The sequence below is a fragment of the Trichosurus vulpecula genome, chromosome 9 (assembly GCF_011100635.1).
Source record: "Trichosurus vulpecula isolate mTriVul1 chromosome 9, mTriVul1.pri, whole genome shotgun sequence".
NCBI lineage: Eukaryota > Metazoa > Chordata > Mammalia > Diprotodontia > Phalangeridae > Trichosurus > Trichosurus vulpecula.
In genome coordinates, this window is record NC_050581.1 from 25,993,145 (window position 1) to 26,137,323 (window position 144,179).

General features: G+C 37.0%; 1 protein-coding gene across 2 annotated transcripts; it reads left to right on the forward strand.

Moving 5' to 3' along the window:
* The first annotated feature begins 31,112 nt into the window (after positions 1-31,112).
* On the forward strand, positions 31,113-115,185 carry ELAVL2 (ELAV like RNA binding protein 2). 2 transcript variants are annotated; one of them, XM_036739713.1, is made up of 7 exons: positions 31,113-31,199; positions 33,951-34,194; positions 73,900-74,003; positions 100,648-100,801; positions 105,192-105,417; positions 111,775-111,813; positions 112,426-115,185. In XM_036739713.1, the coding sequence occupies exons 1-7, from the start codon at positions 31,128-31,130 to the stop codon at positions 112,754-112,756; spliced, it is 1,170 nt and encodes a 389-aa protein (XP_036595608.1). In that variant the 5' UTR covers positions 31,113-31,127; the 3' UTR covers positions 112,757-115,185. The 2 variants fall into 2 exon arrangements, with proteins under 2 accessions (XP_036595608.1, XP_036595609.1); XM_036739714.1 differs by having other exon boundaries at positions 112,429-114,832.
* The last annotated feature ends 28,994 nt before the right edge of the window (positions 115,186-144,179 follow it).

The following is a 144,179-nucleotide window of genomic DNA, read 5'->3' on the forward strand; positions in this document are numbered from 1 at the left end:
ACCGGAGTGCATGCGTTTGTGTGTAGCATGGGCGCTCGCTTGCTCGCTCTCTCTCCCTCTCTCCCCCTTTTCCCCCCTCTCTCCTCTCTTCTGCTCGTTCTCTTCCCTTTGATTCACTTCCCAATGGGCTGATGATCAAGAACATACAGGAAAACTACTGTTTATTATGATAAGCCAATGAAGTAGTGACCTTTTTTTGTAGCTTTATCAAAGTAGAAGAATTGTGGAAAACACTAAGGATGCTTCACCTATGCTGACACCTCTGCCGCCTTCATGCCAGACTGGGCTTTCCCCCTTAATCTTCTGTCATGAACTCTGGTTATTTGGTTTGAGTTTACATCAAATATTTCCTAAATTATTTGCTCAAATCTTTAGTTCATTGGGGTGGTGTGCACAGAAACTGTGAAACAACTTTGAAACTAGTAATATTTCCTTAAAATATTAAATATAATATTATGCATCAAAAATCTTTATGAAGTAATTTTAGGGTGGAAAAATACTTACCTTCCTCTCTTAATCTCCTAGCCCAACATTTCTCAGTTATAGCGATACATTTCAACGCCAAAAGGTTGAATATACACCCACCTTATTTTGAGAAATGAAGATTTCAACTAAATCAGAGTGATGATTATTATTGGCTTTGGTCTTTCAGTGTAAAATGAATCATGATATGGGCCTATATATGTGTACATATGACAAACCAAAATAAAACTGTACTGCTAATATTTACAAACACATAAGGGTGCTAATTCAGTTTTTGGAATTTCACAAGGCAGCTGGTAGCATGCCAGTTATCACATTAGAAAATTATCACCACAAGTCCCATGAGGATAGTTTTTCTAGTTATTATTTAACTTATAAATGTAATCTAGTTTGAACTATTTAGAATTTTAAAAATCTTTCTGGATCATATTTTTTATTTATTATTGCACTTTATTCTCAACATCTCCATTTTTTACATTTGGGTAAACTGAGGCTCAGGTTGGTGACTTGCCCAGACTATGTTATAAATCAGTGGCAGAGGCAGGACTAGAAGTCATAAAATTCTTATTAGGCGGAGAGTTGTATTGGGTGTTAGTATTAATGACGCTTCATGAAATACATTCTGTGAATCATCTTTTTAAAGTATGGAAAATAAGCTCTCATTTTAAAAGTATGTTTACTTGTTTTGAACTCTTATTATTAATTATAAAATGGTTGTCATAAATAAAATAGTACTGAAATTTCAGGCATAAATAGATGAATTTAAATACCCAAAATAGCATTTCTATATATACAGCAGAACACAAAAAAGAGGATTTTATATGAAACCATAAATTTTTATTTCCTAACTTTTGCTTTTAAAAGATATATATTAAATTCTATGCATTGCTTTTAAAATTGTTTTGCTTACATGCCCTTCCTTCTGTGAAGTTCTGGTCCCTTCCATGCATTTAAAAAATGTTTTGGGGCAGCTAAGTGGCACAGTGAGTAGAGCACTAGCCCTGGAGTCAGGAGGATCTGGGTTCAATTCTGGCCTCAGACACTTGACACACGTCCTACAGTGAGACCTTGAGCAAGTCACTTAACCCCAATTGCCCTGCATTCCCCCCTCCAAAAAAATGTTTCAGTGATTTTTTTGTTTTGTTTCTGAGTTTTACTTGGTATTACTGTTCCTACTTATCCCTTTATTTATTCTTCTCCTCTCCTCCCCTCCTTCAAACTGAGGGAAAGAGGATGAAAAACCCTTGTAAAGTAAGCATAGTTATGGAGAACAAATTCATAAAATGACCATCTCTAAAGAAAAATGTCCTTCTGTACTTTGAATCCAGAGGTAGGGTGACATGTATTATTATAGTCTTCTACAGATATTATTAAATATTGCATTGATCTGAGTTCTTAAATATCTGAAAGTTGTTTGTCTTTATATAACATCGTTAATTGAATAAATTGTTCTCCTGGGGTCTACTCACTTCATTTTGTATCCGTTCAAAAAGCCTTCCCAGGCGTTTTGGAAACTATTCCTTTCATGATTTCTCTGGTACCATAGTATTCTGTTACGTTCTTATACTATAACTTGTTTAGCTAATGCCCCGTTGGTGAGAACTCCCTGAAATTCTGTCTTTAATTTTTAATAGCTTCAGGACCAGGGAGTGTTTTTCCTTTGTGACTAATTCCCTCCTAGATGTCTGCCCTCATCCCATCCGCTCTTGATTCTCTGTTGTTTGGTGCATTTCTACACCAAACTGTGTGTTCAGCCTTCCTTGTTGCATTTTCTGATAAGAATGAGGCTCTTCTTGATGCCTTTCTCCCTCCCTCCCACATCTTCCTCCATGTTTGTATACTCCAACGATAAGGACTAGTGTATTCTACCCTCTTCTACTCCTTTCTACATTAATGTGTCCCTTTTTCCTTCCCTCCTCTTTTTTTGTTAAAACTCTCCAAACATAACTATTCCACCCCCATGTCCTGTTTTTTTTTCTTATTTGACTCCCTCAAAACTCTTTGAGCTACAGTTCTGAAAGGGAACTTGTTCTCTTTCTATGTTTTTCTTGACCCTTATGTTAGCATTTCAAAGCTACTCTTTGGCTTTGATCTTTACATTAGGAAGTGTTTGAAAGTCTTTCATTAAGGGTCCATTTTTCTCCCCTGTAGAATTATATTCAGCTTTGCCAGGGTTAAGTTATTTTTGGTGGTAAACCTCTATCTTTTTTTTCTGGAATATTGCATTCCAAGATCTCATTCATAGGAGAAGCTTCCAGGTCTTGTGTCAACCCGACTGTGGTTCATTGATGTACTTGAACTGCTTCTTTCTGGATTCTCGAAGTATTTTTTCTTTGATGTAGCAGCCCTGGATTTTATAGGACATTCCTGGGACTTTCCCTTTTGGAGTTTTTCCAGGAAATGATCAGTGGATTATGACTTTGCTATCTGATTCAAATAGATTTGGGTATATTTTTTGTTTATGATTTCTTGAAATATTATGTCCAAGTTTTTTTAAATCATAGTTTTGAGGGAATCCAAACAATCTTAAGTTTTCTCACCTTGTTGTTTTAGATCAGTTTTTTATCTTAGAAAGATTACATTTTCTTTTTTTTTTTATTCCTCCCCTAATGTTTTGTTTCTGTAATATTATTTCTTAATGCTTCATGGGATCATTGATTTATCTTTGGTCTATTATAGTTTTCAGGGAATTCATTACTTTGGGTAAAGTTTAACACATAAAGCTTTTTATCCTTTAAATTGTATTCTCTATAGGTTTGTATTTCATTTTTATAAAGATCTCTTGCTTCATTTCAGTAGTCATGTTGTGCTTGTGGGAAATCCATTTTTTTTCCTTTGAGTCTCTGCTTATAGTTATACAGCTTCTCTTTTGGAGCTCTCTAGAACTATGATATTTTTTTTTAATACAAGTTGTTTTGTTTGGGTTCCTAATCTCAGCTTTGGTTTATTAATTGAGGGGACCAGGCTGTGTTTCTTCCCCCCTCCCCCACCACAATCCTGTGCTTTTGGGTAGAGTGGTCGTCTTGCTTGGACTTAGGATTGATTCATGCTCTAACTTTTGCCTCCTAGGGTTAGATCACCTTGAACTTTGGACGTTCAAGCTTTGGGTCTTACATGGCATCACAGTTCAGAGAACTGGTGACCTTGAAGCCCCTGAATGTTCAGGCTCTTCCAGGGTCTGAGCACTGCTAAGTGTCACATGTTGCTGTTACTCACCAGTGTTTCTAAGAAGTGGTTTCTGGCATCCCTGGACTGTACCACCTTACCTGTGTCTCTGGTCCATCTCTGGTTGTTGGCCTGTGCTAGCACGGATTTTAATGGTGGCTCCTTTTTCTTTTGGCTTTGGTTTTCTGCCTGGGGATGAGGTTCTGGGGTGAAAGAAGTCACTCTGGTTCCTCATTGGATTTCTAGATCAGTATGTGGTCTGGTGTAAATTTCAGATTTTTACTGGTGTATGTATGTAGGTGCTAAGAGATTTGCCACCCTGAAGGCAGCCATTTTGCCTGGGAAGAGGCCCTTCTCACTTTCCTGGTAAGGAAATTGAGGCTTAGAAAGGTTAAATAAGGTTATAGCTTTCTGAGGTCACATGTGCCAGCTTGCCACGTTATTCAGTATGGCAATGGTCATTTCTGTTCTTCTCTGCCACTACGTAGCTGTATGACCTTGGAAAAGTTACTTCATCTTTGGGTCTTAACTTCCTTGTCAGTAAAGTGAAGGGTTGGACCAGATGATCACTTAGGGTCCTTCCAGTTCTAATTTATGAAGAGGAGAAAAATCAACCTGGAGAGTATTTAACAGTAAGTACAATTTTTTTTTGTTGTTTGGATTTATAGAATGGAGCGTGTGCTTTGCACTTTTGAGAACCTTTTCTTAAAGGTTTTTGAACTTTCAGCATTTTTTTTTAATTGCAGGAGAATGCCAAAATGTTTCTGAAAAGTAACTGGTAGAATTGAGGGAATGCTGAAATCTAACTCTAATAACTTCATCTTTTCAATTGATAGAGAATAATTTAATCTCTTTATAAAGCACTCAGTTTTCTGAACTTTTGTAGCTGGATTTTTTAAGCAGGTCTTCTTTAGTTAAAGAAAATGAAAAAAATTATAGTTTCCTTTCTGGCCAGTAACTAGAATCACTAAGCAAGCCCTCCCTGAGGAATGGCCTTGGAGGGAATAGTTGGAAACCAGTTATGAGCTAGATTGATGGGAGGGTGTGTGCTGCCTGCCCATGTGATTTCTTAATAAATTTCTATTATCCTGCCCCCCAATCATAATTGGAAAGAGTCATGAAAGTTAATTACTTATAACTTAACAAAACTGTTAATTGCCTTTTTTTTTTAAAAAGCATTGACCAGGATACAGGGTGCTCTTAGGACATTGCAAAGTCTTAGAAGAAAATCAGAATCAGTACTTCTTTGTGCCTTTTATCAGTAATTTAGGAGGCACCAATGTGAGCTTTTGCTGCAATGCCTTGAAAATGTAACCCCTTGAGAATAAGGGTTAATTAAGGAAGGGGAGGAGGAGGGTAAGAGGAGAATGCACTTAGCATACAGCACTACCCTCTAGTGTTCATTTTTTGAACCACCTCCAGGTCCCTTCATATGCAATAAAATGCACAGCCAATCTTTAGGCATGATTGATTAAGGGGTGTGTCAGGTTTCCGTACTATAGCCTTGTCTTTAGAAGTTACATTAAGAATAGCTGCCAACAAAATATTTTCTCTTTTTCCCTTTATTTTTTTATTTCTGGCTTGTTTAAAGTAGCCTGTCATGTGAATCCATTTTGTTGAGTGGTGAACAATTTGGAAAGTGTTAAGGCCTCTTCTTTTCGTTCCTTTTTCCTGCTTGCTCTTTTTTTCTTGTAAACAGTGGTTTGTGGCATAGCATGAGGTAATTTTTAGAGAGACTGACATGGGGATTTAGATACTTAAATTCACCAAGTGTTTTGGGCGCATAAGCCCCCCAAAAGGCTATTTTTTAGCTTTGTAAGGGACATCATCACTTCTTTTAATTTCTTTCTTTTGTAATCCCCAGGAAAAGATCTATTTTCTGAAAGTCATGTCATAGGTCATTATCCTATTTTAGAAGGGTGTTTCAGATGACAGGAGGTAGAGCTGTTAGTGATCCGCCCCCCCCCTTTTTAGTATCAAAATTTTAATTTATCTGAACTCAACTTTTGTCCTCAGTTCCCTTGACATTTGTTGTAGATATATGGATTATGGTCTTTGGTATTTTAAAAGAACCATGATTTGATTCGTGTGGGCCATTCCTTCCATTGAATGGTATTACAAGCCCAAATGAGAGGCTGTGCCCTCCAAAAAATTCTCACCAGCTGTCTGGTGAGGAGCTTCTTCAAATTTAGCCAGAGTGGTCTTTATACCGAAAGTGGCATAATGTGTCCACATTGGTCTTCAAGTTAGGTTATGTATTTATCTAACTTTATATCATTTCCTATATATATAGTACCCCAGAATTGTAGGTGAATGATTTCCTGTATTCCTTGTGGTACGTATCTATTGGGTAAAGGGTAGAATTAAGTTTTTCAGTATCTGATTTATGGTTTTCTCTACCCTATCCCTTGGTGTGCTGTTGTTAACAGGATTTTTACTGAGCTAATCTCTAACCTGAGAGTGCTTGGAGTCCCACAAAGAGACTGGGAGTGCCAGTAATGAAGTAGTTTAATTAATCAGTTTCAAAGTGAGGAATGTTCTCTTAGCTGAAGTAAAAGCACAGGTTATATACTTAAATCGCAAGTGGGGTAACAGGGGGGAAAGTGGATTACAGACAGTCATTTAGCGGGTTTCCCATGAGAGAAACCCCTAAGTCTCACAATGCAGTTCTTGGAGTCAAGTCTTTGGGATTTGTGACCACCTACCTTAAAGTACAGAACCCAGAGTTCTATGAAGGGAACAGGTTCTACAGTCTTTGATTTACTTTACTTAAGGTTCAGTAATTGTGAGCATTGTCAGTTTTGATTCTAAGTCTAAGCTGCATTGTGAGCTCTGACTCCCAATCCAGAGTCAGCTCTTGAGAAAAAAGTTATTGGTATATTCATTATATGTATCATATCACTTAATATGAAAATTATAAATTGTCTTCTCACTATCTAGGAATTTCAATATTTCATTTTGATCCCATTATCAAGTCCTCTCAATTCCTCAGACTCCCTGACACCAATGATTTCCTGCCTTGACATATACTAACATGCAACTCTCTTGAGTTATACCACCTCCTAGATTCAGAACTTTGAAATTCCTCTTTCTAGTCACAACTTTTTATCTGCCTTTTTCACTTTCATTTACGCTGAACCTGCTTTTGAACCCAATCCTTATTCTTCTAGTCGATTTCCCTCAATCTGGTTTCACTTGCTTTCTTCTTTAGCATTGACCAGTAATTAGCCATTTTAATGCCTGACTAGCTTGCATAGAGAACTATACAGCATCTGGGGCTGGAGTCAGGAAGACTTGAGTTTTTATCCTGCCTCATACTCTTACTAGCTGTGTGACCCTGGACGAGTTAATTAACTTCTCATCCTCAGTTTCCTCATCTGTTAAAAGGGGGATTATAATAATAGCATCTCCCTTGAAAGGCTGTTGTAAAGATCAAAAAAGATATATGTAAAGTGCTTTACAAACCTTAGAGTGCTATATACATGTTATCTTTAATTACCAACTTATTTTTACTTGCATTTGCTCCTCTCTCCTCCCCAAACTTCTTCCAATCCCTACCTGCCAATATTCATCCTAGGAAAATTAATCTCAACCATTTGACTTTTCTGCTTTTGTTTCATGGTTGTAGAGTGTTAGTAGAAAATCACTGGGTCAAGATGACTTCTTCGTTTACAGATTAAACAACTTTAACCAGGGCCTTGTTGCTTTTTGACATTTCTATTCCACCTTTAGTGACTTTGTATTTCAAGCCCCACAGCACCTGTTCTAAGTCTTTTCTTTTCCTCTTATGCATTTCTATTATTTAGAACAGATGACCTACTTTTCTATTCAATATACATTTCTTTTTGTTTAATTAAGATTTTTTATTTTTAGTTTACAACACTTAGTTCGGCATGATTTTGAGTTCCAGATTCCCCCCCGCCACCCCCCGCCGAGATGGCATGGAATCCAATATATCTTATACATATAACTTCGCATTAAACTTATTTTCACAATAGTCAGGCTGTAAAGAAAAATAATGACCAATGGAATGAATCATGAGAAAGAAGAAACAAAACCAAAAAAAAAACCCCAAAAAACAATAACAAAAGAGGAGAAAAAAAAAACAAAAGAAGATAAAAAAAGAGGATAGCAAATAGTTTGCCTCAGTCTCCATTCAGACTCCATAGTTCTTTCTCTGGATGTAGATAGCTCTCTCCATCACGAGTCCTTTGGAATTGTCTTTAAACCTTGTATTGCTGAGAAGAGCCAAGTCTATCAAGGTTAGTCATCACAGAATCAATATATCTGTGGTTGTGTATAATAACTGCTCCGCTCCCTCAGCATTACAACATGTAGGTTTTTCCAGGTTATTATGAAGTCCGTATCTTCCCCATTTCTTACAGCACAATAGTTTTCCATTACAGTCATATACCACAACTTGTTTAGCCATTCCCCAACTGATGGGCATTCCTTTGGTTTCCAATTCTTTGCTACCACAAAAAGAGCTGCTATAAATATTTTTGTACATAACAGGTCCTTTTCCCATTTGTGTGATCTCTTTGGCATCCTAGAAGTGGTAATACTGGGTCAGAGGGTATGAACAATTTTATAGCCCATTGGGCAGAGTTCCAAATTGTTCTCCAGAATGGCTGGATCAGTTCACAACTCCACCAGCAGTGTAACAGTGTTCCAGTTCTCCCACATGCTCTCCAGCAGGTAGCAGTTCAGTTTATTATACAATTCTTTGTAATTTTGCTATATTGGAAGTATTTATTATAGTTTACAATAAAAACAAACTTCAATTTAGGAGAAAAAAATTTACCCCCGTCTTAAAGTTGCTCAAACTGTATCAGTATCATGACCTTTTCTCTCTCCTTCCCCGTGGTCATTGGAGGTAGTTGTTTTCCATTTCTCTCTAATGATAATAATTCTACCTGCATTCTCAATACTCTTCCCTCCTACCAGAGTCTTGTTACAGAAATTCTTCCTTCTCTCGAATGCATCTTAAGGCTTATTAATCTTTTCATTGGTTCCTTCCCATGTCTTACAAGTTTGTTAAGTTCTCCTCAATCCTTTTCCCCTTGATAGTTGTCTTAGCTAGTTACCATCACTTATATCTTCCTTACCATTTTCTCCTAAGCCCCTTGAAAAGGTTGTCTATATCCAACTATCAGTCAATCATTAGGGTTCATTAAGGACCTTCCATGTTCCAGGTGTTGTGCTAGAGCACTGAGAATACAGAAAACTACAGATATACAGGGGGAAAAAACACAGGAAAAAACTCTGTTTTGAAAGACCTTACATTCTATTGGGGGACTGTTTGAACAATCCAGCTAGCAGCTGTAATGGGGGTGAAAGACCAACATAAGCCCAACAACAAGAATGCTACCAGCACGCTGCAAAAGCACAGGTTCTTTTAATCTGCTTTAGTAAGGAAAGCAACGTTAAGGGGTTGACAAGTTTACTTTAATTCAGCATACAAATATCATTCACTTAGTTCAGGGAAAAAATCCACCACCCTGAACTTCAGAGCAAAATACAAACATGGACAGACAGATCTTGTCTGATTCAAATACCAATACATAGTTACCAGAGTTTAACAAAGTCCCAGCATCCGGCTTACAAGCTGGAGGGCCCTTAGCTACAGCTGCCCAGGGTCTCCGCATCAGCACACCAGCACGAGTGAGAGCCCTAAACAAATTACAAACATCGACAGACAGACCAAATACGGATTCATAGTTACCAACATCTAGGTTTAGCCCGGGAACTCATAATGTGGGCTGGCCCAGAGTCACTTATGCCACCACTGCTATGGGAAAGAGCTCCAAAAAAGAGAAAACCAACCCCTGGTTTTATATCTTTTTCGGGGTCAGGGGTGAGTCACACATGCGACTCACCCACGTGACCTAAAATCGTCACAAAGAGGGGACTTAAATCCACATGGTCTAAGAGCCTCTGATGTCCCAAACCTGTCACTCAAACTTATGTGTAAACTAGGCCCTCCCTTAGTTAGCCCCACCTGGGGCCCCACCTTGGTTACCAAGTCACACCCACATAGGTTTTACACCTAATAGGGGTTTGGGCCTGGGGCTCAGCACCTGGTAAGGTTCAATGAAATACAGTGAATTACTCAAAGGAAACAAAAGCCAACTAAGTGCTAAGAGCCCATTTTGCTTACCAACACAGGGACATAACATCTACATATATAAATAAGTGCAAAATAAATATAGGGTAAGTTAGTGAGGAAGGGTTTTCTTTGGTAGTGGTGGCAGATCAATAAAGTTATCATTTTTAAGGTGGGTGCTTGAACTGTGGTTTGAAGGAAGTGAGGGATTCTGTGATACAGAGGTGGGGAGAGAATATCTTCCAAGCATAGGGACCTTGAAAACACCGTGCTCATTATCTAGACCACATATAATTCAGATCAGTATCAAAGGAGGCTCCACTGTGCCCTCCAGAAGTGCACAGAGCCTGGCCCCAACACAAAACTCCAATCCAGGAAGTAAGGCTAAAACAATAAAGTCAACACAAGAAAATACTTACGGTACAAGGAGGGGTTAAACTAGATAATCTTTGAATTAATTTCCAGCTCTAAATCTTATAAAATAAATTAATGTCTGTACATATACATATAAATATAGATATACACACATGTTATACAAATAAATCTTATAAATTTTTTAGGATTCAGCCAGATCACCAAAAAAGGGACAGTTATGGCACATGATTCCACATGAATCTCCTAACCTTGAATATCAGACCAAGCCAGTCATCTGGTAAGTGGGAGAATGGAACAAGAGTCAAAACACAGCCCAGATAAAACAATGTGGGCTATGGCTGGCAGATGTATGCAGTTACTACAAACCAAAAGTTAACCAAATATAAAAATGGGCTATATACCTGACACTGAATAAAGGGAAATAGAACAAAGAAGCTTATTACTTATGTGACCTTGGACAGATTCTCCCAGATGCCTCATCTGAAAGATTAGGGGGTTGGACTAGATGGCCGCCTCTTAGGTCCTTTCTGTCTCTTTACCTCTACTCCTATGATACTCAAATTAGAGAATAATTCTAGAACATGCCTTAGAATATGGAGATATTTCTGAAAAACCAAAAATTACATGACGTGTTATTGACACTGCTAGGTAACTGTGACCTGGCAGCAGGTGAAGAGAAAGGTCTGGAGATAGATTTGGTGTTCAGCTACATAAAGGTGGTAGCTAAAGTTGAAGATGTGAATGAAAGATTGTGGAGGGAAGAGAATGAGGATAGAAGGGAAAGGAGTGAAGAGGAATGAGAACGGACCTTTGAGGAATGCCTACGTTTAAGGGATTGATAACAGGAACTATTCTAGAAGATAGAACAGATCAAAACAGAAGGGTGTCTCTTAAAGCCAAAAGGGTAAGAGAGCCTCCAGGAGGTTAATGTCAAAAGCTGTAAAGAGATCACAAGAAGAAGTCCATGAAGTTGATGATTGGAAGTCATTGGTTACAGGTAAAACGGAGTTCTCAAAATTAAGTACAAATAATTAACTGCATTGTTAATGGAATTTCATTGTTAATGTGATTGTTCCAAATCACTATTAAGAGAAATGTAGATCAAGTAACTAACTTCGAGGTTTTACCTCCTAGCAGATATACAAACTGTGAGAAGGTAAGTGCGATAATGCCCTATTGGTGGAGCTGTGAAGTGGTGTAGCCCAGAGGTGGGGAATACACAGCCTCAAGACTACATGCGGCCTTCTAAGTCCTTGGGTTCTGCTATTTGACTGAAGCCAGGTTTTATAGAACAAATCCTTTTATTAAGGGAATTTGTTCTGTGAAGTTTGGATTCAGTCAAATGGCAGCACTTGAGGCCTCGAGGTGGCAGGTTCCCCACCCCTGGTGTAGGCATTCTGGAAAGCAATTTGGAATTATGTGCTAATCTGTATACACCCTTTAGCTCAGATCTCCCTAGGATATTTGGCAGGCATATATCCAAGCAGTTTAATAGGAAGAGAAAGGTTCCATATATACCAAATTGCAGCACTTTTATGGGTTGCAAAGAAATGGAAATAAAGTACTAATTACATTTTGTTTTGAATTAGGTTATCTGCGAATGCGCAAATCTCCTTACTGGGCTGTGAGCTTCATAGGAGCATGTTACATGTACTAAGCTCCATACCCCTATAGCACCTAGCACAGAGCCCAGAAGATAGTAGCGTCTCAAAAGTATAATAATAAATGATCATAGCAATTCGTCTCTTTATTGTCTACTTTGTGGATTAACTGTGATAGACTTTTTTTTTTTACTTTAAGGCTGTGCAAATAATTTTCGATAAATTTATATGAAATAGAATTCAAATGTTAATGTTTTGGTTGGTCTCAGTGTAGGAAAGTGTCCATCAGACAAATCAAATGAGACAAGAAAAGTTCAATTAAGTCAGGGTGAAAAATACATACAGTGAAGCCACATGCATGGAGAATGACTTACAATAGCAACTTTGATTTCACTGTCCTGAAATACTCATTAGAGAATTCATTGTAAAATCTAAACTTGCTTCTTCTGACTCTCCACCCCCTGCCTTTGATACTTGTATTTTGATATTCCTTTTCTCCTGTTTTTACTGGAAGTGAGGCTAAAAAGTGACCAACTGTCTCCAATATATTTTCAAGGCTTGATGGTCCCAATATCATTAGTGAAGGACCTCCAAAATTATTTACTGTTTCTAAAATTTTTGCTATGCTAAGATAATAATGTTGAAGTATAAAGCCTGATTTCAGGGGGTAGATGGGGCAGGGGAGGAAGGGGGCAGCAGCATGGTAGAATCATGTGAACAAATTCTGTTTACTTCATTGTGTTCATAGTGATTAAATTTGACCTGTGTGATGTAATTTCAATTTGTACTTGTTACATAGCTAAAGATAAATTTGAGCTTATGTGTAGAGTTATAGTAGAGCCTGGAACTCTTGAGTCAGGTGACTTCAAATTCAAATCCTGGCTCAGACAAGACAGGACTTTGTCAAGTCACTGTTTTTCTGTGATTCATAGAGTGAGGTTGTTCTCATGCTCTAAAGCCTGACCTTATAGCTATAACATTCTAGGATATTATAGAACAAAGAATAGCCATTAGCATTTTAGCCAGGTATTTATATGTTTTAAAAAATTGGAATTATTTTTAAGTAGGGTATCTTTACTTCACATTTTGCACCATAAGGGTGAATCTGTAGCCAAAAATGCGGATGGACAAACATTTAAATATATGACTATATTAAATGAGAGATGGTTGTAAATGGTGCAGAGATACTTGTTCTGGGGAATCAGGAAGAATTGAGTTAGAGTTCCACCTCTGACCTATACTGTGACTGTGACACCTGGCAAGGCTTTCAACTTCTTAGTGCTCTAGACAACTTTTTCACTCTCCAGCACTTAGCATAGTACCTGGAACATAGTAGGTGCCTAATAAATGTTTATTGACTGAGTCTTTAAGAATATAACTTAGAGAAGGTGCCAAACAGCATTGTTAGGAGGAGTTTCCTTACCTTGAGAGTTCTTTACATCAATGAAATCACATCTAGTTCCTATCCCCTAAGATAGAACTTTAATAGTGACTTCTTGGGATGGGGTGTTCTGGTAGCTTTCTTCCTTTGGATTTCATCTACTTTTTACCATGTAGAGCTTCTCAGTATGAATATGTCAAAGAGTGAAAATTGAAATTTGTCTGGGTTTATAATTTTTATTTTTTGGAAATAGGAGAGGAAATTTCCTATTAGTTAAAGGTACCAAGAATGACTTAGGGAATCTTCTCTTCTCTATTCTCTATTAATATCTGTTTCCTTTTTGAGCAGCTAGGTGGTGCAGTGGATAGAGTACCCAGGCCTGGAATCAGGAAGACTCATCTTCCTGAGTTCAAATTTGGTCTCAGACACTTAATAGGTGTGTGATCCTGGGAAAATCACTTAACCCTGTTTGCCTCAGTTCCTCATCTGTAAAATAAACTAGAGAAGAAAATAGTAAACTACTGCAGGTTCTTTGCCAGGAAAATTTCCCAAATGGGGTTACAAAGGGTCAGGGACAACTGAAAAAAATGAATTAACTGAAATGTCCTTTCTTTCTAGGTTGATAATCAGTAAACATTTACTAAGTGCCTACTGTATGTTTGTGGCATAGCCTTGGGTAACAAGTCACTTCCTCTCTCTCTGTCCGCAGTCTTAGCTGTAAAAATTAAGAGCTAGACTAAATGATCTCTAAGGCCTCTGCCAACTTTGAATTTTATGGTAGTTGTGTTACTGAGATGAACACTACTCCCTAGCCTACTTGCAGGTAACTTTTACTCTCTTTGGTGCTTCCTTTTTTCTCTTATCTCTCATATCTTATGAATTGTTAATTAAGGTTGATTTTATTTATTTTCTGTTTGCTCTACTGTCATTCTAAACCAGGCAGTCATTACTAGTCTCCTCAGCTATTGCAGTAGCCTTCTAACTGATCTCCTGCCTCTGTTTTCTCTCCTCCCATTGTTCAAACAGAACTATAAGAACTATAAGATAAATCTTCTTCATGTACAGATTTGATTGTGTCACTCCTGTTCATAAATTTTCAGTGATTAGCTTCCTTTTACATGCTACCTGAAGTCCAAACTTACAGCTTTGCCTTCAAGAGTCCTGACATTCTTGGTCCATTTGCCTTGCAGGCCTCATGTTATTTTTCTTATCCTATTCATTATTTAAATACTCCATGCTCTAGTCAAACTGAACTAATAATTTTCATCTATTATTTCCTGTACTTGCATGTTAGTAGTTCTGCTTGATGTTTCTTAGCTCTGATCGTGATATGCACAGCGAAAATGTTTGCTAACTCTAATGTTAACATGCTAGGTTTCGAGAGACCTGAAAGAAATTCATTTCAGTGACTTTTTGTGATTAAAAAGATCCATTTAGCAAGTTGTTACTTTATTCTTTGGTCTTGAATGTTAGTTGAAAGTCTGGATAGTTTAATATTATGAAGATTGGTTTTAAGGCAGAAATGAGAGGTCTTCACCATGCATGAAATACCCAATCATGCTAAATATAAAGTCTTTTCTTGCCCTTGAAAAGCGTATATATTAAATTAGGCATGATTGGAATAGTCCTCTTTTAGGTTTTAGGGAAAGCACCCCCTTGTTACATATTTGTGAGAACATATATTGGTAAGAACTGCAACAGGAAGAGAGAATTAAATGAGCTTTTAGTATTTTAACTCGGAAAATTTCAGCATTTGCCACTTTCCAGAATGAGGATCATACTTATCCATTATGAATTTCTGTATGAAGAGGACAAATACCAGCTAATGGATAAGAATAGCTATTAAGTACTAACACCATGAACACAGTCTGTTATTATCTAACGTTTTAAACCTAGTGAAGTGAGCCTCTTAAGTAATACAATGCCCATATATGACCAGACTTGTTCTTTCTACCAGTATGAGCTGCAATTGGCCTATATTTCTTTGTGTGTAATGAGTGGTGTGGAAATAAGTGTGTGTGTGTGTATGTATGTATATGTATATTCTCTGCTGCCTGTGCTAATTTTGGCCTAACAGTTAACAGCAAGAAAACACAGGTGCTCCATCAGTCGCCACCACCACACCATCCATACGTGGAACCATTAGTTACAGCCAGTGGAGAAGCTTTGAATGCTGTGGATAAGTTCGCTCACTTTGGCAGTATTTTCTAGGCATGTACACATGGATGATGAGGTTGACACCCACGTCAGAGGTAGCTCAGTATTTGGGATGCTCCAAAGGAAAAGTGGAGGAGGGAAGAGGTATTTAACTGACTACCAAACTGAAGGTCTACAGAGCCATCGTGCTGACCTCATCGTTGTTTGCCTCTGAAACCTGGGCAGTCTACCAGCACCATGCCAGGAAACTGAATCGCTTCCACTTGAATTGTCTTAGGAAGACTCTGAAGATCACCTGGCAGGATAAGGTACCAGACACGGAGGTCCTTACTCAAACTAAACTGCCAAGCATTCAAACTCTGCTCAGAGAGCGCAACTCTGATGGACTGGCCATGGTATTTGAATGCACAGTGTATGCTTGCCAAAAAGACTGTTTTATGGAGAGCTCACACATGGCAAGCATTCACATGGTGGTTAGAAGAAGCCATACAAGGATGCTCTCAAGGTCTCTCTCGAGAACTTTGAAATTGATTGTATGACATGAGAGACGTTGGCACAGCATGTCATGCCCACATCAGAGAAGGTGCTATGCTGTGTGGGCAAAGCAGAATTGAAACAGCTCAAAGGAAATGCAGGATGGGCAAGTTTGGAGTATCCACCCCAAATCCACCCACAGACCATTTGTACCTAACCTATGGTAGAACATTCTGAGTTCCTATTGGCTTGATCAGCCACAGTTGGACACGTTGGATCCTGACTCTAGCATAGTGATGTCATTTTGGTCCTCTTTGAGCACGGACAGCAACCAAACCTTAGCAAATAACCTCTGAATTGAATAGAATTTCCTTGCCCCCCCCTCCCCCATAAAGTTAAAGAGATGATGGCTTCTGTAGCCACCATAACTCATTGCCTTTTCAGAGATCACACCTTTTTAGTGTGATCTTCCAGACCTCTGAGGTAGCAGGGAAACTGCTTTGAGCATAGAAACATAGCTATTTTCTCCCTTATACCCATCAATCTTAATCTCTAGTGATCATCCCTGGAAGAATTTGGAGGGGAGAGTTTCTGCTCTAACTCTCTTGAATATCTATTTCCCCTTGCTTTACCTCTCTCTCCCTTCCTTCTCAACACTCCCCCTAATTTCATTGTGATGGAGAAAAGAGAAATCAAAAATGATACTTTAACATAGACTTTGCATTTACTTCCCACTTCTTTTAATATACTTATTCTGTTCTGCTGTGATAATAGCTCACCATTTATGTATAACATTTTATAGTTTATAATGTACTTTCCTTAAAACAAACCTGTGTGGTAAAGTAATAAAAATATTTCTCTCCCCATGCTGAGGAGATTGGAAGCATAAGATCTCATAGGTGGTTATTACATAGAGGATCTGGGACATGAAATAAGTTTCTTACCTTTAGTCAGTCCTTTTTCTGCAGTACCTGGCTCATTGTTAGATCATTGTAGTGTGATGGTTGCATGTTTATGCATGTTTTCCCCTTAATAAATTGTGAGCTTCATGTAGGTTAGAGCTATGTCTTAAAATGATTTATCCCCCTGAGCCTAGTACAGAATTTATTGCCACAACTAGGTAGCATAGTGGATAGAGCTCTGCAAGTTCAGCTCTGACCTCGGACATTTATTAGCTTGTGTGACCCTGGGGAAGTCACTCTGCCTTGGTTTCCTCGCCTGTAAAATGTGGTCAATAATAGCACCTACCCCTTAGGGTTGTTGGGAAGATAAAATTGAATAACATTTGTAAAGAACTTTGCAAACTTTAAAGCTTTTAGCTATTGGCAATTTTAATAGTGCTTCAAAATAGTGGAATGAATGACTAGCCATATGGATGGTTGGGAGAATCTTTCATTAATGCCTACATATACATGTGCTCCCCAAGACACATATTTAGTTGAATTTAACAGGCATTTACTAAATTCCTACTGCATAAAGGGCTCTGTGGTAGTTAGCTATTATGGAGTATGCAAAGATCACTAAGACTGTATTAAACTACTAGAGTAGTTTATATGTCTTATATGTATATATTGGGTTATGAGTCAACAGGAGAATCTCTAATGCCATGAGAGTAAGGACTGATTAATTCCAGTTCGGAACCAGCCTTCAAAGAACAGTACACGTTTTCACAGTCAGATGAGGAGGGGAAATAACCAGGGAACACCGTGGCTGATGTAACAGGAGTCAGAAAGCTTAAGTTTGAGATTAGGAATGACAAGAAGTCTCGTTTAGCTGAAAAATAGCATACATGAAAGAATAGTGGTGGATGAGGCCTGAGTGGAAAACCTTGAATGTTAGATCAGGATCATAGAAGTTAGACTTATTAAGACTTCTGAAATCCTTTCTAATATTACATCTGTGTTCCTGTAATTTAGGACTGGGGAGGACCACTGAGGCCTATGTAGTCCAACATCCTCCTTATAAGAAGATGTTTTAGATGAAACCCAACAAAGCATGTTATGCTAATTCTCAAGTTTTAATTTTAATGGGTGGCAATAAGCAGCTGAAAGATTTTTGAGCAGGGGAATCAAATGATAAGAACTATGCATTAGAAAGAGAGACTGGAAGATTACTCTCTGGACCTGTTATAATTGTTAAGTAAAGGTATGTTTATAGTAGTTAATCAGAATAAAACAATGAGTACTAATCTCAGTGAAATTGAGGAATTAGGTGACTTCAGAACTGAATAAATATATGAAGAATTGGCGAAGGGAGAAACTAAAGTTGACACTGATGGTTTTTGTTTTTTGGACAGGGAAGGCAGGGCAATTGGGGTTAAGTGATTTGCCCAAGGTCACTTTCATTCCTCCTCAGAATATTTTAACATGATGTAAGTTATCATCTAGCTCCTATCAGAAAAGTAGTTATCTCTTTCCTTCCCTTTGGATCAACTGTTAACCCAGGTAGTTATGACATCCTTTCTTGTTCTAGTCATAGAATTCATCTGAATTGATGGAATCTGCATCCATTTCTCAAAGAATTCTACACTTAGTTGTGAATCTCATGTCCAATCTTTTATTTCATTGGTGCCTTATAAACTAGAACATGAGCCTACAAACATTTATTTAGCATGTGTCATGTGGATATAGAGATAAAATGATGTGAATAGAGAGACTAAGAAGGCCCTGCTGCCCTTAAGGAGCCTGCATTGTTCTAGATGGTGCCTTTTACCTTTTGAAAATTCCCTATTTATGATATGGGCTTGTGTTTAGGAATTTGCGTTTCGGCTATTTGCCCTAGTTTATTGAACATTGGTATTTTGATTATTTGGGAGAGTGTGGACAGGGAAAAGAGAGAACATAGAGGAGAGACCAGAGAGGGAAAATGCTCTTAAGTAGATAAAATCATATATAGGAAGCTTTTAAAAGAAAGCATAATGCACTCTAGCTCATTCTTTGGAATGACTTAATTCTAAAGATTGGCTATGATCTTGGGAGGAGGATCCATTAGGGGAATGAAGAAAGTTCAAGCTGAGAATGTAAAGTAATGAGGGATGGGGGGGGTTGAAGTGAAAAGAAAGGAAAAAAAGCCTGAGAGAAGAAAAGTCTAATGTAATTTGCCCATTTATGCTGGTTGGGGTCTAGTAGTTCAAGTATATATATAGTCAGTATTAAAACTGAGATCCTACTGCCTTTGGCACAGCCCCTCTCAAGTAACTGGAAACAAACATGTGACTTCAGGATTTTTTTTTTTTGCATTTACTGTAATCATAAACACTAAGTGACTCAAATCAAGAGTTAGTAATGCCTAGCCTCTGTGAAGTCACACTTTCCAGAGAAGTTTACATTTAAAGCAATTCATTTCTCTCATACCTGTGTATTCCCTTTGGGGATGCTTATTCTAAATGGATTTGCTTTTTTGCTGTCCTCTTGAGTTAAAGCTTTTCGATGGTGGTTGTTCTGAATAAGTGGTAATGCTCTAAAATAAATGGAAGGATGTGTGATGCCCCTTAAAATTAAAGGGACCACTATGCTGCGTACAAACTGTTCAACCACAAACATCAGTTCTTGTCCTGATCTCTAAAGCAGCTGCATTTAGAGCAAGGTAAACCCAGAAATGGTGACACTAAGAACTTGAAACCATCTTTACCTGAAGTGCTATCATTTTTAAACCAGGTCTTTCAACATTATATTTAAATTATATATTTAGAGTAACAGCTAGGCATCAGATGGCTTGAGCTCTTTCCTGAGTAGGCAGCAGTAGTGTAGTAGAATAAGAACCGGGTCTCAGTTCACATTTGTGTTTGTCCTGGTTCTGCTCTTTATTCAGGTATGAACGTGGATATTTTATTTTTCCCTGATCCTTAGTTTTCTGATCTGTAAAATGCAGATAACACTTTTAACCCTTCCAGGTTGTTTTTTTTAGGGTCACACGAGATTATGTACTTTTTAATGATAAAACCTAATATAAACATAGACTAATTATGGTATTTTCTTAAGCGAACTGTGCCTCTATTTATGGAAAACCCGTGGGAACCCCTTATAGTTTTTATTAGCTTCCTTGGAACTAAAAATTTATCTGCTACCAAAGTTAGTGGCAACTTAAAGAAAAAAAACTGATTCCCTCCAGAGGTGATTGGGCAATGGGAGAAACCAAAAATATCTGAAGATATACAAGCACAATGAGGTATCGTTTTAGTAGCCTGATCCTTTAATAAATAAGAAAAAAAATTTAAGATGTAACAAATATGTACATAGCAAGATGTACCTTTAACTGTTGGAATATGATCTATATAAATTACAATCTGATTAAATCTATCCATTCTCCCTGCCTGCCCCGCCCCTGCCTACATATTCATGCACAAACATAACATAACTTTTTGGAGAATCATTTTGAAATGGAGAGAAGCTTCAATGAGGGATCTTAAAACAGTTCTGCTTAACTCAGTCATAATTAGGAGTTTTGAATGCTCATTCGCCTTACTCTTGGCAACATTTTTTTTTTCATAACTGTGAAGCATGAGACAACAAGTTTCAGGAACCAGGTAACTGTGGCCCTAATATTTTCAGGACAATCTTAGAAGAAACCATTTTATCCTTTTCTGTTCATGAGCACTCATGTTTCACATATCAAGGCAACATCCACCCTCCTCTTTAGAATTTTTGGGGAGTATTTCTGTCAATTATCAGTTACCTTGATTTGGCAATCAATGCCCTACTGAAACATGCTTCTCCCATTCCCCATTTTATTTTTATTTTTCCTAATAGAAGCTGAGAGGGTTCTATTTCCTAAATTTTGGAGTTGAATCAAGAGATTTCAATGCCCTCAAATTACTCTTTCTTTGAACAAAGCAGATTGCTCTATGCCATAGTGTTGGATCTGACAGAAAGTATGAATGCTGATTTGCACCCAATACGTTAATTAGAAGCTTGGTGATCTGATCTCTTGATTTTAACTGGCTATAGCTTTGAGAGAAAATGCATGGAAGTCCTTTAGTACCCCGGGAAAGGGAAGAGTAGGTAGAATAGTTTACCTAATCACAAATCATTTCTTTGTAATTCTCCCTAAATCTGTGCTAAAAATTTATAGTGAAAGTTGTAACCAGGCGCACAGCCAAATGTATACAGATGCAGAATCTAAAAATTTTATGCGTGAATAATAAAAGGGCATTGTGCTTTGTGATTATTCTATGAAATTAATCATTTTGCAGATTGGAAGCCGAAGTGGCACAAACCTGTGAGAGAATTTCCCTACCCGGGCTTTTTCCACTCTACTCCCTCCTCCCCCATCACAGAATCGTGCATCTGATAAGAGGAAGTTTTGTTGCTTACCTCACCTAGGTGGTGCAGTAGTTTGAGGGTCAGGCCTGGAGTCAGAAAGACACTTCTTCCTGAGTTCAGATCTGGTCTCAGACACTTAACTAGCTGTGTGACCCTGGGCAACCCTGTTTTCTTCAGTTTTCTCATCTGTGAAATTAGCTGGAGAAGGAAATGGCAAACCACTACAAACCACTTTGCTAAGTAAAGCCCAAATGGGATCACCAAGAGCTGAACACAACTGAAACAATGCTTATCTTACGGAACTTTGTGTACTATGAAGCGTCATGGAAGGGCAACATAAGCTGAATATATTTTCGTTGTGACTTTTAACCGGTCAGTAATAACTCTTCCAGTGAAGCCTTCAAAGATTTTTATATAACTTGAGGTTTACCCAGTTTGCACTGCTAACTTGCTTAGTGTATTTGAATTAAGTTGTCATCAAATGATGTTTGTGATTGCCCAGATTTTAATAGTAGATACTTTTTGTCCTGATTATTTTCTGGCTGATTTTTCACTGTTCTAAATTGTAGTTTTTGCCACACAAAGATGTTAACACAATTTCAGTACTTTTATTATATAGTACCCAAGGGATTTCATCCTTAAATATCTGAGTAGATTAAAAAGCTTTAGTGTGTTTTAGTGAATTTAGATAATTTTGGCTGAATACTACATAAAGTATTTTAAATCAAAGCTATGCTAAATCTCATGTCTTGTGGAATTGGTTTATAATTTCAAAGTTTTTGATTTCTCAAATTTATTTACTTCCTATAGTGTTAGAGGAAGTCTCATAACCACTTTATAAAAGTCTCAATGCTAAGGTCATCTTAAAGATAAGACTTTTTCAACTAATAAACATTTATTTTCTCTCTCACCTATTGAGTTCTGAAAAAAGGAAAAGGGGCAAAAAAGTCTTATAATGAATACAGAGACAAAAGCAAATCAGAGATAAACCAGTTAACTCTCCTTATTTATGGGGAAACATTTCCTCCTTTTTAAATTTCCAAGTTAAAAAAGTATTTATGTGTAAGGAAAAGTTAAGCTTATAGCTTTAGTTTAATAAAATGTTTTAACTTTTTGTTGATAGTAGTTCGACTAATAGTGTGATAAAAACATTCCTTAAATAGCTGTTGTTAACCTTTAAAATTAATGGTGATTTGTCTCTTAATGACTTAATAAATACCAATTTTAATCAGGTTTGGTAAATTAATAAAACCACTTTTGTTCAGTTTTTCGATTTAGTTGTAAAATTGAAATATATATGTAAAACATATATGCACATACATAATATTTATCTGTAGCCATATTTATGTCTATATTACATGTACTATAGTGCTTTGTAAAAATAATCTGTATCTGAGCAGATCTACAAAATACATTTATTAAAACTATACGCAATAAAAATTGTACTTTTTGTAGAAATTTTTTTTATTTGTCTACTGTATTTACACTGACAACATTGTACTTAACATTTCATACATACTACCTTATCTTGTAAATGTTAATTCCTTTTATAGAATGGAAATTCCACAAAGTCACATATCCTTTAACTTTTATCTTTTGTGTCATTAGTGCCTAATGCTTATTAAATTCTTATGGACTACTGATTGCAAAATTCTATGTTGAAGAGCACAGTGGGACAGGACCTCTATGTAATGCAAGGAATACTATCCACAGAGGTCACTTAAAAAACTATTTATGTTCCCAGTGGGAAGTAATAATTGTAAACTTAGATTAGGGACTGCTATATGCCGCTGTGTGTTTTGTATGATGTGATGCTAGTCACTATTATAAATGAGTATTAAACAGATAGTATAACAAACTTTGTTATCCAAATTCATTTTAACAAGCTATCTTTAATGGACAATCCTAGCAGCTCTAGTACCAAAAAAGATGATGACCATGAAGGTATTGAAAGTTTTTATTCTTTCTAAATCATAGAAGAGGAATTATTTCTTATTTTCTGAAAACTGGTTAGATGCTGACCTGCTTGACTAGAATAATTAATCAAGCCACCTTATCCCTAAAAGTACTAGAGAAGTTTCTTGTTAGAAAAAGGAAAGAATTAGAAAAGTGTAGAATGCAGACAGATATATTTTTACTTCCATCTGGCTCTGAATATTGCTACATTTAACTGCTCTTCAACATTGAAGGACAAATATCCTTCACATAATGTTGGCGTAATAGGCAGTGGACAAGGGGATATTTATGGATCCAAACATAAGGCTTTAAGGTCTAGTTAACAAGTGCCATCCTCGAAGATTGAAGCTCTCCAGAATCTACCACTTTGAATGGAATTAACTGTCTAGAAGAAATTCCCTGAAAGTAATTTATCAGTGAGCCAATAAACAGTTAAGTACCTTCTGTGTGTCACATTATGGCATTATGCCAAGCCCTTGGATACAAAAAGAGGGAAAAGACAATCCCTGCCCTCAAGGAGCTCATAGTCTAACGGGGGAAACAAATAAAAATATGCAAACTAGCTATGATTGATGTATGATTTATCCTATATTACTTTGGAGGCATTTTAACGATGATTATTATTATCTTCTGAGTGACTGTCAGGAAGCAGCCCAACAAAAATGTAATCAATGACCAATAATTTGTAAACTTGAAATTACAGTATGTTGTAAAAGGTTTTTAAAATAAGAATGAGTAATGCAATAGTAAATGCAAGCAGAAAGATGATAGTTATGATAAAGGGTAGAAAAGAGGTTTGATTGAAATCAGAAAGTCTTTGTTTAGCAATATCCATGGGTTGAGTGTTCTCACTTAAGAAGTGAATGAATCAGGTTGTTTGCCAGGTGTACTTCCAGGTGGAGAAAGATGTACTTCACTACTACCCTTACCCTTTATGAGTGTTCCTGAAGAGCATCGTATTCATTTTGCTTTGACTCCATATACACTCATGTTGACTTCTGATCTTTGGTTTTCTAAGTGGCCTTTCCCCAAGGAAAATCAAGTGCTAGTGATAAATATGAATATTCTGATCCAGGTGACTAACACATTTCTCTTTAGTCAGTTAATTGAATTGACATTCTACTTAACAAATCCAGTCTTATGCCTTTACATATCATAAATTAGTTCAAGTCAAGGCTTGATTAAAGCAAAAAAAAAAGCTTTGTAGGTTCACAGATTAAAATTTTAGGGACTAGGTCTATGTTGAATTGACCTTAACACAGAATCCTATGTGCCCCTACTTGAAATAGCCAACCAGCTACAGTTATCCCCTGAGAGCTGCAAAAGCAGTTTAAAATTTTTTGGCCCTCCAAGAGAAGTCTGATTTTTTTTTTCTTTTATGGAGCATTTATAGTACCTTATTATAAAACTTGGGTTAAGTATTCGGTCATAGGCTCTCTGTTGTCTGGGGTCTTCACCTGTCATCTAAGGCTAATGCAAAAGTCCCCCAAAATTTCCATTTAATTTCTTATGTTGACTCATAATATACTGAAACCTCAGTGAAAGTTGTGATGTGGAGGGGATAACTGTATATATGCAGCTGTGCTATGATTGCTGTCAGAATATTGGTACCACTGAGGGATTTGCCTTACCACATTCATAAAACCTAATACAGTGTTGCTATGACCAAAGAATTCATTACCAAGTGGCCACCTATTGCTGGTGAGCTAGGCTGGTCCTTAGATGGCAGACATTCTGCCACCGATCCATATTTGGAGCTCCCAATTTTGGAAGAACCTGCTATATCTTGTCTTCTGTGAGCATAAAAGCCTTTGAGGAGCCGGAGTCACTTCCAGTCCATGATGGTGCAATGAAAATTCAATCACAACTTTGGTTAAAATTCTGATTAACCTTCATGTCACAAATGACTTTGATAAATACTCTGTTAGAATCCTTCATTTTTCTTAAAACATGGCTCAAACACTTCCTTTCCTGCTTGCAGCAATACCCCGCCCCCAACTGCTACTGGCGTCCAAGCAATGACATAAGTATTAATTTGCGTTGCTTTTATTTTGTGTATATAATATATATACATAACACCTTCCATTAAATATGAGCTTCTGGATACTGATGTGTCTTCCCCTAGTTGGAGACCTTCAAAGTCATGGTGCAGTAAGCCATGCATGGCTACCGTAAACCATGCTTTGACTTGGATCACTGATGCCTTTTTGAATATGATCTGAGTATGCATTAACTCACTATTGCTACTGCTTGCTTCTTCTGCCTTTCTTTGTATACTGCTAATGCAATGCATAAATAGCTGAGATTCATTTGTAAATGAATCTTTTTTTCCTATTGCCTGAGAGTGTCCCCTGTACAGCACTGAAGGATTTCCCACTCTAAATCTCTGTACCAGCTCTATGGTTAGGAGCTAAGGACACCCCTGGAATTTTTTCAGCAGGTTAGAGGACAGCTGTGCTATTGCCACATGATAAGATAATATGAATGAAAAGTGATGCTCATTACCAAGACATACATTCCACTGTGGCTCCCTTTGACATAACTAAAACTACTTCATTCTCATTCCTTGAACTTCTGTAGACACTAGGGCTAAAGAAACACAGAGTTGGGGACTTTGTAGGGATGAAAGAAAGCTCATCCTGCTAGTAGAGGGATTGGTTAGGATTCTATGAATGGGAAGCTCTGAAATCTATAAAAAGGCCAACTTTCTCTTAGAAACAATGAGTGGGTGCTTAGACACCCTGGAATATATTTATAAATGATACCATGCAACGTTTCCAATTTTTTGAGCCACCCCTTACTGCCCAGTTCAGTGAAAGGAGTAGCATGCTTCCTTCCAGGGTACTTTTCAAGCTAATTTGAATGGAGAGACAAAAGATAGGTCTATAGAAATTATTTTTACTATATTGCTTAGATTATAGTTTGCTCAGAGTTAGTGGCAATTATTAGTGCCTACTAACGTACTGATCACATGAGTGAGCTGAGGCTTCTTCCCTCCCCAAAGAAAGAAAGAATAACAATTTAAAAATAAATTTTAAAAAGGGAAGGCTCATCTTTGGGACATATGGTTAATTTGATCTTTAAAAAATTTAACTTAATTATCGCACTGTCCATGACCTATGTATTCTCTTTTAACTGTGTATAACAACTCATTTGCATTGTATCCTGTGTAGTAATTTCCATGTCTTACCATAATTTGTCCATAAAATGCCTAATGAAAACACTGGACTCTTTCTTTGGTGTTGTCTTCGAATTAAAATTGTAGCACTTAATCTATCTCTTGCTATGCTGTGCAATGAGCCATCTCATTTTCTGATGATATATGATCTGGATGATATATAGATGTGTAGGTTTAATTTTTTAAAATTTAGAGACTTTTATCTTTGATTCATCTTTTAATATTTGAACTTCAAGGTGACTGAGTGGAGTTGATGGGAAGGGTGTTTTTACTGGTTTACTTTCTACTATCCTAGTGTGAGACCGAAATTGGCTTGAACTTGTAAATGAAAACAGATGACATAGTAAAATAATTTTGTCTTGGTCTAACCATCATGAGACAGATATTCATTTATTTATTTTTACCATGAATGTTTTCAGAGAAATGGTATCTTTTTTTTTTTACTTTCTCATGTCTTTGAATAGAAGATTCATATTCACTTATTTTGTTGATTGATTTGATGTTTTGTTTTTCTTGCATTTTCTTTATATCATTTGCGTTTGAATTTATCATTTGCATCAATGCCTTATCATTTTCTTGCATTCTGATTCTTTGCTGCTACCAGATTTCTGAAGACAACAATAAATGACTTATTGATGCATGTCTCTGTTCATAAGTAAGGCTTCTGTTGTAATTGTACCTTTTTTTTCTTCAAAATTTGTCCTTGGCTTTCTTCCTTCTTTAGAGAACAATTTGATCTGAAATACCTTTAAAATGTTAAAAATATACAACTTACAACACCAAGAGATAAATTATTTCTTTTGTAATTACATCGTTAGCCAGAAATATGATCCCTGTGGAGCTGGTGGAATATATTGAAAATTAAAGTTTACTCATTTTTCCTGTGATTTGAGGATAGACTGAAAAAAAAAATCAATGAAGACTTGGTGGAACATTCGAGTATCATTCCTTTCTCCAAGTATAATCATTAAGCATTTTGGTTAGAGTAAAGAAGATTTGAGTGAACACTGACGAGGTTTTTTGAAATTTAAAAAAATCCCTAAAATGTTAAACGTTTTCCTTGATATTTAATGATATTATAAGAATTATGATTTATAATAGAATTAGGGAATTTGAAAATCAATAGCCTATTCATTGTGTTTTTTCCTTAAGAAATGACTTTTTTTGGAGGTTATTCATTTGAATAAGATAGGAAAGAGACTAGTTTGACTTCTGGAGCTTTCCACCTGAAGTTTAGCAAATGATGTATCTATTGCACTTATTCATCCCATTTGCACTTAATTTGGATTATATTTCTTTGTCCCATCTTTCTCTACTCCCACATAATAGAAGCCAAGTAATAGCCACCGCATAAAATTATAGGATTATAATAATAGCATCATAGACTTTTCTTAAACAATTAAATTTAGAAAAGATGGAAAGGCACTGGTCTTATGGCGTCAGTTGAGTGTTTTTTAGGTGCCTACAATGTGCCAAGCATGGGGCTAGTTGCTGCAGGTATAAAGACGAAAATGCAACTCCGTCAAAGAGCTTACAGTTATCCCTTCCACGTAACAACTTTCCCCATCGAGGTTGCTGTATATTGTGGATAGTCATAAGAAATTAAATGGGAATTTGGGGGGAATGTTATGGAAGCTGCAAACAACGCAGAGCCTACAACCAAATACTTAACCCATATTTTACTATAAGATAATGTAAACACCCCATAAAAGAAAAAATTCAGACTGCTTCTCTGGTATGAAGGGAGGGACAAAAATTTTAATGGGGATTTTCCCGATCATGGAGATGGCCACTCCCCTAAGTCCTGGGATGTGGAAGGGATGATTGTATATTATTTTAGGGTCCTAGTTCGTGTTCTAACACTTAGCTAGCTGTGGTATCTATGACAGGTCATTTAACTTTTTTATAAGCTGCAGCTTCCTCATGTGAAAAGTAAGATTCAGATATAGGTGATCTCTCAACCTATGAAGCCCTTTTATCTTTCTCACTGGACAAAGTAAGTCATCCATCAGCATTACCCCTGCTCAAAACACACTTGTTTTCTGTATCAAATGACCATTTTTGGCACTGTTCGAATGCCCCAAGGCTCAGTCTGTGCTACTGCTTTGTGTGAAATTGAGTTGAGGGAGATAATATAGAAGGCCTTGCTTTCTTCTTCCCTTCTCCCCTTCTCCCTCCCCAAAAATTGACATTTTTTTTAAAAAGGGAATACTTTTTTAAACAATTTCTTCATACCTTTACTGGCAATACACAGGTGAAGTCAGACACTAAAGTTTTAATTTGATACCATATCATGTGATGTATGAAATGACTTCAAGATGTACTGTTCCAGTGATGGATTCTGTAGCTATTATCTAAGGAATAGTATAGCTAAGCCTTGAAAGGTGCCTCAACTTTAGTGGTGACTACCAGATTTTTTTTCCTGGCCACAAAAATTAGAAGTCCATTCATTAAGGCGTAAGAGTGTAGTCCTTTCATTGATGATACCCAGGGCCTTAAAACATTTAAGTATAAACTCAAAATGCAGCTATTCTTTCTTGCATAGAATTTTAGAGCCAAAGGAAGCTATATATAGGCTATGCAGCAAAATTGCCGATGGTAGATTCAGGAGAATGAAATCTCATGTCCTTTAGTGAAGGGGACAGAGCTTTGCATTTTTAGTAACTTAGAATTTTTGTCCAGAATAAAGGTAAGACTCATGTGAACAATTTATTTATAACTTCCAATAAAGGTACAGGTCTAACTAGATCAGAAAGACTGTCTGGTGTGCATAAAATGTATAAGTACAGCAAAATCCTTTTTTCACAGCCTTCACATGGTGCAGTGGAATTATTTTTCATGTATACTGACCCTTCCAAAAGAAGTGTGACAAAATTAGCTCATTAGTTTTTATCTCCTGTGGAATGGGATTTGGGATCCTAAATTTAATCTGATTCTATTTCATGGTTCCTTGAAACTTACTGTCAAATAATTAGGCTTTTACCTTTTGTAGATGTTTAGTTATGTATATTATGCACTAAGAGACAGGGCTGGGACCATGGAAGAGTTAGTTATAGTTCTAGATTTAAACGGCATGATCTTGGGATAGTTGTTAACTTTTCTAAGGTTTAGTGTTCTTAATCTTCAAAATGGTCTACCCAACGGGAATCTTTTCAAAGTCAAGTGGAATGTTGATGTAAATACATTTAATAAATAATAAAAACATTAAGCAAATACAAAGTGGTATTATTAAACTTGGAGTTGGAATCTCTTTTGTTCTACTCTTCTAGATATCAGTACGTGCTTAATAGGCAGCCTAACACAATTAGTGCTTGCTTTTTCACGTTATGTATGTAATTAGTATTTTCTACAGTTCTTTTAACAGGTTCAGGCTTTAATTTGTTTTGTATACCATGGGATCAGACATTTCTCTGAAGGTGTGAGTTTAGAAGGGGAAGAATATGCTAAAACTTCTTCATGATATCCCTTATAGCTATATGAAACATAAGAATAGGTGCCTCTGTGGTGAAATTCCCCCATCACCCTATTTCCTCTACAATACATAGAGGCATAGAGAGTTGCCTGGGGCGTTAAAGGATTAAGTGACATGCCCACTGCCACTTAGGCACTGTGTGTCCCAGGCAGGACTTGAAACCAGGGCTACCTGGTTTTGAGGTTAACTATTATGCTAGGACGCTTCTTTATAAAACATCCTTAAGAAAAATTCCCTTATTTTTAGGGGAAAATAGATTTTAAAGTTATGTTGGTTGTTAAAAATCCGATGGAGAAAATGTTAAATTAGAATATTTTTGAGTAGTGGTTACAGAGTGTGTGTGTGTATACACACAAATACTTTCACAGGCTGTAGTTTTTTCATTGTATGTTGTACTTTCACTAATGTATGTTCTATATGTGTGTATTATCCACATTTTTCTGTATATTTATATATGTTTATGTTGAAAAGCCATATTCTGTGCTCAAACATGTCAAGGAAGTTTGTAGTCTTCATTTATATTATTACCCCAGGGCACTTTGGGCTTTTCCTAGGTTATTATTTCTGAATTACAGCAGTCAAAAGTGGGCCTACTTTAGAACAGCTGGGTGGCCAAAAGAGAGCAGAATTGGGATTTCGTGTCAATATTGTGGCTCTGTTTAGTGTCTGGGAAAGTTGTAATAAGTTGTAAATGGCCCATTAACTATATTGGAGGCCTCATAGCAGTGCTAATTTCCAATCGTGCTGGGTTTGCAATTTACATATTAAAAAATGATCACTTGGTGCGATCAGGGACGAAGCTGATATCCAATTCAAGCACTACTCTAAACATTCCTATTTTTTGGTCCAGTTATTCCAATTGAAAGATGCTGGTTTTACTGTCTCTCGGTATATGTGAATAATTCTCAGTGAAATTGTTAAAAGAAATCAGTTTGATTATAGTAGCAAAATGTCTTCACAGGGTTTCGGTTCACTTTTAATTTTAAGTCCCAGGACAAAAAGAAGATTGTTGTCTAATGGCCCCTTCTTCCCATAACTATTTTTTTAATTACCCTTTCAGTATTTGGGGGAGAAATGGGAGAGCTTTTAAGAATGTTTTACAGAGAAACTTTATAAAAAGGCATGAACAACCACTTTCATCATTGTAAAATTAAATCATGCACATTACCTTCCCGCCTTTTACATTCTGAAAATGTAAAAAGTAGCATACAATATTTCTCTAGATGTTGTTTAAGGTAGTGTGTCAGGATAGATGCCAAGATAACTAGTTAATACTACTTTTAAATCAGGCTCTTAATTAAAATGCTTATTTTTGTGCAAGAAAAGTACACATTAAACCGAATTTGGAAAGATTAGATTGGAATTGCCTCAAATTCAATTAAGCCACACTGCATGGACGTGCTGGGAATATAAATACAATTACTGTAAATTTGTACAAACTGATTTGTTGCATTATCTTGCTAATCTAACATACGGTACTTTTTGTGTCCATATTGCAGACGGCAACTCCAAACTAACATGGCAGTCAGACTGTGTGATGTGGCTTCTCTGCTTAGAAGTGGTTCGTGGGCAGCAGAGCCTTGGACTGGGGTCTGTGGGATTTTTCTTAAATTCTGTAGGCTACTTTTTTTTAGCATGTTGCAGTAGTGCTGAGGCCATACCAAACACTTGAATCTTTCATTTGGCACATACTATGTATGTTCTTACATTTCAGCTCATTTTGTATGGCCTTGCTTAGGATTTTGAGCACATTGCAATTTTTAATATGGTGATAAATGTAGAATTAGAACCACACTTTTTATAACTTGTAATCTGAACTAGGTTTTGGTGCAGATTCAAAGAAAAGAGTGTAAAGTTTTGAACAAAAAAGTTTTGGTATGGTCTGAATACTAAGTTACAGTAACTTGCATTCTGTTTCACTATGTATTTTTTTGGTTACTAAATTTTGAGGTTATTGACAAATCTTGACAGTTTAAAACTGTTGAAACTATTTTAAAAAAAATTTCTGGCTGAAAATCATTTGCCCAATAACTGCTGAACAAGTTCTCATTCTGTGAACAGTTGTGTTGAGCCTATCAATGGAATATGCATTATTTGTAAAATATAGCACATTAGTATCATTTTATTCCGAGCAGATGGTTCTATAGCTGAGAAATGCTGTAATTTTCAGTGTGCACAGCCTACTGCAGCTGTTCACTTGAATGTTGGCTTAGGATCTCATTCTTGCCACCTGAACATGAAAATAATTGTGCAATTAAGTACGGATTGTTTGTTGTCCTTGCTAAATCCTGCTAATTTCAATCAATGAAGACTATATTTTAAACACTGTCCCAGTGAGCTTTAGACAGAATCTAACATTTGGGGCCCCATAGTTCTTTCATATAAACTAACACAAGAACAGCAGGTGGTTTTTTTGTTTGTTGTGTTGTTTGTTTTTGTTGTTATTTTTAAAAATTGGCCTTGGTCACTCTTTTTCTGAAGTTCATTGTTTTGATAGGTGAAAGGAAAGGGTTTAACCCATTAAAAATGTTTTTTTAGGGGGATGGTATGTAGAGAAAGTACTGTGGGGCAGTTTGGAATGACAGTATTGTTCTGCAAAATTGTATTGATTAGGATTTCTTAAGACAAACATACTTTCCCAATTTAAGCAGATTTATTACATTTTATACAAAAACCATAACATCCTTAATGTAGTAGCAATAGTATCCCCTTCTCACCAACATGTTTCAGGTGCTTCTTACTTGTTTTTGTTTGGTTCCCCCCCCCCCCCCATCCCTGTGAAGGAAGTATAGAACAGATGAAAGAATTCCCTTCTTGGAGAAGAGAAAATAAAGGTTTGGAGGTACCGAGACTTGTCCAGTGTCACAGAAGTAGCCTGGTTTCAATTTCTCTTTAATTATGGTATCATTGATGCTAGGCCAATCCACTATTCCTAGGATATGAATGTTTTGCTTATTCATTGGTATTCCCTTACAAAAAATTTTAGGTACTTTAAAACTACTTTTGTCTTCCCCTTATCTCTTTTCCTCTTACCTTCTCTTACTTTAATACCTCCTCCCTCACTTCCATGCCTTTTTTCCTATTAAGATATCATTGAAAATTAAAATCCCCATTAATTGAGAACTTTATCTTTTTAGAGGTTGTTTCTCTGTGGAGACTAGAGATTTTATTGAATGCATTTGGAGGGGCCATGCTTGTAATAAAGCTTCAGATTTTAAAAACCCTAAAAATTTAATCGATTTGTTTTAGGGTGTCTAAAGACTTTTTGGAAAACTTAGGAGTGTGGTTTGTTGCTCTTCTGTATAAAGAATTATAGGTTGGATGTTCTGAATGCTAGACCTCATTAATTTTTAGAGCATTTTAGTCTGGATCTCAATTGACCAACATTGATATTTGTCTAGCATATTTGAAGTTTGTAGTTGCCTTTTTCTCACATTTTCATTATAAGCATTGCTCAAGGTGTAATTGCTTGAGCTGGTCATTTTTAAAACTTGACTTATTTTCATTGTGGCTTTTTTTTGTGCGTGTGTGAATTACATTTTTACTAGTGTCAAGCCAAAATTCCAATTTCAGTTGTGTAGAGATTTTATTTTGTTACTATAGACCAGTTGCCACTAGCTTTGTGGATTTGTTAGGTGGTATTTTTTTTTCCTTAGCTCATAATGGTGGAGAGAGAGGGCCAGGTGAAAACAGTATTCCATAGTCATTCCCAAACTTTCATTCAGATGTTCTTCCACTGCCTAACATGTGACATTCATGATTTTTCTTCCTCTCAAATCACAGGCAGGATAGTTACAGGATACTGTCAATGAAAAACTTTTCAATATGTAACCAAAACAGTACATGTTGACAAAAATGTGCATTTATTTCTACTTTGATTTTTAAGCTTATAGATGTTAGTGTTTAAAAGTTAAAATTCTAAGGAGTTTATCCAATTCTCCTTAAGCTAGGAGGTTTTTTTTGCAGCACCTTATACTATGGGGTTCAAATTTGTGTGCTTAAGCATAACAAACTTAACCTGAAGTCCATGGAAGTCCCAGGTGAGTAGAGGGATCTGAATAGGTCCAGAATGTGATAAAGAATGTTTAATTTAGGAATTTGTTCTGTACTTAAATGCATGCGCAGCAATGCACATCTGTATGTCCTAAGTAATGTGTAATGTTAAAAGTATATTTCCATAGCTGATGGGAAAGTGTGGGTGTTGTGGTTTAGTACAGGCTTTATTGTAATTTTGACAGTACAACTTGTGTTTAGTGACATGTCTTTAAATTCTTGGCTGGAATCTCTTTTAATAGATAGTGAAATATGAATTCTGACATTTCTTATTTTCTCTGTTTTTAGCAGGTAATTGCTGCCATGGAAACACAGCTGTCTAATGGGCCAACTTGCAATAACACAGCGAATGGTCCAACCACCATAAACAACAACTGCTCATCACCAGTTGACTCTGGGAACACAGAGGACAGCAAGACCAATTTAATAGTCAACTACCTTCCTCAGAACATGACACAGGAGGAGCTGAAGAGCCTCTTTGGGAGCATTGGTGAAATAGAGTCCTGTAAGCTCGTAAGAGACAAAATAACAGGTACGTAGTTATACAGCTTGCTTCCTGTTGGAAGAATATGTTTAGAGGTGGGAGGACATAGATTGACATTAGACTTACCTGCCTGTAAATCTTATCATGCTTAAATTTTGTACAATTTAGCTAATCTCTTTATTCCTGACTATATCAATAGCCTCAAATTAGCAGAGTGGCAATATATTCTTTTTCATTGTAAGAGGATCAAAGTTGAGCTGCATCTGTTATTAACTGGATATTAACATCCTCTAAGATCAATGATAAAAAATATGCTTAAGAAAGGATCAAGTTGCTATATTACCCAAACTTTCTTTTTTATATTACCAGGTTGTATTTACATTTCAGAATTACTATAGTGGAATATGAACATTTAAGGGAGGGCATACATGCTTTGTCCCTCTTTTTAAAAAAAGTTGTCCTTTCATGAAGTCTCTGATTCCATTTTTGTTAATGTATGGGCTAAAGCATATGGAAACATTTATTTTACTTTTGTATAAAATAGTTGAACAATAAATATTAATTTGATTTGATTTGCATTTAGTTAACTCTTCAGTTGTCACATTGAAAAAAACTGCTCGACTTAATTCTGGGAAAATGCTGCATGAATGCTCTTACCTCAGATATTATTTAGCAGGAACAGATGCAGCTGTATACCACTTCCTGACTGTGGTAGCATCCCTTTCTTCATGTGTTTTTCACTTCTATATTTCTGGGTCCTGTGATTGTTGTGGCTTCTTAGTAGTACTAGCTTTTTGCTTCCTATTAATTTAGGAAAAGGAAGTGGTAGAAGGAAAAGGGCAGCAAAAGGGTAGAATTTTCTAAGCTATCAAGAAATAAACTTCTGTTTTCCTGTAGCTTATATAAAGAGCTGGAAAACCAAACTAGCCAGATGTCTTTCCTTAACCATTTCTATTTGTGATATTGATCATGTGTACAAGGTCAGGTATAAAGATCAGGAATATTAAGAATTAAAAGCAAGTGTGAGGGTGCAACAAGGATGAAACCATCAAAAAGCTCCCAAATCCCCAAGATTCACTTCAGTCACTCATCTCAAATTCTCTTCAAAACTTTTATCTGAACTATTAAAAAGTTATGACAAAATACAAGTTTTCTCTTTTTTGCATGTCTGTCTTCCTGTGTTTATGTTAGTAGTAAAGTAGTCAAAACATTGGCAATAGGAAGTAGGAATGAGAAATAGGGCAAGGGTGTGGAGTGTCTTGAAATTACATCATACTCCAAATAAATGGAGAGTTAATTCTTTCACTTTCCTCATTTTTCTCTTTTGGATGCTCAGAAGGAAGAGGAAATGAAGTAAGGTATATCCACTAAAACAGCTTTTCCTATCAGCCTCTTACAAAGCAAAAGGAAATCAAAATGAATGATATGAATGGAAAAATAGAAGATCTGAATTTCTTAAATTTGCCTTTAAAAAAAGAGATAAACTGTTTCAAATCTCTGACTCCCTCTCTCCCATCTTCCTGCCAGTTTGCACACACATGATAATACAGTCATTGTGGTTCTCATTCTGTAGTCTTAGGTTGCTTTCAAAGTTTTAGCTTTTGTAGCACTATCAGCTGAATGCCAAGGATTGAACATATTCCCCATTACTAGAATGTGCATTATAATACAATGGACAATGAAGACAAAGCCTACGAAGGAAAGTGCCTATTTTAAAAGATCCTTTTTCAAGCTGGTGTGTTGGAGCTATTTAACTTATTTTAATATAGGCCATGAAAACTGGCTTTAGAAGTACTTGTGCTTTGAGCTCCAAATAAGGTATGTGTGTGTATGTACACATATATATGTATATGCACATATTAATACACATAAATATACATACATTCTTTAAACACATAACACCAGATGAAATGAATTATTAAACAGTAGTCTTTTGAAGATGTTTGCCTTCTGCTGGCAGTTCTCAAATTAGGAGTTTTGCCTCTTCCAGAAACATACCAACAGACTCTCAGGAGAATTTTCACACTTGAAGAGAACCATGACCTTCTTCCATGTTCTTGAAGTGGGGGGAGGATTGCAAAATAGGGATATAAATTGCTCCTGTGGCATTTTGAACATTTCCCTTTATTATTATTTTTTTTTCTTTAGTCCTGCCTTTTAATCTTATTCTCCTTTTTGAGGTACATACAGGTCAGTTGACCTTGGAATCTTTTGGGGGGCTATAGGGAATGAGATATAAGTAACTTGCAACCTAAAATAGGGTTGCTAGAAATATTTGGGGATATTAGTAGGGGAAATGGTTCACAAATTATGAATATTTGTGTAGGAATAATTAAGAAAATATTCTTACACAGATGACAGGATTCCCTGTAGCATGGGTAAGGATTCATACTTAAAAGATTTGGCAGCCTTTTTTTCAGTTTGCGAAGGAGTTTGTGTCAGGCAGGGGGAGAAAAGAGAGGCTTCTTTGTCATTTATGAAGTTTACCTGACTTCCCCTTCCTTCTCATTCTGTATCAATATTATATATTTTATTTGGTGTTCTCTTAATCATAATTCTCCATTATCTAAGACATTAAACATCTTAAAATTTCAACAATATTCTGTGTAGTTTCAATATTAAATTTATCTTTCCATGCTGGAAAACAGAGTTTACCATGTTTCCAAGATTGTTACCCATTTATTCCAAAGTAATAATAGCTAAACTAGTAATAGCTTTCATTATGCTTGTGTTTACAATGGCTGTAACAAAAACTTTTATTATATTTATACTAACAATAGCTGCTATAATAATAATAATAATAGCTTTTATTTGATTTGTATTGCACTTATTGTGTGCCAGGCACTGTGCCAAGAGCTTTACAATCTTGATCCTCACAGCAACTTGGGGGGGGGGTAGGTGCTATTATTATTATCATTTTACAAATGAGGAAACTGAGGCACACAGGTTCACCAGAACAGAAAGAAATGCCACCACTAGGAATCAGTAGATATTTGATTTATGTTGCCCTAATTTCAAAGTTTATGCTTTGTCCTCTGATTTTTCATGGCAGCTGTCTCTGTTCAAGCCAGGTATATTTACAATCATTAATTTTCCAGTTGTTTTCTAAAAGAATCAGAGTCGGATAGAATTTGCAGGTCATCTAGTCCGACCTGTGCTTGTGTAAGAATCTTCCTGATGGCATCATTGAGGACATGGTCATCTATCTTAGCCAGATGACAAAATGAAGGGCAACTCACTCACTCTGGAGGCAGTTCCATTCCATTTCCGGGTAGCTTTAGTTCTTTATATTTGGACCAATTTCTGGAACTTCTACTATTGCTTCTGGTTTCTTGATCCTTGGGGGTCAAGCAGGAAAAATTTAATTTAATTTCTCTTTCATTTGACAATTGAGGACCAGCTATCATGTTCTACCTGAATCTATTCTTTTCCTCTTATGAGCAGAACATCCTCATTCCTTCAAAAGATCCTTCTATGTCCTTGTCTTGGAAGTTTTTATTATTCTGAGCAAACGTCTTGGTTATTCTCCAGTTTATCAATGTCCTTCCTGAAAGAGTTGAACTTAAAAAGCACCAAATACCAGGTTTACAGGTGATAGAGACAAAGCAGCTTAAAGTCTCAAGTACATTTGGGTCCTTTCCCACGTTAATCCTTAACTTTTTAATCACAGTTTATGCTAATCCTGATCTTATCTCTAGACTGAATTAGGCTTCAAGGTGAAATAGACACATTTTGTCTTGGAGTTGAATTCCCCCATCCATAGTTTGTTCTTGACCTACATTCTTTTGGTGCCAAAAATTGCTCAGCTGCCTCAGCAATCACAGGTGGTGGATTCATCCCCGTTTAGACATTAAAATGAATTCTTAGTGGTTTCAAATTCAAATAGAAAGAATCCCCATGACTGTATATTATGATTTAGAAAACCATGGTTTAACATTATCTGTACTATATTAATTTTTGTTTGTTTTGTTAAACATTTCCCAATTACCTTTTAAACTGGTTCCCCAGTCCTTGGGCAGCAGTTTTGACACCTGTGAATATAAGAAATTTAGTTTGCTTTTCTGGTCTCTGGATGAGCCACAAAAGGTATACCATTCCAATTGACTAGTCTATACCTTTTACTTTATAGCATAAGCAAAGAGTTGGGGTAGGGCCATCATATCACACATGAGAAATCTGATGTTCCATATTTACAAATGTGAAGAAAGTAACTCTTCACTCCCCGCCGCCTTTCTATTCCCAATCCTAATCCTAGTTTGTGTTAATCCTAGGGAAATAAATACTGAGATACACCAGCACAGATGGATAAATGGACATGTCAGCCTTGAACCCGGAAGTTAGAGACTGAGTTTTCCACCCCTAGATGCACTTAGTTTCCTGTGATATATGAAAGGACAAAGTTGATTAACCAGTCCAAAGGTTGAATACAGTGTATTCTATTGAGTTCTGTAAATTTTTTTTTCCCCCACAATGTTAATACCTTAATCATTTATCACACTTCTTAGAATTGATACATGTTTTTATTTAGGGTGAAATCTCTCTAATATTTTAGTTTGCTCAGAGGAATTTTAATCACAGCATCAGTATATTTGCAAATGGTGATTCACATTCTCCTCAGTCTGCTTTGTTGGCTCATCCATGTCATACCCTTTACTTAAGAGTGTTCCCCAAGACTGTCTTCTAGGCTTACTTCTCTTTTTCCTTCTCTTTCCTCTTTTGATAACTTCACCAGCTCTCCTGAGTTTAATTATCACTATATCCAGTGCATGACGCTCCCCTGAGTTTCAGTCCCATATTACCAACTGCTTATTGGGCATTTCAAACTGGATGGCCCAGAGGCACCTTGAACTCAGAATGTTTAAAACATAACTCGTTAATTTCCTCCCCAACCTACATCTTTTAAATTTCTGTTGAAGGTACTACCATTCTTCTAATTGGCCAGGTTTGTTGTACTTGATTCCTCACTCTCGGTGTGCAAATCCAGTTTGACAAATCTTGCCATTTCTACCTATACAACATTACATCTATAACATGCTACCTTAACTCTCTATTCACATAGCCACCACCCTAATTAAGGCATGTGGTTTGATAGTTTCATATGTAGCAGAAATCAATTAAGCATTTATTAAACACCTACTATGTGCCAGGTACTTTGTTAGGCATTTAGAACACAAATACAAAGAAAAAACAATCCTATTCTCAAGGATATTACAGTCTATTACGGGATTCAACAAAGAAATACCATAATATTAAATATAATTAATAAACAATAAATAGAATAAATTCAGATAAATACAAGATAGTTAAAGGAGAGAGGTCATTACCAATGAAGACATCAATAGGTATAAGAGAACCAGGACTGTGATTCAAAAGGCATGGGTTCTGTTCTTTGCTTTGTCTGTAACTAGCTAGGTGACCTTGGGCAAGTCACTAAGCTTTAGTTCTGTATCTGTAAAGTGATGATTTTTGAATAAAGGACCTCTAAATTTCCTTCTAGGTCTGATTGTTTATTTATGCATGTGGTCTCTTGTAGAAAAACACTAAAAATTTTACAGGAGGTATACACCATCCTTTTGGAGACCTGTTTTCTATCCTACTTAAGACTTAGTATTCTGGTTTATCTGCACTCAGTTGAAGAGTTATTATATCATTAGGTAGTTTTGGCATTGGTTTAAAATAGTGATTATAACTTCAAAAATAAGAGAACCCTAGAATTAGAAGGAGCCTCAAGGGCCACTTGATTTATTGAGTCCTTTCAATCCTACACAGGTAAAGATTCAGGTCATTAAAAGTCTCTCATTAGAGATAGAAATTCTTCACCTAGTAGTGGTAAAGGGGATCTTAAATATCATTGCATTTTATGTCTGGTTCTTCCAGCTTTTGAGATATTGAACAAACCTCTTAAACTCTGTGTTCTCCATTTCCTCTGCAGAAAAGGGGATGGGAGGAAGAATTGAATTAGGTAGAAAAATTTTAAAAAATGCATCCTAATGTGTTTTAAAGCCCATCATTTTGCTTGTCCTTCTTGAAACATAGCAGGTATGGTACATTTTCACAAGTCACCTACTCACTTCTCTAGGATGCTAATCTCTTTATGGGAGCAATGTAAATATATCCTTCCTCAAAATAGTTAATTTCTGTTGAAGATCAGGTAGTTTTGGTAGTGGTAGAGTAGTTAAGGGGATGAGGTGTGTGAGTAAGGTGCAATGATAGCTAAGAGTTTTGGCTTAAATGATGGTAATGCACAGTTTTGCATGAACACGTTTTGTAGCTATTGAACATTTTAAAAGGTACTGCCATTTGCTTGGGTGATGTCTTTCTGGAATTAGCATGTTCGGTGATATAATAAAACAAACATTGGGCACCTTCTCTCCATGGAGACGTATGCTTATATGCTGGAAGAGATGCGTTATTTATCTAAAACAAAATTGCCCTAAAAAGTCAGATCAGTTAAGGTAGTTCTTTCTAAATTCCACCGGAATTGAAAGATTCTTTGGTCTAACTTTTTCCCCTAGGCATTTCATGTAAAAGCCTCATCTATAAGAATCTTTTAAAAAAGTCAAATATTTTACATAGAATGATTTACATTGGTATTAGGTAATTATATATGATATATATGTATTAGAAAGATAGCTTGAACGAGCTTCCAGGTACAGCAATTTCCTGCAAGACTTCTCATATTAATATAGTGAGGATATTAATGAAACATTTTAGCCCTTAAATTTGTTTCATTAAAACTTAATCTCCCATACTCAGATTATAGTTCAAAGTTTTTAAAAGGTCAACTCATTTTTAACTATCGAATATTATGTTGGCACACATGTCAACTTTTTTTTAAAGAGCCCTAATTCCCAAAACACACATATCAGCCCATTTTGTGACCTCTGTAGAAACAGAAGAATAAGAGTGGTGTTGATTCCACATCTTGAAGTAGTTTGCACTTCATTTCCATAACTTACTACCTAGTTTTTCCCCTTATGTTTGTCTCCCAAGTAGGATTTCGTAAGCTCATTGAGCCAGAGATGATATTTTCCTTCCCTGTGCAGTCTCTCCCTCCTTGCTATTAAAAGTGCATTAGGGTGCAGTTTAAATGTATCCATTACTTTGGATGGCTTGGTAAAATTGTCTCTTCAAATCTAGCTGAAGATAAAGAAGACTCTGTGTTTATGTACCTGACTTAAGTTTGACCTAGCATGATAGCTGCCATATTATATGAGCAACTATGAAGGGTCCTTGTCCCTAACTATGAAGTAGATGTCTCCCTCTTTGCTGTCAGCTACTTTCCCACATAATCTGTTCCAATCTGTCCAGTTGTTAGGTTTAAAAACAATTATTTTTATTTGTACCTTTTTACAACTAGACTGGATATGTAGAAATCTACATAAATGGGATAGGGCTAAGAGTTGGACCTGAGATTTCATTGCTAATAAGGAAATCCTAGATAAGAAAACTCTCTCTAGCAGTGCAAGTAGGCATCTTCTTTTGCAACTGTATAATCTTAGTCATCTACAGGGCACATCTTCAGTATATGTCAGAGGTGTGACTTGAAACAAATAGGTTTGTATACACATATACAAGGATGCATATGTATATTTATATATTTTTATATGTATATATGTATGTATGTGCACACACACATATGCCAAAGAAAGGGTTGAAGAGCTGTCATATTGGAGAATAATTGTTAATTCAGTTTCTTTCAGGTGGATTATAGACATAGGGAAAGGTGTTTTCCTGCCTCAGTGAAAATAGTCATCATTTGAATGTAATTTAGATTCTGAAGACATGTGTTCAAATCATGACTGATACTAACTAGCCTTTGTGACCTTGGGCAAGTAATTTGGCTAAAAGATCTGTAGTCCCTTCCTATCCTATATCCTGCTATTATTTGTCCTTCTAGCCCAAGCTAGCATCATTACTTAGGAACCTCCTATCCATTCATGGGAGCCCCCAGTGATTTAAATAAAGTTTGAACATCTCACGTGGCAAACCTTAAAGTGGGAAGACCAGGTCGTTTAGGAGGGAAATGGTTCTAAGGCCTAGGGATGCAGGGCGCTCTGGAAACAAAATTGTATAATAAGTAGAAAGAAATCCTACTGCTCTGGATTTAGAGATTGGGTTCCAACCTAGATCTCCCTTGATTCTAATACTTGTTAGTTGTTTGTTCTTAGGCTAATCTCTCTGAGACTGTTTTTCCCATCTTTAAAATGGGAATACTGCCTGCAGTAACAAATCCCAAGGATTTTGTGAAGCTCAAATAGATTAATGTATATAAAGCATTTTACAAAAATACTAAAACACTGTATAAATAGCAGCTGCTTTTTTAAAAATTGAGTTAATGGTTAGGATCCTAGATTAAGGGTTAAACTCACAGCTCATACTTGAAAATGAAAGAATATACCTTACTTCAAAGAAATTCATCCTATAGGAGAGGCAAGAGTAGTTCTGTATGTCAAGATACCTGCCAGGAAATCTTAGAGTATAATGGCAGAGCTTTCAGATCATCTTGGCCAGAACAAGGCCTCTTGTCACTTCTAGCTCTTTCCAAACTATGCTGCCTTCATTCCAGCCATCCTTATCTCTCTCCTAAGGAACCTTTGATTCTGCCCATGGGAACATAAGACTGTAATAGGTGAGCTTTTACCTTTTCTGGCCTGGAACCAGGTCTCCACTTAGGTTCTGCAGCAGAACCTTATTCCACATCCTCTTCCCCATAACTTTCTGGTTCCCTCTCATCTGTTATCTTACCTGATTAGAATGTAAGGTCTTGAGGGTGGGGAGAGTCTTGCTTGGTTATATTTAAATCTGAAAGCAGTTGCTGGCATATGTAAATAGTACTCAATAAATCCTTTATCATTCATTATTCATTAATTAATGAACTTAAGGAAAGACTTATGATGAGGAGTATTTGGGTAAAGGTCAGAGGAAATTTAAAAACAGAAGTAATATCACTGAGAGTATGCCACAGAATGTATGCTCAAGTGAAGGCAGCAGATGGTGAGTTCTTGATGCATATTTCAACACCAACACAAAACAAGATGTATTAATGAAATGAGACTTCAGTTTATTTGTTCTCAATTCTGCTAAAAGCAGAATATTTAACAAATTCTAAAATTTCCTTGCTAATTCATTTCTCAAAAGGTAGTTGTAGTAGCGAGAGGGGTGTTTCCTCTGCAACTAATTCTGTCCAAAAGGAGGAGTTGTTTGGTGAAGTATAAGGAATAAGAATCAGGAGAAAATCATTACAACATCCCATATGTCACAGTTCTTGACATAGTTTAGATGTATAACCCAAATTCAGTAGAGTCGATTTTACAAAGTTCAGAGAAAACATAGGTATGATTCTATAACTTGAGTTTAATACAAAAGATAACCCAAAAAGATGAAGAATTTTCTAAAAATATAATCATGAATGAATATGGTAAGTAAGAAAGAAAAATTAGGTCTAAAGTGACCAGCAAGGCTGATCTCAGATTTTTTTTAAAAAATGTGAAAATGATTAGGGGACATGTGAGTAAAGACAGAGATTTTCATGAATTTTGAAGTCTTAGAGCCCATGATGCACTTGGTCAAGGCTACAAAGAGGCATACTGTAGCTCAGCAAAGACATTAGAGCTATGTAAAAATGGAATATATTGTCTCATGAGATTTTCTGATAGAGGCTTAACTACTTATGGATGCTTAAAAAGGAGATTCATGCTTCAGGTACGAATTGTGCCAGGTACCCTTTTTAACTCTTAAGATTCTTTAAAAATAGATATTTGTAATATAATAAGGCTAATAGTAAAAGATAGTTGGCTATATCAGTAAAATTAAAAAAAATAAAAAGAGACAAAAGAAAATAGATGGGAGCATCCCAATCCCTAAGGTGTCTTAAGGGCTTACATTTCTTTAAAATGTGCCCTTAGGGTCATCTCATTATAATTATTTTGTAGACTATCATATTGTTAATATTTAATAATCAAAATATTATTTTGATTTTTGAAAACACAAAATTATGGTGTTATAGAAAAACTTTATTCATGAGGTCTTTACTTCAAGCACCATCACCATTTAGTAATTACACAAAATGCAGAAACAAGGTCTTTGGTATTTTGTGTCTCTGGGCATAGCTAATTGTTAGAACTTAGCTATCACAAGTTCCAGGAATGTTTACTGGGAGATAAATTAACAAGGGAAATCATTTGTCTAGGGGAGAATGATTTAACTGGCTTTTCATCCCAGATGAATTTGGTTTATCTGAGATACCATTTTGGGTTATAACAACCAGTCAATCAATCAATCAATAACAATTTGTCAAGCACCATGCACTGGTGCACAGGAGAGATAAGAGGCAAAAGACAATCCCTGACTTCAAGAAACTTACAGTCTAGTGAAGGAGCTTACAAATTGTAAGTGAACCCAGCACTGGGGAACATATTCTTGGAATTGTAACAGGTGGTAGGAGGGCTATATGACCATTTATGGTTGACTCAAACCTTAACTTTTGGGGTTTGGAGACTATATGATATTTCTGCATCTTTTGTTTGGAGGCTAAAATTTCAGATGTCATAGCAATAGAAGGAAAGAATGGAGTTGAAAAAATATTTCAGAGAGAAAGTGAATCATTGACAGGTCTATACAGCTACTGATACAAATCAAATCGGACATTATCAGGTTTATGCTGAAATTTTTAAGCCTATGCTCTTATTCTTTAATAATTCTTCTTGTTTGTCATTTATCAACTTAATATTTGATTGTTTTTGGTTTCTGTTTAGTTGGTCTTTAATGGATCTAGAGGCAATAGCTACTTTGTGGAGGGGCACAATTAATAAATCATAACTGCCTACTCAGGTGCTGGGAAAGGAGTACTTGTAGCTCCAATTTATTTTGTAGAAGTAAATTCGTCCCCCATATGTAGTCCATATTCTTATATTTAATGGATTCTGTGAACCTGCTTCTCAAAGAGAACCATCTGAAAATAAAGTCTTGACTGCATATGTGTCATCAGGCTATTGCATTTGGTGTCATTTTGCAGAAATGGATGATTGGTGAAGAACAAGGAAACCTGAGCAGTGTTTCAAAACAAAAACGGCTGCTTTATAGGAATTACCTTTCCCTACAGGTGTGGACAGAAGATCAAGACTAGATGAATAGATAAAAGTGGTGAGAACTGAAGTCTAAGTGTATTTGATATTATTAGATGAGCATTAAGATATATAATGATGATAATTGGGGACTTCTTGTTGGTATTCTTCTATAAGGGGTCATCAATTCACCTAACATACCTTAGTCCTTCCAATACTTACCTGCCATAGCTTATGCAGTTAAATGATGAAATGTCACCTGGTTTTATTACAAGTAGTATACTTTCTATTCTCAATCCTCTTGTTCAGTCAAAAGCTGAAGATGGGCTTACTTTTAAGAATCTTCTAGAATTCTAGTGCAAGGTTCAGCGGTTCTTAATTTTTTTGTACCATGGACCCCTTTTGTAGTCTGGTAAAGCCTATAGACTGCTTCTTACAATAATTTTTAATTAATTAATTTATTTTTAGTTTTCAGCACTTGCTTCCATAAGTTATAAATTTTCTCTGCCTTCTTCCCCTCTCCCCTCTCCTAGATGACATGCGATCTGATACAGGCTCTGCATATATATTCTCATTAAGCATATTTTCAATAATATTTTTAAATGCATGAAATAAGACATATAAGGTTGCAATGGAAACCAATTATATTGTAACAACAGTTATCAAAATATTTTTTAAAACATTTGCAGACCTAACTAGTGGTACTAACTAGTTGGGTGAGAGAGGAGGCAGCATAGGATGGTAGATATAATTCTGGACCTGGAGTCAGCTCAGTAAGACCAAGGCTCAAATCCTGCCTCTGACACTTACTAGCTGTGTAAGGTTGGATGAGTCAACCTCCGTTACATCATCTATAAAATGGGGATAATACCTCTAGTATCCAAATCAAGGGGGTAAACCTAAAATGCTCTGCAAACTTTAAAGCAGTGTGTAAATGTCAGTTATTACTAAAGTAGTGGTTCATAGAAACATAGCCCAAAGGGACCTCGGCTGCCATCTAGTTCAATCTCTTCATCGTACAGGAGAGAAAACTTAAGTCCAGGGAAGTTTGACTGTGACTTGCCCAAAGTAAAATATATATATATACTGGGTCTTGAATGAGGAAGACTTGAGTTCAGATTTGGCCCCTGACACTTCACTAGTTGCTTGATAAGAGGCAAGTCATATTAAACTCAGATTCCCCAACTGTAAAATGGGAATAATAATCGTACCTGTCTCCTGGAGTTGTAGGGATCAAATAAGATATTTAAGTGCTTAGCATAGTGACTGGCATATAGTAGGTCCTCAATAAATACTCGTTCCCTTTCTCCCTAAAACTCTTCAGTTTGCTACAAGGCTCAAATTCTATTTAGTATTTTAGTTTGTTTCTTTTCCCACTTGTTCTCCTCAAGTGCCTGTATATAAAACTTCATCCTTTCAGGAAACAAAATAACAATAATAGAATATCAAAAGTATGTAAGTACATAAATAGAATAGGGGTTCCTAGGTAAAGCTCAAGGGTACAGCTAGGGATTCTGTTAACATCTGTTACTTTGTCTTGTCTTGGAATTTGACCTATAACTAGAAAATTTCATCTCCTCTGCAAAAATACCATCATGCTAGATCGTGAGGCTGCCACACAGAGGAGTGCCTTCAGAGTCCTGTATAAATGTGACCTATTATTTGAAATATAACCGCATAAAGCAAAGGAAATCCACAAATACTTAGAATTACAGGACTTTAACCCCCCCCCCCAATGTTCTGCTTTCAAAAGGGGAAATGTGTAATTCTTATTACTTAAATACCTTCAGTGTATCCAAAAAGCTGCTTGAAAATAAATTCTTCTATGTCAGTGAAAAAAAATCTTAGTAAGGATAATGTCATTGTTTTGATGTACAGTAATATAAATCCTTTGAGATTATAAATGCCAGAGCAGATGCCAGTCTGTGTTGATAGAGACAGTCTCCTCAGTGGGAGCTTCCTAAAGTGATGAAATCAGGTCTGATTCAAAAATTTCAAAACCTTGGATCAAGAAAATACAATAACCTCTTTCTTTCCTAAATTGATCTATTTATAATGGGGATAATGTCTCATTTTCCTTTTGGGTCCTGCCTAGCCCTACATATCATATTTTATGAAACATGAGAAATGGTTACCTTTGGTGTAGTTGAGTTGGCATCAATTAATTTCTCATTGCTCATAGATGTACTTCAGAGTTCTGCCAGTGAAACGTTTTAGGGGAAGAAAATGAGCTCTATGTTGATGAGTATATTCAGTACAGTATTAGCATAACATGGCATTTAGTGTTAATGTTTGCCGAAATGAGTGTTTTGGTTAATGGATTTTTTCTGGTGGATGGTTAATAGCCCTTTGAAGAGGTGAAACTGATCAAGGAAAAGGGTGCACCAGGGTAGGATAAGGTCTAGATTCATATTTAAGGAGATCTAGGACAAGGCTTGCAAGGGGGCTGCAATCCTTGGAGAGTTTGCAGTTAAACCCTGAGCAATACACAGGTCGTGTGACTGTTCTCCAAACAATTCTCTTCTCTTCCTGGCCTTTTTCACAGTTTACCTTATCTAGTGTCCCTTTGTCACCTTGGAAGGATGCCTGTCTTAACAGTGAGGAACTTCTTGCTACCATCTAACTTCAATCTTTCTATTGCAATTTAAAAAGGTTTTGCTCTCTCCTCTCCCTCCCTCTCCCCCCTCCCCCTCTCTCCCCTTCCCTCCCTCTCTCCTAAGCTCTCTCCCTCTCTACCTCTCTCCTTCTACCTCTCTCTCCCTCTCCTTCCCAATTGTGGAACCCAGAATAACTGTTGAGGTTCCATCTTATGTTTCTTTGAATACTTTCCCCCCTCCCCTTTTGTAACAGTTTTTTATTTTTTTATTTTTTTAATTATTTTTTTTTAAATTAATTAATTTATTTATTTTTAGTTTACCACTCACGGTTCTACATAGTTTTAAGTTCCAGATTTTCTACCCTCCCTCACCCCTCCCTCCCCAAGACGGCATGGAATCTCATATAACTGTCATGTATAACTTCGCATTGAACCAATTTATGCACCAGTCAAGCTGTGGAGAAGAATTATGACCAATGAAATGAATCATGAGAAAGAAGAAACAGAACCAAAAAAAAAAAAAACAACAACCCAAAAACAAAAACAAAAGAGAAGCAAAAAAGGCGAGCTTGTAGCGCACATCGATCTGTATTCAAACTTCACAGTTCTTTCTCTGAATGAAGATAGCATTCTCCATCGTGAGTCCCCTGGAGTTGTCCTTGCACCTTAGGGTTGGTCCTCACGGAATCCATATATCTGTGGCTGTGCACAACGTTGTAACAGTTTTTTAAAAGGCTTAATTCCAAACATAAGCAATTTTAACTTGCTCTTAAAAATGGAGCCTCTTGAAATTCTATTTGGCTTTAATTTTGCTGCCTAAAATTTAAAGCAATTACTGTGAAAGGAAAAGCATGATTGTGAGTAAATATCATTAGAGTATATATCTGTAATGTCTATTGTTCAGGGACCCTCCTAGCTAGGTTCAATAAGGTACATCCATGAGTTTGGCCAAAAGGAAATTAAGGTTTTGGCTGTACTCAAAGATTACCTACGAGCTTTTGTGGGAGGGTTATGATCTGTGTGGGGAAAAAGAATACATAGGAATCAGATTCTTTATGTGTTTCAATATCACTATATAGATTTGATACGTTCTTATTTAATTTTAATTTCTGGTGCTTAGGGCCAGAGCTGATATGCAGACAGATTTCCTGACATATTTTTTAGTAGCAAGATGGTTGGCAGTGAACATGTCAAGTTTATGTGTGTTTCATTGTATTCATGTACGTTTATAATACCTATTCAGGTTATTTCCTCTCCAAAGTTGTTAGGTCTCTAGAAGAGTAGTAGTCCAACCCAGGAGTTGAAACTTTTTAAAATATGTGAGTATCGTATCTATGACTTGATCTCTTAGGGATGATACTGTGATGGTATTTCTTGCTGTTCAGTGTTATGCCTTTTGCCTTTAACTTTGAAAAATCATTGTTTAAATACAATTACAACTATCTGCCTCATAATCGTAGTCACTAAAGAATTACTCTTTGATTTCTGGAGGTTAGAGAGAGAAAGTTAACAAGTACGTGGATTTTGGAAATTTAAGTCTTCTACATATTTCATTTTACTTATTTTTACAGAGGGCAACTAGGTGGCACAGTACATAGAGTGCCAGGCCTAGATTCAGGAAGATCTGAGTTTAGATATGGCCTCAGACACTTGGCTATGTAACCATAGGCAAGTCACTTAACTATGTTTGCTTCAATTTCCTCCTGTGTAAAATGATCTGGAGAAGGAAATGGCAAACTACTCCAGTATCTTTGCCAAGAAAACCCCAAGTGAGGTCATGATACGTCGAACATGACTGAACAACAACAGTGATCAGTATTTGCCTTATAGTAAATGACTGTGTCTCAGATGCTGAACTAGAGATGTTATAATTTAGAAAATTCTAAATTAAGATGTTATCCGAACTTGAATTAGGTCGCCATTTCAAGGGAGCCTCCTCTCTAACCTGTGAAGCACAGCCTGTTTTGCTACTTATCATTAACTAACATTACTAATCTTTCTCAGAGCAAGCTGATGTCTGATAAATTTTTTCCCAATCAATCTTAGTCACACTTCTCAAGTTCTGAGAATATTCCGTAACTAGGAACTTAACCAGAAGCAGAATTGACTAGAAGGAAGATAGTCATTTAGTAAGGCATTCTTGGAGAGTAAGAAGAGAAAAGAAGTAGAAGGGCAATATAAGACTCTTAGAAGTTTATGTGATAAACTTGCTCTTTCTTTAAAAGAATGAAAAGGCGTTTATTAAGCTATTATGAGCATGTATATGAGCTATACATTCCAGACACATATACATGTATATGTTATACGATTTTATATATGTGTATGTATACATAAACATATAAAAATATACAAAAATACAGTGAATACAGCCCTTGTGCCGAAGGAGCTCTCATTCTTATCGGGAGACAGCATGTTATAGGAGGGTTCAACTGGAGGCCATCTGTGAGGGCTTTTTGATAGGTCAGATCACAATGTCTGAGAGTATCTTTAGTGTACATGTGTTAAGGCCCAGTGGACCTCCATCTGACTGGAAAGATTCTTAATGATTCTCTGCGCATCCAGTGTTATGAATAAGCATGTGTACTTGGGGTAAGGTTGAAGAGGCCTAGCCAAAAACCTTTGGCATTCGAGGAGTGAGGGCAGTGACAAGACGGGGTGGGTGGTTCTGTGGGTAGAGAAAAGGGTTGGTGTTGGTAAGAAGATTGAAGGGATGGGCTTTCCCATAGCACCTGCTCCTCTGGGCCCACTGCCAAGGGTTAGATAGGGGCCACCTTGGGTAGGGAAGAAGTGTTCCTGCTGGGCCATCCCACCTTATTCTTTAGTGTTTCATTGGGGTGATTCTATAATGGGGAGCAGTAAGAGTTTTGTTTAGTTCTTTCAGTCGTGTCCGACTTTTTATGACCCCATTTGGGATTTTCTTGGCAAAGATACTGGAGTACTTTGCCATTTCCTTCTCCAGCTCATTTTACAGATGAGGAACTGAGGCAAACAGTAGGTTTAGCAACTTGCTAGGGCCACACAGCTAGATTTGAACTCAGGACAGAGGAGTCTTAAGGCCCACTATCCACTGTGCCACCTGACTGCCCATAGTAATAATAGTTGTCCCATAGTGCATGGAAATTGTTCAGAGTGAACTAGTTTGGCTTTTCTTTAAAAACAAAAAAAAGAAAATATCCTAAGATAATTATTTCTGGAGACTATTTTAAAAAGACGTAAAATTTCATCATCTTTTGATGCTTTTCTGTATTAGTGGTCGACCTCATGGTTATTCCCTCTAACAGTGCAGATAGCAACTGTCCAAACTTTCTCATCACATCATCAAGTAAATCTTCCGCAAAAGTTCCAGATTCCAAATTGTTCATTTTTTGAGGTATTGTCTCAGTAAAATGTCTTGAGTTTGTTTCCATTTATATGTATTAGCTCATATCCTAAAGGTTGACGTCCTTATGATATAAGTTACTTGGATTTTATTACTACACTTCTGTAAAGGTGAAGACATTTCCAAGCTGAGGCTAATTACATTGAAATCTGTTTTTGAATGCAAACCATGTTACTATTATTGGAGAATATTTTTTTAGGAATTTTCTAAGACTTTATGTGGGATCTAAGTACTGTACACATTTAATACATTTTTCCATTGAGTGGTCAAAAACTGTGAGATAAAGTGTTCTAATGGCTAAAATTCAAATCCACCCTCTTGACACTCAAAACTTTTGTGACCATAGGTAATTTCTGTGTCTGAGCCTGTTTGCTCATCTGTAAGAAGACACTACCAAAAATTTCTACTACATGGGATGATTGCGAGGCACAAATTAAATTTATTAGTGCTCTGCAAACTTCAAAATGCTACATAAATGTCTTTTTGTAGATTTCATTTTGTAAATAGAATATAAAGACCCGTCAATATGTTAACTGAGGCATTTTCACTTACTAAAAATATTTCCTGTTAAAATGCTTATAGGTTGTATTTTAGATCTTATTTTTAGCTCTTAAACATTCTTCCCATCATTATACCTTCTGATTGGAATTTTTATATTACTGAATATTTTAACTGTTGTTTATTGTTATGTTCTTCAGTCTTCCATCTGCCCTTAAATTTTATAGGTCAGGTTTCTCAGTATAGATTTTACCTTATATATCAAATCTGGTGAAGGTCCAATGCCTTGCTTACCTTGAACTTGTTGTTGGGAATTTCTGTCTCATCTTTGACACAACCAAGTTTCAAAAGGGACCTTTAAAGTTGTATGTAAACAGGTTAAAAGAAGTGCAAAGGACTCTTGTTGAAGTCATAGGAACCTTTTGTTTACCGCAATAGACGCCAATGCTTTAGTCTGAACTTTAAAAGCCACTAATGACTAGTACTGTTTTTTTAATTAACATTCTTTTTTAAATTTCAAGTTTGAAATCTTTTCCCTTCCTTAAGCCCTTCTCTCTCCATTGAGAAGACAAGCAATACTTTATCATAAATATATATTACGTTATGTTTGTATTATAAATAATAGAAAGACCATTAGAGTAATGTGGTTCTAAAAGGGACTTTCTTCTGATTTCTTTTGCATACTGATACAGATTCTGATATGCTGCACTGCCATCTTGAGCTTCTCCACTTCTATAAAACATATTTTGCCTACTCTCACACCCCATGTTGAAAGTATTATCTGAATTGTTTGATTATCTTCTGCCTTAAATAAGAATCAAGGTTCATTCCTTTCTCTTACATTCTCCAAAAAAAATACATTCAAATAATGTCCGTAAAAAGGCTACTATTTTCTCAAATTACTTAACATTAAGTATAAGATTCTTTGAACTAGATTTATTTCTAAACCCTTTTTGTTTTTAAGAGATAAATCTCTTTGCAGGGTAATTTCTAGGACTATCTGAAATAAATGCTTATGTATTTATCTTAGGAAATAACATAATAGGGTGGTATCTTACATTTGATTCATAGAATTCTTTGATATCAGAGGATTTTCAGAAGTTAAATGATAAATCTGTTTATGTAACTATAATTTGGTCTGTCAGGTGGTATTCCTCATCCAGGAAAATACTCAGCTAGGCCCAAAGGGTCTATCCTAGTTTCTTGAGAGTTCACCCCCATTGATAGAGCTGATTGCTGTACCTTTGCCTTTGTGTTTCCTTGTTCTAATAATCAAGGTTTTGGATGTTTCTAATTCCCAAGAAATCTACATATGGCAAAGCTATACAAAGTAAATGGGAATTGTCAGGTTGATGGCCCTTCCAGGTTTACAGATCTAGACCAGTGCTTCTTAAACTGTGGATTTGGTAATAGTAAAAGATTTCTGAATGAGCAACAATCAAAATTAATTAAAAATCAAACACTTAATGAATCTGAGGTGTTTCTGGCAGCATTTTTCCGGTTGCATCTTGCAACTTCACTGCAGCCTTGATTCTGAATACAAAGCATGCCCACTTTGCACTGCACATGCCCTCAGGGCACATACTGCCAAGAAGAACACAGCCAAAACGTGAAGAAGGGTCTTTGCGACTGGAAAATAGTTTAAGAAGTCCTGATCATAGTAGTGGGGCTTAGTCCTTCAGATCTCCTTATTTGAAATCTAGCACTTCTACTAAACATTTGTCTTACTGGAAATATAATTTTCCTTTGGAATGTTACATCAGAAATGATACTTTTTCCTTTGGAATGTGTGTCTTAACTATCTTTTACTCCTTGATTTTTGAGTGATTAGGAAAATATGGTAGAAGAAATGAGATGGTCAGCAGATGTACTTGCATTCTACAGTAATTCAGGCCTGCATGAGCACCTTACCTCTGGATTCAGAAGATTCCAGAGTCCACTGATATATGGAGACTCCACTGGGTATAGCTACTGATATGTTCATTTATCTTTTAAAAGAACAGTTATGTCAGTGAGTAACTGTCGTTTTATTTGTCCAGACTTTTTAAACTTTTCGTTAAAATCCAGGTATATGTGAAAAACTAGGGTCTTAATTCTGCTGGAATAATACAAAAGTCAGCATTCTGTGTAGCCACATTAAATCTTAGAAGTAGCAGCTCCATGCTCTGTCTTTGAAGATCAGATTTAGTTCTTCATATGACAAATACTTTAATTCCTAGTTATTCTAATCATATTATATAGAAATGCAACTACAGTCATCTCACCCATCAGTCCATTTTAAATTCATAGAGCCTTTTACACAGAATAAGAATGTTAGGACGTTTCTATAAGCTTAGAGGATTTACATTTGATGCTTTTGTTCTGATTACTTCAGGAAAAGAACTAGAAGTTGTCTTGATTGATATGCACCTAATTTTTCCAGAATAATATAGGAAAATGCCTTGTAATAAAACTGTTATTAGACATTTTACTCACCAATTAAAGGAGAATATCATAGTGAAGTGTAAAGACTACTAAATTGAGTTGAAGGACCTGAGTTCAAATACCCAGGCAACCATCTCATAGCAATGTGACTATGGACAACCAAGCCAATTAATGTTTCTGAGAAACAATTTTCTCACCCCCAAAATGGGAGTGTTTCTAATCTTACCTCACAGGATAGTGATAAAGGATACAATGATAAGTAATTTTTAAAGATCTTTCCTTAAGAAATTCCATTTTAGAACTATTAAACTTGAACTCTCTCAGTAACCACATATCACTGTTTCTTTATTAGAGGGTTTGCTTTTTTATTACTTTTTTTTCTAGCCGCTGCTCCTTTATTAGGGTACTGAATGATGAAAAAGAAATTTCTACAGTTAGGGAAAAATTTTAAGATGGCGTTAGGGGCAAAGACTGATAGTTGAAGTGATAAGTAGATAGGTATCCCAGTGGGACCTAAAATATAGCTGACAGATGATTTAAACTGGTCAAGGTAATTCATTTTAAGTGATGGCCTCCCTTGGAATCCCTACCAATTTGATCTTATCCGCAAGAAGGTTTGTTCTAGGAGAACTATTGGTCTAAAATGTTTTAATTTTGTACCAAAGATCTGTATTACAGAAACTCTCAGTTTTATATATAGTCCTCTCCAAATTTACACTATGTATGGAAATGCTCAATTTATTTTGTGTTTTAAGTTTAAAATAAGACAAGTATGTGCTGATAGGAATGGGCTACTGAATAATTATAAGCAATTAATTTCTTAATAATAGGATAAACTCAATGTGCTCAAATACTGAAGAGCTGATTACTAGCAAAACATTTTTTGTAGTCCATAAAGGTTTTAGATATTTTTTGTTTGTTTTTGAAAGAAAATTGTTATTCTCTGAACGTTATATAAGAGTGCTAATGAGACTGATGGGACTAATATTGTCCAAATATTCAAAGTTCTTAGTTAATAGGAATATCCATTTATCTATCTTCTGTCTCATATGTAGTATATGTGTCTCATAAGGTATGCATGTTATACACACGCGCACACACACACATATCAGTAGAGAAGCAGCTCTCATAATTGTGAAGTTTAACTCATAAGGCTCCCTTCTTTAATCCCCTAGTAATAATAGTGTTCCTTGTGATGAACAGTACTTAAATACATTATGGCATTTTTTGGTTTGTTTCCCAATTAATTATTTGGGGAGGGGGCAATTGGGGTTAAGTGACTTGCCCAGGATCACAGCACTAATAATTGTCTGAGACTGTATTTGAACTCCTGTCCTTCTGACTCCAGGGTTGACTCCTCTATCCTTTCCTAATTAATTATTTAAAAACATAGTCTTAGATTTGCTGTGGCATTCCTAGTTGAAAATTTTTTTTATTCAAAGAATAGGGATGCCCTATTAATAATCTTTTTTTAGAATCTCTTGTTGGTGCTAGGGACATGACTAACATCAACTTTATAGACTGTGATTATATCAGACAATACGTTTCAAGCTATGTGATTTGGTTAGTAGTAATATAGGCAAATGTGTGTAATTTTGAGATTTTGCCAAAAATAAAAGATTAATATATAGGACATATTGACAATCCATTCTCCTCTTATAGAAGGAAATAACTTCTAAGGAAGAATTCTCTTACACTTAGGGTTGTTAGAAGATGAACTTTCAAGGCAAAATATGCCATTTTAAAGATAACCTTTATAGATTTACAAATACCCATTTCCGAAAAGATTTTTGGAATTATAAATTTAGAGCTGCAAAGAATTTTAGAGGTCCTTAGACCAACTTTCCCATCTCTCTCCTACTGTCTTCCCTCCACCTGCCTCATTTTGTAGATAGGAAGCGAAAGTACCTGCCTGAAATAACACAGACAGTAAAATGGCAGGGGCTGAATTTAAACTAGGGTCTCCAAATCCAGAACCTACTTGTGAGATAGGCATAAAGTAGGGAAGGTAAAGAAGGTGTTAGAGCTAAGTTGGGCTTTAGTCAACGTGAGATAGTAATTAGAGCACTGGACTTGAAATCAGAATATTTGTCCTGGATTCTTTTCACTGTATTGTTGTGTGCCTCAAGCTTTGGGCAAGTCACTTACCAATCCCTATAAAATGAGAAGATTGGATGAGAGGGTTCTTAACCTGGAGTCCTTAAATTTTGTGTTTTAAATAGTCTATTTTTATATTCATTGTAGTTTCCTTTGTGGTCCTTTGTATTTTGTTTCATGCATTCAAAAATATTCTGAGAAAGGCTCCATAAGCTTCACCAGACTGCCAGAGGGGTCCATGATGCAAAGGAAAAAAAAGGTTAAAAACCCCTGTACTCTATAGAGAGAATCTTCTCAGATCTTTTCCTGAAACTCGTAAAGGCCTCTAATTCTAAGTCATATATGTAGTTCGAGTTCTTTATTTTATAGATGAGAGAACCGAGGCCCAGAAAAACGAAGTGATTTGCCCAAGATTATCACATTTATTAGTACCTGAGCTGCTTCTGAGCCTTCTGATTCTCATTTCATTGCTTTTCACCTCATAACATGCTGCTTCCCTTTATTCCCTTAATCTCTACCTGTTTTGACCTAACCTTGAAATGAAACTACCATCAAAAAGACATTTGTGTAGTATTCTTAGGAAGGATCACTTTTAAGAGTCAGTTGTATTTAACTTTCCTAAAACATTTTTTGTAGCTTACAGAAAAGGTGAAGAAAAATTTGGGGTGATGAAATGTTAAATTACTACTGCTAAAAATCCTTTTGGTTTTTCAATTCAGCCAACGTTTTTTAAGTACATACTCTGCATAAGATGTCAGATACTGGAAACTTTCCCCAACCTCTCTTAATTCTAGTGCCTTCCCTTTGTTAATAATTTCCTATTTATCCATTATATACCTTGCTTTGTATATATTTATATGTCATTTCTTCCATTTGACTGTAAGCTTCTTGAGAGCAGGGACTGTCTTTACCTCCTTTTGTATTCCTAGCACTTAGCTCAATGCCTGACACAGAGTAGATGCTTAATAAATATTTATTGATTAATTCAAATAAAGATGTGACTGAAGGAGGAGATGGACTGGTCCCATTGGAAGAGTGAAGAATAACTGGTAGATTTTACCTGGATTGGTAGCTCCTTGAAGTTAAAAGAACTAGAGGAAGGGTGTTGGGGGGATTCCCTTGTGGCAAATATAAGGAAGGACTTGAAGCAAGTATTGCCTGGGATGAGCAAAAGTGGATGAGTAATGATCTGCTGAGTTGCAGGGGTTACCCACATCACTTAAATCGCAAACCCATGGCAGTATATAGACACTGGACTAGGTGCCGTGTATTAAAAAAAAGATGAGAAATGTTAGCTTCTGTTTCAAGGATTTTATAGTCCATTGGTTTGGGGGTGGCAGGAATAAACTCTGTGTAGAAATATAACAGAGCACAATGTGATAAGGGAAAGGGCAAGTCTGTACAAGATGTAAGAAATTTACGGAGAGGTTGAACCCATGAAGGCTTTGTAGAAAAGTAGCCCCTGAGCAAGGTATTAAGTGAAGTGGTATTTCCATGGCTGTGAAAGTCATGTGTGTTCAAGGTATTGATGAATCCACAGAAGTGGGACAGGCAGGATGAGATGGTTGGAAAATAATATATGTCAAGGGGAAGAGATGAAATGAGGCTGGGAAGGAATATGAGTGTCAAATCATGGAGGGTCTTGAAGTAGGTTTTAAAAAATATAAATTGTGCCATAGGCAGGGAGGGCCACTGAAGATTTTTGAGGTGGGAGTAGTAACACTGTGAGACCTGCACATGAAAGATAGTGTTTTGTCTATGTCAGATCATAGGACCCTAGATTGGGAGCTCGAAGGGACCTTAGAGATAATTTAGTCTAGAGGGCGTGTGTATGTGTGAGACGCCCTCTTTTTAGCGGTCTGGTTAAAGGTGTGTGGACACTTCCAGAATAATGTTCCTAGAAAAATAAAATGCATTAGATTATAAAGGATTCCAATTACACGAAAATATAATTATCTAAACATTTATTTTTAAAAAAAATTCATGGACCCTAAGTTGAGGACCCCGATATCTAGGCCAACCTTCTCATTTTATAGGTGAGTTAGTTGAGGTCAAGACAAATTATATATGACTTGTGCAAAGTAAGATAGATAGTAAATGACAGGCAGAGTTTAAACCCAGACCACTACCACCTCATTTGAATTTTGGTGCATTTTCCACTGTGTTGCCTGATTACTGCTGCTTGAGAAGTTAACAAGTAAAATGTATGTACTTGATAAGTAGTTGAGGCTCTTAACTGAACAGATAGTGATACCTATGAAAAGTCAAGCCTCATGTACATTTACAGTGAGAGAGAATGGCACATTTACTTTTTATTTGTCATACTAGTTTATGCAGTAATAAGCTAGTTTTTTTTCGAACAAGAAAACTTATTTTTGTTTGGTTAAAAATCTGTTTAAGTATTTTTTACTTCCCTCAACACACCTGTAATGAAATTTTAATTTGAAAACTTAGGTAAGTTTTCTACCTAAGAAATGAATTGTATTTAAAAAGACTGCTTACATGATACAGGGTAGCCAATATAGGAACTAGGCCATTTTGTATTTTTCTTTAGAAGCCATCTGTTAATTAAGGAGACAAAATGTTCTGTATCTGACAGTTTTTTTTAATAAAATAGGCTCTTCCCTAGCAGGAAAAATAAATAAGTAAACAAAATGGATGCTTATTCTTACCCAGCATTTCTCCGATTTGGGTTGCAGGTCACACGTTATCCACTGTGAATAGATTTTTCTAACTTTTACCATGAACTGTTAAACTTACTCTGTGGATTACATACCATTGGGATGGTTGTAGGTTTTTTCCCCTATTACTGCTTAGTAGAGGCCTTTCTGAGGCTCTTCTAGCTGTGTCTGCAGTATTTAAATAGTCTTCCTTTTATAGTCAGCATTTATGTACCAACCTGCTGTAATAGAATCGGTTCATTTGGGGATTTCTTATAACTACAAGAATCAGGGCTTTATACAGTATTCAAAGTAGAAAAAAACCTTTCACATACCATTTAGAAGATGACTACTTATTTACAGTAAAGATAAACAAACAAAAATTCCCTCTTATAGAAAGACCAGAACTAAAATATTATGTTGCTAAGGTTTTGCATTATATTCTTGGTGTTTAAAATGTATAGAATTTATTTTGGGGCTTTAATCCATATATAGTTCAGTTTTGTTGGGGCAGGTAGGTGGTGCAGTAGATGGAGTGCTAGGCCTGAAGGCAGGAATACCTGAGTTCAAATGTGGCCTCAGACACTTTCTCCGTGACCCTGGGGAAGTCCCTTAATCATGTTTGCCTCAGTTTCCTCATCTGTAAAGTGAGCTGCAGTAGGAAATGGCAAACCACTCCAGTATCTTTGCCAAGAAAACCCCAAATGGGGTCACAAAGAGTTGGACACAACAGAAAAAACTGAACAACAATTTTGTTACCCTTTCTCCATTTAAACATTAACATTATATTTTTGTAGTATGTTGCTTTTCTGAAATATGCCCAGTTTAACTGGTGGCTTGTACTTAGGAAAAACCATTCCTTATGTCTAGAAAGGTACTCCTATTGTGTCAGTTAAACATAGCAGTCTCAGAACCAGTGAGGTTTTCAGTTTTCTAACAGTCAGTACCATCCCCTTAAACAAACCCAGATTCAGTTCAGTGTACTTGACCCTTCATAGTTAGACCATTTTATTCATTGTCTCTTCATGTTACAAATGAAAACATAAGTGCCTCCTCATTCAGGCATACACTTTCGGAAATCATCTACAAGCAGCTTCCCAAGAGGAGAGTCAATAACTAAGGAGAGGCTAAGCATCTCTTCAAAATACTTTACTTCAGAAAGAAGAACAGGATTGTTCGAAATTTATTTTGTAGAATTTGAGAAGTTACATATTCAGATTTAGTGATTAGGACATGTAGGCAATGTGTTGTAGTTGTGTTTGTCCTTCACTTTCGAGGAGGACCATGATATCAAGGAAATGATGACAGGACTTGCAGTTGACTTTGATTTGAGGTAGGGCTGTGCAAGATCACCAGCCTCACTTTCTTCTCCAGAGCCATCTGGGTTCAGTAGCCAGATATTTACCAGGATGACTGGAGGAGGTGGCCCAGCATGTAATGGGAGACCTTGGCCCTTTTAGGCTAAGGCCTTTACAGGTTCTCACTTTGAGTGAGGTAACGCCCATTCAATGAATAGGCCTCTTAAAGAAGTGAGTCCAGAAAAAAAAAAAAAAAGAAAAATTCAGACTGGGAGGGGAAGACCTTTAGGGTTGCTGGTGAAAAGAAACAGTTACCATGGATGTTCACTCCTGAGCCAGGAGGGCCCAAAATATAGCCATTAAGTGGTGCTTGGGCAGAGACCTATTGTGGGCTGGTCTGTGAATTCACAGTGAAATAAGTTTAAGGTCTTGTGAAAGAAAAAAAGAAAGGAAGGCATCTAGCCAGTTAAACCCCATCAAAATTTAACTTCCTTTGGAGAGGAGAAGGAGAAGGAGAGGAAGAGGAAGAGTGATTGCTGAGTTACCGAACTGGCTGGGTCCCCATTCAGGCAGCTCAGACTACTGCCAGGTTATGTTTGTCTTTTGTTTTCCGTGTGTCAGGGAAATGATGACATGACTTGCAGTTGACTTTGATTTGAGTGAGGTAAGGCTGTGCAAGGTCACCAACCTCACTTTCTCCTCCAGAGCCATCGGGGTCAAGTGTCCAGATATTCATCAGGATAACTGGAGATGACCCAGGGCATGTAGGCAATGTGTATTTTGTAGGTAAATGATAATTATGAAAAGTGAAAATTAACTATGATTGCTTCTGTGTTGATATTCAAAAACATAACCAATTTAGGAATGATTAACTTTGTAGGATGATTTTATAATAAACTTTAACTCAGAAGTTTTTCTAGCTTCATATAGGTCCTTCCATAGTTTGTGTTCTGATGATACATCTCAGAGTATTTGTAATGAAGAACCTATGTTTAAGCCTTAACTTTATCCATATTTTTTTGTGACCAAGAGTTTTCCTTATAACTCTCTTTAACAAATACTGACAGATGGATGACAACTGAATTATTCTTTCTGCATGTTAAGGGCATTAAAACGCACACACACACACACACACACACACACACACACACACACACACACGATTAGGCAGCTGTCATGCAAATGATAATATTTTGGGGCCTAGAGCTAGGGCTTTGGTGTTAGGATTTTATCTTAAGTAGTGGTTGGAAAGGCTTCTTAGGATGGTCTTGATGTCTCTTAATTAAAGCCCCCAAAGTTGAAAGGAACATAGTTTGATGAAGAAAAGTTATGAAGTTGATCTCAAAGTGAAGTATATTACCAACAAAAGGGGGAGGCAGGGGGACTGGGAATTCTATGAGCCAAAACAAAAACACTTGCCTTATTACATCAGGATTTGGTCTGGAATTAAGCTAGGGATAAGTAATAAAATAGGATGGGGGGGTCACTTATAAAAGATGTCTTAGCCTTTGAGTAGAAGTGTGCAATGATCTAGAGAGTAGAAGCTGCCAGGAGGCTTGTAGAAGACTACAATAACCCTTGTCACGTTTCTGGACTCTTGCAACCTCCTGCTTCATGAATTCCCTGATTGTTCTCTCTAGTCAGTGTTCAGTGCTGCTGCCAAAGTTATCAGCCTTTGTTTAGTACTTTGACAATGCTATCTCACTGGGTTGGCTTTCCTAATTCCTTATTGTGGCTTTCTTTTGCAAAATAGAACACATTAAAAATCCTCACTTGTTGTATCTGGACTTTATTAGGATGTCCTGGAGATCTTACTATAATATTTTATGTTTTCCTGCTCTTCTCATTGGCTTTTCTCAGGAAGATAAATGTTCATTGTTTCCTTTATTTGACCATCTTATTCCTGCCTGTAAGCTTACTCTCTATACTTGGAATAAGCCCTTTTTTTTCATTCTCTTGGAAACTGCTTGGTTCCTAAAATTTCATTGTGAAGATCTTAAAATTGGTTGGAAGAAATAGACTGCTTCTCCAAACTCTACACTGATTAAATATGAAAATCCAGTGAATCTAATTAAGTCCATTCCAGCAACATACTATGTGCATTCTACAATACCACTAACTTCGCTTTATCAAAACATTAGTGCACTTAAAGTGAGTACTTGTTTCAGATGCTTCTATAATATGCTTGCAGCTGTTTGTTTCAGTGTTAAAATTTTGAGCACCTTAAGGGTCCATCTTATTTTGGAAATTTTGTAGCACAATACCATGTGCACAAAAACTTTTGGAGTATTTTAGATGGTAAGATAGGAACAGCTTTATGCTAAAGAAAATTTTGAAAACAGTCAACAAACATCTCTTAACTGCTCATTGTGTGCCAGGCACTGTTGGCTCTAAGATTTGGCCAGATAAGAAGTTGTTTCATGTGCTTCCATAAAAAGCAGTTTATGTAAATATATCTTGTTTTAAATTTACCTTGTTTTAAATTTACATTTTTTTCCTATTCCCATATCTGAAATTTTATCAGTGTAGAGTATATTCAAAATATGAAAACTCTCTCCAGCAATGCAGATAGGCATTTCATTGTTGCCTTGGAAGTGAAACCTCATACAGCCAGAATGTGCCAGGCAGAATGAACCCTGGTCTTCCTGACTCTATTGTTAGTTCACAATCTATTACGCCATTCTAGCTCTCTTTAAATTCACTTCAGATATCCATCTCTAATTCATCTGTTTCATAAACTGGGATTTTTATCTAGGGATATCACAGACATGTATGTGATAAAGTTTTGCTTTTGAATATTAAAATTGCATGGGTGGGTAATTCATTTGGACAAACATTAATTGCCTAATGTGCGCAAGACATTGTACTGGGTAAGCTGAGTAACGAAAAGAAGGCTAAGTCTGCTGAATTGCTATTCTGGAATAATAGAATAATTTAGTCAAAGGTAAAATTTTTCATGTCTGAGCAACCTCATTGCAAGAAGGGATTGTTTCTTCCTTTATACCAGTGCCTAGAACATAGTAGGCACTTAATAAATGATGTGGATACGTAGACTAGTACTTCAGTATTTCTTGAGTACTGTAGTTTCTGCTGGCAACATTTTGTAGTTAGAATTTATGCTTTGATCTGTCAGTTTTTGGTTAACCAAAAACAAACATTCACATCCCAGGGAGCCCTGAATTTCCCATAGATTTCTCACATTTTGCATTGGAAGCTGTCAGTTAGCAGGCCTCTTGATTTCTAAGGCTTTCAGTTGGTCTAACCTTAACTTTTATTTTTAGAAGGAAATTTACTAATTTCTAACTGGAGTTCCTTTGTAAAGGAAGTGTACTGTAGATTTTAATGGTCAGTATGTTTCCCATTCTTCAGGACGAAAACAGGGAAGAGTTCAGAGCTCTATAGAAAATTTGGACATGTTTGATTTTTGCAAATGACATTTAGCTATTTTTAGGCACAACTGTGTAATTTAGTGTGACACATCAAACCAAATAGATTTGTTACATGAACTGAGAAATCATTTTGCTGTAGTAAAGTTATAATTATGATGTTTAGTGCTTCTTTGATTTTTCATGCCAGTTCTGAATTTTAAAAAAAGGTCACTGGCAGGAAGAGAAAAAACATGTTTAGAAGCTGCCCTGCTGTTCTATGGCTGCTTAGTTGTTCTTTATTCTTTTCTTTTTTTGTGAGAGTTGACACCCGGTTGGTGGTAGAGGCCAGCAACAGATGCCCTTTTTTACTATCACAGTTGCCGGTGTATTTTCCCCTGTTTCTCAGCACTCAGTATTTCAGGAACTAAAGAACGGACTTCTATTTTCTGTCCCCATCCCCAATAGAGTTAACATAAATAAATCCCTTGATTTTAAGCATTGAGAGGTAAAGGCAAGTAGCAAAAAACACCTTAATGACAAACTGAAGGGCATTCATGAGAGAAAATAGAATATTTCAATGGGTTTTTTGGCCTGAATATTTGTTTCAGATTAGCAAAAATAAGGCATAGTAGGATTAACACTGGACTAGAATTCAGAAGATCTTGCTACAGTTAGCTTGAGTCCCCATTTCCTTATCTCTAAAACAATGATGATAATGCTGGGTCTCACAAGATTTGTTTTTAAGGACATGTGATATGAAAGTGCTTTGAGAATTGTAAAGCATAATATCGCATACATACAATGTGACTATTTTAAAATGTAACAAGTCAGAATCTGTTTATCCTAAGTAAAAGAGTCTCTCCTCCAGAAAAAGGTCTGTTCTCGAGTACCCATACCCTTTTTCCTCCCAACTCTTTAGACATTAGGTTCATCATGGAGACCTCTCAGTTTTTGATTATGGAATTCTTTTATTTTTAAGGAATGATATAAAATCCACAGGGTAGGAAGTTTGGTCTCTTGAAGACCCTGAGATGCTAGGTGCAAGAAAGAGATCTTGCAGATTGGGGTACCTGAGTCCCAGAGAAGGAAAAGGACTTGCAGAAAGCTGAAATTTAAACCTATGTCCCCTCACTCCCAATCTACCATGCCCTTTGCTCCACCATGCTATTTCTCAGTAAGAGGTGGAGGATGGGGGTGGACTTAAAACCCATAACCTTTGAATCTCTCCATATCTATCTTTCACTTTTTTTTCAAATTTTATCTCAAAAGTAGTTTTTAGTCAGAAGAATTTTATGTATTAATTTAAGATGGAGTTCATTTTATTTCCTGCAGTAGTGTTAGGTGGGTTTTTTTCCTTCGCGTTTCAATTACAAGTTACCCTATTTCCCTTTTCCTGTACAGAATGAGATATGCTGTCTGGTGCCGCTTTTCTAGGGAGACTTAAGATTTTCTAAAGTGTATTGCAAATTAGGACCTATTGAGAAATCACAATTTCCCACAACTTAATGCAAGGTCATACTGCATTGCTAGGAAGTTGATAACGTACAATACTACCACCAGTTGTGTAATTAGTGGGGATAGCTAATTAACTTGAATGGAAAATGCATGAGTGTTATGGATACTTGCCCATCATAAGTAAGTTAGTAGTCACTTATAAATATTATGCTGACCAGAAACTTAGATTTTAACAGAGAACTTAGATTTTCAACTGAAATTAATATAAGCCTAAATAGCTTTCTATGTCCTTTAAAAAAAAGTCTGTTCAGGATACCTTTCTATTTGTGCCAATTTCATGGTTTGAAAGGGATCTTTAGTGAGCCATCTGTTTTCTGCATTATGTGAATGGATAGGTTGAATTTTCTATCCTTGTTATAATCCCTGGTAATGTCCTTTGGAAGCTTGTTAAAATGCCTAAGAGGCTTTCGGGGAAACTCTGCTGCTATCCTATTATACTTTCCTTTCTAGGGTTTCCTATTCCCTAAACTGAGAATCTGTCCTGCTCAATCAGAAGAAAATACAGAGACCCATATTCATAGCTTGCCTTTTTTTAATGGATGACTTTCTAAAAATGGCATACTGTATTTACAGAAGGCAGGGAATTAAAGTTGGCAGGAACTGAACATTTAAGATTTGTTTACTGAATACTGTAGAAAGGAATATCAAGCACTTTATACCACTCTTATTCTAAGGTCCTCTCCCATTAGACCCCTTGGTATAAACATTGTGCCTGATTGGCTTCATTACAGATTAGATCTCTGTTTTTAATATGCCCCCTTTTGTTTCTGGTGCTTGAGGCTGGAAGGGAGAAACTATGGCACATAGCTTTTGTGACTAGAGGAGCACAATGAGTGCTCAAGAACAGAATTCCATCTGAACTGTTAGGAACTTAGTAGTGTGTAGACCTACAGTGGAATTGAGGAACGAGAATTGTTATGGTGATGTGATGAGGGAAGAAAGGGTCTTAAAAAAAAAGGAAGAGGAGGAGGAAACAAGGAAATTCCCTGATACAACGATAATTTAAAATCAGATGCCTGTGCTTTTTTGTTCAGGCTTACAGTATTGAAAACACAGAGATGCTTAAATTTGTTCTTTTCTTAGATGGTCTCATTTTCCTATGTCCATCTGAAGGACCCAGGAGAGGCTGCCAGTCAGAGAATATTGTGGTGACCTATTTCTAGGAATAGAGAGGTATTTTTAAAAATAAATGGTGCTTTGTACCTTTCTAGCTCTTGAAACATCACTACTTCTTTAAATGAAATAATAGATACACATCAATCAGTGTAGACACTTTTTATTGTTGATTCAATTATCAGGTTTTATAAAATTCACTATCTGCGTTTTTCATTGACTGTATTTGAATAGTCTCGGCAGACTCAATTATATTAGTGAAAAAGCACTTAAAACAAAATTACATGCTGACACCTCATAATTCATACTTGTAGATCTGTGAAACAGATTTATGTAAATCTATCAAATTCCATACAAGACATGATTTTTAAATTGAGATTTCATTTTATTATGGTAATTGTGAAAATGCCAATTTTTAGGTCTTGAAGTATTTAATGTCCTTATCAAGCCGATTACTTGTGAAGCCACACAATACATCTGACCACTCTTTTTCTGTGTGTGACATATCACATCTGGACAGTGTAGTAACTTAAAATTTTGGAACTGTGAAGTGGGTGGGGTCTAGTGGAAAGAGTACCACAGTTGGCATCAGAGGACCTGGATGAGAATTCTACTTGTACTAAGTTAAAATGACTTGTCCAAAGGCCATACTGCTTATCTGGCATCCATTGCTTAACTTGTGGAAGGTGGGGATCGAATCAGAACATCTCTCTGGCCCCATGCAGGATTAAGTTCTATGACTGAATGTTGAGAGCTACTGTTCTGCTGAAGGGCGAGGTGACCAGAGTGAAGGGAGTGACATGCACTGAGAAGGAATATTCAGTTTTTAAACACATGTAACTTTTAAGAAGGACCTTTGGTGACAAGTCTTATCAGCTAGTTAAAAATTTGTCTTGGATCAGATGAGGTTCAAAGAGGTTCAGAGATACTATGTAATTTGTGCAGTATCATTAAGTTGGAGTAGCCGCTGAGGTTTAAGTCCAGATCTCCTGCGTATGTAAAAAGTCAGTCAAGTGTGCTTATCAGGTTTAAGTCCAGATCTCCTGCGTATGTAAAAAGTCAGTCAAGTGTGCTTATCAGTAAAATGTTGAGATAGTTCACTGAATCCAGCCGTGGTTCTTTAACTCAGCCATCATAGTTAATTGTTCAGGAGGTCTAAAGTGAACTCTATGACCTTTTTCTGTAAGTGGTAGCGGGGTGGTTTCAGACATTTGAAGAAATGTTAAAAGAGTCCTAATGACTCAAGACCACCCAAGTGGTTTAATTCTAAAGAAGAATGGAAGATGGCTGTTTATATGGTCACAAATCATTACTTTCCTTCCCTCATCCCTTGCCACCCCTTCATTTCCAAATACAGCTCTTCCCATCCCCCACCAGAGAAACACTGGGGAAACAAAAGGGGAAAAGGCAGTTCCGCAAAACCAATAACACATCAATCAAATTTGACAGCATGTGCTATTTTCTACCTCAGAGTCACTTGCCTTTGCAAAGGAGAGGACAGATTTATTATCATACAAAAGGGAGGTTTATTATCATGTCCTTTCTATGGGACCAATCTGGGTCATTATAATTACACAGAATTCAGTTTCAATTTTTGTTGTAATTTCCATTTCTGTTAAAATAACTTTGTATGTTATCTTCTTGGTCCTGCTTACTTTACTTTGCATCAGTTCCTATTAGTCTTCCCATATAAGCCTATTTGTTGTTTATGGCATAGTAACATTTCTTTTGCATTCATATAGAATGATTTACCTAGCCATACTCAATGGACATCTATTTTGATTCCAATTTTTTGCCTCTACAAGAAAGTACTACTACAAATGTTTTGGTAGGTATGTGACCTTTCTATGTGTCATTGACCTCTTTGGGATATATGCCTAACAGAGATTTCTTGATCAAAAGGGTATAGACAGATTAATCTCATAATATAATTCTATATTGCTTTCCAGAAAAATGGGGCCACTTCACAACTCCATTGTAGTTGTGCAGCAGTCTTTCCAAGACCCCTCCAGTGTTGCTATTTCCATCTTTGGTCATCTCTGCCAATTTGTTGGATGGGAAGTGAAGCCTTGGAGTTGTTTTGATTTGCACTTTTCTTATTAGCGATTTGGAGTTTTGGTGCAGTTTTCAGATTTAGTTGCTTGGAATTATATGTAGACTTCGGGGCACCATAATTTTCACATTTATAGGGAATATAATTCTAAGAGAGGCACCATAATGCCAAGAAAGGCTTGGGTTCAAATTCTGCCCCAGCACATACTGCATGTGTGACCCAAGGTGAGTGACTTGACATTAGATTTCTACAAATTTCTGAGGCTAGAAGTCATAGAGAAGGTTTTGACCTGCATAGATAATTTCATAGATTCATTTTCTCACCTGGGTCATTGTTAAAAGTTAGAGCAAATGAAGCTGGGGAAGTTGCTAAGTTGCATTGGTGAAAGAGTTTCTCACCAGGATTCAATTCTCTGTAACAGTGAAGTCATATTTAGTTCTATCCCTAAAACTCTTACGTCAATTACTAATCTAGAAACAGCATTATAGGAAAATATCCAGATATCAAGCACTTCACTACATTCCTATTATGTATAATATGTACATGGTGGCATGTTGGATCTCACTAGATAGCCCATGAAGGTACTGGTATTCCCACTTCCACTCCCTCAACCTCCTCCCCCCGCCCCCAAAAGGATGTCCTACTCTGGTTTAAGAATGAAGTCTTTACCTTAGGCAGCTTTAATACTTGTTTTTGCTTAGGGTAATCTTGCCCTCCAGCACATCTCCTAGAGGGCAAAGGGCCCACACAGGAGAAGCATACTCCATGGTAGTGGTTGCAGAGAGTGGGAACAGGTAATGCAGATCAATGATAGAGAACTGACTGAATGGATAAATGATCCAGCATGGTAAGTTATAAACCTAACCATTCAACAAAGCGTTTATTAAGTGCCACAATGTATCAGGTACTGTGCTAGGTGTTAGGCAACAAAGACAAAAAATTAAATAGTCCTTGCCCATAGGAAGGTTATATTCTATTAAGGGAGACAGTGTATACATATGTAAGTATATATATTACATGAAAATTAAATGTGGGGGATGGGGGGAAGGCATCATGTAGAAGGTGGGGGAGCTCAGTCCTGAAGAACTTTCTGAAGGAATTCCATGATTTGTAGATGAAAAGGAAGTGAATATAGCAGATGACTAAGTGTATGACAGAGAGACAGACAGGAGATAGAGTGTAAGTTACAGATTTCAACCAGTTTTGACCAAATTGTATAGTGCATGAAGGGAAATGGATGGTGTACCAATCGGGTTGAGGTGAAGCTATGAAAGGCTTTAAAAGCAAAACAGAGGAGTTTATACTTTAACATACCATAAATCTCGATGGTTCTCTGTCATTAGTATTTTGGGTCCAATGTGTTTCTTCTGTCAAGAGTTGATCAGATTTAGAGCTTGGAGAGACCTTGAAGACTGTCTAGTCCAGGGGTGAGGAACCTGAGGCCTCGAAGCCACATGTGGCCTCAAGGCTTCGGGTTCCCCACCCCTAATCTAGTCTCTAACCCCTTCCTTTTTGCTGATGAGGAAACCGAGGTCCAGGGGAGGTCAAACGATTTGCCCAAGATTAGGCAGAGCTGAAATTAGAGTTCAGGCACCCCTCAACTCAAAATTCAGTACTCTTTCTCTGATTTAAAAGCAACAGCAAAATCCTGCCAGATAAAACATGTTTTTGGTAATTAGTTTTATTGTCATATTTACATTGTTTTAAGGGGAAGTAGTTCAGTGGATAGAGTGCTGGACTTAGAATCAATTGGGGAGACCTAGGTTCAGAGTTCATCCTGACACTTAATAGCTGTGTGTGTCCATAGGCAAATAAAATAACATCAGACTTTGTTTCCATTTCTGAACAATGGAGATCATACCTGAAGTTACCTCTACCTTTCTAGGTTGTTGGAGCATCTCAAATGGGACGATTGTTCCAAACTTTGAAAACCTTAAAGTGCTATATAAAAAGATCAAGGATCATTATTCAAGTTTTAATAAGCTTAAATTGTAAAATCCAAAGTGATCTAATCCATCTTCCTGCCTCTAGGCTAGACTGTACCTAAACTGTCTCAAACAACTGAGAATCTATGAGGTTTTTAAAGACCTCCTGAGAAGGGGATTCCACTACCATTCTAGTGCTAATTAACTCTTATTATCAATTCAAATTGTTCAACACTCAATTCTCAGTCTACTTCTCACTGGACCACTGTGGCTAGGCTTTGAGATCCTTAAAATACCTATCCTAAATACCAGAACACTAGGGCTTAACTGCTTTGCCTTTTGTTAGCAGTATGAATGGAAAGCATCTGGTCAATCCTCTGTATTATCCTGTAGGCTTTGTGTATTAAGGAACGCCTTTAGGCTCCATTAAGTTTTTCTTATTCTAGATTTCTGGGTTGAGATTTATTTGTGAGATATTCTGTTGGTGAATCCCATATTACTTTATGCTAGCTTAGGTGTACAAGAATATTAAAAGTTAATGAATATTGTGGGGTGTGTCATTGACCTGGTCTGTAGGTTGATTGGAATGACCTTAGCCCCTTCACCAGCTACACTACTTAATTAGCGTTTGATGGACAGCGATCAGACCTACATGGTTGGGGAGTTAGTGCTGTTGCTTTGGGGTAGAATAATCATTGACCCTGAGCAGCTGCTTCTAGGAGCCTGGGATGGAAGGCATGAGCTGCCAACATATGGAGTATAAAAATTGACCCCAATTTTGATCAAGATTTTTTTTAAACCTTAAAAGGTCAACTTTTATACACTGCAATATATGGTATCCTGAAATAAGATTCTTTTGCCAACTCATGAGTTTTCTGTGACACTTGAGAGTAGCGGATGCTGTAATATTTCATTGTCTTTGCCATTGCCATAAATGTTATATGGTTCTTTCACCTGGTTGGTATTATGTGCAGCAGGGGAAGAAAGAAGGCCCTAAAAAGACAGAGACTCGCTAATAAAGAAGGATTAGCATAAATCTAAAGGTTTCTACTGTTGTGTAGAATTTGTGGATGAAATAAGGAGGGTCATTAATAAATGGAATTTGTCTGGTTTTAATTACAAGGGGTATTTGAATAATTCGTCATAGAACAACTGCTAAGTCAAAGTAATACATTTTCATTCCTGCCTCTCCCCATAGTATTTAATTAATATTTACTTGTTTGGTTGTATAGATTGCGTATTGCATACTGATGATGAATAAGCTTATTTTGTGGCACTTTTGTGTTTAGAATAATATGTAAATTGAAACTTATTTTTAATGGAGTCAGTCACATGTTTTTAAGATCTGCTTCTATTACTCCTGACCTGAGTTAGCATTAGATTCATTTGACGGGGGTGGGGGGAGAGACTTAACCTAAAAGGGATAAATTTGTAACAGTGTGTTCCAGCTTCTTTTAGTGGGACATCTCTCCAAAGAGAATTATTGTTTTAAATTTTATATATATTCAGTCAGTAAATATGTATGAAGTGCCTACTATGTACCAGGCACTGTTCTAAACTCAGGGGATACAAAGAAAGAATAAAAGACAGTCCCTACCCTTGAGCCTACCCTTGAGGAGCTCACAATCTAATGGGAAAGACAACATGCAAACAACTGTGTACTAATAAGTTATGTAAAAGAGAAATACGAAGTAATCAACAAAGCAAAGATAATAGAATTAAGAGAGATTAAGAAAGGCTTCCTATAGAAGGTGGTGTTTTAGCTGGTGCTTGAAGTTGAAGAAACCTAGGAGAGATGAAAAGAAGAGAGTACTTTAGAGGCGCAATTGACTGCCAGTGAAAATACCCAGAGCCAAGAGATGTAGTGTCTTGTTCAAGGAGCAGCAAGAAGATCAGAGGAGTGGAAATGCATTTATTAAACACAACATAGCTGAGATACAAATAGAAAGTCAAGACAGCCCCTGCTTTTGAGGATCTCATGTTCTAATTGGGGGAGACAACCTAGAAAGGATGTTTATTTTCAGTTCATGGCTCGTAGAAAAATAGTAGCATGGAGGCATAGGAATCAGGGCACATGGCAGGTCCACGAGATCTTCAGGAATAATGACAGGAAAGTCCCTTAACAAGAAGATAGTGTATTTAATGGTTAAAGTGGAATGGGACTCTGGGATGTTTCCAGCAGAGATAAGGATCCAGAAGGAGAAAGTTCTCTGCTCCCCATGGTGGGCAGTGATGGAGGTGGCTGGTCATGAGGCAGGAGTTGACTGGCTGGAGCGGAGAAGGTGAAAGTTCTACTTCTCCACCCTGCGTTTTGATGACAGTAATAGCTGATATCTACCAATGGATAAAGGGCTGGACTTGCAGTTGAGAAGACCCTAAGTTAAAATTCTGTTTCAGGTATTATCTATGAGACCCTGATCAAATCATTTTCTAAACCTTAGCTTACCCATTTGTAAAATGGGGATAATGCCATCTACCTCACAGGGCTATTTGTATGTATTCAATGAGATTTTATACACACACACACATACACAAACAATTTTGTAAACCTTGAAGCATTGTGCAGATGTTAGCTATGATTATTGTTATGTACCTACTGTGTTCCAGGTAATTGAACTTTGCTTCTGTTCTTATTCTGATTAATACTTCTCTTATTTAAACTTGGATAAATAGTCATTCTTCTCTCCCTTTAGGATAAAGGGATAAAGCATTTCTCAAATAGTCTTGATAATGTTTTTCATTTCAAAAGTGAAGATCTTAGGTTTGGCTAGAACCACTCAGATTCCCTTGATTTTTAGCTCCGATTTACCCCATTTGTGCTGTTTCCCCACCCTCTTCAGATTAGGGAACTTTAGCAGCATTCCTGAAGCAAAGCTGAAAACTGGATTCATAGGCTACACAAAAAAGACTTCCTTGGAAAGGATCCCTAATGTCAGGAAGCTTCTTTTTCTTGACATACTAAGCACCCAATTCTCTCTTCCATCTTCTACAATAGACCTTGAACTTGCTTGATATAAAACCTTATGGCGTTCAGATCATCTGTTCTGCCCCATATCCATTAAAGAAACTTGAGGAACATTCCATCTCACATGTATGTAGCCTGAACTAAACACAGCTTACTGCTAAGAAAAAGTAGAATATGAGCTGCACATTGCCTGTCCTGTTTTGTGCCGTATCTGAAGTGCCTAGCACAGTGATTGGCCTGTATTAGCCATTTAACAAATGCTTATTTAGTTGAAACATGAATGGTTGTGTAACTAGCTAACCTTATATAAAGTGGAATGACCACTGGCTTAGGAGTCAGAGGACCTGGATTTGAATCCTCCCTCTGAGGCTTATTCCCTGTTTGACTGTGGGCAAGACATTTAACTTCCCAGGGTCTGCTTATCTGTAAAAATGAGAGAGTTGGACCAGGTGCCTTCAGGCTCTAAATTTATGGGCCTAGGAACAGGTTCTTTATGGATCTACATAATTCTTCTCTTTCAGAACAGACTGATACATACTCACTCTCTCTCTCTCTCTCTCTCTCTCTCTCTCTCTTTCTCTCTCTCTCTCTCTCTTTAATTCACGTGACAGGAGCTGAAAAGCTTTGGAAGATCATATAAGCATTAATGTCAGGAATGAATACAGAAGGATTTATTTTTGGCACAGATGGATTCGTGCTAGTGCCCAAGAAGCAAGACTATACACCATACTTTGACTTAGTGCCTGGCAGCTCTGTGGAACTAATGTGTGTCTTCTTTTTCCCCTCCCTTTATTAGGGCAGAGCTTGGGGTATGGCTTTGTGAACTACATTGACCCTAAGGATGCAGAAAAAGCTATCAACACGCTGAATGGATTGAGACTTCAAACCAAAACAATAAAAGTATGTTTGTGTTTTTTTTTCTGTCAATTTTTATAGCTGCTTGGAGCTTTATAGGTTGTTGGGTTTTTTTTAAGTACTAAAAACAAGACAAAGAACCTGATGGGTGTGTGTTTGTGGGGGTATATATTTAAAGTTGGTTATAGTTAATCTGATCTCCTGTACCTATTTCTGACTGTTAAGGCTTCTTTTTTTAATGCCATAAATAAATTGCTTTGAAGGGGAAAAGAAACTAATCCTTCACAAGTGCTACATTTATTAATGAGTGATAATTGAGATTTGCTTAAGGCACACACCATGGAGAAACTTAAGTATAGGTCTTCCTTTATGGATACTTTTTTGACTAGTAACTTTTAAAACAAAACTCTTTTTTGCCTTTGCAAGTTTTGTTCAGTTTGACGTAAGTGGATTTTGAGGGTTTCCTCCCTTAATTATTTCCTTTCCTTTGTCAGTGGTATGTGTTCTTTTAGATTTGCAATACTTGGGATAACCGAACAGTTCCACAGGTGAACTATCCACATTTTTTTAAGTTTCTGAAAGCTGTTATATGGTGAAAGAAACTCTCTAGTCTGTAGATAACAGATTCTTTTTTAAGAAGGAGAAGGAGCCTTTGCTTCTGAAATTAGTAAGTTAGTCTATAACCAAGGCACTAATAAGGGAAAAGGGCAGAGGAGATGCTAAAGAATGGCGATAGTTCTTTTTTTGGGTGTATTTATGGCCCTATTAGGTATTTGCAATGAGTTTTTGCTTGTTTTTGTTCAGGTTTTTGGAAACTATTTTATCAGCATTTGAAGTTGCCTCCATCAGGACCATTAAAAGTATTTGTTAGTCTATATGTTGTTTTGCCATTTTATATACTTCATTTTGCTTAATACTGTTAATTTTGCTTTTTAAAAAATCACCTAGCAGGTCTGTCCTATCAATGACTTAAAAAGGAATGGCCTGTTAAAACTTGAAAATGAATTATCTATGGCCTGAAGGCCTCTAAGATTCAGCCTGAATTGAAAACGGAAAACCAGCCACTTCAGTAGAGAAGAGAATTGATAATGTACCAGAGAACTTAACGTAAAAGTTTTTTGACCTAAAATTTAAGAAATCATTCTGTGTTGACACTAAACTTTTAAGTTTGTATTGGCTTCCCTAATTACTCATATTTTTGTGTGTAGTCTGCGATATTGTATAAAAAGATCAGAATATGTAGTAGCACATGTGTTACTAAGTACTCATCGTATACATACACATGAAATGCACTCATACACAAACAAAACCCCTTGCTAAAAGGCATAAAGTTTCTAGATGTGTACATGGCTTCTCTTCTTTCTATCCTTGGTTCTATCATTGCTTTCTGGAAACTTCTGTTAAATGTAGTTGGCCTCCAACACCCTTGAGTAAATGAGTGAATGGAAGGAGGTATGTAAAAATGGAAGTTTACCCCTTTTCCCTATCTCTTTTCCAATCCATGTCTCATTTAGTTAGACCTCTCCAGATAGCCTAACTTTCGTAGATGATCTGGCAAGTAGTGGTAAGGGGGAGAAAATGAGGAGTGTGAGAAAAACAGGGCACCTTCTTGGGGGGGGGAAAGCTACAGTTAACAAGGGAAAAGCTATTGCTGTTGGGTACTTTTCACTGACTGACTATAACTGTAGGTTTTATCCTTAGTTGGACTCGGCTTCTAGAACAAGTGGAGAAAAAAAATCTAGGACTGAAGGATTAAAGGACAGTAATGACTAGTGACTTTTACATTCTGACATCTGTTATTTCCTTTTTGATTTTCTGAGACAAAGGAGCTAGTAACAACAAGCTGTTATTGCCCTCCCTTCCCCCATTCAATTCTTGCAAAAATATCAGATAACAGCTGGTACCCCCAATTTGGCCCAGACTTCTTTGGGAGGAAAAGCACAACCACTTTCCAATCCTATATGATATTTTATTTGTCTGTTTATTTTTTTCAAATTTTTGGTTTCAATTAGAGATCACTTGTGTTTTTTCTCTTTTAAAACAATATATTGAGCCAAATTTTCTTCTTTCAGTGCCCAGTCTATTCCTTGATTCTGAGTACTTTCTGGAAACCTGTATTGTCTTTCAGATCCCTAGGGTATCCTGCCATAAATTTTTCTTCCCTGCCCTCCAATCCATCTGGCTTTTTGTAATTAGACTAATCTTCCTAAAACATCACTTTCATTATGCTACTTGCTTACTCAAGAATCTATAATATTTCCATAGTGCTTACCGTGGCATCTAAGCCCCTAGCTTCAAATCCTTTCCCCTTGCCATTCTTTCCCTCCCCTTCTCCCCAATATCCCTTCATTGTGTATCCAACCTTACTTTTTAATACTCTCAAAATGCTAACATTTTACTGCAGTTAAAACAGTCTCTTCACAATATTCTGGTCATACCACATTAATTCCCGCTTCTGTGGTCATGCTGTGCCTGCTGTCTAGAAAGACCTCCCTATTCATCTTCATTGATCTTATTTCTTCCATACTTGAGGGGCGAGCTCAAGTCCTCATCACTTCCTTTAAGTTTTTCTCTATCCCTTCAGCTTGTCTTTGTGCCTTCTCTAAAATATGATAACACTTTTAGTCTGTACCATGCACCTGTTATTAACCAGTCTTATCCCCTGTTGGATTATAAATTCCTCAGAGTTAAGGTCATATTTTTTCTGTTTTTATTTTAGCACAGTGCTAGGCACATAATAAACTGCCTATTGAAAATATAGTAAAAATGGATTTATCTGACATTCTACCACCTGCAAACTCCTCAACTGGAGTTTCTGTATATTTATATTTGGTATATTGATTTATGTTTATAATGATGACCTGATTCATTGTAAAATTTGGAAAAGCTTTCTGAGTTATCAGACAAATTATACTATATTGAATGCAGTTTGTGTTAAGTTATTTTATTATCCAATTTTGACAATTGATAATCCATATACAGCATCTTTTCATCAAGCTATTTAGTTAACCAGTATGTTCTATTTTCTGATTATGTTAAAGAGTAGAGTTTACAAGAATATTATAGAGGTCTGTAAATTTTAAATGGAACTTTAATAGAGCCTAATATACAAAATATGTTGCTCTGCTATAAATTACAGAGCAGGTAATCTGTACAGGTACAATACAGAACTCATCAGGAGTTTTCCGTTCTCCAGTGAAATCTCAACCACAAGTCTGGTCTTATCCCCATACGCATTCCTCCCTTAAAAAAAAGCGTCCTTGAAATGAGGGAACGTTTGAAATTTTGTTGCTGTTTAGATTTTATCAAATAAACACATTCCACAATTAATTGTGATTCTCCCCTCTTGATTGTACAAATAATGAAATGAAAGTCCAGAGAGGTCATGTCTGCCCTATAGCTATATAGATAATAAATAAGCACCAAGTGTGTGCTGTAATCAAAGCACAATCTTTTGCAGGTATCAGATGGAAAGTTAAAGAAATTGGAGATCTAAGATAATTTCCTTCATTCCATTCCAAAATACAGATTCCTGGAGATTGTTGTGTTATTGATCCTTCTAGAAATTCTCCCAATGATTCTTGAGCCTGCCAATGTGGGGTGCGGGGCAAAAGGCACATCCATTTTCATTTTCCTCAATAGTGTGTGTATTTAATACGGTATAGGATAGGAGAAACTTTTTCCTAAAAGCATAGTATGTTGGAGAAAAGGGGACTTACGGATTTTATCCTTCAGATAGGCTTGTGTTATTATTTTATGTGTGTGTGTGTATGCACGCACACACATACTACACACACATATACATACAGACACATACAAGTATGTGTATGTATATATGTATATGTGTGTATGCCTGAGGTATTTCATGTAGAATCCTCTGATAATTTGGGAGTCTTTGCATTTTATGAATCAGTCTTGTCCCTTGAACCTGCCTTTCCTTTAAACTTCTCATTTTTGTTAAGAGTACCACCAACCTCTCAGCCATTCGGGTTCATAACCGTATTTAACACCTTTCTTGGTATCCAATCAGATGTTTTGTAACTCTCATGTCTGCCTCTTCTCAAGCCTACTGTAGTTCAGGCCCTTATCACTGCTTGCTTAGGCTAGTGTAAAAATCTCCTAATTGGTCCCTGTACTTTCAAAATCTACCCCTCTTTGACCCATCTTTTATATAAATGCCAAAATGCTTTTCCTGAGGCACAGGCCTAACCATTACATCTCCTGCTCACCAACCTTACAGAAGAATCCTTAAGTCGTCATTAAATTTCACCATAATCTGCTCCCCACCTACCTCTCCAGCTTGTTTTAAAATACTATTCCCCTAAATTCTTTTGTGAAAGCAAACTAGGCCATCTTTTGCCTCAGTTCTTACCTAGCTTTTAACTACTAAATGTTTGTTGTCTCAGACTGAGACCTGGGAAAGACCTTAGCTTAAAAAGGCCAGAGTCTCCCATTGTATCTAGGGCCATCACCAGTCATCTTGACCTGTCTTGCCGCTGGACTTTGATGACTCTGGAAGAGAGAGTGAGGCTGATGACTTTGCACAGCCCTGCTTCACTTAAATCCAATTCACTTGCAAGTCAAGACATCATCTTCCTGATGTCATTGGTCCTCTTTGAGAACAAAGCACAAACAATAATAACAATACTATCCTCCTTGATTAAATATTTAAAAAATTTAGCTAAACTGAATTCTACTAGATAACTGTTTCCCGAACTTGGCATTTGATTCCCCACCTTTGGACATTATACAAGCTGTTGTCAAGGGGTCTACGTTGTAATGGGAGAAACAATGGATTTAAGTCATAGACATAGTAAGTAGAGGTCTAAGTAGAAATTTTCATGCCCCTTCCAGAAACAAAGCTGGCAAAAGGCAGTTTACAAGGAAATTGCCGGAGAGCAGGGAGTAACGTGAAATAGGACTGGGACTTTCCTGAAGTAATATCCTGGGAGAGGCAGCCTCCAATTAGGACAGGAGGAAAGAAGTTTCTCCAGTTTGCAGAAGGAGGTTCAGGGTTGTCCAGGCGATGGTGTTCCTGTAGCAAAAGTTAAACAACTCTCAGTGCTTTCAAAGAGCTTCCTTTCCTTGGTCCTCTTTCTGCATGATACGTTGATGAATGAAACTTGTCAACCTTGAAGAAATTAGCTGTCCTGGCAACTGGTTCTATAAGTTGTAATTGTTCAGAAATAACTAGGTTCGCATATGGAAGATGTTTTGTTATCCTTTGGAAATTGGATTTATTTATCAGGCAAATCATGATTAATTCATAATACTTTCAGAATATATCCTTGATGATAATCATCTGGTACTGGAATTAACATAGTAAAGTTTTCTTAATTTGGAGGGTTCTTAATAACTAAGATTTAGCTTAATATTTTTGCCACTTTTTAATTTGACAGTGCCTTATCTTTGTATTCATCTTCTCTTACGTGACCTTACTTTATCTTCTAAGACACACATTTCAGATATCCAGGTTGGTTTATAAGTTCTTTCTATATCCATATATGTCTCTTTGGTCAGCTCTTTTTATTCCGTTTTCATGGAATAACCATTCCATACTGTGGTGGTAGAATTTCATTCTTAAGACTTCTTAGGCTGCTTTTCCCTATAGCATTTTAATCTACAGGATCCTCTCTGTCCTTTGTGTGAACTCACTGAACCCTGCTCTTCCAAAATCTAGGCTGCATGTGAGACTATACCAAGCATTCCACTCTGCTATCCCAGATTCCAAAAGGAAATGTTCACTTCCCAGAAAAGTCCCCGTGATTTCTCTTTTAGCTGATGGTTCCTCTTTGGTCAGAACTAGGTCAAGAAAAGATTTGTTTCTCTTTTGACTTCTCCATTTTAAAGGATGAAGGCATAAATTAAGCAAGTCAGGATTCACCTCTGCTTTTATCATAGATAGAGCTCCAACAGATGTCTGGTTCCTTGATCTCTTCCATCACTACCATATCATGCCTCGGTACCAGGTTTGTGATCTTTCTTGAACCAATCATTTCTCTCAATAATTCTCTCCCTGTATCTAGGTGTGTCTATTTGTCCATCTGTGTGTCTCCTCTGTCTCTCAATCTATTTACCTCTCTATCTCTGTGTCAGTCTCTCCTTCTGCCTTATTTTCTCTCCTCTCCTTCAAACATGCTTCTCCCTCCAATTTGTAGCATACCTCATAAACTCGCTCTGCAGTAGGGTATTACACCTTTTTGATTGATAAAGAAACAGGACTCAGAAAGACTAAATGACTTATCTAGTATCACATGGTTAGGTTTTAGCGCTAGAGCTTTGGGACTAAGTCAGGGGTTAGCAACAGGGTGAGCCTGTGGCATAAGGATCTTTTAAGTAATATGTAATTTGTCCTTTTAATTAAAATAAATAGATATGTTTCCACTTGTTTTGACTTACCTTATTAATGAGAATCTCTAGCCTTGGAGGAAACTAGAGAGCTTATTTCTAGAAAGAACTTGGATGCTTTCCCTAACAGCTCTCCTTTCTCTGCTCCTTTATCCCCTATACACTTTCTCTGGGCTAAGCTGTCCCTGCTTTGTATCATGATAATTAGATAATCTGATAAACTCATTGTAATACAGCTGAATGACTATGGAGCTGAATAGCTGGAGTCAAAGGGCCTGGCTTCAAATCACAGGTTGGGCCTTGCTGTTTGTGTGACCTTGGGCTAGGCCCAACCTCTTCTCTAAGATGAGGAGGGTTGTCATGGAAGATCTAAGGCCCCTTCCAACTCAGTCTTTTATGAGAGTGAGTCTATTTCATTGTACTAATGAACTAATTGGAAAATTAACATTCTAATTGGATCTTCCCAGGGCTCTTCCAATAGTTCCAATTTATTCTAACAGGCCTTCTGAAGGCAATAAATAGTTATTTGGTCTTGCTATTAAATTTCAAACGTAGGAAACGGTACAGATGAATGTGGTGTGAAATCTCTCTGCAGTCATTTGGAGGAAAAAGACCCTACACATACAGTACAATTTCATTCAAAAGTTGTGTTCTTAGAATACTACAAGAAAAGCTTTTCTTCCTTGAAGACTTTTTTACCCTAGATCTTATAATTCCAAACTCTTCATACTATTTCGCCTGATGTCGGTAACAATAGGGAAAGCTACACACACACACACACACACACATGCACATCACCGCACACACACCCTACTGATACCATTTATTTTAATTTTCTTCTTTTTCCCCCTTTGTTCTTTTTCTTTTCATTTTTGAGGGGACTGGGTTTCACCTTATCTTGCCTATTCTGGAAATGGGCAGGAAACTTATGGGGCTGATAACACTACTGATCAGCACAGAAGTATTGACCTTCATTTCTGACCTGATCCAATTTGTCCCTATTTTAACAGCCTAGTAGCTCTCTACTCCCATAAGTTTACCATATGGTTTAGTATTTAGTGTTAACACCTAATTGACTTAGCCTTACTGTAGGTCAGAACTCTTAAACTTGAGGGATTATAGGCATTTGCCTCTGTTCCTGGCTTAGGTATTTGAATTTTCAGTCATTCTTTATTTGCTAATCGGCTATTGATATAATGAATAAACTGAAAGTCAGAAAGTTGACCAACAAGAAGTAAACAGATGTACAGTTAAACTCTGCAGCAAAAAACCCAACCAACCACTGAAGTAATTTGGTGAGTTTATAGTTCAGAGGCTATGTATTATTATGATTCCTCATTATAACTGTCTATGGAGACTTTGGACAGAGAGCCTGAGAAGATGAGAAAATTGTTGAAAAAGTCGTGTCTTCAAGCTTGACGGTGCAAAACACCTGCAATACTATTTGGAAATATTCACTGGATAAGATTATCTTTTCCCTCCCAAGCCAAGGGTTTTGAAAGCTAACTTAGATCATGAGGCATTAACTAGTTCTGCATTTGAGAATAGTGATGCCTCCCCCAAAGGGAGGCACTATAACATTAAAAGAAAAAAAGACAAGAGAAGAAAAGGAGCTTCAGAAGGAAGCACAGACAAGCAGGACAGTACTCGAAGTAACATAGAATTATGCAGGGTGATTTTGGGGATACTCTATACACTATCAAAACAGAGTGGTGTTAAATAAAGATTCACAATTTCACGTGAATCCTTTTTAGTCTCTCCTGTGTGTTTGGAGGTACTCTGTATTTGGTGTTTGTGTCAGTGAGTTTAGAGGAATATCAACCCTGAGCATATGAAGATGTACCCAGACAAAATGATCGGTTGAGAAGAATTTATTCCAATGTCCATGAAGTCAGCTGAAGCCTACTGCATTCTGGACTATCTCCAGTCATCCTGATTTTTGTCTTGCCACTGGACTTTGATGACTCTGGAAGAGAGAGAGTGAGGCTAATGACATTGTGCAAGTCTGCCTCACTTAAATCCAGTTCACTCAAATCAAGAGACCCACCCCATGATGTCATTGGCCCTCTTCGAAAAGGAATAAGTTTAGGATTTTTTAAAAAAAAAATTTACGACTCAACCTTATATATGGGGAAATTGTATGTAAAAGACCAAATTGGAGGAAGAAATCTATCAAATTTGGAGATGGTTGAGATTTTGAATTATTTAATTATCATCGCCAAATTCTTGAGAAACTTATCTTAGACACCTTTTGATTATCTGGTTGCCAGGAGACTGAAATTGCTAGAAATCCAGTTATGATGCCTTAGCTTTTTGTATCTTGGATTATATCATTATGTCTTTGTCAGTGTTTACAACCAGTTGAACTGAAGGGTTTTCATTTCTCCCTATTGATGTTCTGTAGATGCTAAATGAGGAATGTTCAGATGGGGTGAAAATGAGGTAGAAAAGGAAAACATCTTCTGTTACCTGTGAAGTTGAAATTCATCCACAATTTTAGTATATAATTCTGGTGTGGAGTACGCTTTTACCAACTTGAATACTTTGAACACTGTGCAGTTGCATGGTAGGCAGCAACTAATGAGAAACTTGCCCTGGTGGGGATGGAATGGCCTAAATAAAGCAAATTGCTAGGCCCTCTATCTCCAATGTGGAGGGGAGGGGCTTCTCTGAGGAACACATACCCTACCTGCTTCTGAAGAGCTCTTGAGGTTTCATTTAAGGACACCCGTAACCCCAAACCAAGGATTACTGACTTTGTAGATAGTGGGAGGCAAAGGGGAACTTTACTCAGTGAGTTTTTGGTGGTTTTTTTTTTTTTTTTTTTTTTTTTTGTCCTTCAGTAGAAGGAACAGTTTTAAATATTGTGGCTCCTAGCTTTCCATTTCCACCAGATCAGATCAAACCTGAACACACAGTACTTGTGTTAATGGCCAATCTTTGAAAAAATGACCAGAAAAATAGCAGGAAATTGAATGTACTAGTTTTATATTAAATACCTACTATGTGTGAAACATAGAGGCAGAGTGTCCTTTGGAAAGACCTGGCTGGCCTTAGGCTTCCTTGCACACTTAATAGCTGAATAACCCTGGACAAGTCACTTAACCCCTATATATGTCAGGTACCTCCCTAGTACTTAATTTTTCTAAATCAGAGGGGTGGCTACCTGAGGTTCCCTCTGCTAATTGAACCACAAATTCTTTGGTTTATTACCTGTATACAGTGATGTGTTGTTGATATCAAGATGAAAATGACAATCATAGAATGTAGGGCTGGAAGGGAAATTAAGGTCTTATAGCCTAGCCTAACCCCTCTCATATTACAGATAAAAGAGACTGGAGGACTAATGCGTGACCTTCTCAAGGTCAAATAGTCAGACCTGCAATATGAACTTTTGGTCTTTGACTCCAGACCTCCCCCATGCTCATTATATTATGCCACAGTGCCTCTCCTTACCCTCAGTGAGTGAATTGAAAAAGCATTTATGAAGTGTTTACTGTGTGTCAGGCCCTAGGGGAATGCAAATAGAAACTGAGTGTCTTTAAAAAAAGCTCACAATCTAATCAGAGAGAGAAGTGGATATAGCTTCTAGATTACTTGCTTTTAGTGTACAACAGACTGTTGTAGTAAATTTCACTTTTGCATGGCTCTTAGGCCTTTGTAGAGGGTAGGGATATTTAACTGGTTCTGAATGGAAAGGCCATATTAAGTTTGAAGTCAGGAATTGGGGTTCAAAATCCCTTCTCTCTAAATCTGTTTATCTTCTTTGACAGTAATAATTCTAAATGTGGTACAAAGAAAGACCATATTATTAACTACAAATTGTCATATGTCTGTGTGTGTGTGTGTGTCAGGGTGCCCCACCATGGGATAAAGAGCAGCATGGTATAGTGAATAAAACTCACTTCAGAGCCAGGTAGAGCCAGGTGCAAGTACTGATTTTTCTGGCTCTGTGATCCTGGGAACCTTTTAAATACTTTAGACATCTCTCTAGGACTCTTAAGTTGCAGAGGAGGTACAGATCAGGGACATATGAGACATTTGAAGCCCAGAGATCAAAAGTGACTTGTACAAAATCACACATAAATTATACATACAACACATTTCATTTATCCTGAATTGCTGGAGAATAGGCATATTTATTTATTTATTTATTCATTCATTCATTCATTCATTCATTCATTCATTCATTCATTTATTTATTTACTTCTTTTTAGCTTTGAAAATGATGTGTACTATTTATTACATAATTTTTCTTTTTTTCTTTTTTTAAAAATTTATTTAATATATTTAGTTTTCAGCATTGGTTTTCACAAAAGTTTGAATTACAAATTTTTTCCCCATTTCTACCCTCCCCCCACTCCAAGATGGCATATATTCTGGTTGCCCCATTCCCCAGTCAGCCCTCCCTTCTGTCACCCCACTCCCCTCCCATCCCCCTTTCCCTTCTTCTCTTATAGGGCAAGATAAATTTCTATGCCCCATTGCCTGTGTATCTTATTTCCTAGTTGCACGAAAAAACTTTTTTGTTGTTGTTGTTTTTAAAACTTTGAGTTCCAAATTCTCTCCCCTCTTCCCTCCCCACCCACCCTCCCTAAGAAGGCAAGCAATTCAACATAGGCCACATGTGTATCCTTATGTAAAACCCTTCCACAATACTCATGTTGTGAAAGATTAACTATGTTTTGCTCCTTCCTAACCTATCCCCCTTTATTGAATTTTCTCCCTTGACCCTAGTCCTGTTTTCGAAAATGTTTGTTTTTGATTACCTCCTCCCCCTGTCTGCCCTCCCTTCCATCATCCCCCCTTTTTTATCTTCTTTCTCCTTCTTTCCTGTGGGGTAAGATACCCAATTGAGTGTGTATGGTATTCCATCCTCAGGTCAAATCCAATGAGAGCAAGATTTACTCATTCCCCCTCACCTGCCCCCTCTTCCCTTCCTACAGAACCACTTTTTCTTGCCACTTTTATGCGAGATTATTTACCCCATTCTATCTCTCCCCTTCTCCCTCTCTCAATATATTCCTCTCTTATCCCTTAAATTGATTTTATTTTTTTAGATATCATCCCTTCATATTCAACTCCCCCTGTGCCCTTTGTGTCTGTGTGTGTGTGTCTCTGTGTGTGTGTATGTATATATATATATATATACCTACATATATACATACATAGACACACACATATGTATATATATGTATACACACACACACACACACACACACACACACACACACACACATATATATGCATATTCCTTTCAGCTACTATGATATTGAGGTCTCATGAATCATACACATCATCTTTCTGTGTAGGAATGTAAACAAAACAGTTCAACTTTAGTAAGTCCCTTATGATTTCTCTTTCCTGTTTACCTTTTCATGCTTCTCTTGATTGTTGTGTTTGAAAGTCAAATTTTCTATTCAGCTCTGGTCTTTTCACTGAGAAAACTTGAAGGTCCTCTATTTTATTGAAAGTCCATATTTTGCCTTGGAGCATGATACTCAGTTTTGCTGGGTAGGTGATTCTTGGTTTTAATCCTAGCTCCATTGACCTCCGGAATATCATATTCCAAGCCCTTCAGTCCCTTAATGTGGAAACTGCCAGATCCTGTGTTATCCTGATTGTTTTTCCACAATATTCAAATTGTTTCTTTCTGATTGTTTGAAGTATTTGCTTCTTGATCTGGGAGCTCTGGAATTTGGCAACAATGTTCCTAGGAGTTTTCTTTTTGGGATCTATTTGAGGAGGCAACCGGTGGATTCTTTCAATTTCTGTTTTACCCTCTGGCTCTAGAATATCAGGGCAGTTCTTGATAATTTCTTGAAAGATGATATCTAGCCTCTTTTTTTGATCAGGGCTTTCAGGTAGTCCAGTAATTTTTATATTATCTCTCCTGGATCTGTTTTCCAGGTCACTGGTTTTTCCAGTGAGATATTTGACTTTGTCTTCCATTTTTTCATTCCTTTGGTTCTGTTTTGTAATATCTTGATTTCTCATCAAGTCACTAGCTTCCAGTTGCTCCAGTCTCGTTTTTAAGGTAGTATTTTCTTCAGTGGTGTTTTGGACCTCCTTTTCCTTTTGGCTAATTCTCCCTTTCAAGGCATTCTTCTCCTCGTTGGCTTTTTGGAGCTCTTTTGCTGTTTGAGTTGGTCTATTTTTAAAAGTGTTGTTTTCTTCAATATTTTTTTCAGTATTTTTTTGGGTCTCCTTTAGCAAGTCATTGACTTGTTTTTCATGGTTTTCTTGCATCATTCTCATTTCTCATCCCAATTTTTCCTCTACTTCTCTAACTTGCTTTTCCAAATCCTTTTTGAGCTCTTCCATGGCCTGAGACCAGTTCATGTTTTTCTTGGAGGCTTTTGTTGTAGGCTCTTGCACTTTGTTGACTTCTTCAGGTCGTATGTTGTGGTCTTCTTTGTCACCAAAGAAAGACTCCGAAGTCTGATGCTGAATCTGGGTGCGTTTTCGCTGCCTGGCCATGTTCCAAGCCAATTTACTTGACCCTTGAGTTTTTCGTCGGGGTGTGACTGCTTGTAGAGCAAAGAGTACTTTGTTCCAAGCTTGAGGGGATGCACTGTTGATTTCAGAGCTATTTCTATATAGCCAGCTCTGCCACCCCAGCAATCCTCCTTCCTCAAGAACCACCAACCGGGACCTGGCGCAAATCTTCAGCAGGCTCTGCACTCCTGCTCTGATCCACCACTTAATTCCTCCCACTACGTGGGCCTGGGGCCGGAAGTAACTGCACCTGTAGTTCTGTAGCTGCACCTCCCCCGCTGCCCCTGGGGCGGTGGCCTAACTGCTAACTCTGTCCCCTGCAGCTTTCCCCACTAACCTTCTCTGTTGTCTTTGGTGTTTGTGGGTTGAGAAGTCTGGTAACTGCCACAGCTCACTGATTCAGGGTGCTAGGGCCTGTTCTGCCCAGCTCCTGGTCTGGCTGGTCCTGCTGCCTCCCATGCTGAGCTCCGCTCCCCTCCACTCCGTGGACTATAGACCTCATCCAGCGACCATCCAGGTTGTCCTGGGCTGGATCCCTGCTTCCCTCTGCTATTTTGTGGGTTCCGCAGTTCTAGAATTTGTATGGAGCCATTTTTATAGGTTTTTGGAGGGACGTGGTGGGGAGCTCACGCAAGTCCCTGCTTTCCAGCCGCCATCTTGGCTCCACCCCCGGAAGTCGAATAGGCATATTTATTAACTGAATGTTTTAATTACCTGTTCATAGAGTCATGGATCACCTTTAAACTCTGTAGTTGAGGCTATACTTTGCAGAAGCCTTGTATTTTCACCACTACCTAGAATCAATAGGTGGTTAATGTTTGGATTAAGTTGAAATTCAGAGAACTATATTAAAATTAAATTTCCGATACTCAAACTGTTTTGAACATATTTGGTTGAGAAGGTGCTTTGGTATCTTAGTTGGATCCCTCAGGATCCAATCTGGCATGTTCTTTTCCCTTCTTCCCTCACTGTAAATATTAAATATATTTCAGAAGATATGAGACTTTTTCCTTGCATGTTGTTCTACACAAAATCCCTGGTGATTACATTTTTAATTTGTACTTATCCCAAATGTATAATAAATGTACACTTCTCCTCACCTAAACAAATAACCTCTAGCTTATTTCAGTCCTCTAAATAAATATGAATTTATTTTGTACCATACGGGCCCTTTGATTACTGTCGCCCAAATACATTTACAACAGAGTTTTCTATACACGTAGTATACTTTAAAAGCCAGCAATACACAGGCTTAATTCAGACCTAGTGTTCCTTAATGTAATTTTTGTCTTGTATAGGTGAAGCAATGATGGCTGTGATTTCAGCCGAATTGCTTTGAATGTACCTGTCCTACTCTTGAATCTCTCCTACCTTGCAGCTTTTTCATAACAGTGATCTTTTCCATTAACCAGCATCTCCAGAGAACAGTAAGATATGTATTTATTGTGTAAAAACTCTTTCACCCAGCAGTGAAGGAGATGAACTGTGAAGGGGGGGAGGGAATCTCCCCCCCCCCCCATACACACACACCTTTGTACTTTGTTCTATTGGCATTAAAGAACATTGATCTAGCAAGTGGTAAAAGGGGATCCTATTTGGAGGTTTAATTAAAGCAAGTGCATTTTATTGATGCTATCAATCAGCAGAGATTGAGGGAAAGGGCATGGTGCCAGACCATTTAGTGCTCTTGACAGGGTAATTAAATACCTCAGGACTGGATTCTCAAGATAAAGTGAGGTGCTTCAGCAACACTAAAGCACTAGCAGGGTTTGTCTTAGAACAAAGGTAAAGGTGATTTTCTCTTTCCCCACACTCTCTTCCCCCACCCCTTAAATTTTTGTAGTGGTTATATAAATGATAATTATATGATCTCTTAGCTGTGCTATAGTTAAAGTTCTGTCAATGTTTCCATTATAAACCCCTTCTTACAGGTAAATTTTTTCTACCTGTCAAAAAAGGTCTTTAGGAGTACAGTAATTATTTTTGTTAGCTTTGTTTGGAGGGGGAGGATTTAAGCTCAAATGTCTTGTCATATTTGGAAGGGGAAGATTGTTTCTGAAAGTATTTTTAAAGGCATTTTTGTAAATTATTTCGTTGAAACACACACACCTTATCAAGTTATCTTATTCTGTCTGGTTGAGTTAAGAGAGGAGAAAAATTGATAGGTTTAAACCTTAGAAAACAGCTAAGAACTTTTGGATTTTCTTTCTTTGCAATAAGAGTATTAGCTATAAAATTTATAATTGCAGGTCCCTCTCTAAATATGTTAGTTTTCCTTTAAAGTTGTTATATTAATTGTTTTTAGGATTAAGCTCTTACTCCTTTCTAATTTTTTTCTTTAATTTATAAAAGTTACAAGGGGGAAGGACAGCACAAACTACTATCGGGAGAGCCAGAGACAAGCCAGTATAATCATAAATCATTGTAGGAAATGGATTGATAATTGTGAAGTATTTTGTTTTGTGTTTTTTTTTTAAATCCTCTGTTCTTATCCCTGATTCAGCATAGTTATTCCCAAAACACTCAACAAAGATATATACTGAGGGCTAAAAAGAAATTCTCATTCCTTACTTTCAAGGAAATATAGCCTTTAGCGATTCTAAGATCTCGTCCTGTTGACTTGGGAATTTTGATGATATTTTAGCAATGAATGCCAGATTCAGATTGAGTCCACCAAAAACATTACAGGCTGATGTGTTACCCTTTGCCTATAATACCATTGGAAAAGGGAGGATTTGGGGGCTAATCCAATCACCTTATTTTACAAAGAGGAACCCCATGCCTAGAAAGATATTCTCCCTGTCCCTCCATACTCCCAAAGTCATGTAGCTACCTATAAGAACTGGCAATAGAATAGCAATCTACTGACACCTCCTTTACTGTTTGTTTGTTTGTTTATTTTTCCCCTTTCTTTTGTATGTTGTCTTTTCTGTTAAAGCTATGTCCAAGTGGGGAATGTTGGCTTAGGCTTTCTTTTCTGCCCCACTTGCCAAGGTTAAGATTATATCAGTAATAACAGCTAATATTGATATAGTGCTTTAAAATTTGCAAAACAATTTACAGATGTTATTTTATCCTCACAACAGCCCTAGGAGGCGGGTGGTGGTGTTTTTGGGGTTTGTTGTTGTTCTTAGGGACCTAAGTCAGAGAGAGGCAGGTTAAGTGACTCGCTTAGGGTCACACATGTAGTGTATCTGAGACTGGTTTTGAACCGAGGTCTTCATGTCTTGAATATCTCCACTTAGCTGCCTCTAAACGTCTTTAATCATTATGTCAATTATTGGAGAATAATTTAGATGTGGAAGGGAGCCTAGAGGCCATCCAGTCCCAAAACTCCCCTCCCAATTTTACTGGTGAGGAAGCTCAGGCCCAGAGAAGTTAGGATGATACGAGGTCACAAAGGTCACAAGTGATAGGGGCAGAATTTGAATGCAGGTCATTGGGCTCCAAAATGAAGTACTTCTGCTATCACACTATAGTCCCTGCCCTGTTTCTAATGAACACCAGGATTTTACCTCATGTCATGTAGACTTACTCTGTCTTGATAAACTGGAAGATTTTGTAGAAGAAAAGTATCTAGTTTACATTTTAGTCAAATCTGTCAGATATGTTGGTATCTCTTTTGTTAGAGGTTCTGGTCTAAAGAGCTCCTTCACCTGCTGAATAAGAAAAGACCTCCTCCCCGCGAAGCATTTCAACTCATATTTTATAGTAATTGTGAAACAATATGTTGAAGTTCTGTCAGCTGCGGAGTACAGATAGTGAATGAAGACTATTGTTTTTATTGGTTATTTCTTTAGGGGAGGGAAAGACTTTACTTCAGGTCTTAAAATAGTTTTTGTTACATAATCTCAATATCATCAGTACTGATTGAGTTTGGTTTTTAATTCTAATCAGTATTATGCAGAGCACTGAAGAGTGCTTTCTTTAAGAGTATGATTTTAAGTGAGCGCATTGAAATTATAAAACAATATTTGGGTGTTGTGCATGAATTCTCCTTATGATCTCTTCTGTTATTATTTCAGTAACTGCTTTCTAAGAGTTCTTTCTATCAAAATTAAAATGACCTAAGATTTGGCTGGATCATAAAATATTAAATGTCAGTTTAAAATGACCTTGGAAATAATTTAGTCTCACCCATTTTACAGATGAGGAAGTTGAGGGTCAGAGAGGAGAAATCCTTCTACTTCTAACTAGTAACAGAGCACCCCTAGAACCCATTTTTTCCAACTCCAACCCAATGAACTTTAATTTGTTTTTCTATTTTATATGATATTTCATGTATTGTAGATTTTAAAGGATATAACATCCGATTCTTTGAGCAAACAAGTCTAACCTTTAACAATCTTGCTGAAGTGGTTCCTTTAGTAGTCATAGTTTGTTCTAGGACATAGTCGGAGTAAATTTATTCAGCAAGTACTTGAATGCCTTTTTACTATTTGTGGGGAATACAAAGGTGATTGACATGGTCCCTTTCTCTCAGGAGTTCACATTTTTGTAGAAGAATTTATAATCTAGTATTAAACAAGTATTGTGAATTACTGTTTGTTTGGAGAGGATGTTACTGCACTTCTGGTTTTATTGATGAGAGACCTCAGGGTACTGAGAAGAATGCTAGATTTGGAATTAGGAGATCTGGGTTTGAATCATAGTTCTGGTCCTTAACTTCCAGTGTGATTTGAGACGAGTCACTGAGCTATAATTTGCTCACTAGCAAAATGTGTTTGGACTGCATGGTCTCCCTTCAACTTACAAAATCCCTACACATTATCCACAGTTTGGAATTTTAAGCACTATAGATATGAAGAACACAATTATTAACTATTCCTTTTAGAAAAACTTTTTCCTGTTTACTACTCTCTATCACCAACCTTCTTCTCTGTGTCTCTCCATCATCCTCAAGGAGAGATGGTTAGCATACCAAGGTTGGCTCCATGACACATACTACTCTCTGACAAGTATTTCTTGTGAAACATTGCAGCAGTCAAAAGTCCACCAAAGCCCAGAAGTAACTATCTTTGTTTCTGGCTTTGTTTTTGGCAATTAACTGTTTAGGTTGGAGGAAGTCCATGTACTCTTTATGCGGTGTATTCTTTAACCCTTCTCTTCAATATGGGAATCGAATGAGTAAGTTTTTTTTTTTTTAATTTTCCATGTTGAGAAAGGAGTGCCTTGCTTTTGAAATGACTTCATAATGGGAAGGAAGAAAAACACTCTCTTCTGTGACTGTAGTAAAACTTGTGTGCAGCCTTTTTTTTTTCTTTGACCAGTTTGGCTTTATTATTTTCTAAAATAATAAAATAACCTCCACATGGTACAGGTGACCCTGAGTTCTTGAAGGTTTTTTCAGTAAGAGCGCAAGTTCTTCTGGTCTTAACAAGGAGAGTTTTGAGCACAACCCAATGGGCTTGGGGGGGGGGGCGATGTTACATCTGAGGACCCAGCCAAGCCAAGTTCACTTAGGATACTGGCCAGAATATCGTCAATGAAGTTAACCTTTTTTTTTTAGCCATAGCAACTCACTGCCCACCCCAGCTAGAGGGATTGTAATCCGAGAAGTTGAAGGGGAATATAAATGCATCATTTTGAAGTATATGTTGCAAAATATAGGCAAACATTTAAAAGGTTTCAGATGAATTTAACTGTTATAAAAATTTTCAATAATTAAGATACTTTTCAAACCTCAGAATGACTTTAAATTCCAGTTCTAGGAATGCAAGGAAGGTGACTGATATTTCATGTGGCAGTTCAAGAAAATATTTGCTCTGTTATATCGAATTACCTATTTTCTTTTCCATAATTACGTGCCTGACCCCTGTGAGTACCAAAACTAAACATCAGCAAACAAAAACACAAGGAAGTTGAAATCCCTGGACTATGATTTGATAGAAATGAACTGCCAACTGCAATGCTTTAATAAAAAAGATGTCTATTAGGGCACAGTCTATTTCAACTCTCATTTAATAGCTACACATGGATGATGCTGCGTAAGGCAGCATTTAATAAACACCACTCAGTATAGTTTTGCAGTGGCTGAGTTTATGACTTGTGAAGAAGGAAATCCAATTTGTCATGTCTCTAGTTTCTTTGTTGCCTTAAGAGAAAGAATTTACCTTCCTTTTTCCCCCCAGGGTTATTGAGTTTTTGTGTTTATATGTGATGAAAAAGCCTCAGATTTTAAGATTCTCTTTACGTTAAAGCAAGCAGCTTATTCCGGGGACATACAGATTGTTTTTCCCCTTAAGTAGAATATGGCAATTTTGCCCCTAAATTAAAAAAAAATAATCGTTTATAATTCAGTTAGGTAATGCTATTGTTGCATTTTCATTTTAAAATTCTGTTTTTTGCTTCCTAGCAATTTAGGTCAAAAATGTGTACTTTTTAGAATAGAAGTTAGACTGGAAAGTGTCATTTTGGTTTATTAAAGAATAGGATGGTGGGGTTCTTTTTCCCCTCTCTTGTATATTCTCTTAAACAATATGTTCTTTGTAAAAGATAAAAATAGAACTTTGAATACCAAAGATTTTTTTTTAAATGGTGAAGGCTCAGGGCCTAAGTTTAATCAAATCAGTTTAAATCATTACTTAGGAAGCCTGATGTGGGCATTAGCAAATCCTCTGTGGTATAGTGGTAAAAGCACTGTGTGAACATGGGCATGGCATTGGGTTTCGACCTCTGTGAAATGGGGATAATAAAGGTTGTAATACCTATGGTGAGAGACAGCCTATGGAGAGGATAGAGAGCTAGTCTCGAAGCAAGGAAGAACTGAGTTGATTCACTTCCTGCCTCTGACACACACTGGTTGAGTGACCTCTCCATGATTTAGGCTGTTCTCTAAGATTAGAGAAGGCACTGATCTGCATGGGTAGAGAGTTTTCTCACCCCAGTGTACCCTCCCTGTACCAGTGCAGTGACAGTTTTAATCTCTGTCCCTTTCCCTGTCTACCTGAGAGTCGGCAGGTACTTTCTATAGAAATACAGGTTGTTATAAATTTTTCATTTGATAGAAACTTAAATAAATTTAGACTTAAAATTGTGATGGTTACCATTACAATTTAATGACATGACTAGGTCATTTGAGTATTTCTGAGCTGATTTTGTAGTTTAAAAATGTAATTTTATTTACCAGATAAAGCTGTTCCATTTTTGCTTTATCTTTGAGGCTTCTCCTTGTCCAAATCTGCTGTTGGGCCTTTAGTATCACATCATTTACATTCTTGAAATTTTGTACTTAAAGCTTTATGTTTATGGAGGAAAAAAGTTTTAGTTCCATTCTTTTCCAAATGAGCTGTGTGACTTTGGATAATTCACTAACCAGTCTGGCATTGATTTTTTCATTTTAAAAATGAGAATCTTGGACTAGATTATTCTCATTTCTTCTGGCTTAAATTCCATCTACTCATAATGATGCTAACAATCATATTATCTTTGGAGAGGGAAAGTCCTCACAATTTGAGGACTTAAATTAGACATCTTTGTAATGTTTAATGTGATCAACTCGAATGATTAAGCGTGAACCTCCACTGGCTTTAGTTTTTGCAAACCTTTAGAGGAAATATTAGGAGCCCGAAAAGATTGGGACATGACTTATAGTGGCCTGCCAGTAAAACTTAATGGGGATAGTAGGGAACTTAACAAATCAAATGTCTGATGTAAATGTCTGATGGTCTAAGATATGAATAGGGAAGAAACCCAAGCTTTCTGCAGTGTATTAAAAAGGACAGAATTAGAAAAATATTTGTAGTGGAGATGATGATCAGGGCTCGTCCAATCAATTCATTCCCCTAGACCAACTGGAAAGGGGCAAGTAATAGGCAAAGTGGTATCAAGTGCTTAAGTGAAGTACGGTATTTTTAAAAGGGTGGGAGAGGTAGCAAACAGGCATAAGTAAGTACCTACTAAGAATTTTACAAATATTACTTCATTTAATCCTCACAAAAATGCTTAGAGGTAAATGCTTTTATTATTCTCATTTTACAATTGAGGAAACTGAGTCAGACTTAGGCAAAATGTGTGGCCCCAGCAGGTATGAGCTGTGTAGTTTATAAGTGCCTGAGGTCAGATTTGAACTGGGGTCTTCCTTACTCCAGGCTCAACATTCTACCCAATGTAGTGCTTAGATGTCTATTCTGTACCTTTAAGGGATATGAAGTTCTTTGATCAAAATTGATGTAGAGAGCAGCTAGTGAAGGAGACGTGCTCTAAGGAGCTAGGTGAGAGTTGAGGCAGGAGACAACTTTTAGGTTTGTGAGCTCTCAGCTGCAGAGAGGAGGAGTAGGTACAAGGAGCCAGGCTGAGGCCTGCCCAGCGGAGATACCGTGCCTGGGAGATAACCAAAGAAGAGAAAAGGCATCAGGGCTGGTGATGCGACTTGCTTTTTGTTCACCTTAATCCATGTGTATCTGCCTATCCTTCCTAACTGATGCTAAGTGTGTAATGGGAGAGTGCCAGGATGGTAAGGGGAATGTTTTGTAGCTGCTATTCTTACCATATTGGGCTGGATCCGCTGCACAGTGTGCTGGACCTAGAGTTTGGAAGTCCCGAGTTCAAATCTAGTCTCAGGCCCTTAGACACTTCCTAGGCTAAGGCCTTGGGCAAGTCATCTCACCCCTTCTGCCTCAGTTTCTTCATCTGCAAAATAGGGTTAATAATAGCACCCACCTTCAAGAGCTGTGAGACTCAAATGACGCAGTTAGGACTTGGAGTTAAGAAGTTGTCGAGTCGTTTTAGTTGTGTCTCACTCTTCGGGACCCCATTTGGGATTTTCTTGGCAAAGATACTGGAGTGGCTTGCCATTTCCTTCTCCAGTTCATTTTACAGATGAGGAAACTGAGGCACACAGGGTTAAGTAACTTGCCCAGGGTCACACAGCTAGTAAGTGTCTGAGGCCAGATTTGAACTCATGAAGATGAATGAGTCTTTCTGACTTCCAGCCCAGTGTTCTCCACCTAGCTGCCAGGAGTCAGGAAAACCTGAGTTCAAATTTGAACTCAAACCCTTATTACCTCTGTGACCCTGGGCAAGTCTCTTAGTCTCTATCTGTAAAATAGGATGGAAATAATTGCACGTACTTCCCAGGGTTGTTGTGAGAATCGAATTAGATAATTGTTGTAAAGTGCTTGACACCTTGTAAACAATATATGTGTTAGCTATTATCATTATTAATGTTTGTAAAAAGCCTAGCACAGTACCTGGTACATAGGCCTAACAAGTGCTCTTTCCTTTCCGTTCCTCCCTCGCCCAGATTTGCACAAGAACTAACCTGAGATCTGAAACTAGGTCCTCTGACTCCTCTACTCTCTCCACCATAATACAACTCTTCTTGTATTCATATAAAAGGCTACATTTTTGATATAAAAAAAAAAATAATGACAAGTTTAAATGGAACCTCACCCACTTGAGGTGAGAGGATCTCCCCCCGCCCCAAATTGAAATGGAAACCTAGTACATTAAAACTGGCTTTCATGTCACTAATGTCAAGCTGTTCTTTTATTATTCATAGAGATGTAACCATAGATACTATGTTTAACTGGCTTTTCAGTGTGGCTTTGCAGAATTTTAAAAAGGGGGAGGCAGGGCATAGGGCAACCACATGGATCTGGACATGCTCTCTGTTGATCTTCAGGCCAGTAGAAGCACCCATCAAGCATAAAGTGCCACATATTTTTAGATGGTGGTGAGGAAATATCAACTACAGAAACTATACCATCTCATTTGCAGTTAGCCAGCCTCCAACTCTTAGGTTGTAGACACATAATTATAATGGGTAAATCTATTTTCATCCCTATTCTTCTCATCCATTCTAATCTCATTTGATCATTGAAATTTGTGAAGAGTAATTTGAAAAGCTATAGGTAAAAGTGCTCATTTGCATGGAACTCTCCCTCCTCCCTCTCCAAGTAATTCCAGTATCACTTGTCTTTGTTTACTGTGCAGCTTGTTAGGGCAGTGGAAAATTCCAGGAAACCTGATTTTTAAATTGGTATCTCTGGAGTAGCAGGGTGTTCAGTGTTTGTACTACCTGTATCATCTTTAAATATTTAAATTGCAGACTTTCTGTCTGCTTCTCAAATTAGAGCCTTTGCTTAGTAGTTTTGACATTTCATAACCTTGATCTTTAGGCATTAAGAATTCACCTGTTGAAATAGCAGCAGAAGCCTTTATTATTTTTTTAAAGAAAGAAAGGAGGGGAAAAGGCCAACTCTTCATTCCATATATGTGTGCGTGTGTAAGTCTCAACGTAATGCTCAAAGAAGGATCCTCTGATGCTCAGCCACTGGAAAACATACAAGAGGTTGACTGTATTATGGTATTTCTGCTAATCATTCAGCAAACATTTCTTTAAGCAGCTGTCATATATTGGAAAGAAGTGCATTTAGAATCAGGAGACCTAGGTTCAAATCCCAACTTTGCTACTTAACTGACTGTGACAAGCTATGAGTTTGTTTCATTATTTGTTAATTTTTTAAATTGCAATACATACCGTACATAGTTGTTAAGAATAAAATAAGCATAAAGTACTTAATATTAAAATATTATGTGAATGTCAGCTTTTTTCATTACTGTTTAAAAGCCACTTTGCCTGACACTGTGAGGAGACATGTAGAAGAATTAAGCACAATGTCTGCCCTTCAAGGAGTTTATAGTCTGGTACATCAGAATTTGGCCTAATGTGAGTCAATAGCAAATCTTTCCTGCTTAGCCAGTTATAATATTTTCCTAATAAGTCATCTACACAGCTGCCTGAATAGTCTTCCTATCATCATCTTCCCTTTGGTTAGTAATATGTGCCCTGTTGTTATATCTGATTGTGCTCAAGGTATTTAACTTATTTTTCTTTCTCCTGAGCTGTTTCCCTAGGGCCTGAGCCTCAGAGCTATCCTCCCAAATTGGACAATTCACTTTTCACTGACCTCAGTCTTGGCCCCAGGGGAATACTGGGAGGACGGAATTGGCTCCAGATGGATGCCAGTCCTTTTAGCTTTAGGACTGGTAAATTCACATACACCCTGACCTCCTGCCCCAGTTCCATCTATTCACTACCTGAATACTGTTACATCACAAGGCTGTAATACTGCAGTTCCAGATTCTACCTTTTGGTTTTCCATGTCACAGGAAGGGTGGGAGGCAGAGTTGTTGTGAAAGCCTGTGGGTTGGATTGCGCATCCCTTCCAAGAGTATGGTTTGAGAGGTTGTGAGAATCTGAGGAAAATGTCTAATTCTTCCTCTTGTCAGTTGAACCAGAAGTTAAAAGATTATTATTTCTGTTGCATGGCTATGATTAAGTCAGTAATCTACTCAGAATTCTTAAGTACTTCCCCATTGCCTACTGAAGAAAATAAATTCTTGATTGTGGAGCTGGACCTTGAAGGCATTTAAATGCTAACCTATACTGTCTGGATGTATACCCTTTTGTGTTTTCTAAAATCAAGCTAAAGTGAACTACTTTTCCTTTTCTGTCCTTTTTTTAGTTGGCGTTACTTATACTAAGTATCCTTCCCATTCTTAATGCTTAACTCAGGTGCCACTTTTGAAGCCTTAGTCTATTTTAAAGAAGCAAACTCTCCATGAATTATGGGGAGACTTGGGTTCTGTGCGAGTGACATGATTTAATATAGCAAGCATTATATGCCTACTCTGTGCTGGTATTAGATATGCAAAGACAAAAATGAAAATGATACCTCCCTTCAGGGAGCTTGTATTCTACTTTCACATTTCAGGGAAGGTTTAGACTACTTAGGCCTTCAAAAGCAAGAAGCCCATATGAAAGAAGCAATAACATCCCATTCATGGGTACCTATCACCATATGGAAGGGGTGGGATGTACCAGCCAGTTTGGCAGCCTCCCAGGTTATTCTTCAGAGAATCCAAGCAGACTACCTCTTACTTCTCTATTAAATCTCCAGGACTGGAAATTTAACAACCCTGCATACTGTTTTTAAATTATTCCTGCTCCCTGTAACTACCACCACTTTTCAGATGTATGGCAACATAGAGAAAATGTGGATAACTGTAAATTAGAATACTTGGTAGAGACTTTAGAGATGCCATTTCATATGAAACAAAAGTGGGGGATGGGGTGCCGATGTTGATCGTTCTAGGCTTTATACTACCTTGTTAACCAAGCATTTGATTTCAGGAAGTCCAGAAATAGTCCTCATGTCTAAGAAATAGGTAAAGGTATTTTAGGAATTCGGTCGTGCAGCTTTTAATCAGAATGTTGCAAAAGACTACCATTTCAGAAAATAATCATTCCCAGTGTTGCCTGTCCCTATGAAGGCCTCTAGAGAAGGGGCTGGGAACTACAGATTGATGGGTCTGAGCATCTGTTTCATAGGGAGTCCTGATAGAATTTCTACCAAATAGCAACCAAAATACTTAAACTATTGAAGGGAGAGGCAAAATTATTTCTGTAAGGGGAAATCATGCCTGACTAATCTCTTATAATTCTGTGGGAAGGTTAAGTAAACATGCAGACAAGTGTGTGGACATAATTTAGACTTTCGAAAAGGCCTTTAGCAATGTTTCACATTAAAAAAAATTTTAAATTAAGGGTTTGGAAGGAGTATTGTCTTAGGGATAGAGAACTGACTTAAACACAGGAAACAAAAAGTGATGATAAAGCGGCAGTGTGTTCTGAATTAAGAAGTGTGTTTATTTTGTTGTACCCCAGTCAAGGATTAATACATGTGTGCATGAGCGCATATACACAAACATACACACAATGATATGGAAGAGTATTTGTGCAGTATTTACTGATCACATTTTACTACCCAAAAGACTATAGAGTCAAGCCAATCGGGATAAACAGCAGGAAATTCTCATGAGACTCAATGTGGGTGTGCTTAACATAGCAGAAGAAACTTTAGTGTGAATGTGTAAGATTAAGAGTGATAGGGCCTGATCTATCATTGACAAGTAGGAAAACAACTTCTGTCTTTTAGTAGGCTTATTGAAAACCTTGATCTAACAGAAGAGTCCTTAGCCCTTTTTGTGTCATGCTTTGGCAATTTGAAGCCTGTGTTTTTAAATGCATAAAATAAAACAATAGAGTTGCAAAGGAAATCAAAGTTAGATATATATATATATATAATTTTTTTCCTCTCCAAATTCATATATCCCCTGATGCATAATCCATGGATTCTGCATGACAAACTTCTGGTCTGACATGTTTTTGTGAACCAAAAGGGCAAGATGCTAGACATCATTGATAAAAATATAGGAAACAAAGCTAAAAGTGTTACCTTAACCTTGTGCAGAATCATGGAGTGACCCATATCTCTGCAACCCAGGAAAGGCTCAGAAGTCCCAGAGAAGGGTAACTGATGGTAGCAAAGGAAAAAAAAAATTTGTTGATGTGGGAGGATAATAGGATTTTTGTTGTTGTTCTGAAAAGGTATGTTTAGGGTAAATATGGACCGAATATAAGAAGTCTAGATTTATAGGGTACCCAGAGAAGCCTGAAAAAGGCATTTAGCTACAAATAAAAGGAGTTAGGTCGGTGACTATGGAACTCAATACCCCAAGAAATGATACAGATTCTAGAGGAAAGTTTATAAGCTAGGAATTTGGGAGGATAACTTTGGAGGCTGAATTTCTGAAGGGCTGACCTATTATACTATTCTTCTGAACCTTGCGGTAAGTAGATTTTCTCTGCTCTCCCCTGCCTCCCGTTGGTGTTTCCAACTTGGTCACAATTTTATCATCAATCAGAATTCAGATTAACGCTAGATTAAGCATGAGCTTGGGTACTCACAAATGGAATAGCCCTTGAATATCTTCACGCTTTACTAAGAGGTGATAATGGTATATGTATTACTTTGGTTTTCCTTGCCTCTTCAAGGTTTCCTATGCTCGCCCAAGTTCAGCTTCGATCAGAGATGCAAATTTATATGTCAGTGGACTTCCGAAAACAATGACCCAGAAGGAATTGGAGCAGCTCTTTTCCCAATATGGACGAATTATTACTTCCCGTATTCTAGTTGACCAAGTCACTGGTAAGTAGACAAGTAACTGCTCTGTACAGTATCTTTCACTCTCTTGGGCTGGCAGATTATGAAATATTCTGCCTTCCAATACAGTAATCTTGCCTCCAGAACATATCAAAGGTATATGTGGGCCAGAAAATGTAATTTTCTGCTGGAATTGTTCATAAATATGCATGGACAAAAATAGATTGTGGTGTGTAGTGAGCTAGCTTGAGTCCTTTCCACCCCGAAGGTGCAGGTTTGAAGCCTGTTTCATGGCTTGTAATAAATTTACAGCTGCTATAATCTTCCTTTCCAAGCTGCGGTGTGAAAATAGCTCCTTATAAAATACTAATAAACAAACTTATTTCTATAAAAAAGCAACATTTAATGCAGAAGCGCACAGCTGGCCCTCCAAATGTAGGATTCTACCGGACCCAAACTGGTCATTTTATTGCTGGTGTTTTCAAGGTGCATTCTGCATAGCATTAGCTTGTATCTAAGGTTATGGGGCTTAATATTAAAAGTAAATGCAGTCTGCTTTAATGTAACTTTAACAAAATGGGAATTGGCAGAGTTACAGGATGTATTTTTCAATAGTGAGGTAGAATTTAAGGGAGAAGATTTTGACACCTTGAATTATTTTTTGAACTAGAAAAATTATTTCACTCATCTTAAATTCACTTCCTCTTTCTGTTTCCTTATCTGTAAAATGAGGGGATTTGATTAGGTGACTTAAAGTTCCTTCTAGTTTTAAAATTCAGAGATCCTGTGAAAGAAAATTCTAGATAACAGACTTTGAATAAAATATTGGCACAAGTGCTCTTTCTTCATATGAACATCAATCTGCCTGATACAGGTCTTACCAACAGCCATCCAAATAACTATTTCTGTTTTGTTCCTACCATACATAGCTCCTCTTTAGGTGAAGGAATGGTCACCATGGTGGATGACTTAGGGAAAAAAGCCTGTGGGATACAGGATTTCACTTTATTAGGGAAAACAAAAATTGTCTGATAGTTATGCATGTGAAACCAAGGTCTAATTTTCTCTTCCTTGTTCCTTTTAGTTCTCTCATAATCCTTCTTATTCTTGTTAATATCTTACAGTTATGGTGAGAAATACATTCTCTTGCTGATGGGGTTAAGTGATAAATGTAATCCTTGAAATCTTTACACAGTCCTTTAGAGCAAGAGTGAAGAATGCATCGTTATTTTGTACATTTCATTAAGTTCTTCTAGTAATCTGTCCTTGGTGAAGGAAATAGTTAACTGTCATCCTAATAGGGAAAGTATTTCCTAATTGAAATCCTAATATGACTTACAGTATTTATATGGGAAAAGCTAGGTGAATTCTGTCAACTAACCAAGGTCCAATGAACAGTACTCTAGTATATTCAGAAACTAGGCTAGCTTATTCTGCAACTAATGATTTGCTTCAGCATTTCAAATGATCTGTGATAGCTTGAGTGTGGGTATTCCTCTAATTTGACATAGACCATAACCTATCCATATGTTTGTATACTGATTGACAAGTAGTGGTCAAAAAAAATAAATAAAGCAGCTTAAGCTGCTTTGGATGACAAAAATCACAGTCCTTCACTGGGTCTTGACCTGAAGCTTATCTAGCTTGATGTGGGGCATGCTAAAGTTTGTGCTCTGATGGCATATTTGGGAACCCAGTGTCATTTGAAGGGGAGTTTTATTTGCTTAATGATCAAATAAATTTCTAGTGATGTTACCTCATTAAAAAGGAGTACCATTCACTGTTTCTTCCTACTACTTAAATTTTTAGAATGTTAGCTTCCGAAAGAATTCACACACATGCACTCTCTCTCCCCCTCTCCTGCCCTCCCACCTCTCTTTCCCTCCCTCTCTTTCCTTTCCCCTGTACACCTCAACAACACCACCACTGCCCCCCCCTCCGTAACTTAATTATATTGCCACCAGGTGGTGGTATGAGATTCGCACCAGCTGAGATAGTAAGTTTAAAGTAGCATCTATGCGTGGGTTAAACCTGCCTCCACTCCATTTTAAATATGAAAAAATAATTTGTCTTTATAAAGGAGTTAACTGAAGTAAAGGATAAGTCACAAAATTGGTGGAGTAATTCCATGGTATTTTTCCATATCTTTCTCATTAATCTTTAGCTCTCAAAAGAGTTATTTTTCATTGACTTGGTGAACTCCCAGTGTGGAAACTCCTCCTACCAAAAGGAGATTTGCATTGCAGTTTATAGTGTTTACTAGGGCAGATGCTGAGAACTTAAGTGATTTGCCCATGGTCACACAGCTAGTTTGTGTCAGAAGCAGAATTGGAACTCAGGTCTTCTTAAGTCATGTCTGTTCCTCTGTCTAGTGAAATTGTCTCTCATCAGCAGTTTATAAACAAACAATTAAGATAAGAGCAGAAGATCAACACAAAATCTCCAAACATGCTCACTTTGACGAGGTATTTTCAAGTCAGTGGAGTATACAGCATGCACATGTCTGCAGACTTGGTGATAATTGAAAACACTAGCTTACTGAAACAATTCTGTAATGTCTTGAGGCACAGAATTTTACGAAGTATTTCTCGTGGTATGATAACTTTTACTGCACATTGCTGGGGTGAGAGTAGGGGTTGCTCTCGAAATCCATACATCTAGCTATTGGAATTTTAAGCGTGTAAATACTTGATAAATCATTCTTTTTCCCTCTGCTATGCATCTTCCTTTACTTTCCGGCAAATGATGTGACGTTTAATGTACATCATCAGTCCTTTACAGAGATTTCAGAACCCTTTTTAATAATTACTTTTTAAGGCGTTCATGAAATTAGGTTTTAAGATACCCTGAGCGCTCAGAATTTCATGTATATAAAGAATCCATGTTTAGGGAGGATAAATGTTTTTGCTTTGGAAAAAGAAGTTCCAAATAAAATAGATGGTTGTAGTAGAAATAGACAGGCACTTAAAGATTGAAAGTTTGTAGCTTAGAGACAGTTGAGTTGATGACATCTGTTAAAAGAGTTCCTTTTCCTTCTGTGAGGAAGCAAAGTAATATCCCCAGAGAGAGGCCGCATTAGCTGTTGAACTGCTCTATCACTTAATCTTAGCTAAAAAGCTGAGAAGGGAATTTGAGCTTGTGGCATTCTGTTCTCAATGTAAAATGTTTCATTCATTTTCACAGTCAGGGCAGTAATAATTATGTCCAGAATATTTTGACCTGCCTCATATCTTAAAGTAATTTGAGCACAATTTTATTTAACCAGAAATGACAGTGGCATTATTCAAGAAGATAGCAAGGCTTTGATTTGGGAGCATATCCTTAAAGTGCGGCTCATTTTAATTTCAACTACAAAATTTGATGTTAACGATTAATATTTTTATAGCACTCACACTCAGGTAATATCTGTCTTCCTTTTATATTGTTTCCTTCAGTCTTTATCTGTCTTAACTATTTATTATCTAAAGGAGAAGCAGGCCACATGTGGTCTATAACACTCCTGAGTGTGGCTGAGCCAAATTAAAATGTAACTGAGATACATTTATCAAAATAAATAAAAATACAATAAAATATAAATGACGTTATGATATGGTTTTCTAACTGACTTTACATCGTTAGGAATCTTTGTGTGTGGCTTATCGGCACACATTTCTTTTTCAATTTAATACCACTAATCTGAAGAAGTTCGTTTTTAAAAGTTAGATTTTTGGATCATTTTTTAAAAAGTAGTGGTTTTCTCTAAATGATACTAAATCAGCCCTGAAAGTACCTTTTTGTTAATGAGGTGTATATATTTTAAACATAATTTAATTTTATTTTACTTAAAAGAGAAATAATTGTGTTGCCTTAATTCAGTTTCTTGGGGCAGCTAGGTGGCGCAAAGGATAGAGAATTGGGCCTGGAGTCAGAAGAATTCATTTTCCTGAGTTCAAATGTGGCCTCAGACATTTACTAGCTGTGTGACCCTGGGCAACTCAGCTAACCCTGTCTGCCTTAGTTTCCTTTTAGTTTAAAAAGTACTAGAGAAGGAAATGGCAAAGCACTCTAGTATCTTTGCCAAGAAATCCCCAAATGGGGTTGCGATGACATTTGGTTTCTTAGTTAATATTCGAGGAGCCACTTTCAAACTTTGCAAGAGGCATTTGGGTGTTATTATTACTTTTGGTCTATCATATTGGACCCACATGTTTAAAGGTAGTAAATAATAAAATAGTTGGTATTCACTTGGTGTAAGTAGCTTTTTGCTACTCAAATTTATTCTTAGCAAGCTTAACTTTAGAAGAACTGTGCATCTGGCCTGAAATGGTAGTTATTAATATGTAGATTATATTTTCTTTGAATACGAAAATGTAAAGGTAAATGGGATTTAATAGACAAAATGCATGTTCTTGAGGAGAGGGAAATTAATGTGTTTTCTCCTTCCCATCCAACACAGGAGTGTCAAGGGGTGTAGGGTTTATTCGATTTGACAAGCGGATCGAGGCAGAAGAAGCGATCAAAGGTCTAAATGGCCAGAAACCTCCAAGTGCCACAGAGCCAATCACTGTCAAGTTTGCTAACAATCCAAGCCAAAAAACCAATCAGGCCATTCTTTCTCAGCTGTACCAATCTCCCAACAGAAGGTATCCAGGACCACTAGCTCAGCAGGCTCAACGTTTTAGGTAAGTCCGATTTCATTTTGGGCGCAGCTATTGACACCCAAGGTACTTACAGCTTACTGGCTACTTCTTCCAGTGGGCAGTGTATCCCTCAGGTTCTCAAATTCCGTACTTAGCATGAAATTGTCTTTGGCGAGGTATAGAGGTTGTGTCATGGAAGAACAGAGACAACAGACTTAGGAACTGTGCATCTTGTAGACACTGGGGTAGAAGGAAAGCATTCTTTTTTCTTAGGCATTCTTAACCAATAGAATACTTAGTCTCCAACTGCTGTTTTAATTTACTTGTATCTGTTACTATTTTGAGGTTGACCTCTTTCCTTTAGCCTATTAATTTGCTTATACAAACATAACTATATCTATTGCTACAGGTAGAACTTGGGAGTTTTTTCCTTTCATTCATTTTTTTAAAGCTGTTATTAGAATGGTGAGTCTGACGGTATCATTTGCCAAAACAAATAAATAAAATCAAAATTGTTTTGGTTCTTTCCCAATGCTACATTGACATTTAAACCAGGATTGCTGTGTGTGTGTGTGTGTGTGTACTTCCATGTCTACACATGGACATTCTAATTCTCTTTTGTGAAAGAATGGAGACATCCCTGTGATTTTCATGAGTAAGGCAGTTTGTATTTGTCTGAGCAAGTTGAATACACTTGGCCATATGGGATTTGCTAACTATAGTGCCACCCACCCTCACTCTAGCTTTATTGATTACAAGTGCATATTGATTTTCTTTTCTTTTTTAGAGCGGATGAGCTGGTTATAAAAATATAATCACAAACAGCTGTCCAATGTACGGAAATATTACATAGTACTAAATTTAAATACATATATAGGACTAATAGAAATGAGTGGCAAAAAAAAAAACTAGTGAGTGCTTTTGATTGTCCATTCTAAGCTCTCCCTGGAGCTTGGCTTGAATTTTCTCTTTTAAAATTTAATGGAAATAAATGCTTTGTGAGTTATGAGATGGAATAGAATTATTTCTTGTGTTTATAAAAGCATTCAGTTTTTATTTGTAATGGGGAAAGTCCTTCCAAATAGGCCTTTTTCTCTTGAAGTAGTAGAATGGTCCCCAGACCTGCCTTTTGACATGGTGACTCAGTGTTTGCTTCCTCCTTTACCTCAGCTTTTTCTTTTGGGAGGAAAAGAAAGAGCTTTTTTTAAAAAAAAATCCTGTTACAGATAGCATCATAAGCATGAGTCAGATTTTGAATAGTGAATTTCTTTCCATAGTATTAAACTAAAGAATGATTTTTGTAAGATTAAAAAGGAAGAAACCCTCACATTGTACAGGGGTACAATAGAAAAAAAAATTGTAGTATTTTCCCAAGTTAGGTCCCTATTCAGAACTCTCTGGGTAGAGAAAGGATCTTGGGTTATAGCAGAGCCTGGTTATTGACAGAGGAGGTAGGGAGGACACTCCTTATATTTTTATCTACACTTCCTTATATTTTTATCTATACTTTAATATTATCTAGCAGTTATGTAGGACTTTAAGGTTTACAAAATGCTTTGCAAGTGTCCCATTTTATCCTCCCCAACAACTGGGGTGGGGAAGGTGATCTTATTATTCCCATTTTAAAGATGATCCCCACATTTTTTCAACTTATAATTATGAATTTTTAAAGTTTGGCTAGAAGATAAACACAATTATTTTGAAGTATTTTTGGATTTCCTCATTCAAGCTATAACTTTTTTTTAAAGCAGATATTATTTCAAAAAAGTGATAACCTTTTAGAGTTACATCATAAGACAGTTTTAGAATACAGACCCGAACAATATCTGTCAGAGCAACACCTCATTAGTAGAAGTTAAAAGGACAGGAAGGCAAATTAGGTCTTTTCCTGGGGATGATTCTTACTGGGAGGTCTTACCGGGCAATGGTATGGTGACAAATCAGCTAAATCCTCTATTCTGCCTTTTTTCAATTATAATCCTTAATTCAGAAGTTAGAATTATGATTGACTTGGTTTTCCCCACCTTCAGCTGATATATAAAGGAACAATACGATCATGTGTCAAAGGGATCAATTGTGTTGAGCAACTTAGGGGTCCACCTCATTAGGAAGAAATGTTTTTGTCTTGTCCTTGGCTCTTCTTAACCCTAGTTTCTGTTTTCTCTTCTTACACCTCTGTCTCTCCACATTCTTATCTTAGACCAGACAAAACTGATAGTGATATTTTAATATAAACACAAGCTTCAGAGGGCCACTAGATACCATGGAGAAGTTTTGAATACCTTTTTTCCTAGGACTTAATGTTTAATTTGTGAAGTTTTAAATTTTCCCCTTTTTTTGAATAATTTTATCTTTATCTTATTGTTCACCTTGTCATTTAAGAAGAGTCATTTCCTCAAGATTCTCAGTAAATTGGGTGCTTGCTTGTTCTTTTTACAACCTTCGTATGTTGTTTTTCATATACCTTGTACGTAAGTGTTTTGTCCCAGTATATCCAGGCTCCGTTTTCATCAGCTTTGTGTTTTTTGTTTTAACAAAAACAGCCCTTTTAGCAGATGTGATTTATGAGATTTTTTTAAAAAGAGCAACCTTTTTCTAGTAATAAAGTACCTTGAAATATTTGAAGTGTTGGAAAATTTTATTTATGAATTTTAAGAGCAGTCGAGAGGAGAATTATGATGACTCTGGAGTAGCCACGATCCACATGAACTATTCTAGTTTTTAAATTAAAAAAAAAATGAAAAATGTCTACTTCAAGGTTAAGTTTTTAATCTCTATGAGAGTTTACAATTTAGTCTGTCATGCTGTGCAAAGAAAAGCTAGGAAAGAAATTATTTTAATAGGAATAATTTACTTGACTGGCCTGACGTGAGTATTTTATGGCCCACAATTTAGAAAATAAGGTAAGTGTATTTGATTGGATCAAGAATCTAATTCAAGCCCCACGATGAATTTCTGGATAAATAGTGAATGGTAGTTGAATTAAATTTCAGCCAGATTTTCCATATTATCTTCTCATAAGGCAGCCTTAATTTTCTTCAGTTTGATGTCCTTTTATTGGGGGTGTACACAAAAACTAGTCCCATATATATACATATATGTGTGTGTGTGTGTGTGTGTGTGTGTGTGTGTGTGTGTGTGTGTATATATATATTTTAAAAGGCTTTGAATAGCTGCTTAGTTTTAACAGAGTTTACTAATAAGAATTGCAGCTGATTTGTGTGCTGGAAGAATTATAATAGCTTTTGAGAAGTCTTGGTATTTCCACAATAAGCTTCCAGCTGTTTCTCTTAGAAAATATATCATGACATTCAACTACAGATTTCATTTAGAAATGGAGATGGTATAATCCTGATATCCTTTAGTATAGAAAATCATTTTGAAATTGATATATATGTGAAGCATCTTTTTTCCCTGTTAACTTCCCTTTTTAAGATAGGTCAGGGTTGGGTTTTTTTTTAAACCATTAGATAAATTGGATACATCAAGAGATGCTTTAGGGTCCTTCAATCTTAGGGATTATCTCATTCATTCCTTGGCTCTTTCTGCCTAGTTTCTATTAACTGTCTCCCAGATTCTGTGTCATGGGATCCTTTTTCCCTCTGTTCCCTGTCTACACACACACACACACACCCATATTATACATATATACACATGAATAATTTAGCTAGTGGGTAGGTATCTCTAGATCCTAGAGCATCTTCTCACACACAGTGCCTGTGTCGTCTTCCAACTGAGAATCAACATCTTCTTGGGGTGTTTCATGCATCCTGGGGTCTCACTGTGTCCATTTGACTGTAGGAGAGTCAACTGAAATAAGAAGAAACATCTGTGTTCCAGGGAATTGTATTGGCAATATTGAAACAGTGGAGACAGGAGGAGGGGGCTGATAACATTAGGGAGATCCTCAAAAAGTCATGAGGTAAATGATTTCTTGTTTGCCAGAGCTTAGAGACTCTGGGCTATTGGAATAGTAGTCTAGAACCTAGTGGGACTAGAGGAATCCTTGTTCTGAGATTTGATCTATGACTCAGCACGCTCCTTCTCTGTATGGCCTTGATTTGGGTAGTGATAATAAGAGGCCAGTCTCTTGGTGCTTCTGGTTGTTGCTAAACATGCCACTTTTGGTAGTAGACTGATACAGTGGAATCTCTGGCATAGATGCTTTTGAGGCATATGGATGGTGATAATTCTATTTTGAGTGAATTGAAAGCTAGAGCACACATTTGAAGAATCTTGCTTCTTAAGGTTTCTTTGAGAGGAGCCTAAAATTTTTATAACTTTAGTAAATAAGGTAACATTTTTGGAACTTTCAAAGACTTGTCATTTCATTGGTGTGGGTGCTTCCTCAACACACAGAGGTGCCTGAAAAAAATTAACCTAGTAGCTGACATTTTTTTCATTAGCCTTCATGGCCTTAAGCTGGTCCTCAGAAGGGAGACACAGAATTGGCAACTGCATCTGTACCTGAAGCCTTTCCAGTGCCCTGATGCAAAAGCATTCAGGGTTATCCCAGTATCTCAAGAATGCACTTAATGCTGATGGAAATGGAGGCTCAGGCAACAAACACCAAATTAATTCCTTGAGTGTGTGTTAATTTAACTTTCTTAAATTCAGTAGATTGGGATACATGTAACAGCCTCCTATAAAAATATGTAGTTTCTGTTGTTAGTTTCAAAAACCCACCAGTTATGGTCATATTAATGGTCTATTAAGCAAATAAGCAACAGCAACAACAAAAATAAAAAAAAAACCTTTTCATTCTAGATTAGATAGCTAATTCAGTGGGAATCAATGCATTTTGACAATGTAGTAGCTTTGAGGAATTCATTCTTTCCTTAAGGTAATAAGTATAATTACTTGCATTTCTCTTGTTAAATTCTACTCTTTGGTGCCAGAGAATACAGGAAAGTGCCCTGCATAGCCATGCAGAGAAAAGAAAAACAAAACATAGTTCCATTTTCTGCTTCTGACGGCAGTGTATGTTATCTGGTTCCTGAGTCTGGGCTTTGAAAACCTGGCCTGCCAGGGAATTAGATTGAATGCTCTCCTGTTCTTTGAATGGTTGAAAATTTAACATGCCTTTTTTTTTAGTCTTAAAACAGAAATGTGGACCTGATGAATTGGGGTTAATCGATTAGAGAAATAATATTTGGAAAGATAATATGGTAGTAGTATCCAGATTAGAGGTGTCACGTGTCACTTATTTTATTTATCTTTGTCCTCTTCAGATAGAGAGGTATACTGAACTTTTCCTCAAACAGGAAATAAGAGGAAACAGTTATGTAAAAAGCATTACAACAAGCCATGCTTAAATAAGCAAAAGAGAAAAATTTAAATGGAATGCTTTTGAATTTAATTGAAAAAAATGTCATGACATTTTAGTCCCTTGTCTTTGATGTTAAGGAAAATCTCAAATTCTGTCATCAAAGTCTATGATCTTCCTCCCTGTTTTCTATCTCATAACTTCTAAAATCTTAAGCAAGCTTTAAGCTCTTTGTTTTCTTTATCTCCAAGAAGGATGATGTGGTAGAAAGAACATTGGGAAATTTGAGATGTAAGGATTCTACTTCTGGCTCTGCTACTAACTGGCTGTGTGATCATGGGGAAATCAATTGACCAGTCGGCCCTCAGTGTGTTTCTCTGTAAAGTGATGGGGGGTGTTGCACTAGATGGTCCCTTCCTGACCTGAGATTCCATTTTCATGGTACTGAGATTAAAAAAGGAAAAGCAAAGTCCAGAATTGGGAATGTAAAGTCAAAGTCATTCAAGACATCTAGAAATTCTGCTTTCCCCTGTCTCTCTTCACCTGTACCCCTCTCGTGAGTCTATTAATCACGAATGAGCTGTCACCATAAAGTCTTCTCACCTGAGGCACTGTAAATAGTTTAATGCAACATTTCTTGTCCAGTCTTCCTTTCAAATCCCTAAATTTGGGGTTGAACAGAAGAAATTAATTGTTCTTCTTAGGTGTCATTAATGTTGACATAGTAATTAATTCTTAGGGAAGATCAGTAAAGTCTCAATACTTTTTTCCCCTCTCTGGAGGATTTTGACCAGAAGATTACAGTGGTGACTCGTGATACTTCCCTTACTAGTGCAGTGTCACATGCAGAGTTGCACTGACCTGTAGTAATCGGAAACTGTTGTTTCTGTAGGAAACAATGTCTGCTGGAAGTGCTAATGGGCACTGATGTGTGGGAATGTGCACCTGTTCTCACAGTCACATGAAAGGTACTGTAATGCGTGTCACCACTGTGTTTACTGCTGCTCTGAGGCTTTGCATACACATGCTGTAAAAATGCATTCAAAGACGATGGCAGTAACAAGCCAAGCTTTCTTAAGCACACGGGGGAAAAAATAGAAGACTGAACAGTTTGCTAAATGTGTGTTTTGCAGGTTGGACAATCTGCTCAATATGGCTTATGGAGTAAAGAGGTAATGAATCGCATTAGGTTCATAATATTCATAATTGTCCCCACCCTAATTGGATTAGTTTGCATCTAATTTTGGAGAAAGAGGTTACCTTTATTTCTTTCTTTATTTGTCCATGAGGTTTGTGTTGGGTTTTATTTTGCATGTTCAACTGAATGAAATGCTTCTTTTGAAGCATATCTGATTCAGGGAAAGTTTTCATACCATTGGATGCCACTGAGTCTTCAAAAAGCAAACACCATTATTTGTTATGTATTGCATTGCGGCGGCGTAGCATGTTTGTTTGTGGGTTTAAAAAACTGCTTAATTTATCCATCAGCTCTAAAATATTCATGGCTTTTGTGGGAAATAGGGTTCAACACTGAGTCTGGCAACCATTCACTTAGCAATCTACGATTCAAAATTACCTCTACTGTATAGCATGTTATTGCAAGCTATGGATTCTTTTGTTCAACAACTTCAGTATTTGTGTGTATGTGTGTGTTGGGGTTGAGGGCAGAGGAAGTTGGGGAGATGGCTAAGAACTTTGAGGGTTGGGTAGTAAGGGGAAAACAGGGGAGATGACTGTAACCAGCTTCCTTTCTTGTTCTCGCTTTTGTTTCCTGATTTGTTTAGTAGGTTTTCTCCAATGACCATTGATGGAATGACCAGTTTGGCTGGAATTAATATCCCAGGGCATGCAGGAACAGGGTGGTGTATTTTTGTGTACAACTTGGCACCGGACGCAGATGAGAGTATCCTGTGGCAAATGTTTGGGCCCTTTGGAGCTGTCACCAACGTGAAGGTCATCCGTGACTTTAACACCAATAAATGCAAAGGTTTTGGATTTGTGACTATGACAAACTATGATGAGGCCGCCATGGCAATAGCTAGCCTGAATGGATACCGCCTGGGAGACAGAGTATTGCAGGTGTCCTTTAAAACAAACAAAACGCACAAAGCCTAATGAGTTTATTGTCCTCAGTCCGTTTATATATGAAAACTATACAACAAAGGCAAGTTAAGAGAAACTTTATACATTAGTAAATGTCTTTGTAAGTCAGTGTTGAGATGGGGATAAAATGACTACTTAGCATCCTAAGAAATATGTGAGTTTTTTATTGCTAGTATTTGAATTAAAACTTCTTAATATCTTTATGTTTGAATATGGACAAGAGGTACAGGGTTTTTACCTGTCACATTGCATTCTATTGCCTTCTTTGAAGAAGGTGGACCTTTTAAAGTGTTTCAGCTAAGGGAGAAGTTTCTTTTCTTTTACGTAACTGCCTTGAACATGTGAGTAAATATTGAGGCTTTGTGTTGTAACCCTTAAGTTGGTTGTGTTCCTTTCAGTTCTTTTCCCAGTTTGCTTTGTGTTTGGTTTACATTTAATGCATTGCTGTTATGTCTATTCAAGAAAAAAGTATTTTGAAGTTTACATTTTATTTATAAAGTTTAAAACAGTATTTATTTTGTAATTATGATTTGGGTTGGGGAAGGGGGGGCTACATTATAAACGCTTATTGTAAGAATACTGGAGAACTTTTCGTAAAGCAGTACCTTGCCAAAGAGATAAGAGCCTCTTTGATGTGGGTTTAAAAAAAGCATCTATTTTTATAAAAAAGAAAATTTGGAGAAACTTTTTACTGGTCCTGGAACAAATATTTTGACTTGAATACTTTGAGAAATCTCTTCATATGACACCTAGTGAGCTTTTAAAACTTACCAGGAAATTTGCAGTGGTTGGAAATTTAGAAAGATTTATGAAGTAGGAAAATAACTTTGGAGATCTTTGTATTAAAGAAGTAGAATCAATGGGAACACTGTTGGTTTCATTTTTGTAATCATCAGTGGAGCATCCGATCATCCTGGTTATTATGCGAAAGGTGGCTCACATTGATTTGTGATTTTGAAACAAGTAAAATTTACAAAAAAGAATATATAAGAGCAGGCAAGAAATTTAAATTACCAAGAGATGGGGGAAAAATCTGTTCTTCCTAAAGAATTCCCTTCAGATAGAGCTCATGGTGTTTAGTGATGTACTTGCAGTATTGTTTGAAGAATTGTTTTGTCTTAAGAAAAAAAAAGAAAGACGTTGCACACGATTTGTACTGCGGCAAATCATCAGACGTGATCTGGGTTGGAGATATTTGAAGGTGTTTTGAAAGTTATGTTCAAGGCTAACACCTGAGCTTTGTGTAATGTAAATAAGACCTTGTGTTTATGAACCTTTCAGCTAATTTGTTTTTTTTTCTTCCTTACATGCCAAGTGATGTTCAGGTTTTGAATGTTTTTGTATCCCTTTTTTTCCTTTGTAAATGGCATTAACACGGTTACTTGAGGTCTTGCTTATTCATTTTTGTTGTCCTGGGGACTTGAATTTACAGTGCATCAGATTTGTTGCTGATTTTGTCTGTAGATAGTCTAGCTTCAGCTGTTTATGGTGATGCTACATTTTTGTTTATAAATATGTTTGTGGTAAAAAAAAATGAGTATAACCATAGGTTTTGAACAAATTTCCTTACATTTTTCATACAAAAGTCATAAATACCTGTATGCTATTGAAATTTAACTTTGTATGATGCTTAAACCACTATTTGGGGAAAGAATAAAATAAGTCTTTACCATGTATGGGAGAAATTTTAAAAATACGAAATATTTTCTGATTAGCATCTAGCTTATAATAAATTTTCCAAAAAGCTGAGGGCCAATGCCTTCTCCAGGATGCACTGACGACTCTGTAGTTACGTCCTGCTTTTTGTATAAACTGAGATGCTCCTATGCTTCCCCTTAGAACAAGCAATGTGCTATGCATAACATAGTTGTACATTATCATTGCAGTTGCTTTGAGTTCTTATTTTTTATTATTTAAATTGTAGTTATAAAATTTTCAGTATAGTACAGTACATATACTGTGAAGCGCGTGCTAAAGTGAATAAGCGGGTTTTCATGCTGACCCACTCAATGCTATTCAGAAATCAATTGGCTTAGCACTCTCTCATATCCTTAGGTGCATTTAGATGATCAAAGTTAACCTTCTGCATTAAAAGAAAAAAAAACCTAAAAAAAACACATGTATATACTTTTAAAAAAAAATAAGATTTCCCACATGGGAAAACAGTAGCTACGTGCTTCTTTCCTATACTATTGTAGCAAACCAAGGCATTGATGAGAAGGCATGTAAATTGTGCTTCACTTTACAGTGTTTATCAGAGCACTTAATAAAATGTAAGGCTGGTATTTATTTGAAGTTGTACAGTATGACTTAATTCACATCTGTTGGAATAGAAAATATATTCTGTTGAGTATTTAAGAGGCTGTACATGTTTTCTTTTGTGTTGGAATCCTTTGTACTTTTTCATGTTCAGTACATCAATAAACAAAGTTGAAGGGAAAGAACAGTGTGGTGAGTAGGTCTTTATACGCAACTGGTGTGGGGGGGGTGCTTTCTCAAATTTTCAGAAAGTTGTGTTCCCCAAAGGTTTGTTTTAAAAGCAGTATCATCAAATATAAGATTCCCAGTTGTCTCCAAGGCAAGTGTAAGTCAAACATGGAAAAAACAAGTGAATTTGACCCTCTGGACTAGTAATTTCCTAAGTATCATCAAGTGGATAATTTTATAAGAGCACACACCATCATTACCTAGTAAAACCATCTGTAGAAATGGAACACTGTTGTAATGATGATTTCATGTATTAATGTGCCATTCTATAGTGGAATTTAGGTGAGGGAGGATAAATCAGATTATAGACTTGAGAAGTTGAGCTTTAATTGACCTTAAGTAGGCTTTCTCTTCTCTTTTGTTTTTAATGTTGGTCTTAACCAAAGTAGTTTAGTTTGAGATGGTTATCAAATTTTCTAAATTGGGAGCCCATTTTTAGAAGAACCAGTGCTAGCTGTATCCTCCCCTTATTCGTGTCAGGGGTTATTTGCATGTGGATGAAAATTGTGATATTAGAATTTCAAATTTATTTTGAATTTTTGTTGCATAATCACTTTTATTAAAGACACATATCTTGATTTTGGGGGCATGTTTTCCCTTTAGAATTGAGAAAATATGGTTTGATAATTAAGGATTATAATCATATCTATGTATTAAATGATTTAATTTTGTTGTAGCATTCTCCTTAGTAAACCATTCTCATATTGGTGGACTTTAGTAAAGCCCCTTTTGGCAGTAGTCAAAGATTCTAGCTGAGTGATATAGTTATCTGTCCTCCAACATGGAACTAATTACCTAACATTTAATTCTTCTGCTCTTATTACTAAATCTAATAATAACATTTTCTAATGTTAATGTCCTCCATTTCACTTTCTTGTCCTCATAACTGATCAATATTTTGATGCATTATTCAATCAGACAGTGCAATATGTATCACAAGTAACATCACACAGCAAAGAACTTAAGAGCGAACCACTGACAAAGGGTTCTAATCCCTCCCCCCTCCCAATAGCTTATGTTCAGACTGTCTTCATCCCAATAAGTTAGATTTTTTTTAAAATTGGGTACAAATTTGTTATCTTAGTTAATTAGAATATTTTACTCTTACCTAATGGTCAACCCAGATTTTTAAAAGTAAACATTGCAAGTTTGTTTCCCATGTTTAGATAGAGTAGCTTTAGCTCTTTCTTATTTTTATTGTTATAACAACATAAAATGGGTGTTGCAAAATTTTTCCAATTTAGTTTCTACTTTAAAAAAAGGTCTTGAAGTAAGCCTTAAAATGCAAATAACTTAACATTCTGAAGTTTGCCCAGATTTTTAATAGGCTGTGTCTATAAAGGGGCTCCTTGGTAATATATACAAGCCTTACATGTTTTGGTTTAGGGCAGTAATTTACCTCTTGTTTTTATTTTGTCTTTCTAAAACTTTTGACTTAAACACACAGCAAATAGGAGCAGCTAGAATTGCTGAAGACTAGTAAATGTGGATAAATTAACATTAAGGGGCTTAAATATGGAGAGAATATGTCCACGTGCTTTTCATTCAGTTGTTATAATGACAGCATTCTTGCAAATGTCAGCAATTTCTGTTCTTTTTCCACAAAGGATCACTGCAAGGTGGCAGGTAGGGCAGGGGGTTCCAGAATAACCCCCTCAAAAGAGGACCATTACTCTTTAAGTTTCAAAAATGAAGTGTTATTTTAGAATATATGGAAATAAACCATATCAGAATACCCATTCATAAAAACCAGAAATGGTATCATGCTTTTCTGGAAAATGGTTTGGTCAATGGTTTGTCCAGTTGGATGTATTAAGACAGAGCAATAAAGGCCGAATTATGTAACATATAGCCAGTTATTTCTGAATCTTGTGATACTTCTTCAAAGTTAGAGGTGAGGCATTGTCCTTTAACTTTCTAAGTTAAAGTGTAGGTTTGAATAACTTTCGGTATGCCACTGAGAAACAGGTTTGGATTGAACATCTGAGATTTTCCTGGTACACCCTCAGTGATCTTCTAGCTTGGTATCAGTATCAGGAGTTATTAGTGTGAGCTTGAGACAATCTTAAGAATTAAATCAAACGGCTATTCTAAACCAAATAACCAGTGTGGCACCAACTACCACATTTAATAAAGCCCTATTTATCTGAATATTTAGAAATGGAGAAGGAAATGGCAAACCACTCCAGTAACTTTGTCAAGAAAATCCTAAAATGGATCACAAAGAGTCAGACACAGCTGTAAATGACTAAACAAAAAATTTATTCAGAATGATTAGTTGGGAAATAGGCTAGCCAAGTTAATCTGATTGAGATCAACAGGGTCAGAGAGAGAGTGTGTGTGTGTGTATGTGTATACAGGGTGTCTCAAAAGTCTTACTGCAGTTTTAAATCTTGAATGGTTTTTAATAAACTTAAAATTTCAATAAGATTTTTGGAACACTCTACATATAATGATGATGATGCTACCATTATTTATATATGTTCCAGGCACTGTGCTAAGTGCTTTATAAATACATCATTTTGTCCTCACAACAACCCTGTGAGATAGGTAGGTGCTATTATCCTCATTTTACAAATGAAGAAATTGAGACAAACAGAGGCTAAGTGAATTGTCCAGGGTCACCCAGCTAATGAGTGTCTAAAGCTGGATTTGAATTTAGGTTTTCTGACACACACACACACACACGTGCGCACACATACACATACTCCAGGATCTTGGTTGGTCTGCAGTCTCTTTGATGTGGACACTTCAAATCACAAACAATCCTGTGTAATTCTTGTCCATATTTTCTGATAATTTCTCCAGGTGTTCTGACCAAAATGCTAAGAGATCTTCTCTCTAGAGTTTTTTTAATCCATTTTGTGGGTATATGTTAAATATGCAGTTTTCCCCATTTTGCAGTTTTATGATCTTAGAGACTTGCTTGGGGAATTAACAACTTGTTTAGAGTTGCACAGCCAGTATTTTTCAGAGGAAGGACTTTAACCTAGGGTTTCTTTTAATACTCTATCAACTACACTGAACACTATTTCTTGGTGCAGTTCATGAGGTATCAGATATAATATCAAGTTTTCTATCTATTTAGTCTGTATCAATAATTTCATCTATGTAAGGAATTCCTTAAAACTTTCTCTACCAATTCAAGGCAAATCATCTGTAATTGAAACCCAACTCCTTTCCTGATGAGGAAACTAAGCCCCAGACACTTGCCTAAGTTCACAAGGTGACTGGCAAATGACAGAGCTGGTATTTGAACCAACTAGCTGACTTTAAATGTAGCCTGCTTTTTAACTGTACCACACTGATCATCTTTAGAAAGTTGCCTGCAGGTACTGAAAGACTGACTTGCCCATAGTCACACAGCTGATAGGAGTTAGAATTTGAACCTAGATCTTCCTGATTCCAAGGCTAGCCCCTCTATCCACTATGACATTTCTATAACAAGTATAAATAGATGAACATATATGATTGTTTCAAAGTACTAATACTGTAATAATAAAGTATACTTCATTCTAAATCTATACTGTTTTAGTCCCTTATTTACTCAGTTGGAATCTTAAGCCCTTACCATGCCTCAGTGTTAGGACTATAAACATTAGTTTTCATAATAGAATACTGTAGATGTAAAAACTATAAAAGATTGGGATAAATTTATTCTGACATGTCACATCCTAGAAGTGGCTATAAAATGAAATCTCTAGTAATTTCTCTTTTAACACACACAGAGAAGAAGGATGTGTGCGTGTGCGTGTGTGTGTAAGAAAAACCTTGAGTTTTCTGCTTGTTTGAATTCTAGATAACTTGGGATTCTGTACACGAAAAAAATTAAAAGGGATTTATGACTTGAGTTAAATTTTTGATATTGTCCTTCCTTCCCATCGAGGCTAAATTTTCACTGGAGATTATATCCTGATTCAAAGGTTACCAGGGGCTTATGATATGCTGGTACAACCTTTCTGTTTAATACAAGAGATGTTTCTGGATGATGAGCATTGTATTCGGTAGCAAAATTTCTTCCCCCACACCAGCCATGTATTGCTCTCAGTGCTTTCACTTCTTTCAGACCAAGTGATTTAAAATCATAATGATAAAGTTTTCCTATTTAGCATTTATATAGTTCCTGGTGCCTTAGCATATAAGTACACTATATTATTAGATATTCATTTTTGTTATTTTCTTATCCAGACTTCTCAAGCATAACTCACACAGAAGCCGTGGGGAAATTGTAAAACCTAAATGTTACTCATTCGTTTTCAATATCATAGGCTTAGATTTTCCCAACATTATGCACTCCATACACACACATTTTATTTTATTTTTTGGAATCTAAGAAAATAGCCATTCTTTACCTTTCGATGAGAAATTATGCAACGGGGAGAAAAGGAAAATTTTCAGCCAGAATTTCTTTGGAAAATAGACCACAGTGGTCATAATTATTTCATGGGCTGTTGGTGAAAAGTGGTCTGTGCTCATCTACAATTCTTCTAAAAGATTGTCCAGGGTTTCTGTGGTTTGTTACTATGAAGACACATTTCTGCATGATACCATACCTGTTTCTGAAGTCATCATCCCCTCTGGGGAGCCTTGTGGAGAGAACTTCCCTGTTCCAACTTGCTTCCTTCATTATGACTCCTTCATTGTATAGAAGAGGAAACAAACTAGTTATGCAATTTATCCCAAGTCACAAAGGTCTTTTGAAGCCAGATATTCTGACTCCATACTCATTGCTCTTTTCCAGAGAACATCCTGCCTCACTATTGTATTCATGCTTTAATTGGCAAAGGATGGCTCTCAAGAATTACGTGCCTTGTCCTGGATCTAAGGGCAAATGTATTTCTTTTTCTAAATCAGATTTTCATTACCTTGGCATTAAAGTACAATGAACTTTTTAGAAAGTTATGGCTTAGAAATTTTAACTGAAGTGATAACTTTGACTCTTCATTTTTACCATGAATATTTCCAAACAGAAATTTTTATTTAACTTTAGTTCTCATGGATTTTAAAGAATTTGGCATATGGACAAAGGCCTTCAAGAGCATCTAGCCCCACTCTTTTCCCTAATTTTATACTTGAAGAAACTGAGGCCCAGAGAGGTTGCAATTTGCCCAAGATTGCACCAGTAAGTGCCTCCCTCCCCCCCACTGCTACACCAACGCTGAAATACTAAAAATAAGAGGTGCTCATGTTCCTAAACCTTCTGCCCTTTGATTTTTTGTTACAGTCAGAGTTCTGAAACTTGCTAGATGCATAAGTCATCAAAGGCTCATCATGGGTAAGTTCATCTTGTATTTATCATGGGTATTACCTAGCATCAAGAGTTGAAGGACATCTTCTGATAAGGGATGGAGGAAATTAAAAGCTAATTTTTACTTAATTTGCAGGGTCTTAAAATGATGGACTTTGAAGAGGTAGAAATAGACTAATTTATTAAATTGTGTGAATTGACATTTAATGCATTTTGTCTCATTGAACCTTGTGAATCATAACTTTTATAGTGGCCATGTTCAAACTTCTGTTGTTTTTTAAAATAGTATTAAGGTGCCATTTATTTTTATGCTGACTCTAGGGAAGGCTGTGCTTAAAAAAAGTGGCCAGCCCTTAAAAAAAATAAGAGAATGTTCTTTCTTTGGTGTTGTGTGTTATAATAAGATGTCACCATTGAAAGACAGAGAAAAGACTTTTTGGGCTTAATTATTGTTATTATACAGATGTAGCCAAAACAATTTAGTTACACTTTTCACTGAGAGCTTCTTGGCAACATAGGCTCTATAATAACTAAAAAATTGACTCTAGAGTCCTCACGAGTAAATCTCAACCAGTTCAAGATTTCATGACCCCTATTTTTACCTCAGAATGCTTATTTTATTTTCGCTTTATCATACAGGTACCCCAAATGAGAAACGCTTAAGTTCTCTGTAATATGTGCAATGTGTCATTAAGGCAATAGTAACAAATGGGTCAAGGTGAAGTCCAAAGGAGTCTGTAGTTTTCATCTAAATGAGAAAAGACAAGGGAATGTAGTGAGTGGATTTACAGTCAGAGAACCTACTTACTGACAATATGACTTCAGGCAAACTACTTAACCTCTTCTGGCCTCAATTTCCTTCTCTGTAAAAAAGAGAAGATCCTATAACAATTTCCCTGAGGTCCTAAAATATACATCTTCTATTGTCTGCAAGTCAGAATTTGGGGAGGGGGTGAAGTTGTGGGTTTTATTTGGACGGGAGGGGCTTCACTTTCCTTTTCTCACTGTATGGGAAGATGGAGGAGTTTGACAACTCTGTCCAGAATGGTGAGTGGTAACAATTTTTCCTGCCTACATGGGGGAGGGTAGCCATTACTGATAGTCAACTCTCCTCTCATCTTATCTTTGTTCTGTCCCATGCTACAGTAAGGTTAACAACATTCTGCTGCTGAATGAGGGAAGAGGAGGAGATGATGATCCAAATTATGGGTGAGTAATTTCTCCTTCCTCCTTGCTTCATAGGGCCTCTGATTGCAGTGATATTCTTTGAGGGTCTCAGTAAATAGTATCTCCTTATGTGCATGTACTCAGAGCAGTGTCTGATGGTAGAGAGCACTTTGCAAAAGATTGATGAAACTGAAAGACACTCATTATCGTGCACCTGGATCCTCCTGTGACATCACAGGCAGGCCATAAATGGCTGTCTAGAAGGAGCCACAGCCCCATTTTTCCCCTTTCTTAACAATGACACACAGATTGGACTTGTTCTCTATTCAAGCTTCCTTATGAGTAAATGTCTATTTTTATGGTTGAACTGCACTTTAAAAATAGCACCAATCAGTGTGACTCTCTTCTCCATATGTTAAAAGTTGTACACAAGTTAAAATTCCTCAGATGTTTTAAATCATTCTACACTCAGAGTACATTTCATTTTCTATCTGGAAGTTTTGAATTTCAGGAATTTTCTTTTTTCTTAAAGCAGCTATTTTACTGCTTGGTACCCCCAAGTTACCCACCTCTCTCCAAAAAAAGGAAAGGAAAAAAAACCTGTCACTTGAGATCTTTTTGCCATTAATATTTTTTTTTATTAGCCAAGGCTTCAGATAGCTGACTGAAAACTCCATTAATATTTGGCGAGTTACAGTTTTCATCCTGTAGTGATTGTTTATTTTTGTTGCTGGGAGCAATTAGCTAGAACAGTCACAGTTGCAGCTGTTAGATACTATAAGCTCCAGCAGAGATTACCAGAGGCCTTGTGCACATTTAGAATATCTATTTGGATTTGTTTTAATGGATGATTCTTTGGATGACACTGTCTTAGCTGCTGTTATGTGATCTTGATTGCATTGTACGTTTGATTTGGAGCATCAGCATGACACATTGACCATCGTAGCTGACATACTCAGCAGTCTTGTTGAATCCTGAGCGGATGAGTCTGACCTGGGCTTGAAATAAACTGCACAAGTCCTTGCTGTCCTCTTATACTCAAAGCTCCTCCATGTGACTCATCCCAAGGCACTTAGACACTGTTAACTCATAAATAACTTTTATTGGTTTTCTTAAATTTGTTACATCCTCTTTAGGTTTTGTCTTTTTGTTTGTTTTGTTTACTTGATGGGAATATTGTTGAATTAAATTAGTTGTTGATATGTGTGATATGTAGATACACATAACATAGATATTTCAGTTTGCATTTTCCCTAATTGGATATAAACTCTCTTCGAAGGCAGGAACTGTTTCATTCTTGCCTTTTGAGTTCTCAGAGGAGAGTCCCTCGCACACACTCAGATTTTCAAATGGACCTATGACCTCATTGATTTGAATGTTTTCTCTCTTCCAGAGAGTTATCCCTTCTAACAAAAAATAAAAAAGAGGAAAAAATACAGTTCAGGAACACTTGGCGGCACATCAGGAACATTGTACATAATATACATAGACTTGATAATAATATGTCATTCGTTTACTTCTCTCCCCTTCAACCTTTCACCACCCTTCTTGCTGAGCTTATATTCTAATAGAGGCAAACAACTTATACAAGTTTCAGCTGCAAGTCAGATAGAAAGGTCCTGAAGATATAATGGCAAAGCAGATAACAATGCATCTTCTTTAGTATGATTTCATCGATAAAACCACATCCATATCTGATGCTGGACCATTTGACAGTTTTTTCAAGAACTTTGTTGTCTAAAATTTTCTTGTATCCTCAGCCCTTTACACGTTGTTGTTTTTATTATTCAGTCATTTTTCAGCTGAGTCCAATTCTTCGTGATGTTTTCTGGGCCAAGATACTAGAGTGGTTTGCCCTTTCCTTTTCCAGCTCATTTTATAGATGGAAAAACTGAGGGAAACAAGGTTAAGTGACTTGCCCAGGGTCACACAGCTAATACATCTTTGAACTCAGGAAGATGAATCTTGACTTTAAAGCCAGCAGCTGCTCCACTTAGCTGCCCCACTTTACACATAGTAAGCACTTAAATCAGTGATAAGGAGGGTCTGCCAGGTTTAATCCATATTGTTTTCACTTCTCCTATTTAAGTTGCTTACATCCTTATGCCCTTTTCTTCTTTTCTTTTCTTTAATGATCCCTTTGTTTCTCTTACCTCCTACAATATTTAGCATAGTGAATGGCACATAATTGACACTTAATAAATGCATGTTAATTGGACTTCTCTGTTTCTTCTTTAAATTAAAATGTGTTAACAAGTCAATATTCTGCTCATATTCATTGTTTTTGTTTGGAGTTTTTGTTTTCTTTTTTCCTTTTTTTTTGTTTTTTAGGAATGCTTCAAAGCCTCTTTTGTTGAGCTCCATCTTTTTTTTTTTCTTGATGATTAGGAGCAAATGTGCAGGCTATGTTAAGGTTGCTGCTTCTGTTGCTTTGCTTTTTGAAATATGTTGTTTTTGTTCCTTTCTGCTGCTTCTCATGTCTAAATTAATGCCTTTCAAATTTTGTTTCCTTTGCATTTGAAGGTCTTCTGACCACTTCCAAATTCATTGTTATTAAAATGTTTAACTTCAACCTCAACATTATCTTGGAGTTTTAAGTATGGTCTTACTGTCTTTATGTACATATACCTCCCTGCAGTGCCCTTTTCTCTTCTCCCAAAAAGTGCTTTATTGTCTGTCTTTATTCATTGTGGGCATTTTACTAGTATTATGATTTCCTGCATTATGGTAAGCGTTAAGATATAAGCTCCTTGAGAGTAATGATTGTTTCAACTTTTGTAATTTTATCCCTAGCACTTAGCACAGTATTGGCACGTAGTAAGTGCTTAATAAATGCATTTTAATTCATTTTATTTGTTGTTTTGTTCAGGCTTTTTTGAACCTTAAATGGCTTTTGTACACCCTGTCTTCAAGGTCAACTATTTTGGCTTATACAGACTTAATATATTTTAACATTGTTTTGCTTCTCTTTTGCCAGCTTTTTCTCCACTCTCCTATTTTATTTCTGAATCTATTAATCTTTCACTTCCTCAGAGAGACTCCAATATGGATTTTTTATAATCTGCTAGAATTGATTTTTTTAAAAAATTCTGCATTGAGAGCTCTATGTTCTGATTTGTAACATTCCTAATTTATTTTATGGATTTTATTTATTTCTTGAATCATCATGGAGTTTCTTGTTGGTCCATTCTCTCAAGAAGGAATTCATAGGATTCTGTATTTTATCATGTATTGGTTCACTTTCCTGTGTAACATTTTTATAAGTGATCTCTTTGAAACTCACGTTTCTTGATAATTTTAGGATCCTTCCTGTTGTTTGATCTGCTTGTAATTTGGACTTCTATTTAGGTTTTTCTGTTGAAATCTTTAATGTCTCTGGCTTTCAAATTTTGTATTTCCCTTTCCTGATTCTACATTTGCTGACAACAGTCAGGGCAGCAAGACTGGGTTAGCTTGCTTCCATTGGAAGTTACTGGGTTTGTCTGCTTGGGCCCCTCCCCGAATGCCTTCAGGAGTTGGCAATTTTCTTTTTTACATTTTTAAATATGATACTCCAGGGAGAGAAGACTCAGCCAAACTGGGTTTCGGTCTACTTTGGTTTATGCTTGGCACATTCACACACTGGTGTCTCCACTCCAATACTTTGATGATTCTTTTCTTTTCTTCATGAGGCTGGACTTACTAACTTATTGATGCTTTATGCAGAGTAGGAAGTGGAGCAGGGTGTTTTGAGCAGAGTCTCTGCAGCCTTAGAGATCCCTAACCTAAGGTCACTCCTGTCATTAGGCAATCACAGCTTCACAAAACTTAGGTCTGAGAACTAGGTTTATTACAAGAGATAAGAATGTGCATGTGGTAGCCAAAGAGTTCACAATCCATACAGAAGTTTGCATTTTTATAACAACACGACAAAGGAAGGAGTAGAGACCAGAAATCTATCTAAAACGGAGTGACATGGGAGAGGGAAAGGTGCAGTAAATGTGGGAAAAGAACAAAAACCCTCCCAAACAGGAGGAGTAAGGCAGTGGCAAAGCTGAATTCATTTCCTTTGGGAATTGCTAGACTAGGAAGATAGGATGGTCTGCTTATCTACATGGGTCCCAGCTGCACAAGCAGCGTCTCAGCCTAGAGCAGACTGACTGGCATCTGTCTGGACACACGGAGAGTCCAATTTGGGATGCAAACAGCAAATTATGTCAGTGGTGGCAGTGACATGGGGTGTGGGACTTTGTCCTTCTTCTCTGCGTGAAGCGTTTCTGGAAAATAAAGCAACTCAAAAAGGCCCTTTGGGGTCCCCTTAATAATCCTTCACACTCCTTAGTGAGAATACAGCTCTTTTTACCCATTCTCCTTCTTCAGTTACATGAGGCTAGGCAGATGTAGGGGAAGGAGGAAGACTTCTGGTCCAATATCTGGAGCAGAGAAGTGGGAAGTAATCCGCCTAAGGGCCCCAGTTGCAACTTGAGTATTAGTTTGTGCCTCATCAATAGGAGATGGAGTCTGGTGGGAGAGTAGTGAGCACTAATGATTAAAGTTCTCCCATGTCAACAGTTTACTTTGTTCTTGTGGGTGCGCTTATAACCGTTTAATATCTGGTATATAATTAATTCATATAGGGTTAGAGAGTTAAAGGGGGTACAGAAAAAGTGATGAATCCTCCATCTGGCTGGTCACATCTTCAGTTGCACATTTTCCTGATAACACATTTTACTTTCATTCTTTTAATTTCTCCTGTGTTATGTATTGCAGCCGGGTCACAATCCGTTAAGCATTAATTAAATTCCTATTGTTTATCAGGAACTCTGCTGAATGGTGGGCATATAAATGCAAAGAATCAAATAGTCCCTACTCTCAAAGAGCTTACCAACTGTCACCCACAATGCACCTCAACATTGCTCTCTGTATGATACTCTTTTTTCCTTTCTTTTGGCACTTTAATAAGTGTCTATAAATTGAACTGAATCAGTATCTTTATTTCTTTGGAGTCTAGAGCTTTGATGGAAGGTAAGAGCATGGAATCATGTGTGTTTGTACAGGTGTGTTATGCAATCAGCTCGTTATATATAGAAATAATCAACTTGCTTTCTGCCCTGGGTTTTATTAAGGAAGCCAATTAAGTGCTGTTCAGCTCTTGGAGGTAACTACTTTCCTAAAGTATTTCCACATTTATTTTGTGGAAGTAGGAATGAATGCTTAATTTATTTGATGCATTTTTATTGCTCTACTAGTCCACCTTCTTGGAGGAGGATATGATGGTTTGTTTTTATTAAAGAAATATAGCTTGCTTTATATTCTGTATTTATTTATAAGACTTGTTTAAAGGGTGGTTTTTTAATAAAACTTAAATTATCAGAATTTTTCACCTGATCGTTACGAAGAAATAAAACAATTTTTGGAAGGGGGAGAACTAAAAGATTCTGGCAATTTCATTCACATTTTCGAAGGGGCATCAAAAAGCTGTAGACTCTTCTGAGGATATTAACTACTGTCAAGATCCTTCAAGCCCTGACGACCAGAGTCTTCTGACCTGATTAAAACATTCCTGAGAGGATAGTGTTTTCAGAAAGTGGAGTTCCTCAGCCTTACACTTTGGATGGCTTATAGCAGCTGAATTCATAAGACGACTTCCTGAGGCAGAGACATAGCAGAGAAACATAAATACAGACACAGAAGTAAAGCTACTAGAAACACCACACTGATCTGTCCCAATGAGATCTCACACATGTAGCTCTCTTTCTCTCCCTTCCCCTGTCCTTCTTCTAACAGACCGCTCTGCAGCTATGTGATACTGGATCAAATTGAAGAAAACAATCTCAGAAATTCTGCCTCTTTTGTTTTTAATAGGCTGCCTCAAATTTTAATAGGCAACCTCAAAATGGAAGAGGACTATTTTCCTCCTTTGGGTTATTGTAAGAGTTTAATAAATATTTATTGATTGACTAGGTCGCTGCTGCGATTCAGCCTTATGGATGCACTAAGTAACCTCCTGTGCTGATTTTTGCTGGCCACATTCACACTCTTGGACAGAATGGAAAGAGCAACCCTACTTCTTTCTGCATGCTCTTTAGTAGAGAGGTCAGGTGGGTAGAGTTACTGTCTGGTCTTCGCAAATGTTTCTCCCTTTTTTGCCATAATAGTTTCTGTATAAATAAAAATTTTGTAGAGCATGCCTTAGTGCTTCCCTTTCTAATTCTCTCTTAACCTTCTTTCTGTAACTCATCCTTTTTGCATTTCTGTGGGAAAGCTGTTATGCTAAAGGCCACTCCATCTAGTCTTCTCCCTGACCTTTTGTACTCTGTTGAGGTTGGTGAATTGTCAACTCTTGCCCCACAATATTCTTTTTCTGTTTTCTCTCCATTCAGGGTAGAGGGCTGAATCTGTCTTATAGTCTGGTGTGCTTCTCATTCCCATATACAAGACCTCTTGACCTATTTGCTCTCATTCAGTAGGATACTCAGTAAGGCTTTTTTTTTAGCTACATCTTGGGACCTCTCTCTGCCTTGGGCCCCTACTTCTATGGTGGAGCCATAACTTTGGTGATGGTGATCTCTCTCATGCCGCATATATTTCTATGAACTTTAACTGTGGAAAATGCGTTGTTCTTGTTTTGCAGGGGTGGGTATGTATGTGCATTTGTGGGTGCTGTTCTATCACCCATGCCATTGGACAAGATGATCAGTTCCACTGCACTAAAAACATAGGCCCTAATTGGCCTGGCACATCTACATCTTCCATGATGGTGAAGTTATGTGCCTACCTAGACGAAACTCATTTATGCCTTATGAGGGGTTCTTTTCTCATATCTCAGTTTCTGGATCACAAGCAGTAACAGACACCAGATGATCAGATGGGACTGTCTCAAGAAAGGCATCACTAATCCTGCTGCAGCTTACTGGTTTCCAGCTGCAGAGCTTCGAGTGTCTCAGTCTTCCCACTCTTCTTGATCTTAAACCTAAAAATTTTTCTACTCTTTTAATGGATCCTTGATCTGAACAAGCTTACCTATCAGAACGTCTAGGTTATGATGGGAGGGATTTCCTCTTGTAGCTCTTTATGGGGCATATCTTAAAAATTCCTGTTTGCATTACTTTTCCCAGCCTCAAGTAGATATGATACAACATAGCTTATCAGGCAGGCCAAAGGCTAACTTCCCTACCTTATGCCTAACAGCAAAGCTCCAGCCTTTTGCTTCATGGCAATGGACAAACAACCAGGAGCTCAGCCTTGGAACCCTGGTAATTCAGGCCTTCCTCCATCTTTCCCTGTCTTGTCTTGAAAAGGCCTTCCTTCTTCCACAATGGTCACAAGCCAAAATTCTGGAAGGTATTACCGAAAGAATGTATTTGTCAGCATCTAGAAGGGAAAGTGGTGATTGAGCCAACATAGCTTCCTCAAGAATAGGTCATTCCAGACTAACCTTGCTTTTCTTTTTCACAGGATTACTAAACATGTTGACTAAGGGAATATTGTAAAATGTATTTTACCCAGATTTCTGCAAGGCATTTGACAAGAATCTCTTATGCTCTCCTTGGTGACAGGATGGAATGCCTCAAGAGGAATGATTATTTTTCTTTTTTCTTTCTATCTAAGCTCCTTTAACAGTGCCTGGTAATTAATGTATTAGGTGCTTAATAAATGCATGTTGATTGATGGCAATTTAAGAGAGGCAGGTACAGGCTTATAAGGAAACACTTCATTACAATTGATAACTTTTCAAAAGCAGGCTGGCTTAGGAGATAATGGAGGCCTTTTAGCAAAGGCCAAGTGACCCCATATTGGGGTTTATGACCAGGCATTGATTGGGCTAGATGGCCTTTCAGGTCCTTTCCTACTCTGATTCTGATTCAGTGTAGTAGTGTTGTATTTCCTAATTTCCACGTGGCTATTGCCACCTGGGCCTGATCTGATTGAAAAAATTACATAGCTGAGTTCAAAAGATAGTTGACATTGCCCAAGGAAAGGTAATATCCTACTGTTTCCACAAAATGGACCAGGGATAAAATCATAGATTCAGACAACAGTGGCTCTGTTGTTATAGAAAGCATATGGAGTGGGGAAGAGGTGCTGTGAACATAATGAGTCCAGGGCATTTCTTTTAAGGATAGGACCTCACCGTCAGCACACTTTGCTATTACAATTGCTCCCCTAAGTTCTATTCTCTTCCAGACCCTACAATACAACAGGCAAAAGGGAAGCTGACTTCATAGCATGTTGGGTTTCTGTGACCTCTGACACAAGTACTTCTAAGAGAACTGGCAAGGGCTCAAAAGATGATGTCAGGCTTTACTTTTTACTTCTTTGATGACAGAGTTGTTAGTCTGGACTTGAGATTTCAGGAAATCTACAGGACATCCCCATGCACAGCATTTTCCTAGAGATACACATAATACTGCATTAATATCAACACAATCATAGCAGCCCAGATGATCCAGATATCTAAGTGCAATGAAGAGATCTTACCTGAATGTTTTGTCCTTAGCGCCTTTTAACATGCAATGTTCTAAAACTGTAGTACTATAATCAGCCAGGCTAAATAAAACAGCACAGAGGGTTCTGCCGCTCCTTGCTTTTTTATGCTGCACACAGACGTCCTTGCAGTATAAGAGAGATGTGCCTTAGTTAGAACTGTTGGCCACAGCTGCTGTTTTTCTGCCGAACAGATGAGCTGCATCACCTTCTTAATTAGGGTTACATCTAGTTTGGTGAAATGACTCAAAACCATATCCTATGAGGATCATTTGAAGAAACTGGGGATATTTTAACGTGGAGAAGAGAAGACACAGGAAGGGTGTGTTATAGCTATCTTCAGATACTTGAAGGATCCTTGTGCAGAAGAGATTAAATTTGTTTTGCTTGGCCCTGGAAGGTAGAATGAGAACCATTGGGTGGAAGTCAGAGAGGCAAATTTCAGTTCAGTATGAGCAAAACCTTTCCAGAGCTGTCTAAATTTGGAATCCTCCTTATAGAAAACTTCATATAACAGAGACTAGTGCCTCTCTTTTGGCTGCTATCTAAATTACTGGAAGAAGCAATGAGTTCTCCACGTCACACCTTCAAATGTAGGATTTGTAGTGGGATATTGTGGAAGAAATTCCTATTTCAGATATGTTTTGAATTAGATGCCTTCAAAAGATTTCTTCCAACTCTAAGTCACTGTGATTTTATGCTGATGGTAATAATAGCTGACATTTATATACAGATATATGTTAAAGATTACAAAGGGATTTATCTAAGTTATTTTATCCTTACAATCTGAAATAGGTATTCTTCCCTCCCATTTTGTGTTGTAACCAATTTATCACCCTCCCAGATATGGCCTGGACTACACTAATCAGGAGAACAGTGAACCCCACTCTTCTCTGTAAAGAACAGTCTTAAAGCTGGGTCATACTAGATGTGAAAAATTCTCTTTAGTGGGTTGTCCTAATGTGGCTATTGGTTCTTCAGCTGGAAACTCAGTCCTTCATTCATATACAGGAAGGAATGCACATACACACACATATTAGGACAACCTACTAAAAGGAATCTTTGATATGAGCAAAGGCTTCATATTGGTATACATGTACAGCTGTGACATTTAAACATCCATTTTTGGTTGGAAATGTAAGCCCTAAAAGGAAGTTAATCTTTTTTTTTTCTTTTTTAATTGCTTTAGTCTAGTGATAGCTTGGCATTTAAAGCCCTTCACAATTTGACTCTAGATTGCCTTTTCTGGCTTATTGCACTTTATTGCATTTTACAGACTGTGTTAGAATGTAGTTCCAAATCGTACTAGTTCATGGTCCCTGAAGTTGGTATTCTATGTCCAGCCTCCATGACTTTGCATCTCCCATACCTAGAATGGATTCCTTTCTTACGTTACCCATTTAGAATCCCAAGTTTCCTCAAGGCCAAATTCATGGACCATCTGCTATAGGAAACCTTGAGTGATCCCCCTTTTTTATTAGTGTTCTCTCCCTTACATTTTTGTGTATATACGTATCTGTTGACATGTGTATCTCCTTAGGAAAATGTCAATACTTTGAGGACAGTGACTGTTTTTCATTTTGTCTGTCTTCACAGATTCATGGAACTTGAGAATTAGAAGGGAACTCGGCAGCCATGTAATCCAACCCAGTACATGAAAGAAATTTCCCACAATAACGTACTTGACAAGTAGTCATCTAATCTCTGTTTAAACACCTCCAAAGAAGGGGAGCCCCATCATTTCTGCCAGTAGCTCATATCACTTTTGGACAGCTCTGATTCTTAGGAAGTATTCCCTTACATCACACCTAAGTTTGCCCCTTTTCAGTTTCCACCCCTGGTTCCTGGTTCTGTTCCTAAAGAGAATAAGTCCAGACCTTCCTCTACATAACTGACCTTCAAATACATGAAGACAATCATCGTGCCTCCCTTATGTTTTCTCTTCTCTGGGGTAAGCATCCCCAGGTGTTTCAACCAAATCTCAGAGCCTTAAGCCCTTTCACCATCCTGGTTTCCCCTCTGAACACTTTCCAGCTCTTTGATATTCTTGTTACATACATCATGGTGCTCAGAACTGAACATAATTCTAGATGAGGTCTGATGAGGGAAGAGTACAGTAGGACGGTCAACCTCTTTAGTTTTCAAAGCAATGGTCTTCAATGTAATCCAAGATGATCCTGGTTTTTATGATTTCCACATGGCATTAATGGCTCCTATTGAACTTGCTATTCACTAAAACTCTCAGATATTTTTCAAAATAATTCCTTTGTATAAATGTGTCTCCCATCTTATACTCATAAAGTTTGTTTTTTATTTTCTGCCCAAGTACAAGACTTCACATTTGTTTATTCTAATTGAATTTTGTGTTATTAGATTCAGCCCAGCGTTCTAGCCCGTCAGGATCGTTTTTTTGTATCCCGATTCTGTTGTCCTCAGTGTTTGCCATCCTTCCCAATCTAGTGCCATCGGCAAACTTGAAGAGCACATCATCTATTCCCTTATCCCAATCATTGATAGTATTGTTAAAAACAGCTCATGATCATGCCTAGATCTCCAGTGTATTTCATTGGAAACCTCCTGTCTTATTGACATGGAACCATTAACAGCTGCTTTTTGAGTCCAGCCAACCAGTTCTGAAGCTGACCGTATTATTGTCTAGTCTGCATTTTTTCTACTAGAGTAAAGCTTTACCATAGCTTTATGAAAAAAAAAAACTTTGTTAATGTTTTAGTGAAGCATAGCCACAGTATTCCCCTCATCTACTAGTATAGTAATCCTGTCAGAAAAAGGAAATGAGGTTTGTCTTTTTTCTTGATGGAAGCCATACTGCCTCTATATATTACTGCTTTTTAAAAAAATCTCTTTAATGACACATTCTAAATTCCCTTCCTGCACCACCACCCTTCTCCCCAGTCAACATCAGGCTTACTGGTCTATAGTTGGGAAACTGTTCCTTTCCCTTTTTAAAGGAGAAGGACAACATATTTCACCTCTTCCATTGTCTCTCAATATGTCTAAGTGACCCAGCCTTTGACGACCTGAGGATATAGTTCATATTCCTAGTTGCTAACACAGAGCCTTGTAACAGAACTGGTGTTTAATGAATGCTTATAAGACTGGAATGAAAGAAGATATCTTAAAACTGATTCTATGCTATGACTCCTACATGAATGGGAATTAGAACCCATGGTACTCCATTTTATGTACATAATGATTTGTGGGACTCAAGATACTTAGGTTTCAGTCAAAAGTTTTACCCCCATTCACCCTCATACCAAAAATGTGCAAGGAAAACAATCTCATTCCCTTTAAAACTGTCAGTCATCTCACAAAACATGTGCTGTTGGCCTGAAGGAAGTGCCTTGAATATAACCTGGTGTAAAATAAAGCGCTCAGGCTCTGGAATCACAGACCCTGTGTTTAAATCTGTTGCCCTCCATATAACCAGTATAACTCATTTAGCTTTTCTGGGTCTCAGTTTACTGACATATGTATGTATGTGTGTATGTGTATATGTATATGTGTGTGTGTATATACATGTGTGTGTGTATATGTGTGTACTTATGTATGTGTATATGTACATGTGTGTATGTATATATGAGATTATTTGACCGTTTTACTCCTGAGATCCCTTCCAGGTATAGATATATGATCCCATAATCCTATGAATGGAGTAAATATATCTCTTCTGATAGAAAAAGCAACCTATAGGACATGATACCTTAGTGAAGTATAAGTTATCTTTTCTTCCCTCAGTGAAGTATGTTATCTTTCCTCCTCTCATGAAAGCTGTCTACACAGATTCCTTTGACTCAGTTCTAAACTCTCTATGACTTAATTCAGTGGAAACTTCCCTTTCCAAAGTTAATAGTGATCTAATTATAAAATCTAATGGCCTTTTCTCAGTTCTCATCCTTCTTGACTTTTCTGCATCCTTTGAAGCTGTTGATCACCCTCTTCTCCTTAATGTTTTCTCCCTTTGAATTTTCTTGATGTTGTTCTCTCCCAGTTTATCTATCAAACCATTCCCCGTTAGTCTCTTTTGCTGGATCTTCATCCAGGTAACACTCAATAACTTTGGTTGTCATTAAAGACTCTGTTCTGGGCACTCTCCTATTTGCCCTCTGTATTTCACTCATTGATCTCATCAACTTCCATGGCTTCAGCTATCTGGTCTATACACTATATCCAGTCCTTGCCTCCCACTTGAACTCAAGGCTTATGTCATCTAACTTTTGTGTATCACAAACTGAATGTCCTACAGATATCTCTAAGAACGTCTAAAACAGAGCTCATGATCATTTCCTTCCTACCGTCTCAATTTCTGAACTTTGCTATTACTGTTGAGGCTACCACCGTTTTCCTAGTCTCCCAGGTCTGCAATCTTGATGTTATCCTCAACCCGCCTCTACAGTCTCTTGCCAAGGTTTGTCATGTCTACTTTTATAAATTTCTCCAAGTTCCCTTTTTTTTCCACTCACATAATCACCTTCTGATGTAGGCCTTCACCATCTCATTGCTATAGCCTTCTGAATGGTTTCTGTGTGTCAAATCTTTCCCCTGTCCAATCCAATTCAACCGCTTTTCCTAGAACTCATGCCTGACTTTGTCACCTTTTTACCAAAAAATTCCAGTAGTGGTTCTCTGTTACCTCTAGGATCACATAAGAAATCTTCTGTTTCATTTTTAAAGCCCTTCTCAACCTAACCCCTTCCTACCTCTCTAATCTTCTTATTCTTTATTTGTCTCCATGGACCTTTTAAGATCTAGCTACAGTCAGTCAACAAGCATTTATTAAACACCTACTGCATGCCAAGCACTGTTCTAAGCATTGGGGATACAAAGAAAGTCAAAAGGCAGTTTGTGCTCTCAAGCTCTGTCATTGGATGTGATAGTCCATCACCTGACAATGTGCCTTTTTATGTATTCCATACCGCATACCAGAGGTGACTAGGTAGTACAGTGGATAGGACTTCACTTACCCAAGAAATGAGACAGCTAAACAAGATCAAGGGTACTTGACATTTTGGTGTATCTTGAACCCTTTTGGCGTTATGGGGAAGCCTATAGACCCTTTCTCATAATGTTTTTAAAAGCATATAATAAAACATAGGTTTGCAAAGGAGACCAATTGCATTGAAATACAATTACCAAAATATTCTGAAAATAAGCTCATGGATTCCAGGTTAAGGAACCTCTGAACTAGATGATTGTTAATGTTCCTTTCAGGTCTAAGTCCTCAAAAGTTTTAGGGGCTGCTGCTTTGCTTTGGTTTTATCAGCAAGGCAGAATGTATTACTAATAAACTGTATGTTTTTTCTTGAATGTTTTAGATTGTTTGGTCAGTTATCAAAATGTTCTCCCTTAATTTGACTGCTTTGACTGATCTCCAGAAGAAACATGAAAAGGATATTATATAGGCTGTGGAATGTGGGTCAGCAAAATCTCTTAAATCTCATTGCATCGTCGGCTTTGAGAATGCAGTCCTTTTCTAGGTGTGGAGGCTTTACTTGAGTTGCAGATAGGAATAGTGAACATGTATTTCTTAGATGAAATGTGAGCGTGCTATCACTGAATGAGTGAGGCCAAAGCAGAATTCTAAAGGTAAAATGCCTTTAGTCTCATTTCTCAGCTAGTGATGGGAGAGTAGTATTTGGCAAAGTTCTCTTGGATTTGTGTGAGTTGTTATGCCCATGACTAGATTTTTATGATATGCACTGCCTTGACCCTGTTGAGGATGTATGTTTGTGAAAAGAGAAAGAATACTTTCTTCCCTGAGTCTTCTTTTAAGAATGTTAGATTCAATAAATCAGTCAAAAAGCATTTGTCCAGGACCTACTAAGAAGCCAGGGAAGGCTGTACAAGGAGAGAAATTAAACATTCTCCTTGCCTTAAGATTTTGTTGGGAGAGACAACATGTACCTAATAAGTACATACAAAACATCTAAAAATAAAAGCAAGGTAAATTCTTTGGAGGAGGACCCTAGCAGCTGAGAATCAAGAAATGCTTGATATAAAAGATAATAGGTTGAGCAAAGTTGTGAAGGTAATAAGATTCTGAGAGACACAGATGAGATAAGAGTGCTTTATAGGTGTGTGATTGGGAGGGGTGAAATTAGTGCAAAGACACAGAGAAAGACAGTATCACATGTGAAGAATGAGTGAAACAAAAAGCCTTGATTAAGCACTTTAAACGTTCCAGGCCAAAGACAGTTTTCTGAACTGTAGGGCATGGGAAAGGATTTCATGAATAGTAAGGGCAGAAAGGTAAGTTAAGGCCAGATTGGGACAGACTTTCAGAGCTCCTCAGAGAAACTTGTCTTTAATCTTACAGGCAATAGGAAGCCAGTGGAGTTTATTAAATGGGGGAATGACGTGATCATCATACCTGAACTTGGGAATCATTTTGGCAGCTGTACATAACATGGGTGGGAGAGGGGACAGACTTGAGCTAGCTAGGGAGGATAATTAGGAGGCTATTGAAGTATCCCAGGCAAGAGATGAGGCCCTGAATTAGGGTGGTGACTGAGTATAAAGAAGAGGTTGTAATTGAAGTAGATGTGGAAGTGACAAAAGATTTGATACCAGATTGGATATGGAGGGGGGTGAAGAAAATGAAGGGAAAAGTGAGGCGTCAAGTCTAATAGTAAATCTATGATCTGATGGGATGAGAGTACCCTTAAGAGAACTAGGGAAGTTCAGAAGAGAGATGGATTTGTGTGTGTAGGGTAGACAGATAATGAGTTCAGTTTTGCACATAGTGAGTTGGAGGTGTCTGTATAGACATTTGAAATATTCATTAAGTAGTCTTAAGACAGATGAATGAAGTTCAGTGTGCTGTAATGGATAGAGTGCTGGGTTTACAGTCAGGAAGTTCTAGGTTTAAATCCTATCTCAGTCACTAGGTTTGTGACCCTGGACAAGTCCCCTAACCTCTCTGGTGTGCAGTGTCTTCATCTATAAAGTGAGGACATTGGACTGAATGATGCCTTACATCCCTTTCAATTCTAGATCTCTGATCCTAGGATCTTGTGAGAGACTAGGACTAGGTACACAAGGAGACCCCAAAATTCTATCAAAGCTTAAAACCGCACTAAGATTTTGGGGACACCTTGTTTAGATTATCTACTATTAACCACTACCACTACCCAGCCTTTACATAGCATGTTAAAATTTGCCCAATGCTTTACATATTTTATCTCATTTGATCCTTATGACAATCTTGGGAGGTAAGTGCTATTATCACCATTTTTACGGAGATAAGGAAACAGACAGAGGTTAAGTGACTTGACCAGGGTCACACATATAGTGAATGTCTGTCTGAGGCAGGATTAGATAGTCTGATTCTACCACTAGGCCAAAATTTACATCTAAAGCAATTCCTCAATATAATTCTAGTGAATTTAGTATTCATTGTGTGAATTCTTCAGTAAATATAGGCATATAGAGTATAAGGAGTTTACCATCTGTACAGATTGATCCTGAAAGTAAGATTCAGCATTTGACAATTTCTTATTCATCTGCACAGATTCAGACTCTCCCATTCCTGCCTTCAATGAAAGAAGAGAGAGAAAAGATAGATAGATATGAGAAGAATTATTGATTTACATAAGGCCAGAATTAGACATATACCCCCCGAAATAATTTGAGACAGGAACATCAATCCATCTTTCTTAGCTCAAATATATACGTGTGTGTGTGCGTGTATGTATGTATATAAATTAAGCCATGGGGAGCCCACAAGCCTGAATGAAAACAGTCTCCTAAATCTGAATGAAAAGTCTCTAATCTTGCAAAAAGTAGAAAAATAAAGGCAACTTTAATCTGAAAGAGCATTTATTTTTTGGTTGTTCTCGAATAAGGTGACATTCAGATTCCCCTCTGCTTTCTTTGTGAAGAAAATTCTTATCTGCACAGTTTCTCTGTTGGTTTTGTGTTGGCTGAATACTTTGTAATTATTGTCACTGCAAGAGTTTGGTATAAATACCTTCATTTTGCAGCTGAGGAAAATCAGGTGAAGGAGAATTAACTGACTTAACCAGGCACCTAGCAGATGCAAGATTAGAACCTACAGACCCCCAGGTACTAGGCTGATTCAAACACTGAGCAACGCAGATGAAAGGGTTAGAGTATTAAGATACCTTTAGTAATAGTACACACTATCTGTATTGAATGACAGATAAATTTAAAACATGGGTTTTATGTCTTTTCTAAAGGTTTTTTTCTCCTAATATAAAATTAATTTCATTAATCATAATATTAGGAAGCTATTTGACAGAAGGCAGGATAGAGACCGAATTAGAGTAAAAGGTTAAAATAATAAATAGTGAAACTGGGAACAAGGCAGATAGTAGCCTTCTTAAGGGTAGAGACTTTGTCGTGTTTTTCTTATATTCCCATCATCCACCATAGATCCCTACATATTAGGTACTTAAATATTTGTTGGGTTAGCTTGCAGCTCATAAATCACCAGAGCTTACAGATCATCTAGTTTAGTGCTATCATTTTATACACCAAGAAACTTGGTTCCAGAGAGGTGCATTGAATTTATAAGGTTACACAGCTAAAAAATGGCAGAGTCAAAACTAGAAACCCAAGTCTTCACTTTCAGTTTGTACTTTCTGACATGGGCACAGTCTGAACAGTACAAACAATTTAGGCTCCTCAATTTAGCCTCAGTTTAAACTAGGAAGTCCAGTAGCTGGAAACCTAGTAGGCATGAGGAGGAGGAATGTTAATGGAAAGGGTATATCAGCCCACCTAGTCTTCCTAATGATCTGTTGCTTGGTAGGGTGTTGATCGTTCAATCAATAAATCAACACACATTCAGCATGTATATATTTGACACTGTGCTAAGTTATGGGAATATAAAAAGGGAAAAAAAGAAAAGAAAAAACAGCCCCTTCTTTCAAGAAATTTGCGTTCTAATTAGAAAGATTTTATGCATGTGTTTACTTAATATTGATAAATTTGTGTACATTATATTATTGTATATATATTTACATAGATTATGTTTGTGTGTATACTTGTATAGAAAAGTAGCTAGTCTATGTTTCTATAGATTATGTATATCTAGATTCTATATAGATAATTGTTTATTTCTAAAATTCTATATTTTATATATTTGTATAGATTGAACATATATAATTACATATGTAATATACACATACACACACATACTATATAAAATACCTACAGATTAGATGCTAAGTAAACTTAGAGGAGGAAGGCACTAGCATCTGGTGGGAGGATTGGGAAAAGATTCCCACAGAAGGCAGCACTTGAACTGAATTTTGAAGAAAGTCAGAGATTCTCAGAGTCAGAGCTGGGGAGGAAGAGCTTACCAGACATGGGAGACAACCCAACTGTAGCAACAGCAAGTAATTAAGTATGTCACATGAAGAGAGGAATAATGTGGAAGAAGACTGGAAAGATACGAAGAGGCCATGTTGTAAAGAACTTAAAATGCCAACTGGAGGATTAGTAATAGTGAACCAATTGAGTTTATTTAATAGGGAAGATTGGCATGTTTTAGACCTGCACTTTGGGGAAATTACTTTGGTAAATGTATGGGGGACAGGTTGGAATGGGGAAGAGACTTGATACTGGAACCAAATAGGAGGCTGTTGAAATAGTTCAAGCAAGTGAGTGATGAAAACCTGAACTAGGGTGGGAGCTATGTGGATGTAGAGAAGGGGGAATCTCTAAGAGATGTTTTGGAGATAGAAGATTTGAGAACTGGTTTTATATATGGAGTAAATGAGAATGAGAGGGTGATGCCGACATTGTGAAGCTAGATGACTAGTGCCTTTGACAGTAGGAAGAGGGGTGGGTAGATAATGAATTCTGTTTTGAACATGTTGAGTTTAGTATTCCGGCAGATTATCTAATTGGAAATATCTATCAGGGAGTGATATGGGACTACAAATATGGAGAAAAGCTAGGGCTTGATATTTAGATCTGGTCGTTATCTGCATAGAGATGGTTATTGAACCCAACGGAGCTGATGAGGTCGCTGAGAGAGTATAGAGAGGAGAAAAAGGCTCAGCTTGATTTGATCCAAGACAGCAGAGAAGACAGAGGGGTGGTCAGATTAAGTATGAGAAAAAACAGAGAGCAGGTTCATGAAAATCCAGAGTGGAGGAAGTATCTAAAATGAGAAGTGGTCAACAGTGTTTAATGCTGAGGATTCAAAAGAGCTCTTTAGATTAGACAATTAACTTGAAAATTTTGGAGAGAGGAATTTCACTTGAATGATGAGGTTAAAATTTAGATTACAGGGACTTAAGAAGGGGAGAGGAAGTGATGGTACTAAGTTGAAGACAGCTTTTTCAAGGAGTTAGGATGAGAAAGGGAAGAGAGAGATGTAGGATGATAGCTAACAGGTATAGTGGAATCTAATGGAGATTTTTTTTAAGGAAAGAGGAAAGTTTGACATGTTTGTAAGCAGCAAAGAGATGTAGTAGATAAGGAGAGATTAAAGATAGGGGAGAGAGTGAGAGAGAGAGAGAGAGAATAGATAGTTTAGGCAATCTGTTAGAGAAGACAGGAAAAGATGGGATAAAGAGTATGTCTACAGAGGTTGGCCTTGGCAAGGAGTAGGGCTACTTTTCTCATCAGAAAGTGGAGTAAAGAAAGAGATGATGAAGTGGTGTGTGGGTGTGTGTGTAGGGAAGACTGGCTAATAGGGGACGGTCCTTAAAGCATGTATAGACATCCTTTGCCTGCTACCAGTACTGAGCATGCCTGCTCTTAATCCAAAGAGTCCAAGGATGGGAATGGTGTGTTGAGTGGGAAAGAATCAGCTCGAGTAGTAGAAAGATGGTGTTGCTGCAGTGAAGACCCAGTTGAGGTTGGATAACATAAATTGGTAGTGCATCCATTTGTCACAATTGTAGGAATTCTTTCACCACCATTCAATAGCATATGAGTAGAAATAAAGGAGGTGGATGGTGTAGAGTTACCTGAGGTTGAGGTTTTTGGTGAGGTATGAATAGCAATAGGACAATGGAACAAGGAATGTGGTTGTAGACAACAATGGAGGTTCGCCAAGTGGTGAAGTAAGAAAGTATAGCCAGCACACACTTCACTTTGGTCTGTTCAATGTCCCTTTTGCCTGAATAGGAGGCAGCCTTCTCATGACCTGTGTGACCTTAGAAAGTCACTTAACCTTCTGGGTTTTGGTTCTCTTATTTGTAAGACAACTAGGGATGGAAGAGATGCTCTCTAAGGTTCTTCACTAATTTTCTATGTCCTATGAAGTTATGAAAGTTTTAGTCTCCCAAATAATTTCCTTAGTGGGTATATTATGGTTTTCAAACATTCATATCATGTTTAAATTTTTTAAAGCAGCTTTAATCAGCTACAGAAATAATGCATCCTTTGAGAAGGACCGCATTCATAGCAAGGAGTGATTTGCCTTTATTAAAGAAAGACATTTGAAATTTAGTGTGGGAATAGAGATGACATGTTAATAGTTATACTCCCAGCTATTGTAAATCATCATGGGAATCTCTTCCTGATAAAGGTTTAAGAAGTGCACAGAGTAGATTGAAAGTGAATTAACATTATCCTGAAAAATTAAACCATTACAATTTATAAAATTTTTACATAAATAAGAGCTGCTAACAATAGATGGTTTTAAAACAAATGTGGCTGATGAATTGACATGTTCTGAAGTACGTAGATTTTTTGCTGCTAAATGGATCTGATTATATAGTATCTTTGTTACTTTCCATATTTATCCTGGTATTTCTCTACATAAGCTCAGGATTGATGTATATTCTTTTTTGATCCAGACTTATGATTTCAGCAGTGCAGGGAAATCCTGGTTTTGCAAACTCTCTGCCCTATTGACATTCAGCAACTCATCTATAACAGTCTTAGATTTCCCTGGGATATTAAGAAGTTAAATGCCTCATACATGATCACGCAGTTAATATGTGTCTGAATGTGATTTAAACCCAGGTCTTCTTTACGTCAAGGCCAGCTTTGTATTCATAATGCCACACTGCCTCTCATCTGTATTGTGTGTGTGTGTGTGTGTGTAACACATTTATACACACACACACTGTAAAGTACCAGAGATAGAGACTAGATCTATATTTCATTGATATAATGAACTCCCTCTAACAATGGCACCCTAGGATACTAAGAGATCATAACTTTCCCATTATTTCACAACTACTACGTGTCAAGAGATAGAGTATGATTCCAGGTTTTCCTGGTTTCAAGGCCAACTCTCTATCTAGTCTACCACGTCGCCTCTCACGTAAAGTCTAAAATAGCTAAAAAATCACAGAATCTGAGTTAGAACTAAGCCCTACACACAAAGAATTTGCACCTATAATCTACCCAATAGTGATCAACCTTTGCTTGAAGACATTTGAGGAGGGGGAACCTGCCACATCTTAAGACAGGCAGCCTACTCCATTCTGGACAGCTCTAATCGTTCAGGAGTTTTCCCTGACACCAAACCTAAATTTGTCTCTCTGCAGCTTCCACCTGTGGTTGCTGGTTCTACCTTCTGGGGTCAAACAGAACAAATCAAATCTTTCTTCTGTGTGACCGCCCTCCACATACTTGAAGGCATTTATAGGGTCTCTTTAAGCCTTGTCTTGTCTAGGATAAACATTCCTAGTTCCTTTAACCCATCCTCATATGACTTCTGATGAGAGCAGAATACAGTGAGACTGTTGTTTCTTTGTTCTTGGAAACTATGGTCCTCTTAATGTAACCTAAAATTGCATTAGTTTTTTGAATGCTGCATCACACTGCTGATTCATACTGAGCCTGCAGAATACCAAAACCCCCGGGTTTTTTTCCTTCTGCCAAGTGCCATGTTAGTTATTTAAATTCACCTAATATTCTTTCCACCTCATGTACCAAAAGGTACTGTAAGGAGATATACAAAGAAATAAGACAAGCTATGCTGTCACAGAACTTACAATCTCGTGGAGGAACATCCATACCTCCAATATAGTGTAGAACCTAAGTGCTTAGTAGATTTACACAATACTGAGAGATTCCAGGAAAGAAGAATCACTTCTGACTAATTGTGACCTGCATTGGCTGTGTAAAGGCTTTTAGGAATGACCTTGAATTGAATAAACTAGTTTGTGATAGGTAGAATTTTAATGACAGAATTTAGCGGTAAGGATATGTGACATTGCAAGTATAGAACAAAGTTAAAGAAAATCTGGAGGAAAAATGTAGGCTATGTTTGTGGGATAGTGAGAAATCCAATTTGGTGGGATTATAGATTAAGTAAAGATGGGAAAGGATTAGGTGAGATGAGAAACATGATACAGTGGACATAACACCTAGAGGCAATGTAGTATGGGGGTTAAAAAAAAAGTTAGAAACTAAGAGAGTGAAGGCATTGGTTCCACCTTTACTGCTGCCTTACTATGTAACCCCAGGCACAGAAAGGGCATATCATAGTGAACATGATTTTCCCTGTCTGAAAAATAGGGCTATCTTCTATGCCTACCATCATTAAGAATCAATTAATGATTAAGTGCCTACTATATTGTTGTTGTTCAGTCATTTCAGTTGTGTCCAACTCTTCATGAACCCATTTGGGGTTTCCTTGGCAAAAATACTGGAGTGGTTTGCCATTTTCTTCTCCAGCTCATTTTACCGATGAAAAAACTGAGGCAAATAGGGTTAAGTGATTTGCCCAGGGTCACACAGCTAGGAAGTGTCTGAGGCTAGATATAAACTTAGGAAGATGAGTCTTCCTGACTCCAGGCTGGCCATCTATCCTTTGTATCACCTAGCTACCCTAGTATTACAAGTTTAAAGGTGAAATAGCCCCTGCTTTCAAAGAGCTAAGATGCTATTGAAGTTGGGGAATGGGTTAGGAAGGGTGGAGATACATGTTTACAGATAAGTAAAAGCATATTTACAAAAATACACATTGACTTCTGTAGGGAGTGCCAACAACTAGGAGGAATCAGGAAGGGCCCTTTGAAGGAAGTTGTATTTGAACTGAGCTATGAAGGAAGAAAAGAGGATCTGAAGAAACAGGGGGAAACACTATGTAAGGACATTATCCTACAAAGG

Bases quoted from the DNA above. Each gene is read 5' to 3' on its own strand.
- ELAVL2 (XM_036739713.1), top strand. From the start codon at position 31,128: ATGGCAGTCAGACTGTGTGATGTGGCTTCTCTGCTTAGAAGTGGTTCG. The intron at 31,200-33,950 runs GTCTGTGGGATT...CTCTGTTTTTAG, and splicing joins CAGCAGAGCCTTGGACTGGG to CAGGTAATTGCTGCCATGGA. The intron at 100,802-105,191 runs GTAAGTAGACAA...CATCCAACACAG, and splicing joins TCTAGTTGACCAAGTCACTG to GAGTGTCAAGGGGTGTAGGG.